Consider the following 144,179-nt stretch of genomic DNA (forward strand, 5'->3'; position numbering starts at 1 on the left):
GTTAAAAATTCTTAAAAATGTTTGGTGTTATCAAGACAAAAAAAAAATCTTTTTGGGGTTTCACGTCTTTTTCTCTATCAGCTGTGCAGCTAACAACTAAGCCAACTCTACTTCCTCTCTGCTCTTATAATATGTATATTAAATACCATACACATGGGTGAGCACAAAATTCTTTGTAACAAGGGTCCTAGTCTTCCATTCTTGACCAGTTCATAGAAGGGCTTTAGATGTTACCTCTTTGCCCTTTTTTCCTCTACTAAATTTCATGGAGTAGATGCCAACAAATGAATGTTCACATCCTAAGACATAAGTTAGCTACAGCTACTGGGTTGGTGTGGCTTCCACCCACAAAACAGAAAATCGGAAAGAAAGGTCAACATGAGATGTGAATAGCTATTGGGGCTGACACAGCTAAAGAGGGCAGACGTCACCAGGTGGGAGTACAAGACACTAAAGGAAAGGGGGAACTCAGATAGAATCAGAAATCCTAACAGAGTGCTGCCACAGAAAAAAGAAAAAGAACAAGGTAGCTATGCCACTGTCCCATTCATTCATTCAATATACACTTATTAAACAGTGGAAGCGTGCTTCGATGGCAAAATAAAGAAGGAATGTGGAAAAATGAAACAGCCTCCCCTCCAGGCATCTACCACTCAGGGGGGTGAGTAATTAGTTACTGCTATTCTGGAATGAGTCTACCATACACATATATGCACACCCAGTCTCATCTCTTCTGTGAAAACTTGACACTATAGTTGGAGTGACCATTCTTCCTATTTTACCCTAGATAGTACAAGTTGATATTTGTTTTCCTGGTACAGTTATTGATAGTGCCCTCTTCCACTTCAGAATTGTCCTAATCTGGATGATAAACTATATGGATAGCCAACTTCATGTCTGATCACAAAGGAAATTGCCATCCAAGGAGAGGCTATGTATTAGGGAAGACATTTATGACCCAGGGAAGAAGGGAAAAGAGATTCAGAGGAGGGGAGTGTAGGCTGAAAAGGAGTTCATCTAAACAGGAGGGGAATGGGAAGGACAGGCTTTACTGTGATGCTTCTTCAGCTTGACAAGAGTGACTCATGAGACTTACGTGGGACTTATTTTTTTAATAGATTTTATTTCTTAATGCAGTTTTAGAATCATAGCAAATTGTGGCAAGAAGTATAGTGAGTTCCCATATATCTCTGCCTCTATATATGCACAGCCTTCACCCCCTATCAACACCCCTCCCACAGAGTGGCATATTTACTACAACTGATGACCCAGTCCTGACACATCCTAATAACCCAACATCTATAGATCACGTGAGTGTTCATTCTTGGTATTGCACATTCTATGGATTTAGACAAATATATAAAGACATGTATCCAACAATAGAGTATTATACCGAGTGGTCTGCTTGCCCTAAAAAGCCTCTGTGCTCTATCTACTCATCCATATGGAACGGAAGAATGAGATGAAGTTGTATTTCCACTTCCCCTGTGGGTTAGAGAATGCCCCACTAGGTTAGACTGGAAAATAGTTCTTCAGGTCTTATTAAGCAGAACAGAATGCTTCAGTGTATATCTGGACGGTGATTTTCCCTTCCAGGAAACCCAAAGGGAATTTTTTTGTTTCTGGTCTTGATTATAAAAACCTGGTAGAAGGATGGGGATGTAGCTCAGTTGGTAGAGTGCTTGTCTAGCATTCACAAAGCCCTGGCTTCAATCCCTAGCACAAAAACAAAACAAAACAAACATAACAACAACAAAAAAAGCCCTGGTAGCTCTAAGAGGTAAATCTCACAACTCAGCTCCCCCAGAGACTGGATCACCCTAGAATTTCAATCTCCAAAACTTGTCCACAGAGAGCCTCTAGCAACTCATCAACAATAGTTCAGGTTTTTCTACCTCAGTACTGATTTTCACAGGGGCTTCTGCTCTTCTAAGCCATGATTCTCTGTATTTGTCTTTGTCTCTCTCCAATTATGGGAGGCAGAAAACTTTTCCTGAGACCTCACTTCTCTGGTGGATCTGAAATGAGTTGCTTTTCATATATTCAACATTTTATTTTTTTATTATTTTTTTTTAGATGAAGAGAGGATTTCTAAGTTTCTTTCATGCTGGATCATAAAATTTCATTTTAACAAAACAGCCGTTATGGTCAAGAGAGAAAGAAACTGTGCATGAGTAACCAGAGCTTCATATTTGGGTTCAAAACCCAGCATTGTCTTTTGCTTGTTACTAACTGTGGGTCATTTAATAATATAGCTTCCTCTAAAAACTTTTTTTAAAAAGCTGGGGTATATTGATACTTACTTATGAGGTCCAATACGTATATGGACATATATGGTAAGTCATAAGTGTTCAGTAATTATTCATTCCAATCCCTTTTCCCTAATTGGGTGCCTCAATAAATCACTTAATCTCTCTGAAGCTATTCCTTTATCTTTCAGATGGAGATAATTATGCCTAACCTTACAGCCTCACAGCAGTGTTTTGATAATCAAAGAGTTGATGCATATCATGGCACTTTAAAAAAAGAAGATACGTTATTAAACAAAAGCAAAGCAATAATATTAGCACCATTATAATAATTATTATTTTCATTCCACATATTCAATGCGGCACCTGACTCATCTGCCTTTATAAAGTTTAACACTAAGTCAAAAAAGTCTCACATGACATTCCAGCCTGAACTCCTTTCCAAACCAAACTGGTCATTTATGTGCTTTGACGTCTGTTTTCTTCAATAATCAAAGCTTTTTTTCCTCCAAGAATCTATAAGACGTGTCAAAAGAGTTTTTGATCACCAGTCCTGAATTTTGTAAGCCTGGGCTGTAGAGTGCTATAAACAAAAAGACTGCAAGTTCTCCTGCCACCCCAAGGTAGAGTCAGTTAGTCTTATGTTCACAGATGCCAGTACGGTGCCTCTACTCCCGACAGATTCAGATGAAGTTGTGTGATTAAGCATATACATCATCAGCCACCCAAGACCCAGGACATTACAGTGAACACCCTACGTCCAGTACACTCGAAGACAGGAAAGAACCTCAGAAGTCATCCAGTGTCATTCTCCACCATCCTCCCTTTATGGGTAACCTCTCCAGAGACTTCCCATTTTCATGAATATACCACTTAGTATCTTGACTTTGCCAGGCTTAAGTGATCAACACACCATGTACATCACTGTAAGATCTAAAAGTCATCAGGGTCTCAGCACTCAATAATTTCCATAAATATTCTTCTGGAACTCATCCCCTTGGGCCTGCCAAAATTAGGTCCTTTGACCAGTAAGGGACGTACAACACAACCAGAAAACAAGAGGATGCACACTCCACATTCTTGCCTTTTCCTTAGGTGTAAGCTCTAGTCAAGTAAATTACTTACTAGTCCATGATCAGGGCCACTGAGCCTAGGACCCTTTTCTAGAAGATTCCAAATCTTTTCCCTGCATCCTTTTCTACCACTTCAAGTAGCACTGTCAAATGATACAAAGCATCTTACATAATTACTTGTTCTTAAACTACAGTCATTGGTTTGTCTTTCTTTTTTTTTTAATTTTTCATTCTAATTTGTTATCTATGACAGTAGAATGCATTACAATTCATATTACACATACAGAGCACAATTTTTCATATCTCTGGTTGTACACGAAGTATATTCACACCATTCGTGTCTTCACACATGTACTTAGGGTAATGATGTCCATCTCATTCCACCATCTTTCCTACCCTCCCTTCCACTCCCACCCCTGTGCCCTATCTTGAGTCCATCTAAGCGTCCCATGCAAAAATGCTCTTATTGCCTGATCTTGTAGAGTCAGCAATTTTCTTTATGGTGTTGTTCATTACTGTCCTCAAAATAATCCCAGGCACTGTAATGCTTCCTCAGTGTGAGGTTTCTCTTCTTCTTCATAGAGTTTGCTTTTCACTGTAGCTGCTGAGCGGCATAAATCAATACAATGAACACCATAAACACCACAAGTGCTAACCCTGCCAATTGGTTCTCTTTAATTGGTTTCAGCTAAAAACCTGTAAACCTATTTGAAGTGAAAAGGCAGACAAATCAAAGGCAAGATGAATGACCCGGAAGGCCTTGCTGAGCCAGGGGTTGAGAGCTCCAACGAGGTATTTTTCATCTCCGTCATGGGTTTTTGCCATTTCTTTCTGGATCCTTTTCACTTTCTAGGTACTATAGTTCAGCAGCCTCCAAGTTTATAATTAACAGAAGGACAGTGTAAATACTCCAGAGGCCGAAGGGCACGTTTTAGTGATTGTGCTAGTGGAGAAGGCAACTTGAACAGAATAAATATGCCCCACAATTAATGTGATATTAGCAACCTTCACGGTTACCTTCTATACAAGTAACTCAAGCACTGATGAACTCTTCATCTGATGTCACACACAAATGATAGACTTATTGTACATTTGTGTCACCATGCTGAGCTTTAAAAACCTATGGCTTTGTTTTCTTTTGAAACTCATCTACTTTTTGATTTGCATTGCTGCAAGGACACCCTGTGGTTCTGAGATATTGTCCATTTGTTTATCCACAGTGACAACACTGCCTCAGGACCACTCAGTACCCGAAAGCCTATATCATTCAGCTGAGGCTAACTGAGGTGATTGGAGGAAGCCTTGTCACCTGAGGGACTCTAGGTCAAAGGTCTGTGGGAATGGCCTCACTACTAGACTGGTTCTGAGTTGGCCACACTCCACATTCTTCCCTTTGCCTTAGGTGTATGCCCTAGTCAAGCAAATTACTTACTAGTCTATGATCAGAGCCACTAAGCCTTTTCTAGAAGGTTCCAAATCTTGTCATGCATGCAATGATATTTGAAAAGGAGAGCGTATGTGTTCAACCAACAATGATTAAAAATGTGTACTAAAACGACCATGGAGAAATCCTCTGAATGGAAATATATCAAGATTGGCATTCATAGAAGGGCCTGTCAAATAGTAAGATGTATGTGTGTGTGTGTGTGTGTGCACGTGCGCGTGCACATACATACATACACACACAATGTTGGAGGAAACAAGCATTCACTGGGGTTGTGTGGGCTGTGGTTCACAGACAGGGGTCATCTCTTAGGTAGTTGGCACATTTAAATTTGCATTTTCAGTAACACAAGTATTTCATCACACTCTTGAAACAACTTTTACCTTCCATTTAATTTAAAAAGGGGTTGCAGCCAGATTTGAGGAGAGCATGCATACTAATGTGGTCATGAACTCAATGCATAAATCTTGCTCTCAATTCAGTGAGTACACATGCAGTCATCTGATACATTCATTCAGATCTTTCTTTAGTGTTATTTCAATTCTCATCAGCAACCCACCAAGTTACTAATGCAGTTTTCAAGGAACACTGTGAGGCTGAACTTCTAGCCTACCTCCGAAATGAGACTGATAGTGCGAGGTCCACTCCATCCAGGGCTTGGATGCATATAGAAGGAAGGTAACTATTAGAGTGTTTTTAAGCCTAACTAGCCACTATGGTGTCCCCTTTGCTCATGGACTCAGAACAGGATGCAGAACAACTTAGAGCCACCTGTGTAGGTCAAGGTAAAATAATGTTGGAACCCCGAGCTCAGTGCTCCTGTTCTTGATTTATGTCATTGGTATTATCTCCCTGGATTCCTCCTTCACTGTCTCCTTTGGTAACACTGGAGCAACTTTATTATTGTAGGCACCTAGTTTCCCCATTCTAGGATGCCTTCAAAAAACTGTTTTCAAGTCAATGGATCACAAAGCACCCCATATACTGGCTTGTTATTTGTTGTGAAATTTTCTCCCAGTCTATGAAGTCACAGTTATATAGATTGGAAGGGGGACTGGTTGGGGAGCAGTTGGGTGTATGACCCCTAGAAATAAGCAATTGGAAAGAGTTAGAATGTGTTTTCTTTTATAGCCTATTTTACAAATTTACTAGGAATTTTTTAAAAACCACCTTTTCAACCCTGTTTTAATGAGCTGAGCTCAATAAAATGTACTGCAGGAAGATGGCAGGGGATTTTCCACAGGTGCACTCACCTGGATGCTCAGAGGATTATTAATTTTCTTTAATCTGTTCATCAACCCAGAGAAACAGCAAGATTTCTGAGCACAGAATTGCCTTCCCAACTTTCTCTTCCCCTAACATCCCTACCGCCACCAAATCTGAAAAACCAATTATCTGGGCTTTGGTAAATGCCATGTTGACAATCCCTATCTAATTGTAGGCTCATAGAAGGAGATGCTGAAAATGGAATTCTTCTGATCTACCTTCCATTCCACTTTTTCTTTTTCTTTTCTCTTTCCATGGCTTATCTCATGTTTAATCTTTAAAGTGAAGATAAATCTCTACAGGAAAAGCCAAATATCCCCTTAATACAAGTATTTACATTTGCTTAACCTTCCCATGAAAATAACTTCTATTTAGCTAAACAGCTTAACTATTAATGCTCACTGAAAGGGAATAAATGCAAGACTGCAGAAGGTGGGATGGCTGTGCCAATTTCCAGCTATAATTAAGGTTTTACTGTACCAGAGTCACCATGATGTTGAATTAGTCTTCCCTGTGATGGATTGAGCTGGGGTTATGTATTCAGAATGTGCAGCTTATTAAGAATGTATCACTGCTGCCTTCCCTGCTAACAGATCCCATTCACACTCACTCTTCTTGCACTGGCCCTGAAGAACCAAAATAAGTCCATGGTAATGCAGTCAGAAACCTGCACAGTCGAGAAGCCTAAAGAAAACACTGATGTCTTACAGCTTCCAAAGAGCCACTAAAACCCCCTTGTTTTCCTAAACATACATGCATTCTAGCCAAACATCACCTTCAGAGTTCTAGTAAATTTTCTTCCTTCTCTTGACCACATGACCTATAGGGAAAATTAATCTATCCACCTTTTTTGAGGTTCCTTCTGTCTACTCCCCAAGTCTGGATATCATCCAAGAGCAAGTGCCCAGATACCTCCTCCATCCAGCCCACTAGTCACACTAATCTGAATGCCTCACTGTACTTGAGAACACCAGCACCTTTGGTATACTTTGGGGGTTTGTGGTCTCAGAAGTCAAATGAATTTGGAATGTTTTCCCACATCTCTAACCAGTGCTTGGCGTGTCATGGAAAAGCAAAGAAAAGGAAGACTTGATGTGGCTGTGTTATTCCAGACATCTGCACTTCCTTGTCTCCTTTTTTCCGCATCAACCAAAAGCAGGATTTCTTTTTTTTTTTTTTTTAATAAGAACAATGCAGTGAAAGTGAGAATGGCTGAAATTCTGCGAAGCATTCCCTAGGGACTTCCAAAATAAATGCATCAACATTCTTGTTTAGCACCACCTGCAAGAAAATCCTATGGTCAGCGTTCAGGCTCAATAATGTAAAAATGAAAATTATTAGTTGGGAAATGGGTTTCAGGATCAGGTCCACGGAGGATAACCATAAACAACAGAATCATCCCCTTGTGGAGATAAAGTCTTCAGAATACCTTACCAGCGTGCTATATTTGGAATTCATGTATTAGCTTCATTCGTCTTTGAGTCACACTCATCCTTTTAAATCAAATAGCTTTCAAATACAAGCTCAACTTTGTGAATTATGGAAATCTACAACCAGTTTTTCCCAGCCAAAATTTCTCTGGAGAGCTAGGGATCATAGAAAATGATTCAAGTGACTATTTTCTAAATACTCCCAAGGAAATGTACTTAGTGATACTGTTCTAGATACAGAAAAAGTAAGCTAATTTATCACATGCAATGGATACCTTAGGCTAGGACTTAATTCTCCAGCATACCTTGAGAAAATCTGCTAGAGGCGTCAAAGAGCATAGAAACGTAATAATAAACTAATTTGAATATGGTCACAATATCTTTCTCAAATATTATAGTGTCATGACCACCACTATTACAACTACCACTAGTAATAGATAAAGAGTAGCTTTCATGTGCTGAACTATGGAACTATGTTCCAGTCTCTGTTCTGGACATTTAAACCTCATCTGATCATTTAAACAACATTATAGCAATATGAAATAAGCATTTGACAAAGAGCTTGTTTGGCAAAAGTGAAATTTGAACTCAGTTTCTCTTTGACCCTTAACCGCCAGGAGGTAGGGGGAAATAGGGGAAATTATTTTCCTGAGAAAGATTTTAAGGAGTGGTAAAGTTAGGGAACTGACAGAATGTAGAGGTCAATCCTTTCTAGGAGCAAGCAGAATGGGGAAGAGTTAAAGTTGGAATATAGATCATGAGTTCAAAGCCAGCCTCAGCAACTTAGCAAGGCCCTAATCAATTCAATTTAGAGATCATGGGACAAGGTCTCTAAACCTAAATATATATATATATATACAAAAAAGGGCTGAGGATGTGGCTCAGTGGTTCAGTGCCCCTGGGTTCAATCCCCAGTACCAAAAAAAAAAAAAAAATGAAATGGGATGGAAGATGGTTGGTTAATGACCACAACCAAAAGATTAAGGCACACAAAGGGGGAAAATGCCATAAAAAGCACTGAGACCCCAAAGCCAGAAACCAATGAGATTCAGACTCTACAGCAATAGTCCAAATGAAAATCAAAGGAGCATTTTAAAATGATAAGTAGATCTAAGTTCTTCCCTTCAAGAAAGGTAAAGATTCACTTTTATGCTAAATAATTAAGTCATTATAGTATAGCAATGCATGTGTACCCATGTTTATAGAAGCACAATTCACAATAACAAAACTATGAAACCAGCCTAGTTGTCCATCAGTGGATAAATAGATCAAGAACATGTATTATATATACACCATGGAGTTTTAGTCATTCATAAAGAGTAATGAAATTATGTCATTTGCAGGAAAGTGGATGGAACTTGGGAACATTGTGTTATGTAAAATAAGCCAAACTCAGAAAGTCAAAGGTCCTGTTTCCTTTCATATGTGGATGCTAGCGAGAAAAGAGGAAAATAAAAGTGGGAACAGGAATCTCACGAAAATCAAAGGGAAATCAGTAGAGGAAAAGGACTAGGGGAAGGGAGAAGGGGAGGGAAGGGGAAATACTGGGAAGTGATATTGGCCAAATTACATTGTCGTATTGTGTGCACTTATGAATGTGTAGCAACATTATGTACAACCATAATGCGCCAATTAAAATATGGGGAAAAAAGAAAAGCATTGTATTAGTCAGCTTTTTCACTGCTGTAACTGCCTTCACAATTATAGAGACCAGTACAATGATAGAGAAGAAAGAGTTTATTTGAGGGCTCACAGTTTCAGAGGTCTGAGTCCATAGAAGGCTGGTTCCATTTCTCAGGGCTCAAGATGAGGCTGAACATCATGGTGGAGTGTGTGACAGAGGGAAGCAGCTCACAGAACGGTGATCAAGAAGCAGAGAGAGAGAGAGACTCTACTCTCCAGATATAAATATATACCCCAAAGCCACTCCCTAATTCCTCTCCTCTAGCCATATCCCACCACTTGGGTTACCACTCAGTTAATCCCTATCAGGGGATTAATTCACTGATTGGGTTAAGACTCTTAGAACCCAATCATTTTTCCTCCAAACCTTCTTGCATTGTCTCATGTGAGGTTTTGGGGGACACCTCACATCCAAACCATAAGAAGTAAAAAGATTGGAACAACTGAAGGGGATCAGAATATACATACTACCCTAAGATATAACCTTGTGATATTGATTATAGTGATCTGAAGGCAACAGAAAAAAAGAAAACAGAAGGACTCTGACTTCCCCTTTACTACCTAAAAGTAGGGCATAAATTTCCCATAAGAAAAGTGTCCTTTCTGTACCAAGAGGAGAACATCTTATCAATGGAGTCAGGGGTCAATGCTGAGATGAATCTAGGCAAATCTACTAAAATAACTCTTATCATCCACTAGCCTCCCTCTGTATATTTTCTAGAACCTTCCCATGCTTCATTGTCCATAACCCATCCAACTTTTTCTTTTGTCTTCTCACACACCCTTGATTTATCATTCCTTGTTAAAATGGTATATAACCTCTCAGGTGTATCCACTTTGGGGTCTCCACATAAAACATTATCATCCAATATAACTGGTTAACCTTTCTCTTGAAGACTGTCTTTTGCCAGTTTAGTTCTCAGGCCCAGCTACAGAACCTAAGTGGATAAAGGATAAGCTTTTCTCCCCACACATCTACATTCTTTCCCCACCACTGCCTACTCCAGCCTTCTTTTGATGCCCACGAGAGAGTGTCTGTAATGTGCCTCTTCAAACACAGAATGTGGGGATAAAGAAGAAGAAAAGAATCAGGATATGTCCCTTAAAAACCATCGAAAGTAGCACAATCTTGACTTAGAACTGACTGAAGTTGAAAGCAATGTTCAAGATAAAAGTTCGTAGCTACAGCACTGATATTTCCTTCATGTCTAACAATTTCTTATCTGTTTTTCTCCCGATCTTATTTCTAAAATTTGAAAGATGTATAGAATAAACTAATTTATTTTTAAATTTTTTATTTATTTATTTGTTCTAATTAGTTACACATGACCGTAGAATGCATTTTGTTGTTGTTGTTGTTGTGGTGGTGGTGGTGGTGGTGGTGGTGGTGGAAGTGCTGGGGATTAAACCCAGGGCCTTGTGCATGTGAGGCAAGCACTCTACCAACTGAGTTATGTTTTCAGCCCAGTAGTAGGATGCATTTTGACACATCATACATAAATGGAGTATAACTTCTTATTCGTCTGGTTGTACATGATGTAGGGTTATACAGCTCATGTAATCATATATGCACATAGAATAATAATGTCAGATTCATTCTACTATTCTTCCTACTCCCATACCCCTTCCCCTCCCTTTAGACCCCTATGTTTAGACCAAAATACCACTATTCTCCACCCCTCCCTTATTGTGAATTAGCATCCTCATATCAGAGTAAACATTAAGCCTTTAGTTCTTTGGGATTGGCTTATTTCACTTAGCATAGCATTCTCCAGTTCCATCCATTTAGTGGCAAATGCTATAATTTCATTCTTCTTTAAGGCTGAGTAATATTCCAGTGTGTACATATACCATAGTTTCTTTATCCATTCATATGTTAAAGGGCAGCTAAGTTGGTTCCATAGTTTAGCTATTGTGAATTGAGTTGCTATAAAAATTGATGTGGCTGTGTCACTGTAGTATGACTAATTTCTAAAGAAAATAAAGCATTATGCTCTGAAAGTCAAAATCAAATGCTCTAGATGGAGACATTCATATGAAATATATGCTTGCTTTCATTTTTTAAAACTGTTTCAATGGTAGAGTGGATCTGTTTGATGCTGAGAGACTCAGGTTGTACTTGTTTAATGTTCTGCAAAACACTGGACTTCACAGTGTTAGATATCCAGGACATAGCATTTTTCTTTGTGTATAATATTTTATTGGATGTAAGACTTCATAAGATGCATCATTATTTTGTGTATCTAACACAAAAGAACTGACAAAGAAAGAGGTGTTATTCAAACTATAAGCAACCACTAAGTGTAAGTGACATTTGATTTTAGAGATGTTTATGTGAGGGAGGATGGGACATGCCTGAAAAAAAAAAAAATGAAACCTGGCAACTTCTTGCCCTTGACTGTACCTGAGGGAGTCTGGGGGCTCCTATACAAAATCCTACTGTCTGCTTACTGCTTACTAGAATATTCCTGCTGAAAGACATAACACCATTGTTTTCTTCTTCCTGCTTCGAATTAAGTCTCAGTCCTATGAAAACTGAGAATTGTGGTCTGTAGGTCTTGGGCATTCTTCAGGGAAATCAGCACAGGTCTAGGCACAAAGTGTTCAGTCACTGGCTCCCTAGTTTACAATGCACTCCACACTAAAGCAGCAAGTTCTCTGCACCACCTGACCCATGCCACACTCATGAGAGAGGCAGGCAGGAATGATTACCCACACTTCACAAAAGCACAGGACAGGGATGGCAGCCACATTAAGTAGTTTCACACACCCAGTGTCATACCATGAGCAAATGGTGTTGCTGTCGGGAAAGCCTACAATTTCCACCTCCCAGAAACATTCTTTTTTTTTTTTTTTTTTAATGTTACCTTTTTCAACTTCCAGAATGAAGTACCAAGCCTAAAACTTCTTCTTTTTTTTTTTTTAAAGAGAGAGTGAGAGAGGAGAGAGAGAGAGAGAGAGAGAGAGAGAGAGAGAGAGAGAGAGAGAGAGAATTTTTTTTTAATATTTATTTTTTAGTTTTTGGCGGACACAACATCTTTGTTGGTATGTGGTGCTGAGGATCGAACCCGGGCCGCACGCATGCCAGGCGAGCGCGCTACCGCTTGAGCCACATCCCCAGCCCCCAAGCCTAAAACTTCTATATCATGTTTCCCAACCATCAGGAGACCAGGGAGCACCCTGAACTCCTGATATCAGTCCCCCAGCTCTGTCTGTGTGAGGATGCCTAGGAAGTCAGAGCCACTCCCTCTGGGATGTTACTCCCACCTCTCAGACAGTCTTTTCTTCCTCCATTGTGAAACTTCCCCACCTCATGACCCAGGAAGCAAAGAGAGTTCAAGTCATGGGTTTAAGATTTTTATTCTTTTTGGGGGGAGGCAGAGGTGTGCCAGGGATTGAACTCAGGATCATTCAACCACTGAGCCACATCCCCAGCCCTTTAGAAAAAAAGGGCTTTTTTGTATTTTATTAGAGACAGGGTCTCACTGAGTTGCTTCTTGCCTCTCCATTGCTGAGGCTGGCTTTAAACTTGCGATCCTCCTGCCTCAGCCTCTCGAGCCACTGGATTAGAAGTGTGCGCCACCATGCCTGGCAAGATTTTTATTCTCTACTTGAGTATTTTCTAAAATAGAAAAACACATGCACACACACACCCTAACATTTTAAGAAAAACAAATCTCAGATCTTTGAAGACCTGATTTCTCCTGGTTGAAGTGCAGAAATGATGGCAACAGCATAAAAACACTATGATTTCATGACCCCAATATGCTTCTCTCTCTGAAAGGGTAAAAAAAAAAATTAACACATGATCTTTTCACTGCTTGTTCCTTGCCATACAAGGGGAGCTTCACCGGCAGAAAGCAGAGCATTCGACTTACAGAAAATTTAGGGAAAGAAGATCTTTCAGGGGATAATTCTTCCTTGAGTCAAGCCCCTTCCACTCCTTCCCATTTTTTTTTTAAATCAGAAAATAAAGGATTTATTTTTTCCTCAAAGGGGGACCAGGCAGGATCGTGGCATCTCGGGTGCCTCACTGTGAGGATATGCTGTCTTTCCCATTAAATAATAAAATATGCTCTAGAGTCTCAGGACTCCTCAGACCCGGGGGACATTAAACCAGGCTCATCAAGCACCACCCATGTGGAAAGATATGAATATATTTTACCTGACGCACACATATTTCCTCTGCAGCTGCCTGGGAAGCCTTGCTTCCTTATGGGCTCAGCTCACTCCTTCCCAAATAAGACAAAAGGGAGGAAGAAAGGGGGAAAGAGAAAAGGATAGGTCTTATTCAAAATTGTGGGAAAAAGGGATTTGTAATACATGCAAAGATTCCAGCCTGAATGATCGTGTCAAATTCTTAATCAAATAGCTCCCTTTTTATTTGAGGTATTATTTTGTTTTATTTTTACTTGTTAGATGAATTTTTACATAACTTTGAGTTGCTGTAGGCTGAGCTGGTGGTCATTTCATGTTCGATTAATTGGGAATGATCAAATGTTTTCTATCATGATTTCATGTCTCATCTACTTTGGTCTGAAAGCACCCAAACCTTGCCCTGCTAGAGGACTTGTTGAGGCTTATATGTTGAAGCCAAGTAAAGATACAAATCATGAATTCCATTGCAACACCCACTAATTGTCAGATTTTTTTGTGGAAGACTCTAATTAAACCCCATAGGAAAAGAACACCAAGCAGTGGAAAAAGAAAAATCAGTCACTTAAACAACTCTGCTGAGAGCTTAAAATAGACACATAAAAACATCCTAAAAGTAGTGTTATTATTGTTGTTGTTGTTGTTGTTTTCCAGGCAAAGATTAGAAAAATCAGGAATAGAGAAATGTTGGGCTAGATAATCATATTCTAAGCATCTGAAAGGTAGCATCTATAAAAACTTTATGAGATGCGCTAAATTTATTCCAGACAAAATCTTCATCGACTGACTGCCTATTAGATTGTCTTTATTGTCTTTCTTTCTTTATAGAGCTGTCAAAGGAAGATTCCTCATGCTCAACCAATCATGGAAGATTCTTTAAAGACCCAAGAGAAGAAAGAGATTGGTACATCAACCTAATTCATGTAGATGAAAACCCCTCCTCCATCTCCACTGTTAACAGTCACCAAAAAAAAAAAAAAAGTTAAAAAGACAATCTTTTCTGAGACGCTCCTTGACAGGACAAATGACAACCACCCTGAAACATAACATATACTTCTCAAAATAAGAAAAAGCACTAAACTTGTACCACAAAATCCTCATCACAAAATCCTCATGAGATCAGAGAATGCAGAAGTTCCTCTCGACCGAGACAAAATGTCTTTCTCACAGAGGCAAATGTTAAGAGACCTCAAAATCATACTTTGTGATTGAGATATGCCAGGATTCGGAAAGTCAACTCTCAAATTTTATACTCATGGTGGGCGTGGTGGCACATGACTGTAATCCCAGTGGCTCTAGAGGTTAAGGCAGGGGGATTACAAACTTGAGGTCGGCTTCAGCAAATTTGTGAGGACCTAAGCAACTTTGTGAGAACCTCTCTTAAGATTTAAAAAAAGGGGGAGGGCAGGAATGTGGCTTAATGGTGAAGCACCTCTAGGGTCAATCCCTAGTACCTTAAAAACAATAAAAATTGTTATTCATGCCTCAACAACACTCACAAAAGTCAGAATCAAAGCCAAATCAAAGATACTCATCTCTTACGCTTTCCTACCTTGGACATGGCTGGGGTGCCACAAGGTGTCTGAGTGGAGAACTGGATCAATGCAATCTTCTGGGTACCATTTCCCTCCTGCCTTGTCAAGCAGCAGGACAGTGTCCTGTGAACTTTTCTCATGCTACTCAACTTCCTTCTGAATGGGTACAAAACATCATATGCCTTGGGTTTGCAAAATACCATCTTCCCCATACCTGCATATGAGCTTTCTATGTGGTTTTAAAACACACTGAGCTCTCCAGATCTGGATGGTCTCAGCTTCCAGCCTGACCTACCTCACAATCATGGAAGTCCATTCTTTCCTTCTTCCCCCAGCTTCATGGAAGAAAGCTCCCTCCTCCTGTGCTAGAATAACACTTGAGGTTCAGCTTCATCAGGGCCAGCACCGTCTGTCACTGAGCAATGGAATCCTCCTCTCTCTCCTAACACATTCCCTTCTGCATGTAATATAACAGATCTCTCACACAGTAACAACTTCACCCATTCTCTCTAGGTTGTATTTCTTACCATATCTCTCACCCTACAAACCAATCATATTTCATAGTTTTTTTTGGAAATAAGTGGGTATGCCACAACAATCTAGCTATTATTCACTTTTTACGAATAGGGTTTTTGTTCAGGTCACCAATGCCCTTTATATACCACATCATAGAACTCCTTACCTTTCCCCTTTTAGCAATCTTCGTCTGGAGGTGGGAAGCTGGATACTTTACACTCCTCTTCTGTTGTAAACTCTCTCCTTTGAAATCCACAAGTTCTTCTCTTCTATTTCTGCTTCTGTTCCTCTGGTTACCTGAATATAAATTAGGAGGCTGGGCTGTCATTAGATCATCTTCTTGCTTAGGAACCTAAAATGACCCTATATTTCTTCCCATTTTCCCCCTTTTCCACCCAGAACATTTGACAACCGATTACCATTCCCCATCTGGAACATTAACATCTCTTTCAAGGCTCTACCACATCTTTGTTGATGCTCAAAATCATTGTCACAGAGAACATAAATTCCATTTCACTGATTTTAAATTCATAGGAGAATTTAAAGAGAGGTAAAGTAAATTTAAAGAGAGGTATAGAGAAGTAAAATAACAGCAAATTACTTTTCTAAGAGCTCAAGTTGATAGGAGAAGGAGAGGAAGAAGACAATCAAGACAAACATTCTCTAGCCTTCAAGTTTTCATTTATCACAAGTTGGATGATAATTGTCCTCCCTAGTTTTTATTCGGAGAGAGCTTTTATACATCTCTTCCTCACACTCCCTTCTGAGGCATAGTGTAATTGCTTTGATTGGTTTATCTGTCAAAGTTTTCCCATCATCTCTCTTTGAACACCTGGTGAGTCTTCCCTGTGTACCATGAATTCATTAACAAATTGACCCTCAGGAAAAATAAAGAGTGTATAAAGGCATAGAAAAGACAAGAAAATGAGAATTCCTTGTATAAATATGGGCATTTTTATATCCAGCAGGACAACTGGGGCAGGAAGCATGAGCATAAGACAAGACACCTGTTCCCAGTGTTGTTCCCAGTTGTTGACCCCGTCTAGGGTCAAATATCCAGCACTAAACAAGCTGAGAGCTTGCAGTGGACCCATGCACACCTTTTCAAAATTTGGATTAAGGAGGGAGGTGTTTGGGCATAAAGAAGGAGGCCAGGTGGTCATCGAGCTATGCCCTTCTCAAGAACCTAAAATGACTATTTCACACTGACTAAAGATGTTCAACAAATACACCTGGACTTTCTGCTTTAAACTTTAGGCATATCCCTGAGACTTCTGATGGCCAATGAAATACAAGTGAAACATATAAGGTGGCACAATTCAGGTGGAAGCCATTAATGCCTCCGTGCAAGTCATTATATTCTCTGATTTGTCTTCTGCCACGGCCATCAGAAGCACTGCAGAAGGGCTGCTCATCAGCAGGCATCCCGAGGTGAGATAATGCAGAGAAACAATCCCAGCCAACCTGCAAGGAATATGGAGTAGAGGCAAACTAGCATTTTTAAACACAGTGTATCTGTGTCTATGTTGAATAGTACACGTCCATCAAATCTAGCATCCTCAATCCTAACTAATTAGCCGTCTTGCTAGCTTTTGTATCCCTGTCTGTTAACATGCTACAACATGAAGCTCTCAGATGAAGGGAAGTGGATTCATTTTCTATTGCAGTGTAACAAATTACCATGAATTTAGCAGCTTAAAAGAACACCATTTCGTATCTAGTTTCCGTGGGTCACGAGTCCAAGCACACCCTAACTGGGTCCTGTGCTCAGGGACTCCCAAGCCAACAATGAAGGTGTCAGAAGAAGAGGCTGTGGGAGGTGGGGGGCACACAAGGGAGGAGTGAGAGAAGGAAGTGAGGACTGACCTCTGCATGAATATTGAGATGTGGGTTTCTGAGCATCCTAACTTTCAAGTAGAGATTGTGCTTTGAGTTTTTGTTTGTTTCTTTTGCTTTTATTTCTCTGTCCTTAAAATATCTATTTGGGCTTTTATTGCTCAAAAGCAGAAAAGTCATAAGACTGAGTTTTATCCAGTGGTAGGGAAAATGATTCCTTTGTGAACAGGCTCAAAGGACGAGGTAGGAATGATCATAAGGTTACTTTTAGGATTCTGCTTCATGAGTCCTGTTTGTCCATGGAAATGTTCTTCTATGGCACATCTGTCTCTTCATGTGGTTGGGAATTCCATCAGGAATGCACTCCACCAAATAAATCTTCAAGAAATACTTGTTAATTTTAAAGTCCAAGGTCTTGGATTAGTAACAGTCTTATGAGCTTCACTGAGAACCAAGATATAGTATTTCTTTCTTTTCTTCTCTGAGGTGAAAGAAACAGGGCAGAGTTTAGCAACTCCAAGCATGTGCGTGTGCACACACACACACACACCCTTAGGTCTTCTTGGAAGGAGGGAACTCAATTCCTAAAACTCCGTGTGAAGTCATTTTCTTCTCCTGCAGACAACTTCTGGATCTCTGATTCAAGCCTTGCTGAGCCTCTGTCTAGTGACCCAACTCTGAATCTAAACAAGAATTTCTGGGGAGGGAGATAAAAGGGGATTTCAAAGTAGGAACCAGAAATGTCATACAAATACGCTAACTGTAAGTCAGATTGTAAAATGGCAATCTAGTTAACACATCTCAACAATTTCTTTAAGGAGTGAACAAAGAAAGGAAAGTCGGTGTCTCAGGTACCCATTGAATGTGTTGTACTGGGTTGTCTGGTATAAACAAAAAAGACCCATACCTATGATTGATTCAGTGGAAGAAATAAACAATAGGCTAATTCAGCACTCACAAATAATTTAAGAAGAAAGTCTGTTTCAAAAAATATCACAAAGGAAATACATGCACACAAAGCCAGATTAAGTCATGGGTATGCATATGTATATGTGTTGTGTGTGTGTGTGTGTGTATGTATCACCACACACATAGCTATAAACTCGTTTTATATGGCCCCTTCCACATTCGATATACCGTTGAAAAAGAGGAAAAATCAACTAGTGAAATTATCCTTGTTTCTGAAATGCAAATTTGTATTTCCGGTTACAAATAGGGCCACGCCCTCTGTTCTACTTTTGTTTGGTGTGTACATTTGTTTGGTATTTTTGGGCAGCAAATCCCAGCCACTTCATCTCAGAGACGCTGCCACGTGGCATCATAAAAAGTAAACCCTATTGATTCTTTCATTAAGTGGCACTCTAGGAAGGCACTTCCTGGTACAAGAATGCAGGCAGAGCTGGCCTCCAGAGCTGCCCATTCATGGGGCCTGCCTGAAGCTGGGGAAGTTTTCCAGTAAACTCCTAACAGTGGCACTTACTTTGAGCAGAACCAAGCATCATCTGTCAATCACATCCCCTTGCATTGAGAAATCACAGTGGAAGAAAAAAGTGGAAAGTGATCTTGGATAAAGTAGGGGACTCATTGGAGAAGAAGAACTAAGGGGCAGATTTATGTGTTTTATGAATTATCAGGAAAAAAATCCCTTGAAGTGGAGCTGATAAAATGACACTGTTATGGGAGAGGAATGAGTCTGAGGTATGAGAAAGAGAAGAATGTATTATGCATATTAATGTTCCCATTAGAAGTCCTCAAATGTGTCTCTCTTACATTGGAGCCTCAAAGGAACTTGTGTTGCAAACTGGACTTGAACAGGCTCCCTGGTGAATCACAGTCTTCTAAAAGATGATAAATTACTGTCTTCCAGGAAAAGAAATAAACTTCAAAGGGAACATTACCCAAGAGTAAGGATTTAGAGGTTAAATAGCAATAAAAATTAATTAAATGAAAAATGTTTACAAAGTCTTCATCCAGGAGGAAACCATGTCTTTATAATTTGTCATTTACTAAAATGAAACTAAAACTTAGCCAATGGATTGAGGAAAGGAAGTTAGGAGACTGACAACGCTGGGCATGTGATAGGTCTTCATTCTATCTGAGTGCCTGCCATGATATCGTACCAAGGTCATGTGCTGAACAGAGAACAGAAATAAATAATGAAGGAGTTACACCAAGAAAGAACTGCTATAAGGATGCACTTCTCCATTTAATTCTCCCTCCACAACTATAAATAGGCTCTTTTATTATCCTCATCTGATAGGTGAGGAAACTAAGATTCAAGGAGGATAAAGAACTCATCCAAGATCAAGTACATATGAATTGGTGGGACCAAGTCCAGGGCTCATCTTAGCCCAACTCCAGAGACGATGCTTTCCATCCTAACAGCACACTGTGAATCTGAGTTGCGTGAGACTTTCAGTTTCAGTGGGACTGGAACAAGGACAGTGAAAAGGAAGGGTCACAGACGAGGTGAAGTATTGGTATGAACAAAGGAGAGTGAATGCCAAACTCTTCAAATATGCTGTAATCAAGATGCATCCCTGCCATTGCACAGACTGATTCCTCTGGAAGGAAAGCCTTCCTGTTTTCTTCCTTCCGACCCCTGCCTTCATCATGCAAGTGGACACTCCATGGCCTTTCTCCAGTATCACTCCTTCTGTGGATGCTTCTCATCTACAGTATGTTGTATCATAGAGCAGGCTTTGGATACCTCTGTCATTCAACCAAGAATCTCTCTCCAGGGAAGAACACATATATAGGTTAATCTTATTTAAGTTGCCCTAGCTCTTACCATAGTATTAGCACAAAACAAGCATCAATAAAATAAATTAATAACTAACTAAGAGCACACGAAAATTTCATTTTATAATGAAACAACTAATCTTTGCAAACAAAAGTAACATGAGAAGTAAAATCCAAAGATAGCACTTAGGGTCAGATCATAGAAGTTCTCTTAGTCCATTTTCTGATGCTAGAGCAAAGCTCCTGAGACTGGGTAATTTATTATAAACATAAATTTTTTGGTTTATGAGGCTAAAAATTCCAAGAGCGTGGTGCCAGCATCTGGTGAGAACATGTGTCAGTCCATGGAGGAAGGTGAAAGGGTGAGGGAGACAGATGACAGACAGATAGAAGCAAGAGAAGCCACACCCACAGTAACTCACCACCCTTGTGATGAGAGTATTAATCCATTCATTCATCCCTCATGACCTAATCACCTCCACCTCTTAACATGGCTGCAGGGGGTATTAGATGGCCAACAAAAGAACTTTGAGGAACATATAACAGAGGACATTCAAGTCACAAACAGTGGGGAGACTGTGTAGACATTAATCCCAAGAAATACCATGCTCTGCAGTATTTGGTGAGGTAGACCTTGACTACACCATGGCTGAGAAGGAGATAACCAATAAAGAGCTCAGAGTCACTAGTGCTAAAATTAAGTTGACTTTACCCTTTCTTGAGATTATACATAAGGAGAGTGGACTTGAATGTCACCCAGTCCTAGGTTCAAATCCTGAATATAGATATTTTTAATAGGTGGATAAAATAGATAATTTAGGAGAAGTTATTGTTTATTATATTAATTACCCTTTTGATCTTCGTAACTATGAAAACTATTCTATTATTATCTTTATTCTACAGAAAGGTTAAATGACTGACACCTGGTCACTCAGCCAGCAAATGGAGGAGGCTGGACTAGAGATCCCTGGAAATCTCTCTTCTGAGCTAAGGATCTCTACCATGATACTATGCTGATACCTTGGCACCTCAAAGGCATCTCAAACTTAATATTCCCAAAAGATAACCCGAAATTTCTCCCATACCTCAAACTTACTCCTTTGCAGCCTGTACCATCCCAGCAAATATTACCATGACCTACCAATTGCCGAAATAAACAAAAAACAAGTTAAACTCCTCACTCATTCTTTTTTTTTCCATTTTTTAATTTGTTTTAATTAGTTACACATGATAGTACAATGATCTTGACATATCATACATTTGAATCAGACGGCATATAATTTCTCTTTTTCTGAGTGTACAGGTTTCAGAATTACATTGTTCATGCAGTCATGTATATACCCACAGCAATAACAATGTCTATTTTATATCACCCCATTTCCTACCTAACCACCAGCAAGCTCTGTCAGTCTAAAAATGCATCCCCAACCTGCCTGCAAATCCTCTAAAGCCCTATCAATCCCAATGGCTTCCAGATTATTTGCCCCTTTCCTTGCCCAGGACAATCTATTCTTGACATAACAGCCAAAGCAATAGTCTAAAAATTATAATAAGTCACATCACTGTTGAAAACACACCAGTGGCATCTGTTACTTCTCTGGGTCCTGACCAGTGGCATTTGATCTTTTCATTCCCTATCATGTTCTGCTTTTCATAACTGGTTTCTCATTAGTGAAGTCACAGCTACTGTCACCTCCTGTGAGAGGCCTTCCTTGACCACTGTGTCCCCCTGCAGGAACTAGCTATTACATCCCATAATCTCCTTTAGAACTTTTGTCTCCAACTAAAATGTCTCCTTTGTCTGTCTACTATTACATATATAGGTCTTCCATCAGAATTACATTCCCTAAAAGTGGTGGTCTTTCTCCTTCTTTTATCTCTTTATACTCAGTAACTAGAACAGTGTCCAGCGTATGATAGATGATGAATGAACATTTGTTGAATAAATGAAACAAACACTGTCCCTGCTCCTTATTCTCTGTGTAATATAAAACAGATGATTCAATTCTGTAAAATCCACCCTGTAGAGTAGTCATGAAATGGATATGATATGAGGTATGTGATATACATACACAGTACTCTGCATGTCAAGAGTTAATTCCTTTCTGTCCTCTCTCAAACACAGAATACATATTCATGTATTACTATACTATATTATTTATTCCACTGTTTGCTTCTGTTACCAATAATCACCCCTCCTGCTTAACCAACAGTTCCCCCAACATGATGCTCCATTATGCCTCTTTTCATATTGTCTGAAACAGCACAGGGAAAAAAGGTGTTCCTGGGGTTGGGTCATGTGATCAAAAAAGCAGATTTTGCTAGTCAAAAGTGTCCAATAAAAATGGGAAGTTGCTTCCTAAATGTCTCTGGAAGTCTGTGGTTTAGCTCACAATATCTTAACAGATTAAGTTAATGCAAATAGCAGATGTATTTTGTAGCAAGAAGACAAATGTTCGGCAGAATTAAAGTTATTCATGTGTAGTCACACTGGGAATATTTGCATGATATTTTGCTAATTGCTCCAAAACCTGACTCGTAGCAAATAAACAAATGGAGAAAAAAAATAAAACAGTAAAAAATTAGCCCTAGGCCTCTCTGGTTTCTCTTTTAAGCTTTCAATGTCTTTCTTCAACCACTCAACTCTTTGCTCTGAAAGCCCAGTGGCATTTCCCAGTCTCCCAGGCACTTTTTTGGACCCGTTACCTGAATGAAGATACTCACAGTTTTTCCCTAGTAACGAGATGTCCTCCAAAAACATGTGATATATTTTCCCTCTTCAAGTCCCAGAGCCCTCTTTGGACGTCAAATCTGTCTTCTTAGATTTCCTAACTACAGGATCCTATTGATGGATTACATTAAAGTAGTTTAAATTTGTCAAGTTTTCTTAAAATATTTCAGATGAGTTTCTTTTGTTGTTGTTGTTGTTGTTTTTTGTTTGTTTGTTTGTTTTTGTCAATATAGATGAGGTGTACTATTTTCTGAGAGCTGCCTTTAAAAAGTACCTCAAGTTGGGTGGCTTAAAACCAGAGAAATTTATTGTCATTTAGATCTTAGTCTGAAAACAGGGTAGTGAAGGATTGTTCTTTTCTGATGTCTCTGAGGAATGATCTAACCTGTGGATTTCTTGTGGCTTCTGATGACAGCTGCCAATCCTTGTCATTCATTGGTTTTTGGACACATCACCCTGGGGTGCATTTTTCCCCACCTTCACATGGCATTCACCCTGTGACTCTGTCTTCACATCATTGTCTTCTTATAAGAAAATCAGTCATATTGAATTAAAAGTCTACCTCTCATTTCAACTAATTAGCTCTACAATTACCCTACTTCCAAATAAGGTCACATTCTGAGGTACCAGGGGTTAGAATTTTGACTTTTTTTTTCTGGAGGAAATACAATGTAACGCATAACATTAAAGATCTCCAAACTTTTATGGATATAAATACCTACTAAAATTGAAGTATGCATGCACTTCAATGTGTCTTTCTGTGATTATATATAATATGCATGCTATATATATATAATAGACTAACCTACTAGTTTTTCATATGCATTATAAAGAAAACATAAAAATGAAAACTTAAAAAATGAGAAAAAATTAGAAGTGACAATGTTGTCTCCTGTCCTCCTTTTTACATAGAACACTGCCTAAATAACTATGAAAGGGATAAATCTAACTCTGTGAGGGAGGGAAAATTCAGTAAAGAAAGGAAAATGACTAGTCTTGAAAGATTCAATCTGGAATAAAACTGAAGATTTTGTAGTTAAATGCACATTCTAAGTTTAAGCTTATAATTTAAATCACCCACCATTTAATGGGTAGTAGAATGTTATTCTTAAAGAATCATAGTCAACATTCTACTCATTCTATTAGAATTCTGGAAATAGGCAGGAGTCCAATCTGTCCTTCCTGTTTCCTTTCTTTCCCTCCAGAAAGTGACTTTTCATCAGTATATTTAATCATCATAAAAGACAGGGGTCCAAATGTGACAGCAAAAGACCTCAGAAAACTTAGTAGCACATGACCCAAAGGACTTGAGAAAAAGACCTCTTTACTCAGGGTATTAGTGTTCTCACCCACGACAGGGTACCTATCTCAGATGATAATACCTTTCTCAGAGTCCCTGTGAGACCAAACATGACTCTAGAACAGAAGACAACACACCTTGAAGAACAAAATGTGTTACACTAACACCACACAGGGGCTCCCTTCATGGAATCATGTTAATATGTTGAATTAATGTTTTATCCAATTTTTCATTATTGGGGCCAAAGTATCTAAAAAGAACAACTTAAGGGAAAAAATTATTTTGGCTCATGGTTTTAGAAGTCCGATCCATAACTGAGCCCAAGATGAAGCATAGCATCATGATGAAAGGATGTGGCAAAGGAAAGTAGTTCAGGACACAGCCCAGAAGCAGATAGAAAGCTCAACTCATCAGAAACAAAATATAAAACTCAAAGGCACATGCCCAGTGACCTACTTCCTTTCCCACTCTACCTGCCTACAGTGATCATCCAGTTAATCCATATCAGTGGATTAATCCACTGATTAGATTAAGGTTTTCATCACCTAATCATTACACTTCTGAAATTTCTTTCATTGTCTCACATATGAGCTTTTGGGGGGATACCTCATATCTAACCCAAAGAATCAGTAACATAATTAGGACCCCATGTCCAATCACACAACCATTCTGAACCTCCTTAGTACTGTGTCTATAAAATGGGGACAACAGAGCTCATTCTAACCATCTCAGAAGGAATTTAGAACAATAGAATGGGAGAAGGTGCAAGGAAATACTTTGTAATCCATAAAAGCATCCTTTGTTATTAAACTATCATGTTTTCTTAGTAGTAGATTGAGAAAGGAAATGCAAGTTTCTAATTCATTAATTCACTACATGAAAGTCAAAATCGGTTTTCAGCTTCCAGACACCAGAAAAGGAAAGTTAGTGTCCCTTGGCTGATTATTGCATTATTTCAGATCCAACTCAGAAACGTTAATAAGAAGGAAAGAACAAGAGCAGTAAGCTCAGGGTTGGGAAGCACTTTCATCACTGAGGGATAAAGCCATATTTAAACTAAAACTTCCAAGTAACAACTACTGTCTTAAGTTCTCAGGTTGTCAGTATCTAATAAAATTTTAGAGAAAATTAGAAAATGCCTGTCTTGTAATTATTCCTCATTGTGTATGAGCTCTGTTATCCAAGATTCTCATTCTCCCTCGTTTTCTTCTTGCTTGGTCTTTTCTTTTCTGAGCTTTATATTTTGTTTTAAGATTTTGGAACAAAGAAGTATTGAAACAGACCTGGTTCCTCCCCAGCCATCCCTCCAAATAGAGACTTCCTCTGCTACAGGGACATCCAGGGGAAGCCTCAAAGAGGACAGGTGACCTGAGAGGTCTCTGCTCCTGCATCACACACCATCAGAATGCCACCCAAGTGCGCACACATAGGGATCCTCCAAATGTCTCTGTCTCATACAAAGAGCAACCAAGATCCAGTGCTCCTACCCTGGAGGTCCGGTTTCCCTCTGAGAGCTCTTATGCCCCTTTGCTTCTCCAACCCAACATGTACCGTTGTCTTCATCACAAGCACCTTCATGATTCCTCTTCCCTTCCCCTCACATCCATCTCCAAGCTTTCTCCAAAATCACAGCTCCTCTGGAATCATCTCACCCATCTCACCTAACCAGAGACCCAGAATCCCATTTCAAAAGCCTCTGTCCTAATGTATAAACATTTGGGAGCAATCCCAATTTTTTTCAATCCACCCTTCTATAATCAATCAAAGAAACATCTGTCAAGTCTTCTTAAGCCCATGTATATATAGATACACAAACTAAAGTTACCCTCCTACAAGCCAGCTGCCCTGTACTGTCCCATGGTCTTTGTTTACCAAATGAGCTTCAGTGTAACTCTTAATCCAATTTCTATCCTAGCTTAACACACACTCTGCTTCACATGTCCCTCAACAGACCCAGTTCTGAAAAACCACTTTCCATCTTAGAAGGCATGTTAGAAGGTGGTAAATATAGTATGTACTCAGTTTTGTTTCAGGGTAAAAGCAAAAGGCTTTGAATCTGATAGAATTGGAATCCTACCTTTGTACTGTAAATGCTTTGCATTTGAGAGTAAGCTATATCCTTTCCAAGGTTCTATTTGTTCATGGATAAAATAAGGGAAATACTCATCTCCTAGGATTTGTGGTATGTGTGTGTGTGTGTGTGTGTGTGTGTGTGTGTGTGTGTGTAGATCATATTCATGAGATGATATGCAAAACTCCAGATATACTGATAATATTCAGTTGGATCTTATACCCACTCTCCCAATTTGGCACAGCACTGAATGCAGATCTACAGCCAATGAACTTTTCTGATGACAAAGACAAAGTTAGGAAGCCTTTATATTAGAGGTTTCCAGCACTGAACAATTAATTCACCAGAGGAACTATAAATATTCCGAAGCCCAGGTCACACTGAAGACCTGCAAATCAGTCTCTCACTTGAGACCCAAAGTCCAAAAGATGAGGAATCCTGAGCTTGCCAACCTGAAAGATTGAAGTGAGAGAAAACTGACTCCAGAAGTGTTTAGTTCAATATCATTACACTATCAAAGAATTCCTCCTCCAAATTCCTTTCCACGCAGGTGGTAAATGTCTAAATGACCTGTTTTCAGTTAGCGTGCTTTGTTAAAAGAATTATTCATGCTAAATCCCATAGTGGACATCAAAGTAGTACTGTTCTATAAGACTTTGCTGCAAGCAAGCAGGAATGTGATCAGAAATCTTGTCCTTTCCAGACCAACCCACCCCAACTACACACACACACACACACACACACACACACACACACAAATCCAGAATGTAAAATCTGTTGATGCTCTCTTTTCTCTATAACCTGAATACTGAAAAATACCCCCAAATAAAAGTGTCTGTCTGCTAAGTCAAATATACAAAGCTTACTATGATATTTCAGAAGCCAAGTCACCAAATCTAACACAAACACAACATAGTTTTTCTTTCTCAAAGCAAAAAAAAAAAAGAAAAAGAAAGAAAGCCCAAAATAGTATCCTTGCAAGAAGCATAAATTGTATTGCTAGAAATAATAGCAATCTCTTTAGCTATATCCCCTAGGACTCACTTCAGTCTGTTTTCTCAAGTACCATATTTTTAAAGCTCTGTTGAATACCTCCTTCTTAGACACACTGATCTGAACATTCTAAATTGTGAGCACTTAGTGGTGCAAGGTTGGTTGAGGATGTACCTCAGAAAGAAATGAGTCCCTTTATCACTCATTATTGGTATGTGATTACCTAGGGAAGAATTTATTCAAAAACTCACTGTCCTCAATTTAGAATTTCTCACATTATACCCAGTAGTAGATTAGTTATTGCTCAAATACACTTATTTCTGACTCCCTTTCGCCACAGGATAAATATATTCCCCTGACTTTACACTCAGCTGTATGGCTTTCTTCATCAATGGATTATTAGCAGATACAAAGTTTAAAATGTGCTTATTCAGGTGGGCTTACCTTCTTGCACCTCTAGCATCAACATGAGAAAACCTTTGGTCCAGAATGAACAAACACATTCGTAACTGACATGAACCTAACATGTACTGAGGACCTCTACTTAGCTATATCTTCAGTTTGAAGCAGAACCACCCCGCTGAGCCCATGCTAGATTTTCTAATTCCCAGACAACCCACAATTAGGTAGAAGAGAATAAATAACTTTTATTTTAAACCATTGTGTGTTTGGGATGGTGTGTTATACAGCAACAGCTGACTGATATATACTGTAAGACTTGGTACTGAATAAATGAAAGCCCATAGAGAAAAAAAAATGGTTAAGAGATCCATTTCTATGACCAATTAAAAATATCATTTTTAAGGGATTCACTAGGGTGAAAAGTTCATTTGTTCATTTTATGCTACAAAGTAATTGTGTTGCTTCAACTATTATTGGAAGTTAATTATTGGTACATGAAAGTCAAGAAAATAATTATTTAGTGTGTGGGGGGGGATAGAGGTACTAGAGATTGAGCTGGGGACTTGCACATGCTAAGCAAATGCTCCACCATTGAGCAGTCTATAATTTCTATTAACAACTGTTTTAGATAGGGAAAAAGTAATATATTTGAAGCTGAATGGAAAAGCTGGCTACAGGTTCACTGTATTATAAATATCAATTTTGCCATTAGTTTTAAAAATAATAATCATTATAGCTATCCTTAATTGGGTACATACTAGATGTATTTTATTGGCATTACCTCAAAACACTATGTGGAAATAGTTGTGATTATTTGTGCCCATTTTAGAGGCGAGCACTGTGAGGTTTGGAATATTTAATTAACTTGTCCAAAGGTACCAAGCTAGGAAGCAGAAAAACTCAGATCTGTCCCACATCTGTCTCACTCGAGAGCCAAACTTTCACTACTGTCTCTCAAAGTTAAAAAGGCAAAGACGTAAAAAGAATGATGCAATAGGAATAAAGTCATTAACATGGTTCTTCTCCAGTAAAGGATGAGTCATTACATAAATCTCTCTGACAAAATGTGACTCTTCTATTTCCCCTCTTCTACTGGCCATCTTGAGTTAATGTCTCAGATGTAAATATTCAATGCCATTAAACAAATATTTCTTTGGCCCTAATAGATGCCAAGCCTTATGTTCAGGCTCAAAATTACAGTTGAGTGTAGGACACAGTTCTTTCTTTTTAGGAGCTTTCAGTCTAGTACATAATTGATGTTGAAAAGATCCTAACCAAAAAGTCCCAGTGTGAGTTCAATCATGTTCTAAACGTGGGGTGAACAGATGTTCAGACTAATGATTGCTGGGGTGGGAAGAGGGTGAGGGTTGGGGAGTTAGTTACATTTACTCACTGAGAATGCTCATTCCTTTTTGAAGGCAGTCAGCAGCCAAGAAAGAAGACAAATTCTAAATTAAAGGAGAGATCATGCTGTGCAAAACTGCTGGTTAGAATGAGAGTCGAAAGATAACAGCTACACAAAATGCTGTGCTCCAGTCTATGGTGTCTGGCCAGCAGGGCAGCACACCCTGCATGGTGACACGTGGGAGCATGGTGGACCAACAAATAATAAGTCCAAGGGGGAAAAGGACGATGGCTAGGCGTTATCAGACTCCCTTCTGCATAAAAGGATTAAGAACTTATTAAATTTAGGTAATTGGCTTAAGTGAAAAACAGAATTGCAGTATGGTGTTGTTATGATTCTATTTTCCAAATGGGTCAAATTTTCCACTACCCCAGGTTCCAGACATGGAACTCAGACATGGGAACCTCTTCTCACAAACAAATTAATATTTCCTAATTCCTCTTTTTTTTCTCCCTCCAGGCTAAAAAGTGGGCCTCATCTGAGCTGCCTCTGCCTCTCTATATCACTTAAAGAGAAAGAAAAAGGGTGCTTCCTGTCCCATTTTGCAAGTAGAATGTTAAATGTCTTCAGGGGGTTGTCATGGAGAAAAAAGCATCCAATGTTCCATAATCTTCCTTCACCAATCAAAGATAAACTATTCCAATCCTAATTATTTCATAAACAATTACCATCAAACTATATTGATATAATACGTCCTGCACGGAAATCTCAGGCATAGTTATCAAATTTTGGATATGATCAAATACTGTCTCTCTCTTTGCAGAAGAAAGTTAAATGCATACCAAAATACATTTTGTGCATAATTCGAACTCTAATTCCAAATGTGACATTATCCCAGCAGTATCACTTGCTACCTTATGTAAGTAATTTAAGTGATGTGAACTATACCTGTGAAATAGGAATAGGAAAACTACAGAAAAGGTTGTTGTGAGGGTGAGAAATCATAAGGCACCTTTGCAAGACAGAGGGAGAAAATACTCAGTAGAAGGTAGATTATATTGTTTTAATTGGTACTGTTTATATTTAAAATCCTGTTATTGATTCTGTATCTTATTTTTGTCATAGGCATTAATAATATAAATCTCTATCTCAACATAAAATTTGGAACAAAATGACTCTAAGTACATATTATCTTGTAAAATCCTTTGAATTTTAAAATGGCATTGCTGTTAGTCCTTTCACTGTGTGTGTAATTAATTGATGTTTAGAGCCTCAACCTCAACTCTCTTCCAGGCTTCTTGGGACCTTGCTATAATATAGGCACTTTGTATCTGACTTGCTCGGATTTAGAATTTACTGTTTACCTAAAGTGAATACCAACTTTTAAACTCTGATGGAGAGATAGGATTTAAAGATGACTCCTGGCAGTAATAGGGCCCCCCAAAACCTTTAGCCTCCAGTCATTCCCCTGAATTATGAGAGAAGGACCCAAACTTTTTGTGAATGGAGATTGAATTCCTCTTTCAGTGTTTCATAATTATCTAGGAAGGGGTCATAATCATGCTCACGAATGCCCAGGCCACCTACACCAAGGGATCCAAGCTGGCACGGAAGTTGGGGCATGGTCCCTCCCTGAACCAAACCATTACCATCCTCACATCTTAGAACAAATTAACCTATTGTTTTGTCTATGAGCTTAGCCTCGAAAACCTCAGCCAAGAGGAATGCCAGCATAGTTAGAAAAATAATCTAACATGTTTCCCCCATAATGAATTATGTTAAAAACACTTTTTTTTCATTCAAATTCCTGTTTGTCTTCATTGGAAATCAGAGACTTTTTTCAGCCTTCCACCTAAGAAAGTACTTAATTGAGTCAAGACATTTGGAATCCATCGTTTTCTTACCCTGCACTTTTGCCTCTCTTTCTTTCCGTAATAGCAGCCAGATTCCCCTTTGGGATCCTGTGTGGTATTGGTTATACCATCACTCAAGATGGCCTGTTCTCCAGCTACTGACTCATCAATTCTGTTGATAGATGACATTTCAGTTTTTCCAGTTTTCTTCTACTGGGAACAGAATGGCAACGGATAATCTGTTGGAGTTTAAGTTAGTCTGAGGGTTTCTGTTGCTTGCAACCACAAAGTATTAACTGATATATGTGGGGAATACAGAAAACCCCCTTTATCATGTACCATTATTTATAGATACAGTATAATGTTCCTATTAGGCACAAATTAACATAAGGTTCCAGAGTTTTAAAGAATTCCTGAGAGCAACCTAGCACACTGTTCTACCTTCACAAAGAGAAACTCTGACACGCATCTTACTTTATGATCATTTAATACCTACAAGTTGTTAATTTAATTATAAAGACTTTGATCAACTGAGTTCTTCTAATGAAAGCTGAATAGATAGCTACCTTGCTAATTTAAGAGAAAAAAGGCAGGGTGAGGGGCTGGGGATATAGCTCAGTGAGTAGAGTGCTTACCTCACATGCTCAAGGCCCTGGGTTCAATCCCCAGCACCACCACCAAAAAAAAAAAAAAAAAAAAAAAAAAAAAAAAAGCAGGGTGACACAAATTGCCAATAAATATTTGTAAAAAGACTGAAACTCATTAATAATCACAAAGATGCAAATTAGGGCCATGGTGAGATACCCATTTATATGCTAAATTGGCAAAAATATGACATCTTATGATACCCAAAATTGAAAGATGTGGATCCTATAGGAACTTTTATTTACATATTTTGGTGGTAGAAAAGCAAACTGGTACAACAACTTTGAAAAAAAAGTAGCATTTTATTGTAAATTTGAATATTCATGTACACTGCAACCCTGGGTAACAATTCAGAAAACTTTCTCATGTGCTCCAGGAAGACATGAATATGAATGTTCACAGCAGTTCTAATCACAGCAGCAAAAAGTAGGAAACAATTTAAAGCCCAACAAAAAAAGAATGGAGGAACAAATTGCAATATAGTCATGATGGAAAATTATAGAGTAGGAAAAATAAATGGAACAGAACCTCACAAACAACATGGGTGAATCTTAGAATATTGAATAAAAATAGCAAGTTCTAGAAGATAACACAAAACATAGACCATTTTTATAAAGCTCAGAAAACAATCAAGTCAGGTGAGTGTGCAAGCCTGTAATCCCAGCAGCTCAGGAGGCTGAGGCAGGAGGATCGTGAGTTCAAAGCCAGCCTTAGCAAAAGTGAGGTGCTAAGCAACTCAGTGAGACTCTGTCTCTAAATAAAATGCAAAATAGGACTGGGGTTGTGGCTCAGTGGTCGAGTTCCCTGAGTTCAATTCCTGGTACTCCCCATCACCAAAAAAAAAAAAGAAGAAAGAAAGAAAGAAAGAAAGAAAGAAAGAAAGGAAGGAAGGAAGGAAGGAAGGAAGGAAGGAAGGAAGGAAGGAAGGAAGGAAGGAAGGAAGGAAGGAAGGAAGAAAAGAAAACCAATCAAAACTAAGCAACACACTGTGTGTGTGGTGTGGTGCAGCGTGTGTGTGGTGTAGTGTGGGTGTGTGTTTAACTGATTTTAATCAAAACAAAAAATGTTAAACAAAGTTCATCACTAGGCTAGGAGGAGACAGGGACTTGGAATGTGAGATAATTATATAAGCAACTTTTCAAACAGGTTGACTTATATAAATTTGGGTGGTAAGTTCCCAACTGTTCATTTATTATTCTGCTTCATTGCTTCCAAGTATGTTCCAGGTATTCTCACATTAAAGAATGTAATCATAACAAAAGAAATTAACCAGAAGTAATAAATTCATCCAAAGACATGAGAAAAAGAGATTACTGTACAGGTTTCTCAAGGAACACTACAGATAATTTGGGGAATGTTCTGAGTTCCCACTCTCCCCATAGCCCAACAAACTCTTTTGCTTGATTTTTTTTTTAATCCAAGTCATTGGATGCCTTTCCTGACCCACTTCTCATTGGAATTCTAACTACTTTTCAGTCCTATAAACTACGATAAGTAAAATGAGAAGGTAGCCAATCTCTTATGATTCTGCTAGTCACTTTTGTTTAACATGTGCATTTTCTTCTCACAGAAGAGGCTATTTCTATCAAAATCACAGGGTTAATGTATTTCCTTCCCTTCCAATCTCCCATCCCCCACACACTAACCAACCCCTCTGGGAAAAAAGCTTTTATCTTATCAGAGACCTAAGCTTTGGGGATAATGCAGCAATATTTTATTATTGCTGCTAATAAGTGCATGTGGCTATAGTTGGAACAATAGATGAAGAATTTGGCTTTGTTCTATGCAGGCACAAACCTACCTACGTTGACCAACTTAAGAGGCTTCCTTCCTTCAACAACTGCCTTCTCAAAGATCTGTTTTGTCCTAACAAAGACTTTTGGAAGGTATTTTTGCCCACTTAACAGAAGAGAAAAGAAAGCTATCTCTGTCTGAGGTTACTACAACTAGAATTGTTCAAAGATATAATTTTCAAGGGTATGGGAAGAACCTTAATCTCTCCAAGTTTAAAAAGGTGACAAACCTTTAACAATTATAATGCCTAGGATTCAAAATGCACCCAAGAATGGATTAAGTGGTCTGACATATGCAAAAATGTGTGATTCTGGCTAAATCTCTGTCTCAGATACTCCTCCACTCATTTCAACCGTACCTCTTGCAATAAAAACTTGGACTGGAGCACTAATCCATATTTATATTATCCTGTTATGCTATGTTATGCTGAAAGCAACCCAATTTGCTAATAGCTTGTTATTCTCTAGCAGCATTTCCCCCAGGCCTAATACCATTCAATTCCTTCTCAGGGCTGCTTTCTCCAAGGAATGCTGATTGAGAGCTGGACAGCCTTTAATACATTCAGTTTCTGAAGTATTCCCTCGAATGCCTTCTTCCTTGGGAATAAAATAAATAGGGAACAACAACAACACAAAGTGTAGATAGTACAGAGTGTATATTGTATCCCAGAGGCACACTAGTACAAAACCATTGAGTGAAATACCACACCGCGTATTCATGTGAGTCTCTCTGGAAAAGTATTGATTATTTCTCCATAAAGTTTGCTCTCATTTTGGAGAATTTTTTTAAAAAATTAAAATTATCCCAGAGATGATGAATCAGTCAGGAAGGACCAGATTATGCTGCAGTAACAAAAGAAAACATATCCCAGTGACTTAAAATATAAAGATTTATTTCTTGCTCTAGCTATATAACTGGATCAGTTATCACTTCCATATCACTTCATGCCAGAACCCAAATTTGTAAAGCCTATAGCATATGAAGTATCACTGGATACTAAGGCTATAAAAAGAAGAATTGGTGTGGGGATCCACACATGGGCTCTTAAAACAACCAGACGTGACACTTGAGACTTCCTTTCACATTTCACTGGTTAGAGCCATGGGCATACCTAACATAAATGAAGCAAGAAAATATTCTACCAACTGCCTGGAAATTTTTTTAATTATTAACAAAATTAAAAAGATAAGTAGTTGGTGGACAACAGATCCTAAAATAGATCTTTCTTCTAAGCTGCAGGGTAGTCATGACTTTTCAGACAGGTTGACTGTTAATGCTTGCTAAATCGCATGTATAATACTGATGGAAAAAATATGGATCAGATGGAGAGGCTAACTGAATCAGAGCCAACTCTGGAGTTGATATTCTGAATGAATGGTTACCTCTTGGAGACCTTTGGACAAGGTTTTCAAAACAATTTAATAGTGTAAACCCAATGATACAGGTAATTTTCCAATTCCACCTAGCAGACTTTTCATTTCAAATGTGCAGACTAAGGTGAGCATTTTCAAAAGGAATTTTATCTCCAGAATTAGCATATACCAAAATATTTCAAGCTATGGGTGCAGAGCAAAATTGTTCATTATTTTTAAGGAGCTGAGAAAAGAAAATGTTGTAACTGGGAACTTTAAAAGATGAATGTGAAAAGCCAAAATGCTATAAATGTTCTCTATATGCCAGAAACGCCTGAACTTTTCATTTTTACTAAATTACATCTAATGTAAGCACATTTGGCCTTTTCCTTCCTTCCTCCTACTATGATATTCCAATCAAACTATTTCAATATAAACTAAATCTTGATCCAATACTATTATCTCAACCAGAAGCTCATTTTCGTGCAATATAAGCTTTAATGAGATATATGTACAATGGGTATGAGTAGTGATATACCTAAAAGGCTTTTTTTCAGAAAAGGAAGATATGTTTAATACATTATTATCATCACCCACACAATATACTTGCCAGCAAACTAAGGCCAATTGTCTGTGTGAGCTCTCTACTAGTCTATGGTTCTACCATGAATTTCCTCCTTTCCTTCTTTTTCCTACACAATACTTGATTTTGCAGGAGCAAAGCAAGAGCACTGGGCCCCATGAAATAGTATGAACTTCTCTTGACATTGAAAGGAGGCAGCAAGGAGAGGAAAGGTGTGAAATCTAGGAAGCAAAACTCCTTCCTGCATTAGTACCAGGCAAGTGTCCTTGCTCTACAGTAGGGATCAGGAACTCTTCCTATAAAGGGCCAAGCGGTGAATTTTTTGACTTTGTTGGCTATGAGTACTCTGTTACAATTGTTTGATTCTGCTACTTTCTGCATGAAAGTAGCCGCAAAGTATTTGTAAATAAATCAGCAAGGCTGTGATCCAATTAAACTTCATTTATAAAAACAGTGCATGGGCCGTATTTGGTTCATGGGCTATAGTTTGCTGATTTCCTTGCTCTAGGAAAGAAATACAGCCTACAGCTTGAATCTCAGATGTGATTATCAGTCTGTCTAGCTTGGCATGTTCTTCTGTGTCCACACTTTTACTTTAAAAAATAAAATAAAATAAAATAAAATAAAACCTGTACCTGTTGATCCCTGAAAATACTTCCCTCCTTTCAAAACCATGATCGCAAGATTGTTGTTTAGTCATACAGGTAAAATTTCAAGGAAGGAAAAAAATTCCCCTTATTGTCTAGAAGGGGATGCATATTTACCTGTAAATCCCATCAATCAGCATCGCTGACTAGCTACTAACGTGTGGAATGTTCTATACTCGGTCCTGCAGGCAATCAAAAAGGAAGTAGCAGTCAGCCTTTGCCTCAAGCCGCTGGCACTTTCATTGGAAGTGTCATGCAAAGAAATAACTTTGCATTTCTTTGACAGAAACATGAACATGTGTGTAATCACTGGTGAAAGAAGACTAGTGACAAGGAGGTCTCCAGAGTTAGAAAGGTAAACCAGGATCCTTAGAACTTGAAACAGCAGGGAAGCCAGGCCCAAAGGCTGTGAGGTTGGTAGATAGAAGGAGGGGATTTGTATGCAGAAGGACTCATGGACTTCAGAGAGAGTGGGGGAAGAAGAGGAGGTAGTGGCTCCTAATGGCTACTACATTGTTTTCCAAATAGTCTTCCTGTTTGCCATAGGCAGAGGTCAAGCTCAAGTTTCCTTCCATCACTACATTCCCAACTCCCCACTCTCCTTCCCTCCCCATTCCAACTCCAAAGAAGAAAATCCCTGATATGGATCCGGACCAATAATCCTGCAGCATCCCAGCACCAAGCAGAGGTAGGAAGGGAGGGGAGGGGAGGGGTACAAATATAACTGCAAAGGACATTTACATCTCAAACGTGATGTGGTATTCTCTTCCCAATCTCTTATTTCATTATTATTTGTGGGGACTCTCTCTCTTCTGCCATGAAGCTAGTTTGCTGTGAAGGGCATAGAATTTCTCCCACATGGAAGAAAGTATTTCTAACCTCTGTTCAGATTGTGACCCAGGAAGGTGTGGCCCTAGTCCATCTGCATAGGTCTAATGAGCTCATGGGAAACAGTGTAGAACATTAAAAACAGAGGATCCATATAGCATTCAGCTCAAGAAAAAGGTCCATATATCTAAGTAATGAGCTTTCTCTGGAGTCTTCTCCAAAACATCTCCCTCAAGTAAAAGTTTTTGACACTTTCTTCAGAGACTGGTAAAATTTAAAGACCCTTGTTCACACAGATTTGTTCATGCCTGATAAAGAAAATTTCAACGTATTTCCTTAATTGAGTTTGTAACATGGCAGCGCAGCTAAGATAATGAACTGATAGGATGATCTACCGGCCACACGACCAGCTGTCTGACCTTCAGAAAAGAAGCAACCTTTCTGAATTTCCAAGTCTTTCTCTCTAAAATGAACATGATTACTTGCTTTGCCCATTTTCGACTTGGCAGTAGAATTACAGAAGGTGTTGGTTGTGTGAGTGTTCTATAGATAGAAAAGTTATTCATGGTTTGAAGAGGTCGTAATTACTATTGTGACTGACATCACAGACTTTTATCAAACTAAAAGATAGCATTTTTGTTTCAAGCACTGAAGGGAATATTTCTAAATCAGTCTATCAAAGCTTCTAATAGATGAGAATAGCATTTCTCAAACCAAGGATCTATAAGTCACTTCTCTGTAATCGTTCAATAGCCATACCAAGTGATTTGGGAAATATGACAGTGGTGGCCGCAGAGTCCCCACGTGAAAATTGACAGAACAACTATCTAGCAAAACCAAAAATCTATGGACCACATTAAAAACAAAACTAGATAAAAAGCTTTTCCTCACCTCTCAAAATGTAAGCAGGTGGTGACAAACCACCTAGTGGCGGCAGACCACCTATATATATCCTCAAGACTAGCTTGCTATCTCTCACACCTGCCCAGGTGAAAAGAGAATGAAGCAATGGCATGAGGAGAAGCCCCAAACAGTCAGGAGGTATTCATTACAAAGCTCAAATGCTTAATAGAAAACAGCAGCTGGCGACCCTGGGCAGGGTTTGGCCCCCTTCAGTAGCAAGTGAAATCAGGAGGTCCACAGTCTGGTCTCTATGAATTCTCAAAACTGGCCTTTCGGGGCATTTTTCCAATACAGAACCCCACACTGAAGGGGAGCTACTAGAAGCAGATCAAACTGGAGCACATCAGGAATGACAGATAAAGAAAACAAAAAGTAGAGGAGAACAAAACCAAGAAACCTTTGAAAAGTAGCCACCATGTTTTTTTTTTTTTAATACTACCCAAAAACAACAGAAGAAAGAGACATGTGAAGTTAGAAAAACTTTCTAAATCCCAGTCTCCTTCTCAAGTCCAGGAAAACTAATTTTACATTAAAATGATTAGAAGAGTAGTAAAGTTAAATTCTACATAGAGTTCCTGTAGGGCAAAAAGAGACAATATGGACTTGAATTACTAGTGCAGAAAATAAAATTATGCCCAAAAGATATTCAAAAAATAGATCAAAACTGTAGCATACCAGTCTAAAATGAGCTAAATGATATTAAAAAGATTACATCAGATGTGAAAGAAAAACATAAATGAGGTGACAAAACTCAAGGAAGAATTAGAATTTTTAAAAGTATGTATTTGTTTTGTTATAGGTGGACACAATACCTTTTTTATTTTTATGTGGTGCTGAAGATGGAACCCAGTGCGTCATGTGTGCTAGGTGAACACTCTACCACTGAGCCACAGCCACAGACCAAGAATTAGAAAATTTTAACAATTATGAAGACTGGGGCAGGGGATGTAACTCAGTGGTAGATCACTTGCCCAGCATGTGCAAGGCCCTGGGTTCCATCCATAGCACTACAACTTTTTTTTTTTAGGACTGAACTATACTAAGAATGATTTATTCCAAAGATAAGTCAGCATATAAAAAAAGACCTCATAAATTCTTGATAAGCCAAAAAGTAAATAGGTTCTCAAAGACTACTAGGGTCATGTCAAAAAGATTCAGGACACAACTAGAAGAGACTCCCACTGGCCAAATATGTATGACTACATTGGCATTGCAAAGGATTGAAATCCATCCAATATGCTTCTGTGGATGCACCCTTAAAGATATTTGCCAAATACAAGCCATCCATGTTAGGGGAAAAATTAGGGGACAGATGTATTAAACAGATATCTCTTCTATGAAACTTCTCAGAGCTATTAAAATGAGTTGTAAATCTTTAAAAGAGAAGCTATACCCAATGTCATCCATTCTAAGACTCACATTGTTCTTTTAAATTTTTTTTTAAATAGACAGTTTTGTCAACCCATGCAGTATATATCATGTAGAAGAACAGCAACTTGAGGAGACAGCTTAGGGTCCTGGCATGGGCCTACCATGAAACTGAAGCAGTTGCCAAAGCCTAACTTCACCCCAATTTTTGCAATCAGTCCAGAAAGATTTCAGATATGTCGCTCAGAATCAGGCACATAACAGGCACAAGTTACTAGAATGAATAGGAAAAGGAGAGAATAGGTCCTCTCAGAGAGGAGAGGAACAGCATGACCCTCCTTCCTTCCAGTTTTATTGAAAGTCCCAGGGACTTCCAATGAAACTACCCAAGTTCACCTCTCAACTTTTGACTGACATCTGCAGAATTGGACTGCACTTAACAACCAAGAAGCATGATATACTTTAATTAAGCAGTGCTTTTCTTCTTCAGTAGACCATAGAAACTGGCACCTCACCAAATCAGACATGAAGAGCAATGGTACAGAATAGAAGACACAGAGACAAATCCACATAAATACAGTTATCTCATACTGAACAAAGGCATCATAAACATACATTGGAGAAAAGATAGCCTCTTCAACAGACGGTGCTGGAAAACTGCAAATCCATATGTAGCACAATGAAATTAAATCCCTCTCTCTCACCCTGCACAAAACTCAACTCTAAGTGGATCAAGGACCTAGGCATTAGACCAGAGACCCTGCACCTCCTAGAAGAGAAAGTAAGCCCAAATCTCCATCATGTCAGCTTAGGAGACTCCTACATCACAAGAAGTAAAATCAAGAATCAATAAATGGGATAGTATCAAATTAAAAAGCTTCTTCACAGCTAAGGAAACAATCAAGAACCTGAAGAGAGAGACAGAATGGGAGAAAATCTTTGCCACCTGCACCTCAGATACAGCATCAATCTCCAGGATATACAAAAAAAAAAAAAAAAAAAAAAAAAAACTTAACACCAAAAAAAAACAAATAACCCAATTAATAAATAGGCAAAGGAACTAAACAGACATTTCACAGAAGAAATATGATCAATCAACAAATATATGGAAAAAATGTTCAACATCTCTGGCAATTAGAGAAATGTAAATTAAGACCACACTGAGATTTCATCTCACTCCATTCAAAATGGCAGTTATCAAGATACAAGTAACAATAAATGTTGGCAAGAATGTGGGGGAAAAGGGATACTCATACATTACTGGTGCAACCATTCTGGAAAGCAGTATGAAGAGTCCTCAGAAAACTTGGAATGGAATCACCACGTGGCCCAGTTATCCCACTCCTTGGCATATACCCAAAGGTCTTAAAATCAGCATAGTCCAGTGACGTAACCATATTAATGTTTATAACAGCTCAATTCATATTAGCTAAACTATGGAACCAACCAAGGTGCCCTTCAATAGATAAATGAATAAAGAAAATGTGGCATATATACACAATGGAATATTACTCAGCCTTAAAGAAGAAGAATGAAATTATGGCATTTGCAAGTAAGTGGGTGGAACTGGAGACTATCATGCTAAGTAAAATAAGCCAATGCCAAAATAAAAAAAAAAAAACTAAAGGCTGAATGTTCTCTCTGATAGGCAGACGCTAACATACCATGTGGGGGGAGGAGGGAAGAATAATATTTCATTGCAGTAAACAAAGGGGAAGAAAAGGAAGGGAATGAGATGGGAATAGGAAAGACAGTAGAATAAATTAGACATAACTTTTCTATGTTCATATATGAATACTGAAGCAGTATAACCCAACATCATGTACAACCACAACAATGGGAAGTTATACTCCATGTATGTATAATATGTCAAAATACATTCTACACTCATGTATAACTAAAAAGAACAAATAAATAAAATAAGAAAAAGAAAATGGCACCTCTTACAATCAAAGATTTCCCAGAATCTGTGAAATAAAATGGCATGCTTCCCTTTCCATTCCTTTGGCTACCATGTTTCTGCACAGCACATATATTAATGGCTCTAAAAACTACATTCTGCTGATCAAAAGCCAGGAAATGTTATATCAATGTACAGATCATATATTTGCTTTCACAACCTCCCACAATTCCTCTAATATAAAAATTTCCATTTCTCTATTGAAACAAGTGCCTTCCCACTTGTCCTGTTGGCTTTGTTATCGTTCTTTATTGGTGTGTGCAGCCTGCATGGTTGTGGTGACTTATCTGCATGCTTATTCATTTGGAAAGAGAAGTCAATAATAAGCCAGGTGAATCCGATACCAGTTAAGAAGGAATAGAGCTTCCTGTATTTTATTTGACCTTAAATCCCATTCAGCCAATCTTATCCCTAAAATCTAGGGAATAATTGCCCAAGACTCTAGTGTTTACCATCTGAATTAGAATTCAAACATAGAAACTTACCCTCTACAGTATAAGGCCAAGGACTCACAGCTAGATGCTCCTGGTTGTTTACATAGGAGGGTTCTTCTTATATCTCCCTTCCCATGTGGGGAGTGACCACATTCTACACATGGTTTTTTATCACCCTAGGACTAAACAGTCCTCTACAGTTGATCAGTTTTTACTGACTGATACAAATAATTGCTATTAAGATTTCCCTTAAAAGGGGCACGTTGAAAATGTAGACCAGTGTTGTTTTCCTTCTTCTAGAAGTTTCTATTAATATTGTGCCATTCTAAGGTCTAAGAAACCTTTGCTAATGGATTCTTTATTTTTTTTTCTTTTGGTACTAGGGGTTGAACCTAAGGGCACTTAACCATTGAGCCACACTGCAGCCCATTCTGTATTTTATTTAGAGATAGGGTCTTGCTAAATTGCTTAGGGCCTCATTAAGGTGCTGAGGTTGGCTTTGAACTTGGGATTCTCCTGCCTTTACCTTGCCAAAATCTGGGATTACAGGCATTCAACACCAATGCAAGAAGGTTTAGGCCAGGCGCAGTGGCACATGGCTATAATCCCAGTGGCTCGGGAGGTGGAGGCAGGAGGATCACAAGTTCAAAGCCAGCCTGCCTCAGCAATTTAGTGAGGTGCTAAACAACTCAGTGAGACCTTGTCTCTAATAAAATACAAAATAGGGCTGGGGATGTGGCTCAGTGGTTGAGTGGCCCTGGGTTCAATCCCCAGTACCCCCCATAAAAAGGTTTAGAGGACAAATGATTGGGTTATGAGAGCCTTAACCCAGTTGGTGAATTAATCCCCTGACAGTATTAATTAACTGAGTGGTAACTGAAGGCAAGTAGGGTGTGGCTGGAGGAGGTGGGCATTGGGAGCATGCCTTTGGGGTATATATTTTATACCTGGAGAGTGGGATCTCTCTGCTTTCTGATCATCATATAAGCTGCTTCCCTCTGCCACTCTTCTACCATGTTGTTCTGCCTCACCTCGAGCCCCAAGGAGTGGAGTCTGCTGTCTATGGACTGAGACCTCTGAAACCATGAGCCCCAAAATAAACTTTTCCTCCTGTACAATTGTCCTGGTCAGGTTTTTTTTTAGTCACAGTAGTGAAAAAGCTGACCAAAACAGTCATTTAGTCCAAAATATGTCTCCTGTCACACGGCCAGCTTGACAGTGCTAGGGGGAAACCCATAATTATGGAGAGAGTACTAAGTTCAGAGTTTGTGAACTCATAAATAAAGAGGGAGAAAGACATTTTCAGAGAAGAATGCGACAGATACAAAAATAAGGTAATAAAAACCCAAACAGTAGCTTCCGACACATAGCCCTCCATTATAAAAAAATAATAAACAGCCCAGAGGAAGCCCATCTTCAGCATTTCCTCACCTACTCCACAAGCTCCTTAGCAGCTGGCTGTGGGACAGGCGGTGTTGACAACAACAGGGCCACAGTGGGAATAAGTGAAGCCTTTCTTTCACAAAGTCAACAGGGAGAAAATCATGGAAGAGGTTTTCTTCCAAACCACAAAACCACATCAGGCAATGCTGCCCCATCGTGAAGCACTGACTACTGCCACCAGTTTCTGCTCTAGACACCAACCAGGTAAAGAAGGGTTCTTGTTGTTGTTGTTGAGTTGGTTGGTGGTTTTTTTTAAAGACCAGGTTTCACTCTGTTGCCCAAGCTGACCTCAAGTGATCCTCCTCTCTCAGCCTCCCAAGTAGCTGGGTCTACAGGCATGCTCCATTAGCACCCAACTAGACCATCTTGATTCTAGGTTATCTCAAGAGAGAAAGCAAGGATGAATCTCCCTCTTCTTTTCTCCTCTCTCTCCCCCTCCCTCCCTCCCCCTCCCCCTCTCTCTCTCTCTCTCTCTCTCTCTCTCTCTCTCTCTCTCTCCTCTTCACTCTCTCTGCCAACAGTTCTAGTTCCACTTCTTGGCACACAGCCCCTGAACACACACACACAAACACCACCAGAGAAATCTTTTCTCTCTCCCTATCTTTCTCCCTTTCCCTTCTCTGCCTCTTTTTGCCCCTTTCTGATTTTTTTAAAATCTTCTCAAAAAGAAGAAAAGGAGAAATGATGCTCAGGGTCTGAGAGAAATGGCTACGTTTGGTGGGAAGACAATTGCCCTTCTGCTGTTGCCTATTTTAGTGCCTAGCCAAGAAAAACCCAAGGGTTGAATTTGGAGAGAACAAGTGCTACATACAGTGAAAAACATGTGAAACAGACATAAGATACGTGAAAGTCTCAAGTCCAAGTTGGTATCAGAACTCAGAAGTCGGAGCTGGGGATGTGGCTCAAGCGGTAGCGCGCTCGCCTGGCATGCGTGCGGCCGGGTTCGATCCTCAGCACCACATACCAACAAAGATGTTGTGTCTGCCGAGAACTAAAAAATAAATATTAAAAATTCTCTCTCTCTCTCTCTCTCTCTCTCTCTCTCTCTCTCTCTCAAAAAAAAAAAAAGAACTCAGAAGTCGGCTGATATTAAAAAAAAAAAAGTAGGCTCTGGACAATAGGGTACCCCATTTTATCTTGATTACTCCACTCTGTCCACCTGCCCTCCCAGCACTGGTCAGAAATCATCTTCAGAGTACCAAGCCTGAGTGCTCATGGGAACTGACCCTGCTATGAAGCCTGGCGAGGTGACCTAAGAATGCAGGGCAGCAACACTATGTCCAACCCAGACAGCCCTGGAAGCCAGCCAGGATCAGTGGAGTAGGTGTTGCCGGACTGAGTAGTAAAAGCAGTATAGAAGGAAGGACATGTGTTCTCTATCTCTGTCCTCCAACCCTCTTTCAACATGAGCATCACTTTATAACATTAGAAATTTTGCCTGGCAAATATATGAATATACTTACCAGAGCTCATCTGCAGTTTCCCTGAATTTACAAAAAAAATGCCCCTTTTGGTATCCTTCCCATTACCTAATACAGTTCCAAGCACATTAGCAGGCATAAAAATGCATGATATTAAAGGTTAATTTTAGAATTCGGTTCCAAAATTATCCAATGTATTTTTACCTATAATATGTAAAAATTGTATCAAACCTGCATGTACAGAAGACTATAGACTCAATAAAGACAATTCATCCCAAATGCACTGGTGAAATTAATATTTTCCTGAAATCAACTCCCTGCTGGACTCAGATCCAATACACACAGGGTGACTCCAGTTCTCTATTTCTTCCCATCAAGATACACAGAGCTATCTAGTACTTTAAGAGCATTTTAAATTGGATGATTTTAGGTTTGCAACAGTCCCAAATAGATGAGTTTATGTACCAATAAAGGGAGTTTACGGTTTCTATATTTCCTGGTTCAGAGCATAGTATACTGGATTCAATGAATAATTTTTGGTTTTTACAAAATTGATCTTTTACTTAAAGCTTCTTTATATCTAAAACTCCAGAAAAAAAATGTTTGGGGAACGGCAATGTGCCAGAAAAATGCAATCGGATAAATGAAAACAGATGAACCAACAAAAAGACATCATGCTGATAAGGAAAGCACCTATTTCTAAGTTGAAGAGCTGACCGGAATGCACAAAAAAAGGTAAAATTTGTCAAGGTAAATCTCTGCATTGTGGACACTACTAGCAAGCCAATTCCCCATCACCAATGTTTTATGATTTATCTTTCTTCCTAATAGGCACAGAATCTTAAGGTATTGGGGCAATTCTCCCTTTACAAAGTACAATTAGCTCTCCATCCTCCTCCTCCCGCTCCCCATTAACCATCTCCCCAGCGGCTATGCACAAGAACCATTTATATTTACATTAAAAATGATTTGGCCTATGTACACTGCATTGTTTGACAGGAAAGATGGATGTTCGCTTATAATTAAGTTTCAGCATAAATGACATCATTCAAGAGGATAAGCATTCCTTATTCCCTTGATGCTGGTTTTCTCAGATGGCAGTGTGGGTTACATACAAACTCAGATGATTTTCTTAGACCTTCTCACCCATGGATGATAGTACAGCAACTCAGTTACTTCTGAAAATCTGAAGGAAATTTGTCCTAAGTCTTCAGTTTTCTTTTGGTCCTTTGTTTTCAGACAAGGGACAGAGTAGAAAGGCTTGTCACTCAAAATAAGGTCCATGGACCAGCTGTGCAGGCATCACATGGAAGTTTAATATAAATGCAGAGTTTTGTGGTCACTCAGAACTGTGGAATCAAAACATTCATTCTAAGATCCCCAGGTGATTTTTTGCATACGGCAGTTTGAGAAACACTAACATAAGAATCATAACTTGTACAATGGTCAGCTTTGTGGATGAAATGCATTGCTTGGGGATTTTTTTTTTTCTGCTTTTTAAATCAAACTGTAAGGGTTACATTTTCAAACTTTTATACATTCCTTCTTCCTACTGTAGCAGGAGAACTGTAAAATTATTATTTTGTCTTATATATTTCTCACATTACTCTATGTGTATAACCTACCCTTACTAGAAAAACTATGAGATGAATCTGTACCAAAATAAATCATTCTATATTTACTACACATTGAAAACGCTTAAGGCATGGTACTAGATACTAGGAATGTGGTGTTACAGTGATGCATGGAAAACACTGATGGTATCCCTGTATTTGGGTTTTATTTATCTGCTTTTTTGTCTTTCATCGTCACTAGCCTGTACATTCAGGGCACCCATCATGTTCACTGTTGTACCTGTAGCTACTACCACAATGTCTAGCACATAAGTAAGATGCTAAAAAAAAAAGTCTTAAATACATTAGTGACTTTATAATACTGTAGGAAATAAGATGCACACATATTTAGAAAATTGACGTAAGTAATAATTGCCATATACTGCATCATCCAGTTTCCTCCACTTCTACAAAATTGATCTACCTAAGGAAGAATTGAAACAATCCTTCACAAAATTTCCAAAGAATACAAGAGAAGAGAATGGATTCTTAGTTCATGGTATGAGGTCAGTATTATTCTGATAGCCAAATCAGGCAAAGCTACAACAAGACAACAAAACTATATAATAGTCCTTGTGAATATAGTGGTGAAACCCTCCACACATGAGAGCAGAGCAAATCCAGCAACACGTGAAATGGATCACACAGCAAGACCTTGAGGAATTTAGTCCAAGAATACAGGTCAGTTCAGTACAAAAACTGATCAGTGTAAAATGTAATATTAAGAAATTAAGGGATAGAAATCATATAATCATCTCAATAATGCAGAAAAGCATTTGACAAAACCCAACAAAAGCTTTTGTGATCCAACACACACACACACACACACACACACACACACACACACACAACTAGGACTAGAAGGGTATTTTCTCACCTTGAAAAATGGCATTTTAAAAAACTAGAGCTGATACAACTGTAAAAGATGGAAAGCTTTTCCCTTAAGATGAAGAATAAGTCAAGGATATCTGTTCTCACTGCTATTCATCATTGCATTAGAGATCCAATCCAGGGCAATTAACCAAGAAAAAGAAATAAAAATTCACCCAGATTGGAAAAGAAAAAATAAAACTATCTCTATTTACAAATAACATGACCTTGTTTATTGAAAGACTGAAGAATCTAAAAAATGACTATTAATCTAATAAACTAGTTCAGCATGGTTTTATGGTATAAGATCAATATACATATGTATATAATATATTTTATGTAATGAACAATCTGAAATGGAATTGAAACAATTTCACTTATAATAGCATCAGAACAATAATAATTAGTAATATTTTTTTTAAAAAGTGCAAGTCTTATGTACTGAAAACTATGAACTTGGTGGAAGAAATTAAAGAAATTAACATCTAAATACATAGAAAGACATGCTCATAGATTGAAGATTTAACATTGTTAAGAGGGCAATATTCTCCAAACTTATCTGCAAATTCAACACAATTCCTACCAAATCACAGATTAAAGTGCATCAGACTTTCTTATATCAAATTTTACTATAAAAGTACATTAATCTATATTATTTATCAGTAGGATAAGGTTAGACATCAAGATGAATGGAATAGAACAGAGAGTCCAGAAATAAACACATGCATTTATAGTCAATCAAGTTAGACCCCTACCTCACATTATATAATAAATGAATTAATGACCTGAATATACAGCTTGAATCTACATACCTCTTAAAAGGAAGCATATATGTAGCTTTTTATGGCCCTGAATGTGGCTATGATTTCTTAGAAATGACACACACAAAAAAAACCCCACAAGCAATAGCAATGAATAATAACAGTTAAATTAGACTTCTTCAAAATTAAAATAAAAAAAAAATTTGTGCATCAAAAAGTAAAGAAAGAATAAAAAGCAATGAATGGAGAGAAATATTTTCAAATCACATATCTAGTATAGGATTCAGGTCTAGAATATATAACTCAACAACAAAAATTTAACTAACTCAAATGAAATGCTCAGAATAAACAACTCACAGATTCAGAAAGTATATTAGTGGTTTCCAGGAGCTTGCTAAGGAGGAATATGGTTAATAGAGTTTCTTTTTAGGGTGATGAAAATAGACTGGAACTATGTAATAATGGTAGTATAACTTTATGAAACCACTAAAAACCATTGAATTATACACTGAAAGTGTGCATTTTATAGTATATAAATTATATCTTAATTCAAATAAAGCCTGTGTGAAAATAAATAATAACCTTCCCTTCACAATTGTTCCTATCTTATTTCATAAAAGAATGGCCCATCTCTCATCCATCCTATTCTTTTCTGATACAATTCCTAGAATACACTGCCCAACAAAGGAATGATTTAAAGTATTGGAATCCAAAGTGGACGGACGTAACAAATTCTTTGATAAGGAAATTGGTTCCCAACCTTTTGCTATCCATGAAATCATAAGAATAATTAATCAAATTATCAAAGAGTAAATTAACAAAACCAATTTTATGATAAGTCACAATATGATTTTTAGCTCAAAATAATTTCAAGGAACTAAGTAATTCTATTCTACAGAATTCTTTCAATTCTTTCCTACTTATTTATGTGAACAAATCTCAAAATAGACACCTGTAACAATGAAGAGTGGGAGCAGAGTCAATGTTGAAATGCACCTCATTCCTATAATAGTGTTTTTCCTCAACACATACACTAATTGAAAAAAAAATAAGCTCCATTTTATGAAGAGATGTGTTCCAAATAAATTTTATTTTTATACTTCATAATACTTTTTCAAGCTTGGAAATACATTTTTATTGTTTTTGGTCAATTGACTGCAGTGAGTAGATGTAATATTAACTCAATCCAGAATAAATATTTTAATGACTCATGTTTTATGGTTTCAGGAAATTAAGAAAATAATAATAAATTTATATGCACATTTTTGTGACAGAGAATTGTGATTGAATAACCAATAAAAGATTAAAATCATGAGACCTATTACATTAGGAAAAGGTCCATGGGAGAAATGAAACATAAATATAATTTCAAAGAGAATGGTGACAATATAAAATTTTAAACTGTTTTTTAAAAATATTTATTTAGTTGTAGATGAACACACAGTATCTTTATTTATTTTTATGTGGTGCTGAGGATTGAACCCAGTGCCTCACACATGGGAGGCAAGCAAATTACCACTAAGTTACAGCCTCAGCCCCTCAACTCTTCTTAAAAGAGAGTTTGTATCTATATTTTTAAATTTAAAGTAAACATACATATGCAAATAGTGTGCATATCTACATGTGTATACTTAAATATATACACACATATATATGAGAGAGATATAGAAGAGTAAAAAAAAATAAAAAATCATTTTCTCATGACAAAATCCAAACATACATAACCTTACTATGAGACAAGGTTTGAGATAAGATTATGTATGTTTTGAAATTATTCTAAGAGCTTGATACAGGTAGTTTATTTTAGAAAGTAATGCTAAAAAACAGAAGAAGAAAAGAAGGAGACCAAGAGATGTGTAACAAGAAATAAATAATCATCCATGGCCATATTCTCCCACTGTATGGGAATTGGGAGTGTAATTCCACCAGGGACCCGTTGAGGAGCCATGTAAGACACACTTCAGCATAGTCCAGCAGTACAGTCAAGGACCACCGGAAGAAATGTCAATTTCCTCACATTTTCAAACCTGTTCAAGCATCAGAATAGCATTGGAGGTTCCTACGGATGTATCATGGAATAAGAACAAAGCATGGTGCAGCTCAGACCATAATATGGCCCCAGAGCATGTGTGGTGGGCATAGGAGCTGTCAAAGTCTGAACTATAGGAAAGAGAGTGATATAAGGAATTCCAAGGTGCCCAACATTCAACATCGACAATTGTCTTGCTTCATATTGCCCCTCATATCCATAACTCCTATTGTTTTTCAAAGTAAATCTCAGAGATCATGCCACTTCATGTACATTTGTATGTGATATATTTATATCAGTAAGAACTGACAAGAATAATCCTTATAGGAAAGGCAATCCTTATAAGAAAGGACTCTCTTTTTAGCATAAACTCAAAATGAAAGCCTTAGAAGATTTTATTTTCTCTGTCCTCTGGAATAGAGTATTATTGTATTTGCAATAATATCTTGATTATCTTCTTTATGAAGTTCTGAGACTAACAATCAAGTCTAATCAAAATTAGTCCCTTAAAATCCAATCTATATTTATTTATAATTTTAGTTTGACTTGGCCTGTGGATTCCAAGAGAAAAAATGAGCAAATTGCAAAACACACCTAAACAAGCAATAACAACAACAACAAAAATAAACAAAATCATCTCTTAATTAGATACTAAAAAGGAAGAAAGAAAAAAAATAAAGCACCAAGGACCACTTTCCCATTTTTCCCCTCTCTAAAAGCAATTGAATATTTCCCGCAATTATGCATCACTAGTTATATCCCAATAATTAAGAATTGCTTGAAATATTATTCAAATACTTGGATTTGACATTTGAGATAAAATAATGATACTAATAAGACTTTTTTTTCCTTTTCTGGTTACCTACTTGAGATGGATGCTTTTTAACCTTTAGTTTTGATTGATGGAACATGGCTGTGCATTTTATACTCAAATAAAATATAGCCAATGGAATTTTTAATGCATTGTGATACATTGTGGAATTTTCTGGTGCACATGACTTGTGCTTTTTGTGCTAGACCTCAAGCTTCCCATTGGAGGTGCATCCAACTACCCATTAGGGATGGGAGTGTGTGTGTTTAATCCAAGTTTAGAACCCACTAATGCTCCACAGGTATTGGGTTACAAACCAACTTGAATCTTCTGGTGTTCAACTTTGTTTATTCTTGGCAAAGCTCAAAAAACTTAACGGGGCTCAAAAGATTTCTTGGACATGGACTTTAAGAAAAAGGGTTTTGATGAGTAAAGCATAAATGAACCAGAACCCATATGGATCAAATTTTCTTCAAAATGCACATGGGTTTAATAATTAATGGAAAAAGTGCTTCTAGCATACATTTTGGGTTTTATCAAACCCCAGATATTTGAGGAAAAAAAAATAGTTCAATTGGTTCAAAGAACCCAAATTCTGATTTGATGTACCCACATTAATATCTCTTGAATGTTGAATAAAAAATGAGAACTATTTAGGTGTAATAGAAAACAGAGACAGAACTTGTTCCAAAATTATGTGAATGAAAGAAAATAGCATAATACTACAAAGTTAATCTTTGTTCATATTTGTTTTCTTAAATCCTTCTTTTGAGATCTTCCAACAATCTCTTCACTATACTCCACCTCAGCAAATTAAGAATTTTGAAAGAAATTATTGATTGACATTGAAAAAAGAAAAACTGAATGAAATCCTTTGAGATACATAACATGTCAGGAAGTTTTCTAAGTTATTTGCAAATGTTTCAGCCAGCATCAGTAAATCTCTAAAATTACAGGATAAATTGTACTAATTAAAGAATGGTACTCTGTATTTAGAAGTTCCTGGAAATTATGTTTTTGAATTCATAGTAGTGTACCTGAGCAAAAGTTAATTTTTATTTCTTTTTTGCTAAGACTGTTATGTTGAGATCTGGGGGCATCTTCTAGCAGAACCTGAACATTTAGACTTCATTTACATTTTGTATATCTCAAGGAACTTGAAAACATTATCTAATTTCTATTGAGTGCATGAACCCTCTACAAATCTTTAATTAATCTTAAAAATAGCACTGTGTTTTCTTTATGTAGATTGAGAGCCACAACAGAAAATAATGGTCATTGTGTTTTTCAGAAACAAATGTAAAAATTTAAAATATGAGCAGTTTAAATCAGACCAGTAAAATTAATTCTGAGTTATTTCCTCCCATAGTCACTTAAGAAGCTATTGAATTTTATCACAATTATTTCATGTTTGGTTTCAATCCTACATAAAATAGTAATGATCTCTCCTTTTTGTATATATAGCTATACATCCAGGTGACATAAAGGGAATAATTTAGTGTTCTATCAAAATGCACTGAACTGAAAGAACTTTCTAGAAAAGCAAAGAATTTTAATTATGAAAAAAGACAATAAACGACAAAGTAGCGGTTTTACTATTCGTATTTTTTTTAAAGAAAACCAAGGACCAAGATGAAGGAAAGTTGCTATCTTTTCTAATAGAAGCAAAGCTTGTGTCTTGTAAAGGACCCATATTTGGGAATTTTTCTGGCATTTCAACTCCAGTATGTGAGAGAGCAAGTTGGCTGCGATGAGCCACAGGAAAAGACTCCTCAGAAAGGATTCCCCTAAAGATGGAGGAAGGAGTGGACTCAATGAATAGGATAACTGTGTTCCAAGCAAAAATAGAACTGAATACTATCTTTACTCAAGCCATTCTCCCTTTCCTGCTCCATGCTCGTGCGCACACACACACACACACATATTCACACACAATTATAAAAGACAGCCATGCAGGTTACCAGAAACCCAGAAAAGCCATATTAATAACAAGACCCTTTATGATAGGTGTTTATTTATATGTGTTGGAGTGGGTTACTGACAATTTGGCCATTAATTTGCTGTTTATAAATCGTATTTTCCATGTGTAGTAACCACAAGACTTTGACATTCACAGTAGTGTTGAAAGAAGCAAGTTTATTAAAAAAAGGAGAAAGAGAAAAAAATGATCAGTCCTTTAAAGTTCACCAAATTGCCCATGTCAGCCACTAAGTAAAATTCTGCACTTGAAAAATATCAAAATGCTCAGTGCATGGGAAAGGGAATGGAACAGACAGCGTGTATTCACTTCACATGTGAAGCAAAGAAAAGTCTTAAGTATTCCAACCCCTAAAGAAACATAATCCGGAGTTTATATCAGATGGTTTATGGGAGTTTATTGGAATATACAACAGGGTTCATGTCGTGTGTCACAAGGTGAAGCCTGTTCATAGGTGATTTACAAGCTGCATGTGCTGGCGTTACTGTAATTTATAGAACGCAGATGGTCCTGGGGAGCCCTGCTGACTTGTAGCTGATTCAGGACCTAAGCCCTGTGTGTCATCCGCACTGGGTACCTCAGGCTCACTTACCAAAATTACACACCGACATATTTCTGTTCTGAACTGCAAGATACCAGAGACCTTTACTTTGTTATAAATTCAGCTTTAAAATTTGCAACTGTAGAGAAGTGAGAAAAGATTCAGGCTAGAAAGACATAATTTTTTTTTCCCTCTTCTGCACAAAGAAAGGTGCTCTCTGTCTCTTAACTTTCGTTGTGTAGTATTAATCCACAGGTTTGTCATATTGTATTGGTAATAGAGAACAAAATGATGCACTTCTTTTTTTTCTTTTTTTTTTTTCCTTTTTGGTACCAAGCACATTTAACCACACTGAGCCATATCCTTAGCACAGCACAAACACACACATCTCTTTTTTTTTTTTTTTTTTTATACAGGATTTCACTAAGTTGCTGATGGCCTCACTAGGTGGCTGAGACTGGCCTCAAACTTGCAATCCTTCTGCCTCTGCCCCCTGAGTTGCTGGGATTATAGGCATGTTTCACTGGGCCTGACCAGTGCATTTCTTTTTCAATGTGTTCAAACAATGTACCTTTGCTACCTCCCCCTACCCCAATCCTTAAAATGGAAAAGAAGAAAATAATATTTTTTAAATTATGACTCTTTCAGATATAAAGTGTCCAAAACCCTTCACTCTCTAAAGCCACCTTTAAAATGATTCCATCATTGATCATGTTATCCTACAAATCCTCCTTATAAGCTTAAAGGATAACCTCAAAGGATAACCTCTTAATAATGTCATAGGATGTGGTTCCAATGAATCATGTAATAATGTGAGACGGATATTTACAGAATTGAATGTAAATGGATTGACAGTTTTCAAAAGATTGTTTTATCAGCACTTGAATTCACAAATTAAGGCACACATGTTGGTTTTGAACCTGCTTTCAGTACCTTCATTGGAAGTCTGCAGCTCCCCGCATTCTGGTGCTAACTTATTTCATGTTGCATTTGAACCTCTGTTGACCAAGGGGCAGTGAAAGAAGAAAGGACCCTTGAAGCTCCTTGTGCTGCTCAGACATCTCCCTTTGAGCCCTTTATTGAGAAATTGAGTTAAACAATCCAGCAATCGCAAACATGTGTCTTAATAACTCGTTCCAGCACCCGTGAACACTGCCACCAACGGCTCCTATTTCTCCATGCCGGCCAGCTCTCACAGCTCTTGGGATGGCAGAAAGGACAAGAAAAGGTATTTCTAGTGCATCCTTTCACAGTTTAGCCTGAAATGCAGTACCCCACTTCCAGAACAGAACAACTCAATGCAAATATCATATAAGCCACATATGTAATCCTAAATTTTCTAGTGGCCACTCAAAAAACAATAAAAAAAAAAAACAAGAAAAAGAAAAGGAATGGGGGGATGGAGGGAGAAAGGAAGAAAACAGGTGAGATTAAATATACATTTTATACAACCCCAAATAATATCATTTGACAAGCAGTCGATATAAAAAGTATCACTGAGACATTTCTTAGTGGTCTCCTTTGCTTTTTGTTTGTTTGTTTGTTTTTTATTATGTCTTTAAAGTCTGATGTGGATTGGACACTTAGGGCTGAGCTGCATAAAGACTGGCCACTGTCACACTGCTCAACCACTGCAGGTAGCTGGTAGCTATTGTCCCGTATACCGTACTCGGGAAATGTTTCTCTTAGAAACAAGATGATTTGGAAAAATCAAATAACAGATAACAAACCCAGTGATCTTTTCCCTAAGAAGTGAGCATGCACACATGGTTTAATGCATCCAGAAAAGCACGTGCAGGTCGTGCGTACCTGTGTTTTCTTATCAAGCGGAGGAAAATAAAAAGTCAAGAGGAGAACCAGAAGGAGAGCTGTAATGGAAATAAAATTGACAGCCTCTCAAAACTCAGGTGGCACTTTCCTTTTCCAGTTAATTACAGTTTTAATTACATGGCTTCTTGCGACTCCTTGATACCTAATAAACCAGACTCTGTGGGGCAGCCAAGTTGGGTTTTGCTTGAACTGCAGGTGTAAGACTCAGCATGGAACATAAATCAACTTCTTAAACATGTTCCCAGGGTGGGTTCAAGCTTTTTTCTTCCTGTTTGCTTGTAAAATCACATCTTTTCACCATTGTTGGTGAAGCAATGATTGAAGCAGCTATGGCTTGAATAATAGCTTTGTGTTTTTGACTCACTTGGCTTGGCATAAAACATTTTTCCCTCTGAGGAAACACAATAGCAAAATACAAGATGCGGGTTTTTTCCCCCTCTGTCTGTCTTATGAATAATACATATATCTAGATATTGACCATTTCATTTAGAAAAATAAATACCTGCTAGGGAAAACAACAACTACAACAACAACAACAAAAAATGAAGGCTCTGGGAATTCATTAGGATTTCTGGTTTGAGTATTGGGAACCCCTAAGATGTTGGAAGGTCCATTATTCCAAGAAAGTGCTGGGTGAGGTCAATCTAGTTCAAATAGGGTAGAGTCTGTGCGGACTTTGCACGCGTGGTGGCATGGGGGCTCTTCTGCAATCGAAAACAGGGAGGGAGGAAAGCATTCCCAAAGTTCTCATTGGTTGAAAACCCCACAGCATCTGATGGCATTATGAGCAGCTTGCAATTTAGCCTCAGCAGCAGGAAAATCTGCAGTTGATCAGCTCTGCCATAACTAGTAAATGTCACCATGGTAAATGTGAATTTCGAGGGAAGCTTTTGCAGTGCCTAGTGATAATTCTGCCAGTTCGCCTCCTTTCCCTCCTCCATCCATAAAGAGAAAGTGCAACATATGGTATTTGCATGTTATCACAAAATATGAGATACTGGGTGAAATAAATTACGTGTGAAGGGGGTTTAGCCCATAATTTCTAGTAATTTCAAAAACATGAAAATGGCTTTTGAAGTAGGAAAGAGGGCCCTTCTCCTCAGGGGGAACTTCAAAACACATCACATGCTGTATAAACACAAATGCATTTACCTTACTGGGGCCTCCCTTTTTTTCTCCTTGGAATCCTGGCTAATTGTCAATGATGTCTGTGTTCTAATAAGACGTTTCTTTTTTAGACCTGAATTATTTGAATTTGAGCTCCGTAATAGTGAAGTTCTGTTGTGAAAGGAAAGTTCAGGGAAAAGGCAAGTGGGGGCTAGGGAAAGGGAAGGAAGCTGTTGGGTATTAATCATGGTCTCTTTATGGAAGGAGATCCAAAGACAGTCCTTAGCTGCTCCTCCTCCCAGGTTTTCATCCATAATGCTCAGTCCTAAAAAGATGTCTCCTTTGTCTCTAGGAATCTCTATTTGTTCTACTTCTCTCCCACCCTTTGTTGCCTGCTGATACCTAGAGGTGCCAAGGTTCCAACTCATAGACCTAGAATAAAAGGCATGATAAATCCCTCAGAGAACTCTCACAGCTGAATCCTATTGGCCCCTGGCCATGTTGCATTTGGGAAATCAGTCTAGGGTGTATGGAGAGGTGTTTTGGTTTAGGTATGAAATGTCCCCCCAAAATTCATGTGAGACACAAAGCAAGAATGGTGAAAGGTGAAATGAGTAGGTGGAGGGTTGTAACCTAACCAGTGAATTAATCCACTGATATGGATTAACTGGGTAGTAGTTGTAAGCAGGCTGGGTGTAGTTGGAGGAAGTAGATCATTGCTGTGATTTGGGGTTTGTAGTTTGTCCCAGGTGAATAAAGCTCTTTCCCACTCTGCTTCCTGGTTGCTATGACTGAGCCGCTTTTCTCTGCCCTACCCTCTACCTCAATGTTCTTCCTCCCTCTGATCCAGAGCTGTGGAGTCTGCTGATCATGGACTAAAGCTCTGAAACCATGAGCCACAATAAACTTATTCTCCTTTAAAGTGGTTTTTGTCAGGTCTTTCTGTTACAGCAACAAAAAAAATCTAACTAAAACAAGAGGTGTGTACACAAACTCTGGGCAGGTACCTGCACTTTGTTTTCTTGTTACCAATGAAGAACTAGAAACCAGCCTTCAAAGGTATTACAGTAACTACAGCCACAGAAGTTACCTTTCTGTTCACCAACAACCTTTATCTAAAAAAGTGTGGGTTCCTGTGCACACAAGTTAATAAGTACTTGCTGAATCCATTCCACTAAAAACTCCAGGCCCTGGTAAACTACCTTGAGTACCCAGTCCAGGATCTGGCTTGCGGTGGGTGCTCAATAACTACCGGTTGAACAAATAAGGAATCTAAATGGAATTAGGACTGTTCATCCTTTCTGGACAGATGAGGAAGCAGTGAGGATTCAGAATTCCAATGCCATAGTTATGTTAGGATCCAAGAACATCAACTCCACGCATACACAATTAAAAGGCTCATCAAGTTGTGCAAGACTGGAAGACTATAACTAGCACCTTTTCTGAATTCCTCAGCTTTCGTTCTCAATCAAGTGCTCCTGATAAGCCAGAAAGATTATTTCCAATTTAATGCCAAAGTCATCTTTTCTGAAGCAGTGGGATGGTGAGGATGGATCTTCATGATAAAGAATAATGCTACGTAGCAATCACAAGCAACTGGAAGGCTCTGGAGAGCTTAGAAATGTTCTCCACAGATCTTTTATCAGTTAATCTGCATAGCGATCTTGTGTGATAAACATCATCATCTTCATTGTACACGTGAGAAAAACCAAGACTCTGAAAGATGATGTGTATTGCCTAAAATCATGAGGCTGAGAAATAAGACTCTGGATTAACACCCAAATTCTGAAACCAGAAAACTAAATCCTTGTTTAAGTAGCATTTTTAAGTGAAAACACAGTATACATATGATAGTTGTTTTTTTATTAATCTATCAGTGAAAATATTTTTGTCTTAATTAAATTTCAGATTTCCTTCCCTAAGGTAACTCCTGTCTATGGTTTCATAAGAAAAATCTAAGTGTATATGTAAGCATACACACACACACACACACACACACACACACACACACACAAATAGGGGCCTAATAACATGCTCTTTAAGAAAAGCTTTTTGAGAGTTTGGTGAACATTTATATAGAGTCTCATCACCTACGGAGCTACATGGTTTTTAATTTTGCAAATATCATGCAATTTTATCATTTCCCCACTGGTAGGTATTTAAGTTGTTTCTAGGAATTTGTAAAGAGTGTTAAATGAATATCCATGAACATGACAACAGTCACTCATTTTCTTACATGATTCCTAATACCTGGTTGTCCCCTGGTGCCTTGAATGATGTCCTGGGCTAAGGTGGCAAAGCTGGTTCTGGGCTTATCACCAACCAGCTCTGTAACTGTGAAGGAATTCATTGCAACCTCTGACACTCAGCTTTCCCAGATATAAAATTAAAAAGTGTAGGAAAATATGAAGAGGCAGGGATGTGTTCCGTGATGGGAAAAGATTCTGTGTAACATCAGGACAGCTGGGTTCTGATCCTAAAGTCATCAGTAACAAAATAGGTGGCAGAAGATTTGAGATAACCTCTCAAAGTCTAGATGATACTCTTGGCCCCCTCCCTCTTCCAAAATACTTTACAGGAGGAGAAAAGAAAAAAGAAAAAGACACAAGGAGATTCTGGGGAAGCAGATTTCTCATTTCATTTGAGAGGCTTCCTGGAGCAGGGAGAATGCAGAGCCAGCAAGTGATTGTGTCCATCTCCAAATACAAGGAGATGCCAGCCTTGATATCAAATTAACACTAGAAAAGAAGGGAGAAGACAGGAAAGGTGAGTGGGCCTTGGTAATATTACTACATCACAGAAACAATCCAAACCCAAGGCCCGCCTAACTTCCCTTCCCATTTATGTGCACCAATAAGTCTCTTTACAGTTTAGGTCTTTATAGTTAAATTCCAATCAGATTTTTATGTTACATGCAATTGGAGGCATATTAAAAGACAGAATTAGATAGCAATATAGATATTCATGTAGATATACAGTTTACTGATGCTTATTGAAGACAGACCGGGTACTGTGTTAAGCACTTTATAAACATTACTCCCTTTAATCATAATTGCAATCTAACAAAATAGATACTACTATACACATCTGGCAGATGAGAAAACAGCTTCAGAAATTTTAGTAACTGTTCATACTATGCAGTGAATCAGCAGGGGAGGGGAAATTGCATAGCTGCAAAGCTCTTGCTTAAAACAACTTACACCCTTCAGCCATGACTCATAGAAATGTGCTTATTCAGTTGAGCACTATCCTAAGCAACATGGGGAAGGGTAAAGTTTGATTCTAATGCCCTACGCTGTCATATTCTTCCTCCCAGGAGATACCAGGGCCCTCAAATTGGCTCATCCTGAAGGCAAGGACCACACTCTGAGCCCCTGTTCCTCTGTCATTCCACATTCTACTGGATCTTTGTCTCACTCCTTTTATACTAGACCCTCATTCAAGTAAAATTATAAGTGGGTAAATACGTTTTTATGATAAGCTTTTCCCAAGAACATATTTGCATTTGACCAGAAACCTTTGAAATCTTCATCCAAAGAAAAGGCTAAGGGAGGGCAGCCCAGGTACCTAGTGCCCTGGAAGATGGCAGATGTGATTTTCAAGTTGTTCTCTACAGGTGATTACACTGACCACTGGCAAGATTAGAAGGATATCACATCTATGAAAAATCCCATTAAAAGTCTTACAAAAATCAAGAAGAAAAGAGTTACTCTAAAATGATAAGAAATGATTAGTGAGAAAAATTACATTTTCAGCAGTCAGATGTCAGAAGCTAGTAACCCTACTCTGAGAATGAATGTGACAAATTGTAAACACAAATACATATATGTGTGTGCATGAACACACACACACACACACACACACACACATGCATATATTACATAAACATAATATCAACAATTTTTCTGCTGATCCAGTTAATTCATAGGCAAAGCTCAGATTAGCTATTGTTATCCATCTCCTTTTTTTCATCTCTTTACAACTTAAGTTCGTTGTTCTCATTACAGTGTTTTGTTTATATAAATACAAGGAATCAAGGAAGGCAAAAAAAGGAAAGATGAGAGGAGGAAAGCAGGAGCAAAACAATAGAGGGAAGGGAGAGGAAGAAGTAAAAAATCCAGTAAACATAAAAAATAAATTGTTTAAACACACTTTTAGAACAAATATAAAAACTGCAATTACACATTTATTAATTTTCTTTTCTACCATAATTTATACTACAGTGTTTTATTATGTTGATTACTAAGAAGAAATAAAGGGACCTCACCAATAATTAATTAATTGGGCAATTAAAATCACACACCTGAATCTTCCACAAATGTTTAAATAAATCATTTTTAAGAGAATTAGGATGTAGTCTCTCTTCCAGATGTTCCAAAGGCAAACAAATGTGTTAATTAGCATAATTTAGGACCTGAACTATGTTTACGTCTCTTCCTTATACTTTTGGCTTTTATTTCCAACCCCATATTCCTTGAGGGGAAAAAAAAAAAAGGTCCAAACCTGGAGTGGTACCAATAATTAACATAGAAGAGAGTAAATATACATTTTGTGAATCTATAATTAAATTTAAACAATAAATAAGCTATGTATTATTGGCATGAAATGGAAAAATATATCAAAGTCAAAATTAGATGATAAATAATCTGCTGAAATAATAATGAGCACACTTTTTAAAATATCCCCCAACAACTTTGATACGTATTATCTCAAGTAGTCCACACACGGTGCCTCTGGGGGAAAGTACCATTTATTATTCTCATTTACAACTAAGGAAACTGAGTGAGAGGTTGCTTAAATGTTCATAGTTCTTTGCCAGAATAGGCAATCTGGAATCTAAAATCTCTGAATTTCATGCCTTCTCTTGTCACTTATACAACTCTTTCTCCCAGGAAGTGAGAATTTCAATACGTCAAAAAAGAGCACAAGAAAGGGATATCAGGAAGACAAGCAGACAAAACATTCTCATACAGAGAGATATCTGAGTCTAAGAAATTACTGGATGAGCCTGTGGAAATTAGAGAAAGGATAAAAAGCTACGAAGCTTTAAAAGGAAGATATATTTTCTGGTGAAACAACCTATAATTGCCCCACATCAGCAAAAAGATGTGAAGGCTCCGTGGAGAGAAGAAAGGAAGGTGGAAGAATGAGATCTGCTCTTTAGGGTTCCGAGAAGCCCCAGAGTGATGAGGAGCTGGAGATGAACAAAGGACCAGGGGACACTTTGGCTGACTTAGAGCAATGCAGACAGGGACAGTCCCTTTCAGTATCGTTTCAAGGTTACGATCAGAACAGAAGTTGTGCAACAATTTTCAGGAATGAGAAAAAAATCTAGAGAAAGGCCCAGTGGCCTCAACTCCATTGATTTACTTATTTTTAAATCAAGTACACAAGAAAATTCCTGGTGCATCATAAGAAAGAACCATCTTCAACAAGGAAAACAAATCAGGGTGCTAGCTAGACATTCTTACACTAGGAATCCACCCTCAAAGGCTCCAGAGAACTTCTCTTCAAGAAGCCATGAATCTAAGTCCACATTTACTTATACATTGAAAACCATTTACACACTAAATCTGTGAATCCTGCTCTCCTGTCCTTCAAAATAACACAGAAATTAGTGGACATTTTGACAAGAAAATCTAGAGAGGAAAACAATTGCATTTGAAAGCAAGAATATTTCTTTGAAATATTTCTAAATTCTCTCAGATATTTCCTCCATCCACATAACTCACCTCTCACAAAGATAAAGTAACCCATGAATACATATATAATTATCATTTTTTTTAAATGTAGAAATCAAGAGATCTAATTCGAACAAAATCATGTAGGAATTAGTAAGCAAAGAAAGCAAAGAGAAGCAGATACTACATCTTCTGATTCTTCCGTCTAGATTTACAGCCACTATCACACTCGACCTGTCACCAGGAGGAATTTAAGGTGCAGAGAGAGAGAGGGGCCCCACTCACAGAAATGGAAATTCCAAGTGTTCCTCCAGACAAGGAGTAGCATTGAACAGAACATAGAGACATGCTCTGCATAGTGCTGGTGTTTTATTTTCGTTTTTCAATGCATCTGTTAATTTTTCTGTAGCAGAGTAATTCAGAAGTCCCAAACTCGATTCAGAAATTTCCTTAATTAAACTTGCCATTTACTGATATCTGTGAACTTCATTGCCTTCTGGAGACCAAGAATACTACTTGGGTGAAATCCAGTTCACAAACATGAACCCCTTTGGTTTATAGGTAACAATTTCAAAATGCTCCCATTTTTGGCAAAGTGATAACTGAGCCAACTTTGAGTTCCAGTTCCCATGTTCTTTAAAAAAAAAAAAAATCAGAAATCAGCAGTGCAGTTGGGAATGGGGAGAGCAGGTAGACATTTATAGAAAAGGTTATAAATAGATAATGTGCTTTCTTTTTAAAAAATCATATTAGAACAATTAGACACTGATAGAGTAAGACTTGGAATTTTTTGAAAACATAAGGATAAAGAAAACCGATAGCTATAGAGATTTTGTTACTATTTTCTTTTTCTTCTTCTTCTTTTTTTGGTACTGGGGATCTAACTCAGGGGCACTTAACCACAGAGCCACATCTCCAGCCCTAGCCCTTTTTATATTTTATTTAGAGACAGGGACTCCCTGAGTTGCTTAGAATCTCACTAAGTTTTAGTAGAGGCTGGCTTTGAACTTTTGATCCTCCTGCCTCAGCCTCCTGAGTTGCTGGGATTACAGGCGTGCGCCCCCACGCCCGGCCTAGCTGTAATATTTCTGCTGAGGAGTCAAAAAAGTATTTACAGTAAAGACAAGGAAGAAAGAGCTAAGGCATTTGGCAGGCATTGATAGCAATTATATGAAAAAAAAAAAAAGCCCTGGAACATCTAAAGAGAATTATAAAGGATTTTGTCAGACTCAAAGGGAAAACAAACTCCATAGTTGGAGAAGTGGTTGAGAATCTGCAAAGCAGCTCTCTCAGCGGGGCAGAGAAACCTTAACAGGAGCCGAAAACTGCTCATTGTGGTCCTTCTGATGGCTTTCATCAGCCTCTGAGGACTCGTGGCCTTGCAGAGAACATGTTGCTTGGAGATCATCTCAAATGTGGAGGGAACGTGAAAAAAAAAAAATAGAGAGAGGCAGTTAAGCTGGAAGAATTGAATGCAGACCTCTCAGACAAATCTTAATGACTCAGGCAGAAGAACAAGAGAGAAGGAAATGGGCACTTCCCCTCCTTGAACCAGGAAAGTTCATGGCCATATAGCTTGCACAGTTATACAGGCCCTCCAAGCTCAGAAAGGCTCAGCATGTGCTCTACGATCTTCACTTGAAACCCTGAATAATTTTTGAGCAAAGGACCTCACATTTTCATTTTGCATTTCACCCACAAATCATGTAGCCAGCCCCTCTGTAATGGCAGAGTAGCATAGCATCTGGGCTCCATAGTGATGCCCAAAGCCGGCAGCTTCTGAACTCCTGACCTACCACCAGTATAGCACAAAGCAATAGGGAGGAAGTTGAGGTTGATCATTTCATTGACAAAGTGAGAAATTCAAAGAGATAGAATTTTTTTTTCCTACTTGGTAATATTTAGGTCAAGGATTTATTTTCTCTTCTTCACTAGCATTATATCTTTTTAAAAAGTCATTTGGGCTGTATTTTGACCTACTGAAGTTTATGAGACAGGGTTGTAATCACAAGGCCAAGAAAAGAAAAAGTGTCCCCATCAATTCATCCCACCTTGGTGGGCATTGATCTTCCTAGGAAGGAAAATCTTTGGTAGAGCCCAAGTTCTGGAATGATTACTTTAGAAGGGGTCGAATGGAGTCACTGAACTGTAGAAAAACAGCACTGAACTGGGTGGCTACAGGTTCCAGTGAATGTCTCATGCAGAAGGAAGCGTTTGATAAGTTTAGCCTAGAGATGCCAGAAGATCCATCCTTCCTGGCTTGCTTTAGATTCAAATCCTGTTTAATTCAGATCCTCGCTTGGGCAACTTTCCGGCAACATCTTCACAAAACAGCACACTGCTTCTGTAGCACAGAAGGTCCGTATAAATATATTATGTTTCAATAAATAAGTAATATAATTAAGAATAATCTTTTCCATATCCCAAACTCAGCACTAAAAATTAAACAAGCCCGCACACATTACAGAGACAATAACTAAAGGGGAGGGGGCAATAAGGAAACAGATGAAAACAATATAAAGACATGGAAAACTGCTATTAGCTTGGGATAGATAAAAGAATTTCAAAATTATAGTTTTTGGTAATGTTTAAGTTGAGACTCTGGTAATCTGGGTGCAATTGTACTTGGGGGCATTTGTTCTTTGTACAAGAAAATATATTAAGGAAAAAAAAATAGAATTGCTAAGCTCACCACCAGAAAACAAATCATCAGAGGAGGGCTCCCGTCCTTTGAAACAGCGGATGAAGCCTATCACCACAGGCTGCTGTGTTAGGACACTCAGCCAAGGCCTGCCTTGTGGTGGTTTAGAGCTGAAAGTGAACCTAGAAATCATTCACTTGTGATTTACTTATTTGTTTATTTAGGTACTGGGGATTGAACCAAGGGGCACTCTACCAATGCCCAAATTTAGTTTTTGTTTTTTTTTTTTTATTTTGAGACAGGGTCTCTCTAAATTATGAGACTGGCCTGGAAATTGGATCATCTTGCCTTAGCCTGCTGGGATTATAAGCGTGCATCACTGCACCCAGATCAGTTTTGCTTTATAAATGCTATTTTCTGGTAGGAGAGATACTTCCTGGAAGGACAGACGGAAGTAACGAAGAGTGAAGGAGATGTGTGTGTCCAGCACCCTCATTGCCACCTCCCTAAGGTGGCCGCTCATATGACCCACTCACAACACATGGTCCAGAGAGCATGGGACGTGCCGGGGCCATACATCCAAGTGAGGCATGGCCTGGAGCTTGAGCACAGGCCTTCCACCCCAGTTTGGTCCTCCCTGATATGAAAGGGCCAGTGCACCCCACTCTAGAGAAGCAGAGACAGACCCTCTGCCTGCCCTCACCTGGACACCACAATATCACACTATACCCAGGCCCAGCTTGTGCCATCTTTATTCCATGAAACCTTAGAGATCCAGAGTGAAGACTGTCCAGGAATGCTGGTCCACAGACTGATGATGGTGACAGTTTTTAGGATTTGCCAATGTCCCGCTTCCTAGATCCTCATGATCAATCCTGATCCTCACTTCTACCCCCAAACACCACCCACCACCTTCACACACACACACATAAACACAGGCACAGAAGCACTATTTCAACATCTCCATAGCCTTCCACACTGAGGAAATATTCCACAAAATCATGATTGTTATCTTGAGGACCCTAAATATTCCTGTATCTGGATTTGTGAGGAGCTGAGGTACTATAAACCAGTAGTTTGAGAACTACTGCATCAGAATCCCCTGGAGACTTGTTCAACAGATTGCTGGACCCCACCTCTTGATATCTGAGTCAGCAGCCCTGAGCTGGGGCCTGAGAATTTGTATTTATGGCAAGTTCCCAGGGGATGCCTATGCTGCTGATCTAACGGACCATACTTCTGTGATCTTTGCTATGAACTCCATGTGAGGGGATCTCAGGTCCATCAAGCATGGCCTTCACAGTGCTACGGGGGTGAATGCTTCATCCAAAGAGTTGGTTCCTGAAATCACAATGCTCCACTAGAATTTGCTAGAGTCGTCTTCAACATTAATATCAAGAACAAGGCTTGTTAATATCCTCAGCCTCCAACTTCCTATGATACCTCCAGCCCAGGCTCTTGTTCTCTGTCCTGAACAGGGATCTGAACAGGGGTATGGTGTCATGGCTCCAAAAAAGACTCCTCTATTCCTTGTAGAGTGCAAAGTTAAGCAGCCAGTATGACATGATGGCTGTATCGACACTGGCAAGACTCAGGGTGTTGACAGATAATTCAAGGGGGAAAAGGGAGCACATGTAACTATACTCAAAGGAAAGAGCATGGAATTGGCTTGAAATTTCTAGATCAGCTATTTATATGGTCTCACAACTCAGACTCCAGCCATGTCCCTTTGCCAGGCAGGAGGCAATAAAATTTTTCAATGGAAGACAAAAAAATAAAGGCAAAAATCCTCTTCTTTAGAAATGATAAAGCTGGTGTTCATTAGCATTTAAAGAGGCAGTCCTTTTTTATAGTCCAATAATTCTTTTATTCTTTGGGTTGAATTTAACAGACAGATTTCTCCTTCTAATTGTGTTTCCTATGAAAATAAGATAATTGATTTCAGAGAAATGTTATTTGCAAATTAGGTTATTTTCTCGTTTGTATTTTAATATTTTTCTTAGTTCTGGTCAGAAATCCTATGAACCATGTATTTTAATTTCTAATTAAATAACCATGTAATAATAAGACATTACTAATATGCTGGTCATAAAAAAATGAATACTTTGAAAGAATAGTGTATAGGGACAAAGCATGTGAAGAAAATAAGAGAAATACATGTCAATTCAAAGCTGAAATTTGGTCCCTAATTTGCCATTTTTACACTCTCAATTCAATTCCATAATTGCCTAGATGTGTTCTAGACACAATGGGAAAACCAGTAAACTAAGAGACACAAAGAACTTCATAAACACCCAAATGTGAGGAATGCCATTAGATTTATTTAACAGAAACATAAGCAAGTGTCACTATCCTTAAAACAGTTGATGCAACCCTCCCAGCCAGCCATCTGAGGCCACCTTCTCATGGCAGGGAGCATTTCTTCTCTAGCACCATTGACATGGGTCATCAGGCTCCATTTAAACCATCTCCAATGCTAAAAGCATCTCAAGATAGACACCAGTGATAGGAAACATTAAATAAGCCCAATAGCCTGTCTTAGGGGAACCTGTTAGAAATGTGAACAGAGCTGGGTCCCAGAGCCACCATTCTAATTCCTCAGTTGCAGATTCCACACTCCCAGCTCTATCCATTAGAGTTCTCCAGAAAAACAAAACCAAGAGAGATAGATGTACATCTATGCAGTGTATGTGTCTGTGTTGAGAGAGAGAGACACAGAGAGAGAGAGAGAGAGAGAGAGACTAGTTTTAAGGAGTTGGCTCACACAATTTTGAGGGATAACAAGTCTGAAATTTGCAGCAGAGGCCAACAGGCTGGAAATTCATCTAAGAGTTAACATGGAAGTCATGAGGAATATTTCTTCTTTAGAAAGCCTCAGTGTTTGCTCCCAAAGCCTTCAGTTCATTAGATGTGGCACACTGGAGGGACATCCGCTTTACTCAATGTCTGCTGATGTAAATACTTTCACAGCAACATCCCAGTTGGTGTTTTGAATAAACATCTGGGCACCATACCCTAGACAACGTGACACATAAATTCAGCCCTCACATCAGTCCTTCCCAACCCTTGATCTCAATGACATGTCAGCGTCCTGGCCATGGATAGGGACCAGGACTTTATTCTCTGCATTTGTGTGTCTCTGAGATTTAGAGTCACTCTAAAGCTTTCTTTCTGACTCATTCTTGCCCATGGGAGGGGCATGGCTTGCCTGATTATGAAATTGCTGAGCATGAATGGCTTCAGGGCCTGTAGGACCCTCTGCTTGGGAATTTTCTGTGGAGACTGGTCTATTCCATGTGGGGAGAGACCAACCAGGCCTGGCTTACAGCTCTGGAAGCTACATTTAGTGCTGGGGCTGGCTGGGGACAAGATTAGAACATCTATTTAATCAGAGCACAAGTTTCCCTGGTAAATGGTTTTCTTTTTTTAAATTTTTTATTCTAATTTGTTATATATGATAGCAGAATGTATTACAATTCACATTACATATATAGAACATAATTTTTCAGAGAGCTGAGGATATGTATAGCTCAGTTGGTAAAGTGCTTGCTTCACATGCACAAAGTCCTGGGATCAAACCCTCACACCACAAAAAAATAAAAATAAAAATAGAGCACAATTTTTCATATCTCTGCTTGTATACAAAGTATATTTACACCATTCATGTCTTCTTCATACATGTACTTAGGTAATAATGTCCATCTCATTCCACCGTTTTTGTTACCCCATTTCCCCCTCCCTCCCCCTCTCTCCCCTTTGCCCTATCTAGAGTTCATCTATTCCTCCATGCTCCCCCTCCCAACCCTACTAAGAATCAGCCTCCTTATATCAGAGAAAACATTAGTTATTTGGTTTTAAGAGATTGGCTGATTTCACTTAGCATTATCTTCTCCAACTCAATCCATTAACCTGCAAATGCCATGATTTTATTCTCTTTTATTGCTGAGTAATATTCCATTGTGTATATATGCCACATTTTTTTCATCCATTCATCTACTGAGGGTCATCTAAATTGGTTCCACAGTTTAGCTATTGTAGATTGAGATGCAATAAACATTGATGTGGCTGTGTCCCTGTAGTATGCTGTTTTTAAGTCCTTTGGGTGTAGACTGAGGAGTGAGATAACTGGGTCAAATGGTGGTTCCATTCCCAGTTTTCCAAGGAATCTCCATATTGCTTTCCATATTGGTTGCACCATTTGCAGTCCCACCAGCAATGTACGAGTGTGCCTTTTTCCCCACATCCTCGCCAACATTTATTGTTGTTTTGTATTCTTAATAGCTGCCATTCTGACTGGAGGGAGATGAAATCTTAGATTAAACCACATAATTACAGTTATCTTATATTAGACAAAGGCATCAAAAACATACATTGGAGAAAAGATAATCTCTTCAAAAAATGGTGCTGGGAAAACTGGAAATACATATGCAACAAAATGAAATTAAACCTTTATCTCTCCCCATGCACAAAACTTAACTCAAAATGGACCAAGGACCTAGGAATTAAACCAGAGGGCCTGTGTTTACTAGAAGAAAAAGTAGGCCCAAATCTCCATCATATCAGATTAGGTCCCTACTTTCTTAACAAGACTCCTAAAGCTCAAGAATTAAAATCAAGAATTAATAAATAGGATGGATTCAAACTAAAAAGCTTCTTCTCAGCAAAAGAAACAATCAGTGAGGTGAATAGAGAGCCTACTGCTTGGGAGCAAATTTTTACCACTTGTACATCAGATAGAGAACTAATCTCTAGGGTATATAAAGAACTCAAAGAGCTAAACACCAAAAAAAAAAAATCAATAAATGGGTCAAGGACCTGAACAAACACTTCTCAGAAGGTGATATACAATCAATCAACAAATATATGAAAAGATGTTCAACATCTCTAGCAATAAGAGAAATGCAAATCAAAACCACTCTAAGATTTCCTCTCACTCCTGGCGTGTGGATTTCTCTGTGTGACTTCCTTGTGTGTTCATCAGTTGGTTCACTAATTTGAGGAGGATGTGATTGTCCTATATAAATTCTCCTTAGGCTCCCTCTTCAAAATGCTCTGTAAGAATTTTTCCATAAGTATCTTAAAAATGGACAGTCCAGCTGAGCATGGTGGTGCACACCTGTAATCCCAGTGACTCAGGAGACTAAGGTAAGAGGACTGCAAGTTTGAGACCAGCATCAGCAACTTACTGAGACCCTGCCTCAAAATAAAAAATGGCTGAGAATATATCTCAAAGGCTGAGTATCCCTGGTTCAACCTCCGGTAGCAGGGGGAAAAGGAACACTCAAAATGAGGTCCATCTTCTCTCATGATCTGGTGGCTCTGGTGAAGGGAGGAGGACCCTCCTTTGGTCAGTGACCTGTAAAGTCACCAGGCTGTGTTGTCTCTTCCAAGATGTGTGAACTTGAGCATGTCATTTAGTCTCCTTTTACCCTCAGCCTTCTCATTCACAATATAGGGCTAATGCTTCCTACCTCACAGAGATCCTGTGATGTTGAATTGTATGAGGTTATGAATTGATAGCATCTAATAAAATGCCTAAGAGACACTTGCTGCTCAATAAACAGCTAATAATAATAATTTAAAACTTTTAGACTGCTTCTATCACAGTCTTGGCTTGTTTTGAACTTGCAGACAAGTTCTCCTCCTATACTTTGTATTCATTTAATAAACTTTTTGGCCCTAAAATTAGAATTTTATACTTCATCAGTTTTAAAGTTGAATCATGTAGGTATGCTGCCTGCTGAAAACCTCTTCCAAATTCCATAGCCTCTTCATCTTACTTCATGTCCCTTTTATTTCTTATAAATCATCATACATTTATCGACGGATTTAGACCTGCCATCCCTAAATTCTTTGGGAACAGCTTTCCACTAGCGATAAATCTACCTAAAATTATAATGTCCTCTAGATTTATGGTGTCCCTCATTATCATATAGGAAATCTTGTCAGACACAAGTTTATTCATTTATTCATCCAAAAAGCATTTATTGACCTTGTTACTATATCAAAAGCTCTGGGTCAGGTACTGAAGTTTGTCAATATGAAACACCCAGTTTCTGCCCTCAGAAGCTTCCAGAACAGTGGGCAACATGATTACCAAAAGGCAGGTACAACATGGCATGGCTAAGGCTACCATTGGAAGTCATGTGTGCCAGATGGGTACAAAGGAGACTATCTAGCTCAGCTTAGAGTTCAAGACAGAGTCCCCAGAAGACAAGACACCTGAGTTTAATGTATAGGAACAGAAAAATTTAGCCAACCAAAAATCAACAATAACAACAAAGAAATGTTTTGCCGTCAGAAGAAATAAAACTCCATCCAAAGGCAAAGCATGGGGTAAAGACAGCAAATGAGGGTAAGCATCAAGCTCATTACTGTCAGAGCCTAGGATACCTCTGAGAGCTGGTAGGCCCCAGGGATCCATCATGAAAGGTAATAAGGGCCACACAAGCATGGGTATCTTCCACCATGCTCAAGGAAGAATAACTCAAGGATTTTATACAGGAAAAAACATCATGAGCCAAATGGCATTTAGAAAGATCACTATGGGATGGCCCCATAGCTGAAGGCAAGACAATCCCAAAGAAAGTCCACAGCATGAGACTTCCTTGAGAGCTGGGTTTTTAGAAATGATGCAGAAAGTAAGAGAGGTCACAGTGCCCTCCCAGTTAAACACACTGAATCATAGACCTAAGAATTGGGTGGGACATCACAATGACACTGGGCCAGGTCCCTGCTTTGACATGGGCGTGGTTGTACAGCTCACATGATAGTTTTCCCTCACTATCCATATGGGAATGGTTCCAGGACACCTGGTGGATGCTAAAATCTGTGGACATTCTAGTCCCTTACGTAAAATAGCATGGTATTTGCATGTAGCCTAAACACATCCTTCTGTATCTTTTAAATCATCTCCAAATTACTTGAAATACCTAATACAATGTAAATGTAAGTAGTTGCTATACTGCATTGTTTAGGGAATAATAAAAAGAAAAAGAAGTCTGTACATGTTTAGTACAGATGAAGCCATCATAGGCCTAAAGACAATTTCTATCTGCAATCCACAGATACAGAACTCACAAATACAGACAGCCCACAATACAGCCAAGGCAGCTAAGGCTTGGGTCTGAAGCTACCAGTCCAGTATCAGCATTTGCAGGCAGGTAGAACATCAGGGTGCAGGATCCCACTGTGTCCAGAGACCTGGTCTGCTGCACAGCCGCACCACCAGGAGATGGCAGAGTGAAGAACAGTGGAATGGACACCTGGTTCCTCACTTCAGATGTCCCAGGAAAGGAAAGTTACATTCCACTTATTTCTTTATTACACCACGATTGGCTCCCTTAAATACCTGTCCCAACTTAAAAAGGTCTTGGGCAGCCCCCACCTCCACATTGGTCCTCCATGAAATCTGGTCTCCTTTATTCTTCTCTCCCTCAATTTCATGAGCAGAAACTAAAGAGTATAAACTTTAGTAACATACTGTCACATGGACTTGTCAACAGTGATCTTCACGCAGAACATTTTTTGTTTATACTCCATTTCTAAATAAAAGCAGACTTGAATCGCCTTCACTCTTGGAATATATATATATATATATATATATATATATATATATATATATATATATATATATATGGTTTATTTTAAGGACAGAAATATTTTAAGAGATTGCTCTTATTTTCTTATAGATTTCTAAGTGGATCAGGTCTTCTCAAGTGTTATGGCTGATTCTAGAATGTTTGAAAATACAATGACACTAATTTCTAAAAGAATAAATAAGCCTTTGAAACGTTTTCCAGCCCCAGCAAATTGTAGCATGCTACCTTAGAAGGGGTTAAGTCAAAAGAGATCAGACTTGCCAACCATAGAGCCAGCAAAGCACTCTTATACAAGGAGTTAAAGGAGAATCTGGAACAAATGTGAAAGATTAAAGCTGTGAAAGCCCACAGATGTGTTCTCTTGACAATAAAAAAAAGAAGATGATAACATATAGTAAGCAAGGGTTTGGTTCATTGTTTCATAATAATAGATGAAGCTCTAAGGCTATTTATATGACCCTTTCTACGTGCCAGTCATTGTTCTCAGGACTTAACATACATCAGCTCCTGGGATACTAAGAGCAACCCTGGTGGGATACTGGTATTGTCTCCATTTTGCAGATGAGGAAAGTAAGGCACAAAGAGGTAAGCAATCCATGTCCCATAACACAACTAGAAACTGAAACCAAGGAATCTGGCTTTTAACCTGACACTGGGAAGGACTGCATGTAGCTGTACTTTGTTCCTGAAGATTTGATTACTAGCAGATTCACACAGGATTTTAAATCATTTGTTTTGAGTTGGAAACACATGCCTTGTCCTTAATTCACACCTTGGGAAATTTTACTTTTAATATCTTTGTTATGTTTTCCTGTGTCCCATATTATTTTCAAAAGTATGATTGGAAGATGTAAAATGAATCATGAATATTGGCTTTTAGTAAACAACACAGGCAACTCAGATCAAATGAAAGCTGAAGTCTCTTGCAAGAATTTTACTTATTTTACATGTAAGAATTTGTTTCTGTTTTTGTTGAACTCCGGGACTTAGAATAGATGTATTTATTTAGTTTGGCCTAGGTCTAGCATGTGTTGCTTGGTCTGTTCTTTCTAGTTTATTGTCTCTCTTAATCTTCTACACATGCAACCAGAGACCTCAGTGATGAGGGCATTGGAAAAAATCTAAACAGACAATAAATTCTGGCTATGAGATTCCCTACAATTGCAATGCTTAATAAAATAATGCTTGGAAACGTGATGTTGGAACAATTATACGTTCCAGCGCTTGCCATAACCAGTCACATTTTTCTCTTATTGCATGAAATATTTGTGATCAGTTTTTTGTATGTGGTATAACAAAAAAATAAGTTTCTTGTTTTAAGAAGCAAATATGCTTTAGTATTAGGTGGTTCAAAGAAAGCTAGGAGCCATGATATTATCGGCTCTGTTTCCTTGCTTGCTCTTTTGGAGTTCAGAATTGTGTTTTTCCTTGGCATTCACCAAACACCCTCACGGAAAACTTCCCTGAACTTCCTCCTGGCACAAGCCCTGGAGCACTCGGGTGGCACTTGATAGTCATCCTCAGTGCCATCTGCTTTCTGATACCCAGTATGGAGAGCAGCAGGACACTGACACTCCAAATTGCCATTAGTGTCCACTGGCATAGAGCCTGCCTTTTTCTTATTTTTCTACTTGTGGATTTTCTCTTTTCCGTGGCCTGTGCAAACAAGTCAGTGACTCAACATATGTTTTTAAAGCACCTACTTTGCTCTAAAGACTGCAGAAAGAATAAGCCACACAAACACACCCTATGCCTTCACAGAACTGATAGTTTAGAAGGGAAGATACAGAATAATAAAGTATGAAGAGGGAAATCAGGATACAGTCGCAATGCACAAAGAGAATACAAGTGTCAGAAGCAGCTCTCCTTGAGTGGTGGGACATCTGTTAATCTTTTCAAAATTAAATACTGTATTTCAAGGTCCTTTCCAAATGTAATGTAATGGACAAAAAAATATTTTATTAAGAAAAAAATCAAACACAAAATACACTTGCAGTTTATTCAAGCACTATTTTTATTATTAATACATACTAATTGTACAAATTAATGGGCTTCACTATGACATTTCCATACATGTACATATCTTGTACTGATCATGTCCACACTCAAAACACTCTTTTGCAGGATTTTTTACCCACTTTTCTTTTTTTTTGCTAATATTGAAAATGTTAATACTTATTCTGCCATGAAACATCATTTTTCAGGCAATGAAGGTAGATCCCATTCTACCTCATTAAGCTCTCTTCAAGTAACCACCATTGGACGCCTTACATAAATAGCCTTCCCAATTTAAAAAGGTCTTGGGCAGCCCTTATCTCAAACTTCAGTCACATGGAATTTTAGAGTAGCCTAAGAATTCATCTTCTGATTCTGTAGCTATTTCCAACAGCTCTGGTGTCCAAAAAAATACTAGAAAAAAGGGAATAAATTATATTCATTTCTATGAGAGAAATTAAAAGGATCAGTAATCATTGCAAGACAGAAGGCCATCAGTATTTTCAAAAACGAGATGACTTGTAAGGAAGTCAACCTGGGAAACCCACTAGAACCTGTGCAGAATGCTCTGTCATTGGTAGGTATTTGATAGGATTCCTCCCCCAGTACCCCCCAGACCCTATCAACTTGAAGATAGGAGTTTGTGGTCCTCATTTTTTTTTTTTTTTGCAGTGCTAAAATTAAATCAAGAATAATTTCTTCAGATGTTAAATACAGTTTCCTAATTATAGAAATAACACATGGTTTTTTTTTTTAGAGAGAGAACTTAAAATTCCAGAAAAAGTTTAATGAGTAACACTAATTGCTAGGTCCCACAACTGAAAGATGTCCTCTTTCACCTTTAAGTCACTGCATAATTGGCTTGATACTATTTTTGCAGTACATACTGTTCATACCACTAAACCCTATATCTGAAACTAGTCATAATACTTTTAGGGGAAAAAAATCATGGCTTTATAATACTTCGTTGAGCAGATATATGACTTATTTTTCTTTTATTTCTGCATATTTGGATGGCATCTATAAGGACTGTGTTACATTAAGAATAACAAAATATAAAAAGGACTCTAATAATTATAATCTAGATCAACTAAAAAAATCTAAAGACACTAGGCACATGTTTCTATAGATTATGAATCACAAATTATTCTTGTTTTCTCACTTTCATGGTGTTTTTTGAAATGAACAAATAAATAACACTTAGATTTGCTGTCAGATGTGGTGGCACACACCTGTAATCCCAGTGACTTAGGAGGCTGAGGCAGGAGAATCACAAGTTCAAGGCCAGCCTCAGCAACTTATTGAGGCCCTGTCTCACAATAAAAAATAAAAAGGACTGGGAATGTAGCTTAGTAGTAAAGTGCCCCTGGGTTTAATCCCCAGTACCAAAAAAAAAAAATGTAAAAATAAAATAATATTTAGATTTGTTGGTATAGCAACATTTTGTTATCTATTTTCAGATTCATTTAATATTCTGCTTTATTTCACAGATTATTTATTATTCTAAGGAAGCTTAGAAATGTTCACCTCTTTAATGGAATCTATTATTAGTTATGTTTGCAGTATATGAAGTTACCCCCCAAACTTAGCTTAAGACAATAAGCATTTCTAATCTCACACAATTTTTGTGGGACAGGTGTCCAGGTGCAGCATCTCTGAGAAATTCTGAATCAAGTTATTTGTGAGGTTACAGTCAAACTATCAACCTGCTGTCATCTGAAGACCCAAGGAGCTGGACTCCCGTGGTGATTGGCAGTCCACAGTTCCTCACTGGCTGTGGGCTGGAAGCCCATTTCTCGATTTTTACGGACCTCTCCAAAGGACTGTTCACAATATGGCAGCTATTTACTCTGGAGTGAGAGATCCAAAGGAAGAGAAAGAGGGAGAATGTCCAAAACAAAAGCAGTAGTCTTTTGTAACTTAATCACATCATCATTTTTTTTATCATATCTTATTAGTAACACAGACCTGCGTTGGTAAGAGGGAACCCCACAAGATTATAAATACTCAGGGAGAATTTAGATTTTATGTTAAACTATAAAATCTGGAAGACTGACTACCACACAGAGTAATTTTTACAAAGACCCAAAATATTTAAGGAGCAATCTTTTGTCGAAAACTCCTTTGTACATTGCTACTTAGAATAGAGTTTACCATTACCTAGTAAATTTGAATATTCACAGATGTAATAATGAAGCAATTATACTCCTAGGTTTGACTTTCTAAAGAAAATCTTACAGTCCTTCATGTGTACCCCAGGAACTTGGACAAGAATGTTCTGTGCACCCATGTTAGTAACATCAATAAATAAACAAATAAATGTTCAGTTACCATTAAGAGAAAAAAATTAGAAAAAAAATTGTAAGGTGTTGCTATAGTAAAATGCTATATAGCACTGACACTGAGTAAACTAGAATATACACATCAATCCAGCTACATCTGTAAATATAAAGGGAAAGATACAAATATATATACTACCATTCTGTTAATATCATATGAATAAGACAAAAATATAATAATATACTATTTAGAAGTATACTTAAAGTGATTAAAATCATGAAGTTAAACAGGTATAGGATGATCCAAAGGTGGAGAGAATAGTAAACCCCTAAGGAAAGAGGTGGGAATGTGCTCAGGAGGGCTTGAAGAACCCCTAAGGAACTAGTTGCAGAATTTTAACTTGGGTTGATGAATATATCATTGCCCAAATTATTGTTTTGAAACTATGTAAATATTATTATGCTCTTTCACAAGTATGAAATATGTATTAATAAAGTATCTGAAAAATGTATATCATGTAATAAAAATATCTCAGTAATACAGTAGATGACACATATTAAGCACTTATCACAGGTACTGTGATAAGCATGTTGAATAATTTTGTTTCCCATTTACCTCTCCAACAGGTAGAAGGTAAACTTTATTCTTTTTCCTCATTTGCCAGAAAACCAAACTATAACAATGTAATAGAAATGAAACATTCTCCACAAAATCACACAGCCAGCATGTCACAGAGCTAGGATGCAGACCCAGGCAGGACAATTCTGGAGACACCTGTCTGAATTGCTAAGTTAAATATAAGGTTTGTTCCTAGATTTAGTTCCAGGTGTCAAATGGCTAAATGAAGCACTGAATTACTGAAGTACTGGAGGGACACCTGAAATGGATAAACTAGTCTTTGCACAGGTGAATGTGCCAACTCTTGGCACCTTTCCCTAACCTTTCTACCAGGAGTGGATACCCAGATATCTCTTAAAAACAAATGCATCCCAAGACATGTTTATAAAGCACCTATTATAAGTCAGGCTCTTTCTTCTCCCCCTTCTAATTCTCTTTTTCTCTCTCTCCCCTTGGTATTGAGGATTGAAGTCAGGGGTGCTTAACCACTGAGCTACATCCCCAACCACCCCCACCCTCACCCATTTATTTATTTATTTATTTGTTTGTTTGTTTGTTTATTTATTTATTTATTTATAGGGTCTCACTAAGTTGCTTAGGGACTTGCTAAGTTGGTGAGGCTGACTTTGAACTTGGGATCCTCCTGCCTCAGCTTCCCAATTGCTGGGATTACAGACATGAGCCACTCTGCCTGGCTAAATCAAGCTCTCTTAAAGCCTAGATGCATTAATTAATTGGATTCCCCTAGTCATTCTCTGCAGTGAATGTTACTATGGTACCCATTTTACAGATGAGAGAAGAGGTTCTAAGAGCTAGTAAATGGCAGCACTGGCATTTAAATCCAGGCATTCTGGCTCCAGAGCCTATGATCTTAATTACTGTTGTGTCTCCCGTGAAATACTGTGCTTAGAGTAAGAGTCTATAAAGACAAAACAGGCTCCTTTTCTAATGAAACATATTAAGTATAGGTCCTCTGTGCCAAATGTTATGTTAGAAAATGTAACACATATACAAGGAGAAAATATGATGGGTTCATCTTAGAGATAGTTAAGAACGATAAAATTGCACTTGTATTTTTAATTTAATTTGTTACAAGGTGACTGACTTTATTATCTTAAGCTAACAGGAATTAATTTAACTAATTAACAGCCTCACAGTCATTTGATGCACATGTGATTTAAGTCATATTTTGGGGGGGATGAAGAATGATATTTTATATATCAATCTTAATTCCAGGTGTTCCCAGTATATGTGAGATCTTAAAACAAAGATATCAAGTTGAAAAATGCACTTTGCTGCCCATGAGAGTCTATAGCCTAGTGATGGACCAATAATTACAATGCATACAGTACCACACAGTACCACACAACAGGTTGGATTCTAAATACACCATAGAAGTGACAAACTCAATTTCTGCTGCCCTAAGAAAAATAATAACAAAGATGACTTTTGAACAGAGCCATGCAAGGTGAATACACTCTCGCTGCATGGAATTGGAAAAGAAGAGCATTCCTGGAGACATAAAAGAATAGCACATGCATAATTTTTTTTCTTTTATTTTCCTTTTTTTCTTTCTTTCTTTCTATTTTTTTTTCTGCTTGAGCAAGCCAATTGCTTCGGGGATATGATTAAAAATTACCCAGAAGGGCCAGTTGGGTAGAGATTATGAAAGCCTTTGCTCAACTCAATAGTTAGACTCCAGGGTAATAGAAGTCTTAAAGATTTATAAGCAGGAAATTACCATATGTATTAATTATTTTATTCTGTAATCCAGGAAGCTGGATTACAGAATACATGGCAGCTTGAAGGCTGTTTGAATAGTTCAGTTAAGCAATACTAAGAGTCTGAACTAGACTACCTTGGAGAATAAGTAGTATTTCCACACTCATTTAACAGTTGAGATAATCAAGGTGCAGAGGCATGAAGTAACTTGTCCAATCCTGCAGAGTTGGTCAATAGGGGAGCTAGGATTCAAACCCAGGTAGTCAGTCTGTGAGGCCAGGCACAGGTCACTACTGGGCCAGGCTGACTGATGGTCCTGGCAGGTAAAATAGAAGAGAGCAGAAGCCACTAGGGAAACTTCAGCAGGACTAGGGAGTAGAGGGCACTCCCATTAAAGACCACATGGTCACAGAGGGGAAGCAGATCAGGTAGAGAATGACAGAGTTCAATATCAGACATGTGGTCCAGGAGGTCTTTGAAAGCCAGGCAGCTATGGAAAATGCCAGAGCAAAGCTTAGGAGAGTCATGGGCTGGAGAAAGATCAACCTGGACATGAAATATCATTGCTCAACAGTCATGGTTCTACCCAAGACCCTCCTCCTGAAGATGCAAGAACCCAAGGATGGGAGAGGCAGCTCAGAAGAGAGCTCTAGAGCCAGACCCATATTAAAATTCTCAGCTTAGCTGTATGTTCTGGGATGTTTCTTTCCTTTTCAAAGCAGATATACATTTTTTTTCATTGTAAAGTGGAAACTATAATATTTCATTTACCACTTGTTGCAAAGATGAAAATTAATATGTATCTCAAGTACCTAGTACATTTCTCTGCAAAAGTAAGTGCTCAGTAAATGGTAATAATTATTATTATCATTATCATCACTTAAGGGATTTGTTGAAGGTGAGGCTGGAGTGTGGGCAACATTCCAAGCTCCTAGTCCAATTATTCTCTTGGCAATTTATTTTTTTCATAACATCCTCTTAACTACATGAAATTTTCACCAGTTTCTCAATCCAGGAAAAGAAGTTCCTTTTGAGGAACATGAGTTAGCTTTTAAAAGGAAAAAAAAAAAAAACAACAACAACAAAGTTTTCTTAGTAGCCCAAAGAATAACCTAGAGAAATTAGATTAAAATTGCAGATAACGTAGATAAGACTATAAAACTCTGGAAACAAATTGTCATATTTTCCCAAAGCCTTAAGTGTCCAAGGCAAACCTATGGTGTGACTCATTTTTATCTCAAGAAGAATCAGAGCAAAATTGTGATAAGAAGTGCTTTCTCAGTCAGGGCCCTTCTGCTCAGGATTCTCCATGGCAATAATATCTGTGTTCACAGAGGGGCACCTTCCCCCAAGAAGGATGGACTTTCTTTCAGGAGTCATAGGAAATACTGAGATCTAAAATTCTAACAGATAATTCTTGCACCAGCAATAAAGTAGACTCCTTGAAGACTGAAGGATATGTAACCATCTATTTTTTCACTTTATTGTTCCTGACTCCTTGAGACATATTTTCTTTGGGCTTCAATGTGGTGACTAACAACATGGTCATTTAGTGAAAGACCTTGGGATTTAAAAATTATAGTAGAGAAGAATTTCTGGTAAAATGACTCAAGTTCACATCTCACAACACACACACACACACACACACACACACACACGTTCAAAACACAAACAGACTTAAGAAGAAAAAAGGATATTGGAAGTAAATGAAATTTATTGTTTAATATGATTGTCTCTAAAATAATATACTTGGTAAGGATATGAATATAAGCAATGTGGAAAAAATAAAATAAATAAAGAGGAAGCAGTGCCAACTGCATCCACTAGAAAAATGAGGACAGACATTTTGAGACAAAATTCTTTTTTCTTTTTCCCACTAAGAATTCTTGGCCTTTTTATTCAGTTTTCTCTGAACATAGCTGCAGAGCCTCCAACAGCTAGTTCTCCCTCCTACCATGTCCCAATCCCCTCCTGTGCTTATCTGAATATATAAGCCTGCCCTTTGCTCAGATTTATGGGTCCAGGCAGGGCTGTGTGTATTTACAGTGTTCTGACCTGAAGACCCCAGGCTGAAGGAGAAGAGAAGGAAACTGGGACCCATTCCATAAACAGAGACAAATATGAGGGGGAGTTAGAAGGCTTCGCTAGCACTTAACATTTTTAACTATTTGGCCAAGCTTAAGAATTAGTGATTAGATTAGAGTAAAAGGAAAACAAGCGATGTGAGTGCAGACTTGGAAAGAGTAAACTGTACGTTTTTGCTATAGTCTAGTTGTTGGAGGTTCTGGGTTTGGGGGTGAGAGTGGGGTTAAATTTAATGCAGAAGGTCAGAAAGAAAATTGATAAGTCAGTTACAGAGGGAGCTATAAAATGCTTTGGGAAAGCAGAGGGTCTCCAAGGATGAGGATATAAACAACATTTAATAAGTCGGAAAATTTCTCCAACCACAAGTTGAGTGCCTTGTGTGAAGCAAGATGAGTTGCATTTTTAAAACTATAATTGGTTATAGAAGAAAAATCTCTTGCTTCATGCTTAAATGAGAATATGTTGCTATAGATTACCAAAATGCAATCAATTATGAACCGAAGTGGTTTTTGGTAGGGTCTATCTGGTGGCTCACTTGAAAGCAATTGCATTTTCAAACAGGGGTGCTTTGTACGTGGGCCACCCATATGTAAAGCGACCAGTATCTCTAATAAGCACAGGTACCAGTTCAAATGGGAAATAAAGAGAAGTTGAATCCTTAGCAGTACTTTGGACCCCAAAATTGGATCCCTCTTCCCCAGGGTGCACCATATCTTTGTGCACCAGCAAATTATGAAAGCTTAACTTCTGTTTGGGCCATTCTCAAATAATCTACTTACTGGAAAAACTTGAGATCATGGGGGAAATTCCTGACCTACCAAGTATCTATAAAACAGAAATAATGCAGCATAAATAAAAGCTACAATGTTCATTAGAGAACTCACAAGCCAAACATGTAAGACAACATTGTGAGTGGAACTCAATTACTTTGTATCAAAATGGGTATAAAGAAGCAATCTGATGATATCCTCCACAAATAAATTTACATTGGAATAGAGCAAAGATCCACAATGTACATGAATAAGGGTGTAACTGGAAATTTTGTGAGCTATCAAATGCTTCTTTTTTTCCCAATTGAATATAAAGCAATCATGTTTCCATAATGTTCTCTCTTAAAGCTATCAGGATCTGCTTATCGTCATGATATTGTTTGATTGGCACTTTTTGTTTTAACTAAAATATGTTGTAGATAATGTGGCTTGAATTGAATTATAACTAATGATTACATGAGAAAATGCATGTGCTGAGCCATGTGTGTGGCACTCTATAAATGCTAACTTGTTTATTATTATTCTGTTATTATTAAAATCATTTGTCAGGAAATCAAAAGAAAAATTAATTCCACAACCGAACTTGGAAAAATTTATAATACGACATTCACATAAATGCATTTTCTTTTCCATTTATGTGTGCCATTTTATGCTTAAAATCAAACATAAAATTCAGAGCAGGAGAGTTAAGGAAGGCGTTTGGTTATTACATCGGTATAAGCTGAGGCTATAACAGTGAAAACTTGGGCAAAAAGTGATGAATGGCAAAAGCTGCCCAATAAGGCTTTATTTCTAAAGTCAAATGAAATACGTCATACTGTAGGAAACTAATTTTTTATTGCTATCATTTTTGAATTTTATTCTAAAATAATGAAATTTCCGCTTTGTAAATAATGCATACTCTGAACAGATGCAACCGCATGAAGAGTATTTAGGAGGATTCTTTTGGGGGGGGGGGGGAGACGATGACATTGCATGGCAGCCTCCCTATGTCATTTCTGTTGAGATTCATTCGCCAATGAGATTTTTTTTCTCTCTCTCTAATATGGTGTGGATCATAGCAACAGTGGGTTCAGATGTAACCATTTCAGAGCAGAGGCCTAGCTCAGTGTGCCAGGAAAAAAAAAAAAAAGAAAAAGGAAAAGAAAAAAAAAATACACGCACCACAAAGAACATTGAGATGAATGGCTCTATTTTATGAGCCATAAAAGTTTTATTCATCTTGACACTGAAACAGGTTTAGGCAGTGAGTTGACACGCCTTAAATAAATAAGTGGAATTAATTCCCCAGCCCTTGAAACAATAGCAGCATGCATGTAGCAGGGAGAAATGCCCATTGTTTCCCGTGGCTGCCTGATATTGATATTATTTGTGTTTTTCTGGCTGCTTCCTCAGGGGCCTGGTTGATCCACTTCAGATTCATCCCCTGTTTTATTAGAGGTTGAAAAAGGTTCAGGACCTGGTTGTACCACAGCTCCCACCGACAGCTAAGGAACCAGTTTGGCGTCTGGTTTATCTGTTGTTTTACTGCTGACCTTCAAATCAACTTTAACCCCTGACCTCTGGAGGCATCTATCATGACAAGAGGCTGTTTAACACAAATGGTGCCCATTTATAGGGGAAGAGACTCAGAAGATTTCCTTTTTATGAAGAATTTAGTTTTTCACCCCTCTTTTCTCAGTCACCACAGGTGAAATCCCTCTTAGCAGCTGGCTTATGAAATAATCTGAAGGGAGGCCTTAATGAGCAGAAAGCACCCTCAGCTGGAGATAAATATATGCAAATGAGATGCACAAACAAAGGAGCCTGGACAGAGAAATATCTGCAATTCCAGCAAAATGCTGCCTGCAGCTCGAAGATGAACAGCTTTGATAAAATGGTAACAAAAAGCACCTTTTTATCCTCCAGCGTGTTTTACATTGCAATAGACCATTGTCATTGCAACCCACTGGAGCATGCAGAGGTTTTCTGCACTGTTTCAGAAAACTGTTTAAACATTTGTTTTAAGGCATTCATGAAATATAATCAATGGACTGCTTCTTTGTTGTTGTGGTGGGTTTTTTTTTTTTTTTTTCTGAGTGTGTTTCAGATGTTATTGTAGCTATTTTACCTGTTGGTCTTTTGGTGGTTTAATGTTGCTGTCTGGCTGGGCTAGTTCACATTTTGGTGACTGTTCTTCCACTAGTTAGGATGCATTTTTTTTTTTTCAGTTTTGATGGAGAGAGATTTCAAGTTAATAACTAGTAAGAATCGGCTTTGAGCAGCACCCAAACAACTAGTTTTAATGATGGCAATCAAGTGTGTGGAGCTAATTCAGAGACAGGCATGTAGCATGCTGATTTTAATAAGCTTTAAAAAGGCAATCTCTAACTTTTAAAAGTCTCTTTTTAATTTAATCGTCCTTGGTTCATATGATGCCAAAACAAACAAAACCATTAAAATATGTTTTCAATATGTATCCACAGTGTTATTTGATGGTGTTTTAAATTCACATCGTGTTGGTAAAATATTGATTTGATGAGCTTTAAAAATGGAAAAGCTGAAATCATCAGCCTATTTGGGGGGAGAAAATAACATTTTTCTCCAAAAATGAACAAAACCCCATCCCCAAGATCTTATCACACAGAGAGGCTGGGCTCCTGACACATCAACTGCTACATTAGAGCCTGGGTATTTTGTTTAGGTGACGATTCAAAGCAGCTAAGGTGAGAGAAGAAACATCACACACTTCACATGTGTCAAAATACTATCACTCTAAAAGCTCAGCAATATTTGGCTCTTTCATTTATAACACAATTCTAGCATTCTGCAGCTGAGATGTATGAGAATCTTTACATTTCCTTTACCTAAATTATTTCATCTTGGTAGCTCGGATCAGAGTGCAGACATTTCTTCTGAATGCTGTGTAGCTTTCACATTTTATGTGCATTTCATCAGGCAAATGTCAAATTTGCTAATAACAAGAAAATCTCCTCATTTTTAATCATGCCACTCCTGTTGCATGGGATGGGGGTGGGGGTAGAGGCAAGCAGGGGGCGGAGAAGGGAGCATAAAAAAGCTTTGAGCAGTCTGACCAAAGAGAAGAAGGAGAAAAAAAATGCTTATTTGGACTTTTAAACGACACGTGCTCAGTTATCTGAATGTCTGTATCAGTGCATCATTAAATTCAGAATTTCAGGAGTTAATAGAAACTTGGTTATATTAGGGATGCTTTTTCAAGCCCAGGTTGGAAGCGGCATAATTATGTTCAACTGCTGTTGTTTGAAAGGGCAAACAGCATCTTAGGCACAGAACAATGAAATTACAGCTGAGATTTAGGTTAGCAAAAGCCGTCTTCTCTAGGCTTTTATGATTCATTATTTCCCATTAAATACAGTATTAGAAGTGTACACTAGATAGCTCATGGTTGCTGCTCTCGGAGCACATTATCTATATTACACAGGTCTGGGGAGCAGAATTAGAAAACTTTGGGGGAATGAGCAATATGTGTTTGCTGATAGAAGTACCATATGGCTCATCTTCTTCAATTGCTTTCATTGCGACTCTGATGCTGGAGAAATTAAAGTTTTATTTGATGTGGCACAGCTTAATGAACTGTCTTCTGTTAGGAAAATTGAATATGTTTCCTGTTATTTGAGCACAGAGCCTCCATGGTTTGGCTGATGAGGGATGCATTATGTATTGTTTATTTAGCATTTTGAAAACAAAAGCAAGATATTGAAGGTAAAATTGATTACTGCTGGATTGCATTATATAATCAAGTTTTCTCCTTTTAAATTTCCCTTTACAATCCTCTTGTAATGTTTTAATATGAGATTGCTCCAGGTTTTTTTGTTTTTTTGAGAGGATACAGAGCTTGGTTTTATCAAAATACCTTTATTTCTCAACGAGCCACATGAAACTCTAAAGCCAGTATTGTTATATTTATAAAGTTTGAAGAAGGATGTTTAGGAAGAAAGAAAATAACTCAGTTTGCATGAATCTAATTGCAAAAACTTCTAGCAATTTCCAAATCAGTTTTGAGCAGATCTAACCTTTGGCTAGTTGGAAGGAGATATCATTTTCTTTTGTTTGAAATAGACCACTTAAGAGCATGCTGGATGTGGACATCCAAGAAAGAAAGGATGCTTAATATTTGGAAATACAAACTTCAAACTATCAAGTTTGAAATTCTGAGTAAGTTGTCAGTAAGCGAAAAGCTAGAATTGAAGAGTACATTTTATGAATTTAGATTGCATTTATTGAAGACATATGATTAAAGAAAATACAGCATAAAAATATGTGCCAACCCACTCCCTGAAGAATAAGACATATATCTAACATTTTGTTTGATTTCTTCATTTTTGTTCTGGACCTCACCATAGTTTTGCTTTGTTTTGTTTTCATTAAAAAAAAAAAATACTGGATAATCTCTAAAAAGATCCAATGTCATATTACATTCTAATCTCTGCATTTCTTCCTTTCATTTTTAAGTAAGAATATTCCTCACATGTGGATGATTCAGGCTCACCAATCTGCAATGAGCAAGTAGGATAAAAATAAAGGGAATCCAAATTTATCTGGAATATACAGCCTGCTCCCCCACCAACCCGCAAAGCCATTTGTCTTCTGTGTTCTGAGATGTTTTGAGGATTCTGGCAAATATGGCAGTTAAACAAACTTCTCACACAATCTAAATACTGTCTGTTCAAGAGAGGCTTCCAATGTTTATAGTCCATAAGTAAAGAAAAAAAAATCTGGTATTTAACCAAGACTAGTGCTCTTGAAAACGTCTCTGAACAAAGTGTTTAAGCAAAACTTTGGCCACAGATATTCTCAATTTCTCATTCTTCCTCTGTCCTCTCCCATGGGGAATTTTCACATGCCATCAAAATTTTGTTCCTTTTCTAGAAATTAACGAATTAAGTTTTTTTTAAAAAAGGAATGCCTGTCTGGGGGACCTGGTCACATAAACTTCCTTTCGAAACAATTGAGAAGAAAAAACATCACATGTTTATGAACCCCATCTACTGACAGGGGCCTCCGAGGCCATTATGCATTGTTATCAGCATGGTGTAATTTGACTGTTGACAAAGTATCCGTGGCAGTGAGAACGAGCGCAGTTAGGAGTGTGGCGGATTGTAATCAAGAAGATGCTTAGCTGTGCAACACTGCATCTTGAGCAGATTTGAATCAACATCGCCTTAAGGGGACACACACACACACACATACCAAAAGGAGAAAAAAAAATCCATTAATTTTTAGAGGGAAAATTAGAGTGGCACTTGATGAAGTGAAATTTGACATGCGTTAATTGCTCTGCAGCTCTCCTAATTAGAGATTTTCAAATTCTTTTACTGCTGTCACCAAGATGGCACATTGTCTTGCTGGACAAATACTAAAATTGCAAATTGGTTTGATCAGGAAGTTTTCCGTACGAAGATTGGACCGTATTCCCCTGGTCCACTTCCAAAAGGTGAATGGTTAGTGAGCGAAGATGCAAAGACAACTGTTAGCCTTACCTTCAACCCAGATTAAAAAAAAAAAAAAAAAAAAAAAACAAGGCCATTAAAATAGTTGTGTTATGAGACTTAATGTAAAGGAAACAGGTGCTGATGTGATTTTCTTAAACAGATGGAAAAGCTCCTTCAGACTCGTGCTTCTGCCTCCTATGAAATATTTCAGGTGGAAACAAAAAAAAAGCTGATGAAATGCTGTATTACATATACATTCTCATATTTCTGCTTAGATTCTTCAGAAATTGGAGGGAGGCAGGTTTTTCCAAAGTCCCTGTCATATTTTCCCTGGGTCTGAAGTCTAAGGCCATAGCACTATGGGTTCCGCTTTTTGTCTTAAAGTAATTATACTGCTGCTTGGCCCCCAGGTTGTCATCAAATATGATACCATAATAATTCTGGTTTCCTTTTCTCAACTCCTCTTGTCTAACCCTTGAACCTCTCTTAATTCATTAACATATTGAATTTTTTCAATTTTCCATTTTCTTGCAATAACAATATTAATGCCAGGGTGAAAGCTTGATTGGAGCTAAATTACTTGTTACCTGCTGGCATTTATTTATATGGCATTGAATTATAAAGCTTTGCTATTGTCATGCCTTGGGCGAATTGTTTATGACACAAGTAATAGGAGTAATTGTTATTGTTGAAATTACCTGTCAGCTACCCATAGCAGTGGCCCTTGTCCCACTGACAAATAGTGACAAGGGAGAGGTATCCTCCATGCGTCCCCCTGATGGCTTCTCCTCTGATAATAAGAAGTGCAGGGCCTCTGATAATTTGCCTGTCACTGTTGAGTGCAGCTCAGAGAGAGTTGGCCAAATTGTTGTCATTCACTTTGACAAAGACAGCAAAATGCTCCCTTGCAGGAGGAGGATTATCAAAATAAATGAAATCACTTACACCCCCTTTGTTTGTTTGGCTCAAGAATTGCCTGGCTTTGTATGAGGTTGTGAAATCAAGGTCCAATTCTTATGGGTGTAGCTCTGTTCATACTAAGATGAGGACCAGGGAAGAAAAGGCACGTTAGAAGACTTGCTATTCTGAGGCTTGCATTGGCCCGTAAAAAAAATATATATATATATATATATATATATATATATATATATATATATATATTCAGATATAAAGGGAAGTCAATAAAATTGCAACAAGAACTCTAAGCATGTGACTGAACACATCAGTTTAAAACACATGTACAATTCACGCCTTTTCTCTCCTTGTCTTCCTCTTATCCCTCTTATTCTTTTTTGGACCCAGGCAGGCATTCAAATGCAATAAGCTTTTAAAAACGCACAAGTTTCTTATTTGCCATCAAGTTTCTTGGCAAATTTTAGAATTCTGCACCCCCGGCTCTTCCAGCTTTAAAAGATTATATAGTCAAATTTAGGATTATTATTTCAAATGGCTGGTTCCTCTCCATAAATTACCTTTTATTTATATACTATCTTCACGTGTAAAGAGATAAATGAAACGTAGTTCCAGATATGAAGCATCAATTATCACAGGCTTACAGAGGAAGCAAAATGGTCCTGTTACTGCCAGAGCTCAAATATAAATATTTGCATTTTAAAACCCCTTGGTTGCAGCCTGTGAACCTGCCATGGGGTGGGGGGGGGGAGGCGAGGGTGGCAGAGGCTGGGGAAACAGTGGGGGATGGTATCCGGGAGTGTCCAGGTCTGAAAGAAATGGACTCTAAGGCTAAGCTAACCTTTGTTCTTATAAAAACCGGAATCACTCTCACCTTTCCACAAAAGGCACCATTTCATGCTAGGAAAATTCTTATTTTTAAGGTGCCTGTGAGGCTATTTCTCATAGATCTTCTTAACAAATACTTGCTGTTCTAAGAAGTCAAAAAGAAAAGGAAAAAAAATAGCCAGGATAAATGTAAAATATTGGCTCCTTATAGGATAGTAATCAGCTGTTTATTGGTCTCTACCAGACCCACAATGACCAACCGCAGTGTTAAGTGCCAGCAACTTTGCCTTGGGCCCTTCTCTCTGAACACTGGCCATTATCTGATTAGAGAACCTCCAAGGAAGTCCTATTGCATAATTTTATGGGTCTTAACAGCACAGGTTGGCTGGCAGAAAAAACTACCTAGGAGGGTTGATAAAGCAACAGTGAAACATGATTTTATTTACTCCACTTACACCTTGCTCTCTGGAAGAGCAACTGAGGATCTCAGACGCTGGTGTCTGCACAAGAAACCTAAAATGGGTTCAAAAAGGAATTGTGTGGGATGTGAAGGAAACAGGAGAAAAATGACCTGTCCATTCAAGCTTTCCATGGACAGCACAATTTGAAATCATGAGCAACACTGTCACAGGCACCCAAATGCTCTCTGAGCGGTTCCACATTGAAAGCAAGAATATAGGCTTATGGCAGTGCTAAAATCATATACGCAATAATATGATGATAGGAATAAAATGTGTTTTAATCCTTAATAATAACGTATTGTTCTAAAGGCAACCACTCCATGGTTAACAATGTTGAATGTCCCTGATTAACAAGTGGAAGGCAGGGACATAATTAAGAGGTTATCTGTGGTAATAAAAATGCTCAAACCTGTCTTGGAATGTGATCCCTTCAACAGATAATTTTTAAGAATGTAGCATGTCCTTGCTTTCTCTGTCAAAACACATGTTAGTGATCCCAGGAGGGAAAATAAACATACGTTTTTTAAATGAAGATATTTAAAATGTACCCCATATTTCAGTATGTTGCTGTAACCTGGTCTTCTTTATGTTCCTCCTATAAAACCTAAATTAAGCCTCTTAGGAGTGGTTTTGCTGCAGGTTCCATCTAAAAACACAATACATTTTAAATGGTTTCAGTACTTGAGTGCACTTTAACATGTAATCACTGATGCGCATTCTCTGCTCCCCTCTTCCAAGCCCTGGCTTTCTGAAAGCACGAGCCATTTTTAAAATTTAGCTTCATTTGAAATGTAAACTTTTAACAAATCGTAATTGCTCCTGTAGCTCTATTGATGAAGTGACTGGCAGCAAATCTTTTCTCTTTCTCTCTCTCTCTCCCTCTCCCCCTTTCTCTCTCCTGTAACATTTTGAAACACTCATCAGTGTCAAAAGAAACTGCACACGTCCCCTTTGCTGCTCTAAATAAGGCTCAGCAATGTTAAGAAAAATGTCAGAAAAAGCTCAGTGGATTAAAGGGACATTCCTGCACCATGTCAAGGAGGATGGCAGGGCAGACTGGTCTGAATAATTCTGCAAGATATTTTTTTCTGGAAAATGCTTACTGTATATGCCGAAGGAAATTTTATTTGAAAAGATTTGATATTGTATTTGGTAACATACAACCTTTAGTTGTTTTTCTAAAACTTGTTAGTCTTTAATATGCTTTGGGTATGCATTTTTTTAAAATTAGACCAGTGATACACTCTTCTTTCTCTGGAATGTTTCTCTACCCGTGTGCAGCGTGAAAATACATTTCGGACTCTTTCATGCATTTTTCTTTTCTTTCTGAAATTCCTGGGATGTTCACTCAGCAAAAACAGAGAAAGCGCGGGCTCTTGCACATGCAAATTTATTGAACTAATCAGTCCTTTCCTTCGTAAATAAAATTTGTACATAGCTTTGGGGATTTCCAGACAGCTCATTTATATTTTTTAAAAAAGGCATTTCCACTTAATTTGTGTATTAAAAATAAATAATTGATATGAGGTTTTGAGTATGTTTTGTTCTATTTTCCTAAAGAATATTCAATAATCATGTAGTATTATCATGGCAATAAAATATCTCATAATATCCTAACTTTGTAATTAAAACTTAACGGTTAAAAAATATATATCTTACAAACTCAAGACTAAATACCACCCCAGAAATGGCAAGATTTGTTTTACAGAACAAGGTAAATCTCAGCTGATTTTAAATATAAACTTTTCCAAAACAGGTTAAAAATGAATTTAGACAAATTTGGCTCTTAACCTTTAAAGATTTCCTGCCCGTTTCTGTATGTCCTTTATTACATTAATTTTTTATTTAAATTACACCATTAACTGGATATGAATTTATCAAGAATACATGTATTGATTTATAAAACAGTACCATTAATTATTATAATAGCTAGATGTAGCTGATATTACAAAGCCATTTAAAGGTTTTTAATATAACTTGGACATACATAGATAGATAGACATTATGGACAAGACTACAATTTAAACTGGCTACCAGCAGTTAATGAAATCCTTGATTTATATTCTAGTTTAGAGATTGATTATTTTGTTGCTTTGTAAAACTATTTATATTATGCCATTTTTCAAAGGATGTCTCAATAAAAAAGCTAAATAAAATATTCAGTCAATTCCCAAAGCAGATTTTGTTTTCTATATTTTAAATGCTAGTGAAAATAATTGATTGTGTGTGTTCCAAGCTTTGTCATTTCCATTCCAGAGGTGCCCTTCCTGATGGGAGCCTCGTTTGCATATGCACACTTTCGCACACTTTTGATCTTTTCGGAAACAAACCTCTTCTCTTTATTTCATTATCCACACACCCCCCCCACCCCGCCCAACAACCCCATGTATATTTCACAAAACCCACACATCAGGACACATAAGTCTTTTTGGCATCTTTTATGTTATGCATTTTTTTTTTCCCTAAGGTTGTGGAAAACTGGGACTTACCCCAAAGCCGCAAAGCAGGCAATCACGGAGAGTATTTGGGTAAGAATGCAATCTGAAGAGAAAAAAAGAAACGTGAGGAAGCATATAAGCAAATAACAGTAACACTTTTAAATTACTTTTCAAATGGTAATTAGCCAGCAACTAGATTGAAAGTTAAATTCTCTTCACATTGAACTTGGTTTGGGTCTCCTGGTCTCTTTATTTATATCACTTTTCCTTGCCTGGCAACATATGTTACCGATTTATTATAGTATTTTTACTGTGAGCAGACAAATCTAAAGGCTAGCTGGGAAGGCTAGCTTCATCTGATGACTTTAGCAACAACTGCAGGGCATCCTTGAGGGTGAGCCAATAGGCTCTTTTGAAGCTATAATACTATTAACCATTTTGATGCCGAAATATTTCTTATAGCTATAGTTGGTTCAGTCTGTCTATAGGCATCCCAGGTTTTACACACACAAAAGTTCAATGTAAATGATTTGTTTTGTAAATATTTCAACAGCCTTCTAAGCACTTTCTTCCACGTGTCTCAAGTCCCCTAAGAGCCATCGGAATTCATTGGTTGGTTTCTTTATTTCCTTCATGTCCTCCAGAACACTGGACTCTGTGACACACATTTATAAGTAAACAACTATCAAGCATCAAGTTAAGCTGTCACCCCAGTCCCCCCCCACACCATTCATTCTCTTCTATGCTATTAAAAGAAACAAACATCCTTTACAATTTAAATGATCATATTTCTCTGATATATGCACAGCCCAGAAAAGTGAAGTTCAAGTCAGATTCTGCTTGGCTAAGGACCTGAAATTACTTTCTGAATTAGAGATGGCATACATTAAGGCCATTTTAATAGATAAGTGACACTTAGCTAAAGGTTTATGCCTTTTAATATGTCCTCATGAAAGTGTCTCTTGACAATTGTATTTGTTGACTAAACATATCCATTTAAAAATTACCAAATCACAAACTTCCATTTTTGAACATTTGCAATTTGCTTCAGGGCAAATTATCTACTTGTAATTTAACATTTTTATAAACAATTTCTTTCTCCACTTAAATGTCCATGTGTCTCCCTCATAATTTTAGGTATTTTTTTAGAACTTCCTTTGCATATTCATGAATTAAAACTTTAAAAATTAAATCTCAAATATTAGAAGCCAATATTCTTTGTTGGCCCAGTTTAGAAACTAAGATTTAACATAATTTTGATATTAGAATTCAATCAATTATATATATAATATATATATATATCATCCCTTGGGGGGGGGGTCTGACAAAAAAGTATTTTGAGCACCTGAAATGCCCTCTGTACTAGGAAATTCTGCTACAAATCCTTACAATGCCACAGCTCTCCAACATATTGAAGAGCCCACAATTCTAACTTGTTTGGGGTCCTTTGCATGTAAAATTTGACTTCAGATCAAGTGGTTAAAAAAAAAAACTACCATCTGTGTCACAATTCATCTCATTCTAGTTTTTAAAAGTTCTCAGATCTTCATCATCGTTTATGCTTCAATATATTTTCTACAGTCTTATTTTAGCATGCATTATAACAGCCCTATTCACCCTATCAAAAAGCTAACTATATCAAGTAAATTTTGTATTTATGTATATAGTTAAATAGTCTCATCAAGGTCTAATTTAAGTTAATGTTTAAGTGGACTTATTGTTTTTATCTGTTGTTGGATATTACTGTAGCATTTCTTTTTCTGTCCCTGAGAGGTATCAATACAGTGACCTGTCAAATGGGTACTTTTAGGTTAGAAATAATCATGATTGAAAAAATTTCAGCTTCAGAGAATGAGGTCAATTTTGGGAAGGTATAAATGTACTGCAATACTAAAAAGGATCTTCTGTAAGATTATGAATGCCCAAGTGACTCGATGCTAGTTAGTTCTGTCATTTCATGAATGAACCCATCCTAAAGGAACTGATTAGGACAACTTAGTGTTCAAATGTTAATATTCTTAGAAAAATGAATGGGGATGATGATGCTGGAGACCTTAGGGTTTTCTTCTTTAAAATTATGTTTTTGAACCAAAATTGAATCTCGGGCTGAGTTTGATCCCTATATTTAGCAGCCTGCTAACTGTATAAGTGGGCTCCTTGCTCTTCTAGAATAGCCCCTGGACTCTGTGCTCCTCTGGATGGCACTCACCCATCCCTACCATATTCTTCCCCCACATCTTTCTCTCCTACATCCTAAAACAGGTGTCATTTTTAGGCTGTGGTCTAAGGTTCCTCTGGTCCCCTGGTTCCAGCTCCGTCATTACCATTCTTCACTATATCTACATGGCCCCTTCCAGTGACTGCTCAAAGCCTTGGCCACATCCCTGCTCTCCCTGCTGCTCCCTCACCTCCACCCCGACCCCTGTGGCCCACCCCCCTGCTTTCTGTTTTGTCCATCACCTTGGTTTCTTTTCCCCCTCGATTCTGACCTGTACTTTTTCTGGATCAGACGCAGGCAGGTTGAGAGGTAATGAGAACCAGATGGACACAGTGCAGAAATTGCCCAAATGGGTATGAGAATGTGGGGAGCTGTCAGGCATGGAGAGAAGCTGGAATTTTTCAGCAATAAAATGGGATTTATCGCCACTCTACCACAGTCATTGCCGACAACCGTTTACCTTGACAGAAACCCCATTCCAATAGGCCACTCCGATGCAGATTCTTTTTTCCCAAAGAGTGATGATTGGTATTTGTTCTAAGGCTCAAATGGCCTGCACTAAAGGTGAAGCATTAGGCCAAAGTCCTGTATTCCCTACTGAGGCAAATGAACCTGCTAAAATAAGTTCCTTCCACAATGGCTGTGTAATTGAAACCAGAAAGTGAGAGAATTTGATAAATTGCTTGACCCTGAAGGAATGTTAAGGTCATAAATTTTCATTGCATTTCTCTCTCTCTCTCTCTCTCTCTCTCTCTCTCTCTCTCTCTTTTGTTTTGTTTTTATGTACTGATTATATTTAGTATTTGCTTCAAAATTCAACAAGCTTACAGATCATCGGTTGTGGCCCGAGGGGAAAGCACAGTAAATCATCAATTAAGAGGGCAGGGGGCATTCTCCCATCTACCAGAGAGGGATGTCAGCTCCTTGGTATTCCAAGGACAATCATGGAGGTGTCTTACATCTCAGAATTATTCCAACTTAGCACGCAATTTGTCCTGGCATGGACAAAGTAAAATCTACAGCAAAGATTTTTCGCAGAAGGGCGCTGCTCTACTTCTATCATTTAAGAATGATGAACTGTTAAGAGACTGGCAATTCATTTGAAGCAATCACACCCACATACCTCTTCCCCTGGTAACCTAAAAATAAGGACAATTGTATTTTAGCTACATAGGACTATCCTCATTTTTATGTGTGTGCCTGTATGTGTGTGCGAGTGAGCACCAGTGGTTCTGAATGCTAGTTTTGGCAAGTCTGCTTTGAAATTCTTTGAACTTTTTTTTTTAATCTGAATTGTCTTAATGTGGAAATAAAACATAGGTCATAAAAACAGTCCGAGGCATATATTGCATGATGTAAAATGGGCTAAGATCCTCAAGTCATCTTGCAATAGAAAATTCCTACACAATTTGCTCTAAGGTTTTACTTGTTCTTCTGAAAAGTGAATAAACTGCACTTGCTGGCATTTTAATTTAGTGTTTTCTCTCCTCCATCATCTGTAGTGACAATGATAACATATACTCTTTTGACCTAAAGTAGGTTAAGAAATTTCATAATAGCCAAAACTTCTCATCCTTGAAAATATTAAAGAACAACATATCTATCTCCTGTGTATTTTTGTGCTTGATTTGTTAGAACAACACACACACAAAAAAAAAAAAAAAAATCAGACATGTTCTACCTTAATGCAGCATTTTTATGCTCAGAATTTTCAGAACTTGGGAGATTCAAAATGGGATACAGGATAGAGGTTCTGATTGACTTTGGAATCTTATTAATTTAAGAAAAATATGAGTTGTTTTCTGAGTCTTTCTGAGTTATTTTCAGTTACTAATTACCAGCATAGAGGTTGAGACTAATACTAGATCTCTGATGCATCAATATTAAATAAGCATGAGTTTTTCCTTATAACCACTGAACTATGTAAGAAAAAGATAATTTATGTTGCAGTCCATAAAGTATGATTCAGTAGGGGTGAGACTGAATAATCTGTAGTCCTACACCCACTTTCGTTTGTTCACAAATAACTAATGACTGGTGTTTATTAAGAATATTTCGACCTAATTTTTTTTTGGTCAAGTAAAACAGTATAAGAAAGAGAGTCCATCAAAGAAATAAATCCCAAGTCTTCACAATTACAAAATAAAAAGTTGGACAATTTTCAATTGATACAGAGAAGCAAGCTGTATTGTAGCTAAGTAAAAAATCTTGGAATCTGGCACCAAAGTACAAGGCAAGATGATAATTTTCATATGCTGTTGCTTAGATGTGTATAAATATTCTTATAAGAATTTAACAACAAGATGTCATTCTCTTATACAGGGAAGATCATGATATGCATATGATCTGCCTTTCATCTAGTGTGTTCTTTCCAGTGTTAAAATGTAGCCTCCTTTCCTCTGCACTTAAAAATTTTGTCACACAGATGTATCAAACAATCAAAAAAAATAAATAACTATATGCATATGTATATGTATACATATATAGGTATAAATAAAATATGAACAGAAAATGGATTCAATCACTAATATTTTTGCAAACTAATGTTCAGCTGATGCAACTCAATTTTATTTTGCATCACATTAGTGTCATAATGGTAATGACTAGCCTTTATTCACTAACAGTTTGAGTCAGCACTTTGAGACATTTTCAAATTAGGTCATACTGCACATTTGTGGCTGATACAAAGGTTGATTAAGAGAGCTGCACAATTGTAAAGTGATGTGGTGTGAGTTGAATTAAGTTCTCTCTGATAGTTACGGGAAATGTGAGCCACTATAACTAAGCAGAAATAATGTATGGGCTAGAGGGGGAGAATATATTTCCGCAGAGTGCTTGAAGTAATACTCATTTACAATTTAACAAAGTCCTCTGTCTGTTATGGAAGGATTCTATCATGGGGCCTAGAAACAAGCAATGAATTACAAAAAGGACACTGGAGGCCTGGTCCCCAGTTCTGTTTCAGTGAAAGTCAGTTTTTGTCTTTATGTCCCTTTTGATCTTCTCAATAAAGACCTTTTCTCCCCTTCTAGACACTGTCTACAGCTTTTCTGAAGCCAAAATGATCATGTGTCACAACCAAACCATTTGCCCATAATGTAACAATTCTGAGGTAAGGCTAAATTGCTATGCAAGCTGGACTTGGAAGAAAAGAAAAAGTCTATTTAAAGTGGTATTGTCATGGCAAATCCACCAGCTCATCTAAAATTCGAAGATCCAGGATTTTTTTTTTTTAATTTACCCTGCGCTTCAAGAAAATTGTAAAAATGGTTCCTGAGAGGCAAGCGTACCTTTTAATTGACTTTGAAGAGAACAAAAATAGAAGTTGAAATGTTTAATTGTTGGTTTGTTCAATATGGAGCAAAAATACTGCTTTCACATTGTATTGTTCACTCCATAGAAAAAAGCAGCCAGACACGTGTGTGTATATATATATCAGTGTGTGTGTGTATGCATATGTGTGCATGTGAGTGTATAATGAGAGATGCTTTCAAAGCCAAGGAACATGAATAAAAACGTAAACAGTGTATGGCACTGAGTTGAAAGTAAGGTTCTTTGGCTTAGTAGCTTTGGTCCTAAGAACAAAATAGGAGTTTCCTGTATCTTTTCTCCTCTACAGAACACTGCTTGCTTTCTTTGATTTTGCATACTAGATAATAAACTTCTAATGTGATCAAATCACACTTTATTTCAGATGCTTGATGTGTTTATTAGTGTCCACTTCCTGGGCAGATTTTTCTGGATTCAATGTGTAACCCGGGACCCAGTTGTTGCTCGTAGATCCATGACAATGTTCATCACCTCCCCACTCCAACACCACATCGGTTATCTCCAGGTTATTCTCAATGTCTTTTCAAATTCCATCAGATTTCAGAATTTGGCTGAACTTATTTTCTCCATGAGAATGACCAGGCAAAGTAAGAGGAAAGGTTTTACTGAAAAAGAGATGTCGGTATTGATGTTTTTAAAAATAAATGCTTCAAATTAGGAGTGTGAAGTTGTCCGAGCCACATTCTCAATATTCATAAATATCTTTATACTCCAGGTTGCATAATTATGATTTTCACAAAAACGAAAGGAAAACGGGCTTCACATCTTGGAAGGAATATAAAGGAAAAAAATTTAAAAGGAAGGATAAGACAGAGGAAGAGAGAGATAACAAAGAAAGGGAAAGAAACAGGGAAGGAAGAAAAATGAAAAGTGACCGGTTTCAACTCATCCACTGTATTTCAACAGAGACCTCCTCTTGAATCTTCCATCCCTGTCTACTGATTTCTTTCCCTCAGCTGTGAAAGACCACAGTCCACAAATGTGCTACAGAAAATCACTGCCTTCAACTTGGCTGTTACTGGCTTTCTGTTACTTCATATAATCAACAAATTTAAGCTGTCACTTAAATTTGGATAAACCCAGCCCCCTTTGTTGTTGCTGAACAAGTTCTTTGGCTTTGTAGAAGTTGCTCTGCCCAGATCTGAATTCTATATTGCAAAAATGATGGTCATAGGTATCTTCCAGTGGAATGTCCTATGACCCAGATTTACAAATGCAGCTGGATTGATAGACTGCGAATTGCTACTGGAAATAATGGTGGTACCACGTCTCAAGTCCAAACATTTTCATTTTGAACAAACCCTTCATATTTGTAATTGCTTAATTTACATTTTCAAAAGGTCACTTGTGGTGCTAGTTGGAATGGATGGTGTATTTTATTTATTTTGAAACAGGCTAATTTTCCTAGCCAGAGAGACGCACCTTTCCTGCCACTAGAATGACATAAATCTGCATCAGTCATAATATTGCCATGAATAAGTAAAAGTATTTTTGCTATTTTGTTAAGCAACTAAGGGAATGCTTGAGCTTCTCCAACAGTTTAATTTAGTAGATGGGAATAACATCCAGTGAGCTATGTTTATTAATAGTGGGTTTTTTTAAAATTGTTCCTTTGCAGAATGGATATAGCAACATTACAGGGTTACAACATGACTTTTGATGATCCGGCATGCAGTGATTAAGTAAGGTTAATCCTCATTTTATATGCTAATAGGATATTTATAATCTCTACAGCATATCCAATTTAACAATTTTATTCTCTGTTGTTCAGAAAGTATTTCTTATTAGTGAAAGAGAAAACCCTTACACTCACCACAGATGCTAGTTTAATTGGGCTTGAGAGCATTGTGTATAATTAGTCCACTTCTCTAATATTTCATCTATAATTACATAATGAACAATGAACTTAAATTTCATAAAATTGGTGGGTTCAAAAGAAAGACTTCAAAAACAAATGAGCATCCTGTTTCCAATATTTCCCAAGGCCTACTGAAGCCTGATGAGAATAGAGCCAGGACCAGTGTGAGTTCCTTGAATAATGAGTGGATGCCCCTCAAACTCCAAAGCAAAAAGCAAAAATGATGTTCCCTTCCAGTCTACTCACCCCACCAAATGACAATGTAAGTGGCTGAGTTGTTTGGATCAGGCCCAACTATCACTAGAGAAGTAGGACAAAAGTCTCCACATACTTTATTCCCAAGGGCCCCGCAAATGTCAACCTTCAGGATGGTGTTTTGGATGGCAAAGCAATTTTGTTTGAGGTTTGGGTTCTCCCTGTGTTCTTTGCTCCCTCCCCTTTCCCCCACATTTAGAGTTCTTCCAGCTAAACTCATTCCAGACAGAAGCCTGTGAAGCTTTATCATGGGAACCAACTTTTGATTTTGTTAGGGAATGTGAGAGAAGGAAAAGAGAAACTGGCTTATGCTTTTGAGGGTTTCTCTATTGGTTGAAGTAAGTTAGCGGGATCTCTGAGTAGTGATGTGTGCATTGCCCATCTCAGTTTAAATGCTATTTAAATTCAAGGATAAAAGCAAAAAGGCTTATGAGGTTCTCGAAGAGTTTTCTCAAGGGCCACAATATCAGTGGTGTGTAGCTCAGAGAGTTAGCCAAATTCAACAACACATCCACATGGCCCTCAGATGCAACTTCTCTTGTATCTCTAGAATGTTCATCCCATAAAGACTTGGATTGGTTCTTCCTTATTTCACCTTCCAACATGTTTATTCCACTTCTACTAAAAAAGAGAAACATGGTCAAAGCAAATACTATGGCCCAGAAGCCTACCCACTGACCAATGGACAGATGAAGACCCCCTCAAAGACTTCAAACAGAATCTCTTATTTTTTGAATGAATAATCTAGAGATGGAAATGCCATTGGTTTCTACCTAGAATCATCATTAGGTTGTTCATCTGAGGGCTTTAAACCAGGGAATTAGTTAACAAACGGTGATGGAACACCTGAAAGGTCAGATAGTAACGGCAAGACCACCCAAAGCTTGGCAAGGGCAGGAAGCCACTGCCACCCCTCCACTGGAAGGACAAAGAGAAGATGGCAGGCTCTGGGACCCCAGAAGAAAGCCAGCCATTGTCAGACCACCTCAAAATCTGGCAGAAGGGTGAGAGGTTGGACACCCTAGCCCCTTTCCTCCTCCCTAATCACGGTCTCCATTTGCAGAACCTCTGCAGAAGCCACACGGCAAAGTGCTTCGCAGGGTTAAGCCCTCTGCAATACAAAAAAAGCAAGGAAGGAATAGGTCTGAGAAAAAACAGATAAATGACCAGCCCAGCCCCTTCTTCACAGCCTTAGGACTTTTGTGTGAAGATAAAATTCCCCCCAAAAAAAGAAAAAAAAAAAACCTTGGGCGAATACAGTGGAAAGAAATTGATATTTAGTTTGGTTTCAAATTCCTACAGCATATACCTAGCAATACCAACTAAGAAAATGGCTATCATTTTGAGGACAAACATTCCACATAGTTCAGCTGAATAAATTAAAAAGGAATATCAGTGCTTAAAAAAGTAGGAGCCACCCTCACTCCCAAATGCTTGAAGTTATTTGTGAGGGCAAGGTGTCATTTCCTACATCAGTGTAGCCCCCAGGCAGCAGAGCGAGGCAAAAGTAGGTCAATCTGGACTTTGAATTTCCTGGTTTCCATAGATTTTGTTACAACCAAAACTTTGCTTGAACAAGGGGAGGGGGGAGTTTTGTTCAGGGCAGGAGGGCAGTGCCTGGCTGAACAGCAAGGAATTGCCTGAGCTTCATGCCCCTATTGGCTGCTCTGCTGCTCCATAGTCAAATCAACTATTTAAAAACATTTTTTTTCTAATGTCCTCATGTCCTTGAAGCTAGTCTTCCTTGACACCAGCTAGTACTGATGGGATTTGTTGTTAAAGCTCAAGAACAATGCCACCTGTCTCCTTGAAACCTAGACGGAAGTGCACTTTTCAAGGTTTAGCATCTTCTCTCCTCGCTACTCCATTTTCAGCCGTATTACTTGCCTTTTAAAACGCAGGGTGCAGTTAAGAGAGATTTGCATTTGGTCCTACAAAATGAAGATTTTAAAAATAATTTGATTTTTTTTTCCCTTTCTGACCAAACCCATATTACTTGGAAAGGGAAAGGCCAAGGGGAAATTATTGCTATTTTAGACAGCAGCATAAATTTTCTTCCTATTTTTAACCTAGCTTTTAATTTAATAAGTTTTATGACCCTTATATTAAGTACATATGTTTTACAAGACATTGTGTCCCTTGAGTCACCCTGAATTTGCTCTACTGTACCAGAGTTAAATGAATGAATACTGTGTTTCTGATTTTAGTTCACCCCGTATTTGATCCTTCTGATATGCTTGTAAACCGGCATAAAAGCAGAGACCAGCAACACAATGCAAGAGTCATCTAAAGGTTAGCACAGACTGACTGTTTTTTAATTAAATGAATGAAATTGTCTCTTGGCAATATTTGAAATTTCAGATTTCTCTCCTTTTTTTGATAAATAATTAGGGACAAGCAATGTGTTGGAAATGGTCTCTGATTTTGAGAATTAGCAACTAACCATGCTCAAAGCCTAATTATGCGTATTCTGTAAGACTATGCAGAGGTAGTTCCCCCTTCACATGAAAGCTTCAAAATCAAAGACAATGATGTCTCTTTGGAAATCTGAAGTGAAATTCATTTTCTTATACAAGATAGTCTATCATGTGTTCATGGTCATTTGAAAATGAGCATGATGCTTTACAAACATAAAGAGGGTTTCACTGATTCTGAGAGAAAGATTATTTGAAAAATATGATTAAGGAGAAAATGAGTTCATCACAGAATGGAGAAAAATAACCTAGGAAGAAGTAACCTTTCCTGCATTTATATGGCTGGGAGTAGGGATGGGACTGTAAGGAGTGAGGGTGGGGCTTGACCTAAAATTGTATGTTTCAATAGAGTAAAAATATAACAACCCTGGCATTGGTGATGAAATTATTATTATTATTACTATTATTCTGATTACTATTATTATAAAGATAATAGCAGATTTTTACATTCCAGAATAAAACATATTTTTACATCAAAAGTATAGGACCTATTGATTAGCTGAATATTCAAACAGAAAATCTTCCTAATGTGATAAGATTTGTTTTAAAATATGCTCTATAAAATTTGTCGTTTTGATTCTGATTTTTAAAAATGGTTTCCCCACACATGCCAGTATTTAGTAATCAGCAGGCCACTCAAAGTGCACGCCAGGTCAATGGATTTAACGTGGCATCAACCTGAGATGGAAGAGTTAGTCTTTGCATCAGAATTTCAGATTGTGTGCCAGAGTATATAACTCTGTACACTTAAGTTTACTAATGTATGAAATCCAATTCAGGAAGCCATTAATTTCTTTCCTATTCATTTTGTTTGCTTCTGTCCTACTTCAGTGACTTTGAAGGACATGACCTTAAAGTATAACTGGCTATTCAGTAGAAGCTCCCTTAAAGATCTACAGAAGAATTGATGTTTATTTCACATCCAGGTATGGGTTCCAAAATTGATATGTTACCCTGAGATTTTATTGTTAGTGGAAGCCATCCATTATTTTCAAAAGGAAAAAAAAAATTCTCAGTCTTTCTATATTTCATTTCAAGACAGAGTAACCAAAATATCAGACCTGTTTGAAATCTATTTAAATATTTGGCAGGTTATTTGGTAGGTTATTTGCATGTAAAAGACCTTTTGTTTTGTTTTCAGAAAGATTGTTAGAGTTCCTTATATCTGGAAGCTCTTGGTCAGCCCAACTGTGTAAGTTATTGCCACACTGCTGAGAAATACAGGTTGCGATGGAATGTTGGCATTAGGCTCCACGAAAACAAGGGCTGGCCATTTTAACCCGTCTTAGAGAACTCCTGGTCACCTCCCAAGGGGCAAATTGATGTCAAGTTCTGCTGTCTGTCAGGATTAAGTGCCTGTTTGCTTTTTCACTAACATGTGGTTTGAGAACAAAGCAGCTCAAATCTCCTCAGTCCCTAACAAAGCATCTCAAATTGCTGAGTAAAATTCCTTAATCCCCCATCTTAATCTGAAAACACCAGCAGCATGATGGAACACTGTGGTCTGTCTTTGTACTCCACCCACCCCCACCTTCCCCATCCCTGACCACCTACTCCTCATTAACACACGCATTCCCCCAGTACAGGACTCTCCAACAGAACATGACCAAATCGGAAACTCTGGTAACTGGGACCAAGGGCAGGGTGGCTCTAAGAATTTTTATTCCTTATCAATTTCATTTAAAGGGTGAAGGGGGAAAACAATGACCAAACAGAGGGATTAACTGACTTTCACTTAACCCTGAAGGTCAGATGTATACAAATAGTATAAGTGTCATAAGTTTCAATGAATAGGTTTTAACAGTTTGGTTGCAATATTTGTTAACTCTAAGTTGGAAACCAAAAGGATATGCATATTTTTGCATACAAATTTGCAATATTTTTTTCTAAGAGAGCAAAACTACTTCAGTGACTGAAACTATGAGAACAACTTCATAATTTAAGAATCAAAACTTTACCCATTGCTTGTTATTTTTCAAGCATATATACATTGAATAGAACTGAAAGTTGCCAACACTTTGCTATTTATATTTGTGAAATGTCGAACTCTGTTCAAGTTGAGTTATTCAAAAAAAAAACAAAACAAAAAAACTCATTTTCTCTAAAAAAAATTCCTTATGAATCATGATGACTCCACCACTTAATTTGTAATATTTTTCTTGCCAATTTTAGTTGAAAATAGTATCGGTAGATTTTTCTTGAGAGGACTTTTTTTGGGAAGTCAACAAATTGAGTTCTGGTTTAGGGAAGTTGAAATTCATGGTGGTTCTCTATTATTTTTCCCCAGTCTATTTTTCTAAATAGTATTGAACAAGATTCACCATAATAAATAAACCAAATTTAAAAACTCTGCTCTTCACTCTAAAATTTTCACTCCATTGAACACCAAGTTTAAGGTAGATTTCATGAGGTAGGTTCCACTCTTTCACGATCTCTTCCCCTAACACAAGTGAATAAAACCCCATTCTACAATCATCTTGGACTCTCTATAGTACATGCATCCTGAAAATGATAATAAACTTTAATACAGAATGTAAAAAACAGGAAAGCAAAAACTTCCCCAACATCTATCAAAATAACCACCTGTGCTTTTTCAATAGTATCTCTTTCCACATTTTTCTTCTTGACATTTTTACTTTCTATAGGTAAAGTGTAGGGAAACAAAAGGAGAAGAAAGTACATACAAACATCCTAGTTCGAGTTAAAGCCTTCTTTAGCAACAATCTCTTTTGAGACTTTCAACTCCAATGAAAAAATAAAGAAATTGGAATTGAGATTGAGACATCATATTTTTCTCAGTACATTCTTTCATTCTTATAAAATACCTATTTAAATGGTGAAGAAATCCATTCCCTCTCAACTCAGAAATGATTATCCTTTATAAATGTCAGATTTTTAAACTTACCATCTTTAATGTCAGGATAAAGAGGGGGGGATCTGGGCAGTTGTTGCAACTCCTAATCCATACATCTTCATACATGAACTTCTTCCCCCAAGCCAAGAGTTGAGGCAATGGCTTTGGAAGACAGAAATCAAGCAACAATCTACTTCATGGTGCAATGGGAAGAGCAAGGAATATAGCCCTATAACCAAGCTTCCTGTGTTTAAATTCATGTTCTTCTGTTCCTAATTTCTGTTCCTGGGAAATTACTCAACCTTTCTATGGCTCAATTTTCCCTGCAAAATAAGGACAATGATTGTTCCTAATTCATATGAGCTAACATTTATAAGATACAAAATATCCAGCATTAAATATACACTATACCAATGTTTGATTTTTTTTTTTTAGAAATTTATACCATTCCAAGTTAGTTTGAAAATAAGGTCTTTTTTTTTCTACTCTGTTCAAAGAAAAAACATGTCATGAGCTGATACCATGGGAAGTAAAGAAATATCATGGTGGGAGAAGTATTTTTCTACTCAAAATAGAGAAGAATATTGAAAATTAAAAAAATACAAATAAATGAAATACATGAAGAATATATCTTTAAGGGTCCAAAGGATTTGGAACAGGATATGATGTGGTTTGTGTCTTAATAGCCTACCATCATCATAACCAATAGTTCTTTGAGAACTCTTGATTATTCTAGACAAGTTATTTTGCTAAATATGCTGTTGGATATTTCAGCTACATCTATTTTGACAAATAATTATTACTAAGACCTGGACTGTAACAAATAAACACCATATTTTAGAACATCTTATATCAACCTGAGTTGAGATTCCAAAACAAATATTTTTAGCTTTTTTTTAACCAATAGACATGGTCATTTTAAGTATTAAATAAAATGAGCTCGTAGGGAAATGTGTTCTGAAAGTCTCTATAGTTTTTTTTTTTAACAAGCTTTCTCATATATACTTCAGCTTAATTCAACGTAACATTCTTAGTTGCCCCATTGAAATAGTCATGGGAAATGTTTTCCTTCATTCACTTCTTCAGCAAATAGTCATTGATTATTACCTGTGCTAAGTCTAGGGCCAGGGGCTAGCATACCGTAGTGAGCAAAACAGACAAGATCCATGGGGAAAAGCATATGATTGGTAAAAGTTTCCTAGCTGGCTAACATACCCATATAAAGATATTGGAAAAACATTTTGTCTTTACTCTTCCAGCTTGGGTGTGTATTCTCAGCATCTTCCAAATTCAGGTTTATGTACATATATCAAAGACCACATTGCACATCTTAAATTTATACAATTTTGTCAATTATACCTCAATTAAGGTAGGTAGTAATAAAGAGAGGAGGTATGTTGATGGACCAATGCAATCTATAACAAGGCATAAGACTCAAGGGCTCTGTTTCAATTTCAAGACATTGTTTTCCCTTTACTATAGCCAAGATACCCAAAGTTAAGTTTGCATGAAAAAATAAGGAGAGGGTCTTTAACAATCTATAACAAGGCATAAGACTCAAGGGCTCTGTTTCAATTTTAAGACATTGCTTTCACTTTACTATAGCCAAGATCCCCAAAGTTAAGTTTGCATGAAAAATAAGGAGAGCCCAACTTTAAAGAGAGTTAAACTGGAAGATTCAGAGTGGACATGGACCAATGGCAGCTTCAGCACCTTGTTGATGATGGTACCATGAAAGTTTCTGCAAAGGACAAGGCTGGAAATAGGGGTGTTAAGAACTGTACAAGGAGTGCCTCTGCCCCCCTCACAGTATTTAAAATATTTTTAAGAAATTCAAAACATTCATTGGGCCATACCTCTTCTATATGAGTCATAATACAACTGAAATTCTTAAACTTTTTCCAGTTGAGTATCCATGAGGTTAAAGCCAAAGAGTCCATCTTCATGATCTCTAGCTTTTCCATATCTTACAAGCAAAATTGTTCTGAAATCCAAACAATCTCTGTAAGATGTACTTGCAGTCACAGCCAGTTACGGAAAATGAATCAACTTAAATGTCTATAGATCAATCAACTACACTTTAAGATGCATTCCTTAAGAATAACAGCACCATGTGCAGAATGCACCACACATTTTAAGAAAGAGTTTCCAAACATGTTTACTTATAAACCAAAACCATGCCTGAAAAAACTCTTCCAAAAAAATGGATGCCTTTAAAACAAAATGGAACCCAGCTATCACTTAGTTTTCCAACTTTTATAAAACTTGTTCAGGACAGTGAGATGCAGGGACCACACAAGACTGAGGGCACTGGAACCAAATAACTGCTTCATTTATTATTTAATAAAACTTCAGCTTTCTATGACAGTTTTTTAAAAAGAGGGAAAGAAAACTTAAAATTCACAGATCCATTGACAGGCAACTGATTATGCAGTTATATTAAAACTTACTTCATGTGTGTACTCATGACATTGGTGGCTGGCATTCATGGCATAGTCCTAAGTATCAAATGCAGGTTTCAAGACCACATGGATAGTGTGATTTCATTGGGAAGAACATAACCATTTGTTTTGCACAGGAAACAGAAGTCTGAGAGAAGACACCAAAAAATTAATAGAGCCTCACGTGGTGGTGCACATCTGTAATTCCACAACTCGGGAGGCTGAGGCAGGAGGATCAATGGCAAATTTGAGGTCAGCCTGGATAATTTAAGAGAGACCCTGTCTCGGAATAGAAAATAAAAAGGGCTAGAGATGTTGCTTGGTAGTAAAGCACTTCTGGGTTCTATCCCCAGTATTCAAAAAAAAAAAAAAGTTGGGGTTCAAGGGTATAGCTAAGTGGTAGAGCACTTTCTTGGCATGTTTAAGCTCCTAGGTTATTCCCTAGTTCCAGGGGTCGGGGGTAGAGGGATGAGTTCAACTGGTTATCTATTTAGAGGGGCTTTCTGTTTTCATTATTTTCTATCCTCCCACTCTGTTGTATTTTTTTTTAAGTTAAACACTTATGACATAAGCCCAGATAGGCACAAAATGCCAACTCTGAACTTTTAGCCTGAATGAGAATCCTTTTGTTTAGTCTATTCGATTTTACAAAATTTGCAATAACTGCTAGCCAACAAATCTCACATAAATCATCACATAAAATATGCATTCTCATATACACACCGAAAAAAACTTGGATTAGTGGAATGATTATTAGCAATAATAATCAGATATTTTTATCAAATTATACAAATATCATACCAACAGTTCTCAAATTTCAGGAGGCATAAAAGTCACCTGGAAAACTTATTAAAACACCAATTGCTGAACCCACCTCCAGAATTTCTGATGCAGCAGCTCTGGGGTGGGGGCCTCAGAATGTGCATTTCTGACAAGTTTCCAGGGGATGCTGATTTTCTGATCTGCTGTTCTGGGAACTACTTTGAGAACTCCTGACCCCTCAATGCTATTCTGCCTGAATGATTTGAATCTGAGGGCACTTTGATACTTCTTGGTTCAGGTGTGTTCAATTCTACTCTGGAAAGATGGCAAACAGCTGTTCTTTCTCCTCACTGGAGAGAAGAGAGGAAATGGAATTAACCTGCTGAAGAATGATTTAAGCTTGCTCTGGAGAGGAAACGTCCTTACATCAGAGTTATTAAGCATGGAGATGGGCTATGAGGGTTACTAAGAGGAAGTTTTTGTTATCTGCCTCCCTGGAGGTTTGTAAGAATTTACAGGTCTTGTTTGAATGGAGAGAAAAAGAGATTGCATAAGGTATACTGGTTATTTTCAGATGGACCCAAACCCCGTTCTACTATCTCTTGGTGAACTGGAGTAACTAAGTATTTTACCTTCCTTTGTTCCCCAATCTCAGTGATAAGTAATTATTCCCTCTATTTTCTCTCTCACTTGAGTGTTTCAGATTCGTGTGAGATCAAAATAGTTGCATTTATATCTTTGTCTCAAATCAGAACACATCAACCACAGCATCTTCTCTGAGCAAAAAGCTCAGATATTAATTCAGTAAAACTTACCCAAAGGGTGCTTTGAACATGGGTCCAGAGCTTCCAGAGAAAAATTGGGGGAAGATGAAAACAGACTGGATTTTTTTTCTTTCATCAACGCCTGGTCCGTGAGGAAAAAAATAGTCTAGACAAAAACCATTTGATAGCTCTTAAGTTGAATTCATCTTTACAAAGAGAGTTTTGTGCTTATGTAGGTTTTGTCTATCTCAAATCTTCTCCCAGTTCAATGCAACTTTGCTTTAATGAGAGCCTCTGAATTTCTCCTGGCTCATACTGTAGAAAGACCCTCATTCATTCCGGTGTATTAATAAACTAAATTATTTTAGATTCAATTACGCAATTAACGCTAGTCAATCTTTCCCTTATAACCCATATGTCCTTTAATATTCAGTGAGGAAATGGAGAAAAAAAACATTGGAGTCAACACTGATATTCAGACTTCTCTGCTTTATAACAACAACAACAAAAAAAAAACAAATATTAAGGCCCAACCATTTTCTAATTGGGAATTATTCAGATGATAACTAAAAAAAATAATTAATTAAAAAAACAAATAGCTACAAGAGGGAAATAATATGATATGATTATCTCAAAGCGTCAGTGAGGATGAAGTGGGACAATGCATGTAAAATACTTAGCAGAGTTCACAGCATGTAGTTATCTGTAATTATTGTTATTATGATGATGGTTTTGAGTATTTGAAGATGAAAGTCTTCTTCAGATCTAAAATTCAATGGTTAGAAGTAATGTAATCCTCAGGAAAAGCCTGTCTCATTCTTTCACTCTGTACATACCAACTCTGTACTGGTACCTTTAGGGCCTGTGTGACACACCAAATAAATTCCTGTTTGTGTTATAACTTTGTTCTTTTTTATATTAATTTGTAAGAATGGGTGTTTAAGAGAATTTTTTTTTCTTTTCTTTTTTTTTTTTGGTAACAGGGATTGAACCCAAGAGTGTTTAATCACTGAGCCACATCCCAAGTCCCCTACCCCTTTTTAAATATTTTATTTAGAGACAGGGTCTCACTATGTTGCGGAGAGCCTTGCTAAATTGCTGAGGCTGGTGGTAAACTCACAATCCTCCTGCCTCAGCCTCCCAAGCTCTGGGTTTACAGGTGTGCACCATGATGCCTTTACAGGAAATTTCTGAGTACCTTTCTTTGATAATTGACTTATATATTCTGTACTAATCCTCCTGACCATTCCTCTGGAAAATGTGCATGGTGTCATAATCATTTAGCATCAAACAGGCCCCCTTCTAATCCACTCACCTTGTGAGTAAGGATAAAACTAAGGTTCAAAACTTCTACATGGGCCAGACACAGTGACACACGCCTGCAATCCTAGAAGTTCAGGAGGGTAAAGCAGGAAGATTACAAGTTCAAAGCCAGCCTCAGAAACTCAAAGAGGCCCTGAACAGCTTATTGAGACCCTATCTCAAAATTTAAAAAAAATAAAATAAGATAAAAAAGGGCTGGGGTTGTGGCTCAGAGGCTAAGTGCCCCTGGGTTCAATCCCTGGTACCAATCAATCAATCAATCGGCTAGGTAAAGCTGGGTATAGTAGCACCTCGATATAATCCCAGCAACTCAGGAGGCTGAGACAGGTGGATTGCAAGTTCAAGGCCAGTCTTAGCTACTTAACAAGGCCCTCACCAACTTAGTGAGACCCTGTCTCAACCTAAAATTTTAAAAAGGGCTGGGAATTTGGCTCAGTGGTAAATGCCCCTGGGTTAAATCCCAAGTACAAAAAGAACAAAGACAGCTAGGTGACGTTCCCCAGCCTCCAAGCTAGCACTGTCAAATGACAAATCAAGAACCCAAGTCTCCTGTCCTTCCCATTCCATAAAATAGTGAGCAAAATGAAGCACTAATAGGTTAGAATATTTTTTTCATGAAGGATGTATTGTGATTTCACATCTCCAGGACTTATTTTATTTGGAAGTGATAGAAAGCAACTTGAGGAAGCTTCAGCAGAGCAGTGTTGTACTGCCTCATATAACACAACCACAGGCTACAGAAATTCTGGGCATGAGATCAAAACCTGTTAACTGGTCTCCTGACTCTTTTTTAATAGATTTTTGTTTTCTCAGACTGACCTTTCCTGCAAAACCACCCTAACATAGGAAACAGATTATAACCATTAGAACCATTTCTTACTGGATATGACAACAATCTATTCACAGTAGCTTAACTAAATAGCAATTTTATTTTCCTCACATAGCAAGAGCTCTGAAAAGAAGAGACCAAGGCTGGTACAACTACTCAAGACAGTCATCAGTGTTCAGGGTCCTTTCAATTCCTGCTCTATTATTCTTAATAGGCTTTCAGGCAGTCCGTGGTATGAAATTTCAGGCAGAAGAAAGGAGATGGGGCTATGATTTTTATCTGGAATATTCCAAAAAAGTTCATGTGCTAAAGACATGGTCCCTAATGCAGACATGTCCAGAGGTGGGCTTTGGGGCAGTGATTAGATCATGAGAGTTTTGACCTCATCAATGGATTAACACATTGATAGCTGAATGGACAACAGGGTGGTAGTGGAAACCCTAGGCAGGTTGGAAGGAGCAGGTCACTGGGGCGTACCTTTGGAGAACATATCTGTCCCTGGCACCTTCTCCCCCTCCTCCTTCTTCCCAGCTCCCATGAGCTAAGTCACTTTCTTTCATCATACCTTTCTGCCATGATGTTTGGACTCACCTTGGGCCCAAAACCATGAACCAAAACCTCTGAAACCATGAACCAAAGTGAACTTGGTCTCCTTTAAGTTGTTTGTATCAGGTATTTTGGTCACAGTGATGAAAATTTGACTAACACAAAGGGCAAGGTCCAAAGTCACTTGTCAGCTGAATCTAACCCCTTTTCTTAGAACAATGACATCTTCTCAGAAGCCCCACACCATCATGCTCATCACTATCCTCAGCAAGCTAAACAGCAGCTGTCATAGTCCAAATGGCATAAAGTAGAGCCATTATCCAAGAATCTGCTCAACAGTTAAAATATTGATCAGGTCTGTGAATTTTGAAAAGCATAAAGAATTTCATCTGGGCAGGAGTAGCTACCTCAGCAGCTAGTGTCAGAGGTGGCAGATCGTCCCAAACTATGGTGTGTTCAAAGTTGACAGTTGTTAGGGTCTTGGTATTCCTGCCTATGCGTGGTTTTCCAAGTTTTCCTTTCCATCCCATAATGTGCCCTTTCAGGGAATTTCTTTTCCACTTACAGCAGTTTCTGTCTTTTATAGCCAAGATCCCATTCACACAGTACCTCACCTTAATATGTACTGGAATTAACCCCCAATAATTCAGCCTCAACACGGACAAATAAAGTGTTTAAGTAAATATATTTTTAGAATTAGCACCCACTAAATAGAAAATGTATTTAACATTACTTGTATAAACAAATTTAATAGATATTTAGTTTGAAATCTGAAATTGCTGGTATTTGATTATTTTTTGACATTTCGATACTGATAACATACGATTCAACCTAATAGTGGGAATGTCCAATTGAGTTGGATAAACTATTCCATGACCCTTTCTTCTTAGAAATCAGAGAATTTCCCCCGCTCCATCTTACCATTTTTATCTCTGAGAAGCTAACAACAGAACTCTGTGATTACCTGTGAAGCATTAGAATGTCACCTGGGCTCCCAAACTATGTCACCTGGACTTTCATAATTAGGAAAGAAATAAACTCTGAATATGAAAAAATCATCACAACGTAGCCTAATGCCATAGGGAAACTTGTAATAAAGGCAGATTCCGAATATGAAAAATATGAGATTGCATACCCATTTGTGATGTGCATCATTTTATAGCCTATGGGTGAGTAATAGGCCAAGGCTAGGTATCTGCTGCCTCATCCAGTGATATTATCTTCAATCATGTTAATTAAATTAATATGACCTGCACTAATGAAAACCGCAAAAACCTATTTTGGTTTCTAGCAGCACATACATTTTGATAATTTAGTCCTGTCAGACTGGTGTGCCTCTCAGTAACAGATTCCATGCTCATAATATCAGGGTAATTTTGAGCATTTTCTACACAAAACTAACAAAGAAAATGACTTGTGAAGTAAATTTCATTTCGGGTGAGCAGCAAACCAAATCAAGGATTAGAGATTCATGATGGCTTTACTGAAGCGTCCAGTCCTATCCATCCATCTCTCTTTCTTAACATATATCCCTCTTTGACATGTTTTCTAAATGATTAGCCACCTGAGAAAATATTTAAATGACCATATCATAAGGTAAAAGATTTATGGCCTAAATTACATTAAACAAATTCAATATGCTGTGCATATGGAAATTAGAAGCTTTCCAATGATGTTTTAGGCATTAAAGTGTGCCTTAAAATATTTAGCTTCTGTTTGCAACAGTACTTTTCTTTTCCCCCTTCATCTAACGGCAGATTCTCAGAGTAACCAAGCGAAAACGAATGACTTAGTCCTTGGTTCACAGAAATAATGGGTTACTAGCATAATTAATTTTATGTTTAATTACTGTAGAATGAAACAATTCAACAATATCCAATCAATCCTTAGAATGACAGAACAGAAGGTCAGCAGTGGCTAAGTCAATTGTTTTGAAAGAAAAATTTATGTCAGGTTCTCTTTTATGTGCTATGGAAAGAAATTGGATAAAAGTGGTCAAGCAAACATTAATTAATTGTATAAATATAATCCGGTTGTCATGCTAAATCATACAGGCAGGGATACAGTTCTCAGAATGGAGGACATGCATCAATTGCAAATTTCAGTGACAAGCTATGCCCCACCCCCATTTCCATGCCATACACAATCAAAAGCCTTGGAGTCAAATATTAACATCTCTCGAATTATTTTTCTAAAGTTTGAGTTGACAACCTCTTGAAAAGCAGTTGATGGTTCCAGTCCATTTCCTCCCATGCCAACTCATCAGCATGGGGGACTGGAACTCTCTGACCTCCCCTCCCCCTCTGCCTCCTTTCACTCCTTGTTGTCCCATTAATAGAAAGAAAGGAAACCCAAACTATTTCACAGGGTAATTCTTCTGGTCACAGCCTTGATCACATCTTGGTGCTGATGTAGACTCTAGGTCTAGTGGATATAGAAAAGAGGTTCATATTACTTTTTGACATTTGAAGAATTAATTATCCAAGCTTTCCTCCTAGGCTACAGATTTCCCCAGAAAATAATGCATTTTAAATACACTGCTTTTTTTTTTGAAAATTTCAGTTTTCCATCTGCTGGAATTAAGGTACCTGTATTAATACAATTGTATCTTTGCCTCAAGATAATTCCTTTTGTCTCTATTGTAACCCTTTCGGGAGGTGTCCACAACAATCCTATGTTATTTCATCTCACTGTCCCTTTCTGAAACCAGAGTTTGAAGCAGCAGTCATTGTGCAAATATGAAGGCAAAAACCCTCAAGAGTTTTCTGTGAAAAAAAAAAATTGAAGTGCCACTTTCCTGGTATGTCTACCAACTCCTTGAAAAAACTTTGAAAACTACAGGAGTGAAAACGTGGTGCCTTCTGCATTTTAGTTGTTACTAAAAATGAAGAAGAGTTAATTAAAGAGACTGGGCAAAATGTAGAGCCAGCTCATTTGCTGAGGTTAAAATGAGTCAACTATTAAATCTCCTATTGGAGTGGCTGGATGGAAGGGGTATGAGGGTGACCACCAAGGAGCTGGGTATGATCTGATTTGTTTATTTCGATGCTGGTTATGCAGGGATGTTCAGTTAGTGAAAATTCATGAAATTTATCATTTGCATACTCTTCTGAATATGGGTCTCTGTCAAGAAGAGTTACTCCAAAAAAGGAGTAAAGAAGTTAAGTCCTCATTTTCTTGCAAAGTGAATGGCATCAATGTCCTGGGGTTTGGGGGCAAAATGTTTCTCTAAGAGGACTTTGGATTCATTATAGAAAATTTTGTGGACAAGTCTATTTCTTTATGAAATAATTAAGGTACTTGGCACACACTGAATTGATATGCAAGAGTTGCAGCCCAATTCAGCCAGGCTGACTTGGGTGTGTATTCATCTTGCTCATCTGTTAGTGACCCTACATGCAGCACTTTGAGGCCATGTCTTAAACAGAAAATGTTCTTATGAGAGGCCAGAATAACCCTAAACTACATGAAAAGCAAATACAGCTGCAGAATGTGTGAGCATATATGGAAGGCAGTGTGGACCAGAATATGGAAAGGACAATAGTCTATTTTCTTCAACAGCATTAATTATCCAGGGTGCCCAGAATCATTCTCAATGTTAAAATAGTTCTTTTCCTTGGGGGTCACTATAGATGTTCCAATAGGATATTGCAGCTTGTTGTTTTCTGTTTGTTTGTTTGTTTGTTTGTTTGTTTTTGTGGTACCAGAGATTGAACCCAGGGGTACTCAACTACTGAGCCACATCCCCAGCTCTTTTTATATTTTGGTCCTCCTGTCTCAACCTCCTGAGTTGCTGGGATTACAAGTGGGTACCACCACACCCCACTAGCTAGTTTTGACATCTTTAAGTGCAAAGAAACTATGACTCCAAATGTAGTATCTTCAGAATAATCTGTGAATTATTTCTTTTGGTATAAAGACTGCTCTTAGTAGCAAAATGGCTTGTTCTACAAAAACAATCCTCTCAGACTTACTTCCAGGCCAAAATCCTCATTAGCTGGACTTTGAAAGTATGATTTCTCATAGTGAAACTGTTTGGTACTTGGAGTAGATCTATATTGGAAAGTTGACACTCTCTAAATTGAGCGAAAATCAGAAATAAAAATGTCGACTAGGTTAAAACCATTTAATTAGATTTTTTGAAAACATACTTGAGAAATCAGCCACTAGTATTTTTGAGTAAGTCTAGTCTAATGTCTGTTGATTCATCCAGGGCTATCCCATCTTTTCTGTTATAAGGGCGTTGGGACAACACATCTAATTTCTCAATCGGTCAAATATTCAGTTCTAGAACCCTCAAATGAAACTATAACCTTTGTGTAATGGAAAACTCAGATGGCTATATTTTAGTATAGGATAATATTGAATGGTTTAATATTATATTTCCTAAATAAACTAATTATAAAAGTTACAATTATTGTATATACCACAAAGAAAAGGTAATGCAAATTTAAAATTTTCATGATGTTTCTTTTAAGATCAGGCTTATCTCAGATATTAAAAAATGGGAAAACAATGTGTGTCTTGGAAGTGATGAAATATCTTTTTATCTTCTATCAAAAAGAATGGAGGAAAAACTTTTGGTTCATTTAAAAATTCAATAGCAATCACCAATAAACAGAATTCTTTCGTTTTTGTTTTTACACATATTGCATTGCTTAGAAGTCTTTTTTATGATTTAATATGGAAGAGGATAATAGTTTTGCTTCTCTTTCAAAAAGTCTGTCTTCTGCAAAGTGAACGTAAGAGGTCACAGTGCCTCTCTTCTATTTTCTGCAATAACTTTTGCACTGCTAATGAAAATACAATATAAAATCAAGCACATAAGATCTGCACACACTATAATTCATGAAATGCAGTTTCTCAACATTTCCTTTAAATGCAACTCCAAAACAATTATACAGTCACTTTACAGGACCTTAGACACATTTAATTATAGATGAGAAGTGCATTTGCAACACTGAATTCAACCACATTCTCTTAAACCTGATCTCCAAATGTCCATGGTAGTAATAAAACCCTCCTATTGGCCTCTGTGAATGTTCTTGGAAATTCATTTTTTCTTTCTGTCTTTAATTACAGCATATTTAACTTTCCAGAGAATAAGTAAAAGTCTAAAGAAGAAGAAAACTCCATTAATTTGAAAACTTATAATTCATTCTAAACATGTTTGAAAAACCTTGCTTTAAAAAGAAAAGTTTCTCCTTTGCTAGTGAGACTAGGATGAATCTTTCAGGTTTGGAATTTTAATCCTACAGTTAATTTTGAAAAACTTGGAATCAAACATGCAATTGTTCTGTGAGACTGACATTTTCAAAATAGCATTTCCCATTTGTCCACCAATTTAAGTATAGTAAAATGAAAAATAAATTGAAATCCTTGAGGGAAACATGACCACCAATGTGGATTTCATACTTGATAGGTAGGATCCATTAGAACTATTTTGGTCCAAGACGTGAATAGCAGTCTATCAGGAAACCCGTTCAGATCACTGTGGAGCAAACTTCCCTGTGCTTTTATTTTCAATGCTCAAAAAATTCTTTGTAAATAGTTTTAAAACACATTTTAGAGACCATTGGGGAAACTGAAATATGGACTTTATATTAGATTATGTGATTGAATTGTTCATTTTCCTAGGTGTATGATAATGGCTTTTTAGTTACATTATGTAAGAGAACAGTCTAATTTCAGAGGATGCATGCTAAAGTGTTGAGAAGTGAAGTGTTGTGATGTTAGGAACTTACTTTAAAATTGTGCACTATGAGGAAAAGAGAGCGGGGAGGGAGTGCAACAATGTGACAAAACATTCACTGGCATATCCAGGTGAAGGGTGCACAGGTGGCCATGTGCTCTCTAGGTTGGAAAATTTTCAGAATGGGCTATCTCACTCTAGTCAGAATGGCAGCTATCATGAATACAAACAATAATAAGTGTTGGTGAGGATGTGGGGAAAAAGGCACACTCATACGTTGCTGGTGGGGCTGCAAATTGGTGCAGCCAATATGGAAAGCAGTATGGAGATTCCTTGAAAAACTTGGAATGAAACCACCATTTGACCCAGCTATCCCTCTCCTCACCCTATACCCAAAGGACTTAAAAACAGCATACGACAGGAACACAGCCACATCAATGTTTATAGCAGCACAATTCACAATAGCTAAACTGTGGAACCAACCCAGATGCCCCTCAGTAGATGAATGGATTTTAATAAATGTGACATATACATAATGGAATATTACTCAGCAATAAAAGAGAATAAAATCATGGCATTTGCAGGTAAATGGATGCAGTGGGAGAAAATAATGCTAAGTGAAGTTAGCCAATCCCCCCAAAAAACAAATGGCAAATGTTTTCTCTGATATAAGGTGACTGACTGACTCATAGTGGAGTAGGGAGGGGGAGCATGGGAGGAACAGATGATCTCTAGATAGGGCAGAGGGGTGGGAGGGGAAAGGAGGGGGCAGGGGGTTAGCAATGATGGTGGAATGTGATGGACATCATTATCTAAAGTACATGTATGAAGACGTGAATTGGTGTAAATATACTTTATATACAACCAGAGATGTGAAAAATTGTGTTCTCTATGTGTAATAAGAATTGTGATGCAAAAAAAAAGAACCTACAGAATAAAATTGTTTTGAGTGATTTGAGTGAATAAAGCATTTACTAGGGCAGAATAAAAAAGAAGAAAGAAAATTTTCAGAATGAAAGTTGAGGAGGAACTTGTGCAGAGGCACAGGAAGGCTATGTACAACAATGACTCCATGCCCTTTGTCACTATTTCCCTCCATTCCAACAGTTAATTTTAGCAGGTGCTTCTCTGATGCACCAATAAAATACTTCTGGAAGAATGTCAGGTCAGCGGGCCTCGTTTTAGGTTTATTAACGGATAACATACTTTCAATGACAAAAGAAAATGTAATCTGGGCCTGTCGTAAAGCAGCTCACATGGTCAATATGTCATGCAGGGTACAACTTCATTAGGGAGTGAATGACTTCACTTGTAATTTGAGCTAAATGAACATCAATGTCAGGTTGTAAAAATCACAGTTTAAAATGTATCACAAAGTGTCATCCGATAGGGAACATCACCTTTGCCCTCCAAAAGCACCCCAAATCAGGGCTTTTCATACAAGTGTTCCAAGTGGCACCCAGGAAAACTCTTCTGGATCATAGAGCTATGATCCATGTTCCTGCCCCCTAAAAGAACAGCAGAGGTTTGACTTAATGTTTATACTTCTTACAGCCACACTTTCATCTCTGATAACATTGAAAATTAAAAACATCACTGTCTAATGATTCAGTAACTAGTGTGATGTCTCATGTAATAAGAGAAATAACAGAAAACTCCCTAGAAAGGATAAATATTAGAAAGTATATTTTGTAGCCGGGCATGGTGGCTCCTGCCTATAATCCCAGCTATTTAGGAGACTACAGCAGGAGAATTACAAAGTTTGAGGCTAGCCTCAGCAATTTAGTGAGACCCTGTCTCGGAATAAAATAAAAAGGGCTGGGGTTGTAGCTCAGGGGCCTGGTTAGCATGAATGAAGCCCACACTTTTCAGGAAGGGTAGACTCCCTTTAAAAGATGCTCTCCAACAACTGGTCCCCGTTTATATAAAACACATGGATGGCAGTGCGCCCTTTTCCTTCCTCAAGCCAGTGAAAGGCTTCAAGACAAATGTGTCCAGCAGGCACAGTTATCTAACCAGATCCCTATCCGTTGTGCTGATGGCTTTGAATAGGAAGGTTTGGGAAAGTGGAAAGAGCAGCCTCCAGATCAGATAAGAAAGGGGTATCACCCTAGTGCTAACCACTTTCTGTCTACAGAAGCCCGAGCAAAAGTCAGGTAATCATTGTCAACCTCAGTTTCATCATCTAGAAAATGAGTATAGTAATGCCCACCTCTCCAAATTGTTGTAATGATTAGCAGTAATATATGGGGAAAAAACATTAGGGCTTTCTGTTATACATTGTATCAATGTAGCAAATTTTATTTTTCAAAGAAGTGAATGGTTTTTGATTGAGTAGATCACTGCGGTCTCATAGGTAGTTAATGCACATTCGCTGAGTAATTTCAGTGCATGTAATGGTCAACCAGAAGTACTCAATAAAGCACATTGTTCAGGATACCAGAGAGGTAGAGACATAGCAGTTGACTATGGTACCTCACCACTATGAACAGCTCAACCAAGAGCCCAATTTTCCAGCTGGGAAAAATGGCAGGTCATGATTCAATGCCTATTTTATTTTCAATACCCATCTTTAAATAGGAGCTCCCGGCCTTGGGTTGAGGAAGAACGAGTACTTTACATTTCCCAAGGACCCCCAGCCCCAGCCCCGACAGTGGCTTCCATCAGTGAGGCTCAATCTGACAGGGCAATGCCGACAGAGAAGTCCCACAAGGACACTGGTCCCCACTTAGAATGGAACTCACTTGGAAGCTGTGAGTGTGGCTTGTTGTTCCTGTTAATCTGTGGATCCAGTCTCCTCGTGGAGATCCAGCCTGTAACCAGGGCATTTTAGTACCAAATAACTTTTCGTGAAGGAAAATGTCAACACACATGAATTAAAACAAATTAAAAAAAATTTTAAATAATAAATTAAAGCAAGCAGAATTTACTAAAAATATTAGGACTAACATTATATTGTTTGGTGCTGAGTTTCTCCCCAACATCTGATCTTTTCTATCTGCTAACGTGTGGGAATGGCATGTTTGAAAATGTGATCTTTGCTCCCTTGGCAAAGGAGTAAGATTGGATAGAAAGGACCCAGCTCAGGGCCAGACAGAGTAGGTGCCCAATAGGTAATTGGGAAGAAAAATGTGCTCTAGTAGTAGCTTCCTTCAGCTTTAGATCCATAAGGAACAATAGCCATTTTAACCCAACAAATAAAGAACTATAAAACATCCTCCTTTGGAAAAGCACTCTGGCTAGTTTACATTTTCCATGTTGACCTAAACAATGCTCAAGTTGGCTGGAAGGTCAGGACAGCAGCTAATAAAATCAGCAACTGAATTTAAAATAAAGAAATGTCCTTCCCCTGCATAGGAAATTTCACCTTGCCCTCTCCTCCTTTGGTCACAGCCTGCACAGAGAATTTCTTTAGATTTTTCAAAAATGAAAGTTGGGGTAAATAAGATGTGAGATTGGAGGCTGAGATGTGCTAGATGTGTTTTTTAAACAGCTCTTTAGATGGGCGAATACGGCAGCTTGATTAAGAGATGCATACCTGGATCATCTGTCATCCGCATGTCTTTAAGCCCTAAGGGGTAGTTTGTGCCAGATCAGGAAAGAAGTATGCCCCAAGAGACTGAGGACAGCACTACCTGGTAATCAAAAAAGAGAAATGAACATGGCATTGAAGAGACTTAAAGAGGCGGGCACAGAGCTCATTTGTTTATCCCCTAATATAAATTTCCTCACAGATCTCGTTCATTTCTGCTATCCTTCTCCTTAGCTGGAAAAGAAATTGCATCATTTCTCTTCCTCTGCCTTTACATCTCCATTTTGGTAGGGTGCCTCGTGCATCCTCAAACATGCTTGATGTCAGCACTACCCCCAGCTCTGGACCACACCAGCGCAGCCCGGGGTCCAGAGTAGCTTTTACAGATGTGCATGGGACAATAGGTTTTTCTCACAGGATTTGAGATCCAGGATCTTGGAAATCCAGGGAAGGAGGATTCCTGTGAGCTGGGGCTTGACTCTGAGAGGTTTGATCTCAGCTACAAAAAGCTCTGATGCAAGTCCAATTTGTCCCAGACAGGGACAAAACTGAAATGACTCAGCAGACCCTAACTCATCCAGTGTACAGCTTTGTGTCCAGTGGCTTTGTGTCCATCAAACGTGGCTTCATTTTCTCTTCGGAAACTGGCTAAAATTCACTGGTTTTCTTTTCTCTATTTTCCACATTTTTCAAAGTAATTTTTTTCTACCCCCACTACCCTGATACCTACTCCAAAGCAATCAGCATAACAATGTCAATAGATACTTTGTAAATAACCACATGAAATGTGGAATTATTTGATTTAAAAAAAAAGGTTACTGCAGCATTTATTTAAAATCCTATGCTGCACAGCATTAATTAGGTGGACATAATGCCATGAATTTGTTTCATGGGTCAGACTGCCTTCTAAGCAATTCATTGACATTTAGAAGTTTTGAAATCAAAGAACATACTTCCCCATTCCATTTCTTTGCCCAAATCTAAAATTTTGGCAACTGGTAAAAATCAGTGCACATTAAACCTTTAAAAGTTTAATGATTTAGAGAATAAAAGCAAGTAGTGGCTTTATTTTATTAATCAATTTTTGTTTACTTATTGCAGAATGTTTTTGAATATATAAACTATATGAATAATAATAAAAAGAACAACCTTGGGATCATTACCAGCTCAAAAACTTGAACATTACAAGAGTAGTAGCAGTTCTTTGTGTGCTCTTCCCAAATGCCTTCCTCTCCAACCCCCACCAGAGGGAACCCTGATCTTGAATTTGGAAGATACCATCCTGAAGCATATCTATATCTATATCTATATCTATATCTATATCTATATATACACATATACATATATATCTATGTATGTATGTATATATTTCCCTGGACAAAACATTAAAATCACTTTGCATATTTTTAAGCTTTGCATAAATGGCATCATATTCTGCATATACAATTTGTGGGGGTTTTTAACTTTTTTTTAAAGATATATCCACTTTGATACGTGTCACCCTGGTTTATTCGTTTTTCACTGTCACATACTATTCCGTTACATAAATAAACCAAAGTATATTCACCCATGAAAAGCCAATGTTTCAAAAGAGAGAGAAAAAAGAAAAAAAAAAACCTTTGTATGTTAGGGAAGCAAAGAACAATCATTTACACCCATGATTTGACATACATCATGGCTCCAAACCATGGCTTGGTCACCATGATACTTTTCTCATTTCTACTGAGGATAACTGTCTTGAGTAAATGGCTAAGGCAGAACTTAGCCATGTGGAATTTTAACAACATGTAAAACAAGTTGTGAAAGCCTAGTGCCACTGACTAATTTTCTTGCCTTTCCTTAGAAATCATGAACGGGATCACTCCACCAGAGATATAAAGGAATACCTGTCAGAAGCCATGGAGGAGCAAGAGGACACCATACCTCACATCCAATAGGAAAATAGTTTCATTTATCACTTCATTTAAACTGTACACATATTTGTAGCTATACATCCCAGAATCTCCTGCAGAGTATAATTTTTTTCGTGTCCTAATCACTGCCTGGATCAACCAGACTTGCTCTGCTCAGTAATTGATTAAAAGGCACATCAGTTGCCTCTCAAAGACAAGCCCCACAAGTAGGTTTCCTGGCCCTTCTGTCCTCAGCCCCCCAGCTTTACCTGTCTTAACACTTAAACCAGCAAATATGCAGCCAAGAAAAGAATAAGGAGCTAAAGGAGAAACCTGGGCACCTCTCTGGTTCAGTGGAGTCTCTCTTAGCTGGTTAGGAATAAAAACGGATAATGGTGGGCCAGATACACACAGCTGCGGATGTGGCTGCTGCTCCATCCTGTAGTACTTAGAAGAAGTAGGCTAAGCAACTGGCTGGCCAAGGATGTGTTTAAGAAACTGCGTTAGCAGTGATAGGGATAGCTGTGTGGATCTTCCCCCCAGGTGTGGAGCCTGAAATTGATAGCCAGGTATCTGGAGGGCAAGATTGGTAGCTTAGATGCTCTTAATGGTAAGGGCTCCTGCTGACATTCAGAGGCAGGAAGAAACCCACTGATTATAATAAAAGGTGTGTTGCTAACCCAGGAGAGAAATGATAGGTCATCCAGCAGTGAGGTCTCAATGCATATCATTTTATCCTACAGTTCTACACTTAGCTTCCAGTAGCAAGATTCTGACTCATATTTTGAAAAAAAAAAAAAAAGGTTCTCTTTCATGCAAGGCCCCTATTTAAAAATCACTTCAATCAATACAATGAAACACTACTCCACAATACAAATTACTGTTACACAGATTATTATGAGTGAACCTCAAAATCATCATGCTGATACAGAGAAGACAGAAACACACACGCGCGCGCACACACACACACACACACTACATTAAGTATGAAAACAGGTAAAACTAATCTTTGGCTACACATGCTAAAATTGATTGTATATGGATGGTGGGGGTGTGGCAGTTGACCAGAAAGAGAAAACATGAAACTTTCTCAATGATAGAAAAAAAAAAAGATATATATTGTGTGTTTGATCATTATACAGGTAACTGTAACCATCAGTGTTCATCAAACTGACCATCAAAACCTGTGCATTTTAGTTTAGGCAAATTAAAATGCACTTTTCAAAAGTATACATAAAAATAAATAGATAAATGAAATCAACCCAAAGATGAGTTTGGATAGGAAAATCTCCAAAGAAAATGGGAACTCCAAGGGAATCATATTAGCTTTTCTTATGTGAGTCCAACTCCAACCCCTGAAAAGTACAAGTATAATTTGAGCATCCCTTGTCCAAAACACTGGGAACCAGAGTATTTCAGAACTGGTAATTTTTTTTAGATTTTTAAAAATATTTGCATATGCATAATGAGATAGCTGGAGGACAGACCCTAAGTCCCAGCATGGACTCCATTCATGTTTCAGATAACCTTATACAATACACATAGGCTGAAGGTATTTTATGTAGCATTTTTAGTGTGCCTGTGTGCAACCTGTCACATAAGGTTAGGTGTGGAATTTTCCCCTTGCAATGTCATGTTGGCACTCAAGGAGCTTCCAGTTTTAGAGCATTTGGGATTTGGAGATTTAGGGATTTGGGGATCAACCTGTACATACATCTCTGTGACTTCCCAGAGTTATTTTAAATATCCCTCTGGCTGGGGATTTTCTTTTCCCTTTTTGTTCATGTTCCTCGTTCCTACTTCGTAGCACACAAATACATATATGTCTACATCTATGTGCTCAATTATATTTTCAATTGTATGTTTGTTTATCGTGTATCTTCATCTAAAACAAAAAGTCCAAAGGCAAGCATTTTTTTGTCTATTTCGCTCACTGCTTTCCCACTAATGTGTAGAAAATGTATGCTGCATGCTCTGCTCTCAATGATTGTTTTTAACTAAATGAAAAACTTACAAAAGGAAAGAGAAAAAGGGATTAACGGTCTATTTGATGTTCATGATCATCTGGTCCAAATCTGTCATTTTAGATAAAGACACTGAAACCCTAATAGGCTAAACTACTTTCTCCATCACAAAAATCAGAATGTGACAATATCATAGGTGGGAATGGATCAGTCCCCGAACCCTGCTTCTGTCTCTTGAGTAACGTAACACACAACACCTGACTGGACCAAAATTATTAGTTCCTCCTTCACCTAACTTCTTTTTCCCTGCATGTTTATAATTACTCAAATTTAATGGGTCCTCAAACTTTAAGAGACGTAAAATAAACAGGCTATTCAAATTTGCCTTGACTTTCTTACTTCCAACCTCAGTAATAGAACATTGTTGGTAACGTTCGTAGTAAATCTAGACTACAATGACCTCACTTGAAACCTTATACATAAAAAAGAATTCCAGGCTCTGAATGTCTGCTTTGTACAGGAAAGCCCTGTGCTCGGTTCACAAGGGACTGACGGGTTAGTCTAAGAAAAGCAAGGTACAGGAAGTACTTTGTAGCACGTCACTCAGTTATGTAGGGCAGGGCAGATACCAGAACCCAAGAATCCAGTTTTCTTTTGCTATGTGACCATGTATGATGAAACCTTGAGCTAAGGATTGAAGAGCTATGCAGATCCCAGGCATCCATCAATAGCTGCCTTCCCCCATTCTCCTAAAATTGCATCCTTTTTCTGCAAGAAGCTGGCCTTGCTCATTTTCAAGTACAAGTTACAGAGGGTGAACAGTTTATCTACACTGATAGCCACAGATTGGACAGCCTCTGAGATTAAGGCCGGGAAGGTCTGACAAAGAAGAGCAAGGAAGGAAAGCAAGGGGTCCCACTTAGGAAGTCTTGGTTATCCTCTCTAGACATAACCACTGTAGAAGTCTTTCCTCATTTCACTCACTTTACAACTACTGATAAAGAGCCCACTATAAGATGGTCACCTCTCAAGGTGCTATAATCCTGGGATGAACACACTGACTTCTCCCCACATCCACTACTCCACCCCCCATTTCATCTCTCTCAAACCACTTCTATGATTTTACTACAGCTATCTCAACCACCTGTCAGAAAAAAGTTGGGGGGGGGGCTTGGACTGGCTAATATACTGCTATGGTCAGAATAATTAGTAATCTGAGAATATGATGTTTCTCCTCCTTAACACATGCACAAATATTCGCATTTTAAAAAGTAGGTTTGGAGATGTGAAATTGCTGTCAACATACCTTATATACAAATAGATTTGATAGAAAAAAAGTTGTGTTTGTTAGCCTAAACAGTTTTTTAACTGTGGAAATTCATGCAGGTAACCTAGTGAAGACAAATTAGAGATTTGGGTAGTAGAAGTAGGAAATTAGCAAACAGAAAGGTGTCTAGGGATTGGCACCTAGAATCAGCTATTCAAATGTGTTTTTCCTTGCTTCTTCCTCTACTGTTCATCTGAACCATGATTTAAAAAAAAAAAAAAAAAGAACCTTTAAGAATTTTGTGTAAGGGTTATGAGTGGGGACAAAGGTAAGAAAGTTATGCAAAATGGAAGGGACAACAATAAGAATCACTTCTAGAGTGGCGATAGTTAGGTTTAGCCAAATAGAAGATATTTAGACTTTGATTTCCCTGGAACTTCTTGGGGACTGAAGGCAAAGAACTAAGCAGCCTTGGTTCATCTGAAAGGAACCCAACCCCAGTGATGGAACATTTTTGGAGACAGGGCACTCAGGAGGTAATTCTGTTAGATGAGAATGGGGCTTGGTGAGATCAGTGCCCTGTGAGAAGAGAGGTGAGAGTATGCGTATTACATCTGCACAAATAGTTCTTGGAGCACATGGAGCAAGTTACTGTCTACCAACCAGGAGAAGCAACTTGGGATGAAAGCCACCATGATGGCACCTTGATCCTGGACTTCCCAGCCTCCAGAACCATAAGAAATAAATTCTTGTTTAAACCACCCAGTCTATGGTATTTTGTTGTACAGCCCAAGATGAATAATGCAGCCTCTTCCATATACTCAAACCAGAAGTAATAATTTGCTTTAATTCCTCATTGTATCATTTTTCTTCTCTCTATTCTCTCCTTGGCTATCTCTCCACACAAGCTAAGAAACTAACCACAAAAATAAAATTGCCCAAATAAAGCAGATATTCAAAATGTGTTCTGCATACTATGTACAGCTTGAGCTAAAAATAAAGTAGATCAGCTGAGTGTGGTGGCACATGCCTGTAGTCAGCTACTTGGGATGCAGAGGCAGGAGGATGGCAAGTTGAAGGCTAGCCTCAGCAACTTAGCAAGACTCTGTCTTAAAATTAAAAAAAAAAAAAAAGGATTGGTTCAGTGAATGGGATAGTGCCTCTGGGTTCAATCCTCAGTACCAAATACAAAGAAAGGAAGGAAGGAAGGAAGGAAGGAAGGAAGGGAGAGAGGGAGGGAGGAAGGGAGAAAGACATCAGCCTGGAGAATTTTTTTTTCCTGGTTGCTTTTAGCCTTCATTTCTGGTGAGTCCTTATAAAGCTCATGTGAATAAGAAATAAGATGTACAATAACGCCCCATCCTATTTTTACCACTCCTTTCCTCCACTGATTTCCCCCTGATTTAGGACTTACTGATGCTTGTCAAGCCTTCCGCCAGTATTTTGGTAGGTTCGGTGGGGTTTATTTTTCCTGCAGAGCTCCAAGTGTGGTGCTGACGGTCTCACAGTGAGAACCCCGTCAAGCAGTTGCCAGGAGATCTTAGCTGAGCTGAGTAGCCCAGGGAGTAAGTTCATAAATGGAAGAACTCATTTGTCTTCCCCAGTAACCATCCCCTCCCCAACAGCCAACTGCAAACTACTTAACCCACCAACACCAAGAGCTGCCAAAACCACTCTCCTCCTGGGACTATACATACCTCCAGAGTTGGGAGTCACAATGCTTTTCAAGCTAGGGTACTTGTGATTAGTTTAAACTGCTAAAACCTGAACCACTGCTGGATTCAGACTTCTCATTTAATCACTAGTCATTCTATGTACATGGTTCAAGAATTACAACTGAAGATAAAAAATAAAGGAAGAGTCGCATTATCATCCTGTTCATTTTTCAGGAACTTCAGATTTTCCAGAAAAGGCAATAATATCACCATATGCCTTATTTCCACAGCCTCTAAAAGTGGGTTTAAGGGAATTCTAGAAATGCTAATAGGAATGACCTGCTACATTAACATAGCTAAGAATTCCTTTGTCTCTATTGCCATTCTGAAACATGCAGAACAAGGTAAAAAAAAGATTTAAATAATACATTTTTCACTTCTTTCTATCTCTTTGAAGTCTTAAATCATTGGTGATTAGTTATCTACATTCATTTGTTGTCATCTTTATTTAATCAGCCACAAATATTTACTGTCAGCTGAGATATATGCTCAAGAATATTAATTGCAAAATTTTAATAATGTCAAAAATTAGAAAGAAATTAAATATAACTATATAGAGAATTAATTAAACATGTCCCATTACAAAAGTAGGTAGCATGCAGCAGATAAAAGGAGTAAGGTGGCCCTAAATGTCCTTGCATGGAGAAAGGTGACCCTGTTCTATGATGGGCTAGAAGAGGAAGAACAAACTTCAGAATGGCATTTCTAGTGGCATTTAATTTTAAATGAAATTGCAAATAATTGTGAGTACATATCCATATTTCTATAAGAGCCTAGGAAATACGCACCAATTTGTTAACTACATTCCTTTTAACTCTATTGTGGATTGAATTGCTTTCCTAATTTCACTTTGGCTTGCAGATTTTCACATGTTGATCTTTTGCCCTGTGACCACCTATTAGATCTAGCAATCTTTTGTGGAATTTTTAAAGGATTTTCATATATAAGACCACGTTATCTGTAAACACAGTGTTACTTCTTCCTTTCCAATCTGGATGATTTTATTTTACTTTCTTGCTTAATTGCTCTGGCTATAACTTCTAGTGCAATATTGAACAGAACTGGTAAGAGTGGACATTCTCATCTTGTTCCTGATCTTAAAGGAAACATCATTCAGTCTTCCACTGTTATCTACAATGTAAGTTATGGGTTTTTTATAGATTCCCCTATGGTTTGAGGAAGTTCGATCCTCCTAGTTTGTTGAGTGTTTCTATCATAACAAGGTCTTGGGTTTTGCAGAATACTTTTTCTGTATCTATTGAGATGATCATATATCTGTCCTTTATTCTATTGATATGGTTTGTTACATTAACTGATTTTTAATGCTGAAAGTAGTGTTTTATCCTTAGGATTAGTAGATAGATCTACAGGAATTGAATTGGAAATTTACAGTTTCATTTCATCCTCTACCTCCTGGTTCTGCCTTTTTTATTTATCAGGATAGACAAGACTGTGCTGCTATGACAAATAATTCCAAAATCTCCATGGTTTGACACATACAAACTTATTTCTCACTGATACACAATTTCTGTAGGACAGACAGCTTCCGAAGTATAGTGCTTTATCATCCACAGAGTGACTCACAGATTCAGGCTGCTCGGATCTTGTGGATCAGCCATCTCATCACGTTGCTCTTAGTCATTACTTCAGGGAAATCAAGGGACTGTATAGTCACATGGGAACTTTTTACTGCCTTAACCTAGAAGTGACACATGTCATTTATTCTCAGATTTCATTGCCCATAATTAATCACACACTCTCCTGTTTTACTGCAAAGGAACTGGAAAATAAAACTTTTATTGTGCCCAGGGGGAAGGAATATGAAAGAGAATTTGGAAGCACAGAATTTTCTCAGCCATAGACTTTGTGTGTTCCTTACCAGTTGATATGGTTTAAATTGTGCCCCCACCCCGACAAAAGATATTGAAGCCCTAACCTCCAAAATCTCAGAATGTGACTTTATTTGGAGACATGACTACTATAGATATAATTAGTTAATATGAGACCATAATGGAGTAGGGTAGACCCTTAATCCCATATGAGCTGTGTCCTTATAAGTAAAGATAAATGTCATGTGAAGAAAGAGACACATTAGGAGGACATAATGTGATGTCGGGGCCAGAAATTAAAATAATGTCATTGTAAGCGAAAGGATGCCAAGGATTGACAGACACCATCGGAAGCTAGAGAAAGAGATTCTAGCAATTTCCGAGGGTGCCTGACCCTACTGGCATCATGGTTTCAGGCTTCCAGACTCCAAAACCGTGAGACTGAATTGATGTTTCAGATCAGCTAGTTTGTGTTTCCTTGTTATCACAGTTCTAGAAAATTAATCTATACCAATACAGACCACTGCTGTAACTATTTTTGCTAAAACTAACATGTCTTCAGTGGTAAGACATGAGTTATTTCATGGACCTATGAGAAAGAAAAAAATTTGCCAATTAAACTCTGACACACTGCCTTAGTGATAATCCTCTGTGAAGCATAAATTGGTCACACTACCCTGTCATTGCTGTGCAGCATCTTTTGCCTATGCCAAGAGATTTGGCAATTTTTTTTCTGTCTTTGGATATATATAACTTGGCACATGATAGGAAATTATTTTGCACTCCTCTCAGGGACAACACACAGTACAACCACATCTAATTGTGGGTTAATTCTTATTTATAATAAAGCATGTGATTGTTTCTGTGCAAGAAAATAAAGAATCCTATGAATCCTTCCAAAATTCCCTTTAGTATCAAATTAAAGCCCCACTGCTCTGTATTCTTGTCTTTCTGCATATATTATAACTTTTCATTTCAACATTAAGTTATACAGTAAGTCGTGAGAGGTAGAGTCTTTAAGGGGCAATTGAACTCAACACACAATAGCAACAGCACCCATAATTCAACCACAATGGTGACAACGTAAATTGCTATGACCCACTTCTTGCCTGTGCATGCAATGACAACTATGACACAACTGCCACTGGACCAACAGCTGTTGTAATACACTGTCAATGTAGAACAAATCCCAACTTCAGAGTGGGAACAGATGGGCTTCTTAGAATAAACAAAGTGTTGATAAAATATACAACAGCAGCAGCAACAGCAGCAGGAAACTCAGTATTGACCAAGTGTAAGGTTTTATGCTGGAGTTGCAGTTCTCAAAGTATGGTTGGAGACTCCTGGGGCATCCCTGAGATGTTTTGAGGAAGTCTGTTTTCAAAACTATTTCTACAATAAGACTAAAGTTGACTTTGCATTTGGGGTCTCATTCTCTCATTTTAACTCAGTAGAGTTTTCCAGCAGCTCCATAACATGAAATACCAAGAAATAGAGTATAGAAGCAGATATGAAAACCTGTCATCTCTTAAGGTGAATATTTTTCTTACTGTTTTCACTATTTTTATTTTTTTAAATAATTTTTTAGTTGTGGATGGACACAACACTTTGTTTATTTAGTTTGTTTATGTGGTGCTGGGGAACGAACCTAGTGTCTCATGCATGCTAGGCAAGCACTCTATCACTGAGCCACAACCCCAGCCCACTCTTTTCACTATTTTTGTATAATCAGTAATACATTTTCATAAAAATAATATTACTTAAGGAAATATGATGTAGGTTTTTTAATGTTATTTAGATGAATTAAATAAAAAAATTTCTCAGTTCTAATTTCAAACACTGTAAATATAAATGGAGAAAATAACAAAATGAAAGACTGATCATTTTTAAGAGTGCATGAGGATATTGAGATCAAATTTTTGAGAATCACTGACATTGAAGGTGCATTTCTTGGTCCACTGAACATTTCTTGCAGTTGAGATTGGATCAACACCAAAAGAAAACCCAAACACTGAAATGATGATTACAAGGTCCCACTCTACCCTGTGCAACTCAAAAACAAAACCAAAAATATACTAACCAATAAAATAAAATTCCATATTTCAGTAGCATATACATTTACTGCTTTTATACATCTCCTTCTTTGTGTCTATGTCCATCTATGATTGTCCCTCTGTCTTATTTTGTTGTCCTGTTTTGCATACAACATTCTTTGGGACTCATCACTTCTCCACCCTTGAACCCAAAGCATGGAAGTTACCCCTGATATGTTACCATCTACTCTCCATCTAGCTGGAATTCCTTTTGAAAATGAAAATTTGGTCTTCAAAGAAATCCTTGAACATGTACCTTAGTGGATCTACCTCTCTCTTCCTGCCAACCATATCTTACCTTTCAGTCTTACTCAGGTTCCTTGGCTACCCCTGTTCCTCAACAACATGAAGAAGAAAAAAAAAACTTAACCTGAAATTAAAGAGTCCCATAAAGGAAACGAGTGGACTTCTAAATGTTCACCAAAAAAAAAAAAAAAAAAAAAAAGTTCATTTTGGTTTTCTCCACAGCCCTTTAAATAGGCCAAATAAAATCCTTGTCCACCACCATTCCACTGATGGGTTGGGGAAGAAGGAGGCTGCCACACACAGAATTAGCACTAAGTAATTTTCCCTTTCTTGATGTAAACAATTGCCTTTCAATGTACAACAGCTCTGGAGGTGTTCAGGTTACATGCTTATTTTAAGATCTTTTGTTTACTTTCTGATCTCCATAGGTCAATGACATCCCATTTAGCCCTGGTGACCTTGTTTATACAATTTTGATATAAATTTAAAAGTGTGCTTGGGGATAACGTTAACATTCCCCATCTCAGTCCACCAAATAAGCAAACAATAGCCTTTGCTCAGTTGTGTGTACAATTGTTCCGGAGTGTCAAGGCAGACTCCAATATGCAGAGCAAATCTGACCAACAAGATTTCCTTTCATTCTCAGCAGAATAAAATAAGACCCCAACCTACATAAACTCCAAAGAAAAAACTTTGGAGACCTCTGATGGAGTGTAGTCATAAAGAAAGCTGAATGTGACATTGTAGCATTTAATTAATGAGAAGAGGCAAATCATCCAAACAGTAGGGATCTACATTTTCACTTGGATTTAAAATGTGTTTCTATTTCACTTAAAACCCAGAAGGCATTGTTCCTCTTAAGCTCTTTGATTCTCTGCAAGGGAGAGGAAGAAGAAAATATGTTTGGATTTGGGAGATTTTTTTACTTTATTTTTAAATGAGATAAGCTCACCACAAATGGACTTCCATACTGAAAATCCATCTTGACAACTACTTCTTATAAGTGCATTATTGGTCTTGTGAATAGTGGCAAGTACTTGACAGACCATGTCTCTGATAGCTCCCTCTCATCTTTTTTCATATTTCAGGAACAGACACATTGGAACTAAATTCTCTTTTGAACTATATTTTGTGGGAAAACTACTGTATTCCTGGACAAAGAAACTAACCTGGGAATCAGATCGAAATAAAAGTTTTGGCCTCTTTTTTTGAACGTTTATCTTAAGGGGATAATTGGACAGACTTGTATGGGGCTGTTTATTCAGAAAATTTTATAAATGAAAATGACATAAATGCCCACCAATAAAGGGTTGTTTTAAAAAACAGGGTGCATTAAACAGGAGTACACTTTGCAACCATTAAAAATTATGATGTGAAAATTTGTTGTTATGAATAGGAGTCCATAATATATTAATTATCTATTTATAAAAATAATCACTCAGAAATAAGTAAATAGACAAAGACTGTATAAGTGTGTGTGTGTGTGTGTGTGTGTGTGTGTGTGTGTGTGTGTTTATAGAAGGAACATTCTTTACCAAATTAGGTATTGAGAAAAACTAATTTACTGAAATAAAGCTTCTCTGGTCAAAAAAAAATTTGGACAACTCTGTATTTTCTATCCTTTTGTGAAAAGCATAGTACATATTATCCTATCAAAGCCTCTGAGAAGTCCTACATTAAAATGAAATCTGTTTAAATGCACCTAATTAAAAATTTTCCAAATTTATGTTAGCATAAATACTTTCTTTCAAGTGTCCTGAAGAAAAACCTTCAACAACTTTTGGCAATAATACCAAAGATAATTTGTAATTGTATCTGTATATTTTATGAATTTTTTTACAATAAATGTGTGTCAATGTTGTGATTGTGAAAATGGAATTAGTTAAGATTATTTTTCAAACTATGTTCACAAAAATACATACTAACAAAAAATATATATGTGTGTATATATATGGCTGTGTGTATGTGTGTATATATGTATACACACACACACACACACAAACACACACACACACATATATATATGTATATATATATATATTTAGGTGCCTTGATATATGAAAAAACAATTTATAAAAATTTGTCTTTGATATGAGACATCTTCTTCTTGTAAAAAAAAAAGAAAGAAAGGGGAAAAAGAAAAGAGGAAATAAAATAAATGGGAGAGCACATTCATTTAGATTCTCTTGGTCAATGAGAGATAATTTACTGTTTTACTTTGTTTTTCAGAATGTTCTTCATTAAGTACATATTTCTTTTATGAATAAAAAATCAAAAATTAATTTTTGTATAGAGCACTATGTATTTTAAGAGAGAAAAAAAGCATACCCCAGAAAGGTATGCCCCATTATCTCAAACATATTTGTGGTTGCTTCTATTTCTTTGGTAATGCAAGACTTTATCTCCCTCAAGTTAAAACCATTATAAATAAAAGTAATCCCATATGTTGTTCATTGAATGCTGCTTCTCTTTCTTGACTGTGCCTCTGTGAGCCACTGGGACCTCCCACTTGCTCTGTTCCAGCACTGGGCTCCATTTTGAGAAGAATAAAGAATGACTTCTCAGAATGTCCCAGAATACCACCCATCAAGGACAGCACACAAAACAGGTGCTCGGGAGGGAAGCGCCCTTCATCAGGTTTCATAATGGGACACTGGGAAAAAGTCTGGGAAATACCAACAAAGCAGCCAAAGATCTCTTGAAAGAAATTATTCAGACTTGTTAAAAGAAATATTTGTCTGTTTCATTTATTTTGTTTTGTTTTCTAATTTTCAGCTTTTGAGTTGATCAGTAAAAAGGAAACATGATTATTTGGGAATATTCTTGTATACATCCAAATCACCTTTCTAGCAAAGCAAAGGCGTATTTTTACAAGATATGCATACTCAGTTATGAGACTTTGAAGATAGGGCTCAGCTACCGTATAATTAATCTTCAAAAATTAACCTTAGTGGGGCATGGTGGCATATACCTGTAATCCCAGGAACTCAGGAAGCTAAGGTAGGTGGATCACAAGTTCTAAGACAGCCTGGGCAACTTAGGAAGACCCTGTATCAAATTAAAGTTAAAAAATAAAAAGACTGGGGCTATAGCTCACTGGTAAAGCATTTTCCTAGCATGTGTGAGGCCCTGGGTTCAATTCCCAGTACTAAAAAAATAAAATAAAATCATCTTCGTCAACATCTTAGGTACCCATATATTTCAATGATCCTCACATTGCTTAAAACATTTTTTAAATCCTTTAAAATTACATTATAAAACAACAAAAATCAGTTCATCACTTTAACGTTCCACCTTATTTTTGAACAAAGATATTATCCTTATTATATATGATCACCAATAGTTTGGGGCTTGCTTCCAAAACGAAGCCAATTGCCAGAGAATATTGAAGTGCCTGCCAAGACTGTAAAAACAAACAAAATATAAAAGCAACAACAACAACAACAAAAAGTCCTATCACAGACTGTGAAGTCTTTCAAAGTATGAAATGCAACCTCTTTTTCAGCACAGAGAGCGTTGAAATTTTGCCGGAGGAAATTCACGTGGCTGTTTGGTGTCTGTGAAAGTCTAATTTTAAAGACTGAAAAAAAAATGCAAAAATTTACGTCATTCTGATTTACTGAAGTATGAAGCAATGCTATTGAGGACAAATTTGCATTTGCTGTCTTTATAATGTAGAAATTCTGCCATAAAGCCAGCCGTCCAAATTTGTAATTTGGAGCTCTGGAGTTTTCCATTTTTGTGGTTGCATAGAGACAAACTTTAACAAATGTGTGGCACCCATATGCTTTCCTGCCTCTAAGCCCGGACCCCACTGGAATTAAGAGCTCTCTCCAGCTCTCTGGCAAAAAAAACAGAAAGACTTGTTTGGGAAGAAAATTATGGGGCAACATATCAAAGAAGCTTTAAGAAACTAACCTTTCATTTGCAATTTGCACAACCTATTCTGAACAAACAATTCCATGTTTACTTCACAATACTTTCTCATCAAAGAATTTTCAAAGGGCTTTACAATTTAAGGCAATCAAGTCAATGTCTTAAAATATCAATGGTAGGAGCATTTGTTGAATATTTTCTGGGATAGCAACTGACTCCCACCTTCAAATAAGAAATACTCAGTAGGGAGAAGGAATTCTTTGACTACATAGTTGTTTGCAAACTACAGTCCACAGTCCAAATCTTGTAGACCAGCTGCCTTTGTAAATAAGGTTTGATTGGAACACAGCCGGGTCCATTTGTTTATGTGTTATCTATTGCTGCTACAAAGGCAGAGTCAAGCAGTTGCAATAAGATTTTTTTGGCTGGCAAAGCCTAAAATATTTACCATCTGTTTGTGACAAAAAGTTTGCCAAAACCCGGACTAGAGTATTAATTTTATTTTCTAATCATCATTTGTTAATAGCAGTCAATTCACAACTATTCTCCCTGCTTTTGTTGAGGAGGGCGAGTAAAGTAAGTTAGACCCAATGATGCAAGATAAACATTAATGACATCATGTTTCCCAACATGAAGACATTTGGAACTGGTGATTTATCATCTTGTTCTAGCACCACACCTGTTTGGTCTAGATCCACAACATCTGCATCAAGGACACAACATGCAGTTCACATTTTGTGCCATTTTTACAAGAACAAAGCTGCTCGTGTAAAGACTTAGTCACATATCGTATTTATAATGATCTATCAAAATCATCAGATGAATTACAAATAAGACATGATGAACTGGTGTTTAGAATGGGAAGGACATTTCTCACCAGGTGCTAATAATTTGAAGGTAAATTTGACTGCAGGCTTCCATAACTTGATACAGCCCTCCCTTAATCAAAGGGTAGTTTAAAAGAATACGAAATGAGCTGACACATTTTGACATGATTGCGGATTGCAGATCAGATACATGTGCACGGCACATTGGGAAAGCATTGGAAAGCGTTTTCATTCCCTTCACTTATGGATTTTAAATCAGTTCCTGAGATAAACATTTCAAACATAGAAGCACACAGTTCTGAGACACTTACCCAAACCTGAGAAATGGAACATGTGCAGTCTTGCCCTTCCTGCGTATCCCTACTTTGCTTTGAAATACAAAGTAAACTATAAAAGAACCAGAAGAAAATATAGATACCTTTTGGTCGATAGCATGGGAAGGAATATCTAAACATAAAAGCAAAGGAAGAAGTCATAAAAGAAAACAGCTACGATATATGTATATATAAAATTTTAAAATATCTATATATCAAAAAGTCATAAAAACGATAAGGCAAAAGAAAAAAATACTTTTAAAAAATGCAGAATGAGTTGTATTTCTCATATATTGCAAGTTTTACCATTTGTGGAAAATGATAAATTGCATTTATTGAAGTCACTATTGAACAAACTTTCTTTGAACTCCCGCCCTAATTCTGTTTGAGCTTCAATGGGTGACACAAGGTTCCAGGACTCAGATAGCTGGCCCATGTCTTGGGACATGAGAGACTTTCAATGCTAAGAATCAAGACAGTCTCAGGTAACCCCAGGAATCAGAGCATGTAGGACTCAAGTTTCTAGCACAACATGTTGCATGACCTTCAACATGGGACCTCACTTTTCATGAATCTCAAGTTCTTCATATTGAGGTGGGTGCTAACACGAGGAGTTAACTCTTAAGATTGTAGTGAACATTGAACAGGACAAAATGTACAAACCTCACAGACTTGGCACACAGCACAAGCTCAATGAATGAAAATGTCTGGGCACTCTGCTATGTAACTGTAATCCCAGCTACTTAAGAGGCTGAGGCAGGAGGATCAATGGCAAATTTGAGGCCAGCCTGAGAAACTTATTGTAATCTGCCTCAAGAAAAAAATAAAAAAGAACTGTAGATGTAATTGAGGACTAGGGCACCCAGTACCACAATAAATAAATAAATAGTAACCATTAGGATTAGGATTAGACCATAGTCACCATCATTATCATCATCGTTTGCTGGCACAAAAGACCTACTAGTTTCTTCTCATTTTCTAAACTCTTATTCCTGTCTACAGAACCGTAATTTGAGGGAAAGAACTGATGAATTCCTGGATAGAACTTTTCATTTGACCACTGAGAAGGAAGGGAAAGATTTGGGTTAGGACTTCCAGGAAGGCTTTTTAAAATACATAGAGGTGTGGAGAGGGAGGGGGAAGACACACATCATCGGCCTGGACATTTTGTTCCTGGTTCTTCTTCCTGCCTGGAACTTGAACTTGATTCTGGAAGCAAAGAGCCGTCCCATGACCTCAAGGATGACAAAAACTTATATAACAAGGACAGCTGAGTAGACAAATACAAGGTGTCCATTTCTCCACTGACATCATGGAACCAAAGCACAAATCTTAATTTCCAACTTTTGGACTTTTCCCTCTATGAGAAAAAATAAAACTCTTAATTTATTGAAGCCACTGCTTCCAGATCTGTGTTAATCCCAGCCAAAAAGAATTCTGAACCAATATACTAAATCCACACAAACAGAAAAGTGGGCATAGGATTCAAGTGATTTAACAAAGGAAAAATGAAAACATTGGGTAAGTCTATGACAAAAGTTAGCCATGATGTCATACTATCTGTCATGTTAACAATAAGGAATAATATTTAAAATGCTATATTTAATGATAACCAAATGTAACAATTATTTTTATTCCAGTTTTTAAAAAGAAATAAAATACAATAGATGATATTGAAGTTCCCCATTATCTTCTTCCTAAGCTATTCATTTTCTTCCCTCCCTCTATTTAGTCAATATCCCAAAGATGCTGCAATCCCCCGTCTAGAATTTTTTACTTTTATTAATATAAGTATGTACACAAAACAATATGCTGTTTAACAAGTTACATTTAAGTGTAGTTTAAAATTTCACATAAATATTATTTGTGACCCCATATCCTTTTATATACTATTTTGTCAACTCAATACTATAATTTTGAATATTTACTCACATGTGTACATGAGATCTATTTTATTCATTTTAATACCTCAGTTATCTCCCACTGCATCTTGGAATATACATGCAAAAGTCAATATTGCTTTAACTTTCATTATCACTGATTATCATGCATTTATCAAATATTTAGGGTTTTTTTTCTGTAAATTTCCTGTTCTTGCTGATATACACTATTTGGTGGAAACTGTGTCTTTACCTTATTGTTTGCAGAAGTTATTTATGTGTCCTAGGTAAGAATACTTAGCTATTTATATAGGTGCTTTGATAAAATTGCTTTAAGTTTTGATATCAAATTAATCAATCTTTTCCTTTCATTTTTAAAAATTGAGATTTAGTGCACATGACATAAAATCCATTTCTTTAAAATATGTAATTCTGTGTTTTTTAGCACAAAGTTTTGTAACAGTCACCACTAAAACATCTTTGTCCCCCACAAAAGAAATCCCATACCCATTAGTAATCACTCCCCATTTTGTCTAACCCCTGGCCTTTGCCAACCACTAATCTACTTCTGTCTTCATCAATTTACCCATTATTGATACTTTATGTAAGTGGAGTTATCCCAAAAATTGTCCTTTATGATGATTTCTTTGACTAAGCATAATGACTTCAAAAAGCTCAAGTGCATATAGCATTTTCCAATTTATGGCTAATAATTTATGGCTAAATAATGTTCCATTGTATGGATGTGCCACATTTTGTTTATCTACTCGTCAATTGATGAAAATTTGGGTTGTTCCCACCTTGAAGCTATTATTAATAATACTGTTCTGAACATTCACACAGAATTTTCTTGGGTAGACATATGTTTTCAATTATCTTGTGCATGTCCCTAAGTGGATTTCTGAGTCATATAGAAACTCTACAACAGTAGGACAGAATACTAGAAATTAACATTTTGAAGAAGTGCCAGAATGGTTTCCAAAGCATCTGAACCATTTTACATTCTTACCAGCCAAGTATGAATCTTCTAATTTCTCCACATACTCTTCAACACTCCAACTATCTATCTCTGTAGTAGTAGTAGTAGTAGTAGTAGTAGTAGTAGTAGTATAGCCATTCCAGTGATTATGAAACGGTATGGTAGCTTAGTGTGGCTTTGATTTGCATGTTTCGAACTAACAATGTTGAGCATCTTCTCATAAGCTTGTGGGCTATTTGTATATCATCTTTGGATGTTTATTTAAATTATCTGTTCATTTTTAATTAAGTTATTAGCATTATATCACAAGTGCTTGCTACAGATTGTAGATACTAATACTTTATTAGATATGCTTGCAAGTATTTTGTATCATTCTGTAGGTTCTCTTTTCACTTTCATGGTAGTGTCCTTTGAAGCACAAATATTTTTAATTTTGATGAAGTCCAATTTATCCATTTCTTTTGTTGCATGTGCTTTGGATGCCATATTAAGAAACCATTGCATAATTCAAAGTGATAAAGATTTATACTTGTATTTTCTTCTAAGAGTACTATAGTTTTAGCTCTTCTCTGTAAGCCTTTGTTACATTTTTTTAGTTATTTTTTTTTAATTTGGTGTAAGATAAGGGTCCAACTTTATTCTTTTGCATGAAGTTATCCATTTGTCCTCTCTGTGATGGTTTTGTTTTGTGACCATTTTAAGAAATTCTGCCCTGACACAAAAATTTCCTATAATTTTTCCTAAAAGGTTAAAAAATTATTTTACTTTTAAGTCTTTAATCTATCTCAAATTTTATTTTGTATTTGTGTACACATAATCTGTTTTTATTTCTTCTATACGGCTACCACTTAACACCATGGTTTTTCTTTATAGTTTTTCCTTTTCTCCACTAAACTGTAATGCCTCCTTTGTATAACAAATAACAAATCTCCATAAGTATTTGAATATGTTCCTGGATTCTCTATTCTGTCCTACTCTTGTATTTGTACCACATTTAAATTAGCATGGTTTTAGGTGTCCCTCAATAGATGAATGGATAAAGAAAATGTGGTATATACACTTGGTGAAATATTACTCAGCTTTAAAAAACAGTGAAATTATGGCATTTGCCAGTAAATGGTTGGAATTGGAGAATATCAGGCTAATAATGAAATAAGCCAATCCCACAAAACCAAAGGACAAATGTTTTCTTTAATATGCAGATGCTAATACACAATAAGGTGGCACGCATTAGGGAAGAATAGCCTTGGATTAGGTAGAGGGAAGTGATGGGAGGGGAAAGGAGGGAATGTGGGGATAGGAAAGATAGTAAAATGAAACAGACATTATTACTTTATGTATATATGTGACTGCATGACCAATATGACTCTGCAACATGTACACTCAGAAAAATGAGAAATTATATCCCATCTATGTATGATATATCAAAGTGCATAAATGCATTCTACTGCCATGTATAACTAATTAAAACAAATAAAAAATTAAATCCCTAAAAAAAGTTCCTTATGAATCTGTAACAATGAATGCCACTTTATGTATAAATATAAGGCACCAATAACAATATAGGCATAGATAAATAAATAAAATTCTTGAGATCTCTAGCTAATAAATGGCAGAAGAGAAGCACAAACCCTAAATAAATAAATAAATAAATAAATAAATAAATAAATGTGAATAAATTTCTTAAACTGTTTTTTTTTTTCATTTCTAAAACTTCCATTTAGCTTTTTCAAGCATGGCTCTACTTGTCCATCATTTTCTTGGTTCATTGTGATTTCTACTCCTTCATTTATCTCTTAACCACCATATGGTCTCATTAGATTATTCTGTACTGTCCGGTTTGGGAGCTACATTCTCCTGTCTGTTATGTCTGCTGATCCCTCCTCATGGAGGCTCCTCTCCTTACATTGTGAGTTTACATCCTGTGGAATTTCTTTTCTTGGGGACGCTAGGACTGGAGGAAGAATATTAACAGAACAGTTTTCATTTGCTCTATTCACCAATTCTGTGACTTCTTTTAGGGTAATTTACTTATCTGATCCTCTGCATCAAGGGATCCGGAAACTTTCAGACCCCTTTCCTAGTCATGATGTCTGATTTCATCAGATGAAACTTCCAAATTTTTTCACATTGAGCCCAAGAATATACCAAGATCCTTTCTGCCTTCTTGGACAAATGGACTTTTTCTAACCACCTTTTGGTGGATAAGCCACCTTTTAAGACTTCCACCTTTATCCAGGGTTTGCATTAATACTGCTTTTTTGTTTGTTTGGAAGTACACACTATCACAGGTTATAAAGATACCTTTAAAACACTTGTAGATGCCACAGTTGAACAAACTACCCCATTGACAATGCATTTCCTCATGGTCAAGTCTTATAATGTTATTGTACTTTCAAACTTGATTAGAAAGAAAAGAGTCAAAATGTTGATCTTCCTAAATGCTGGATTGCAGAACAATATAATCTTCTCTTACTTATAGAAAAGATATCCTTATTCTGCCTCCTGTCAGTCAAGAAAGATTTCAGGCCACTCAAGGCTCACTGTTCTAAAGGATCACTGTTGTTGAACAAAAGTATAAATGTATGTAATATTATGAGTAATATTACAGAGTTGAATATTTTCAAAGTAGTTTCATTAATCAGTCTCCATCATTTGCAGGTTTCATAATGTCTGTAACATTTTGGAGTATCAGAAAAAAAATGTTTGATAGTAAAGATGTCATAACATATATATACCATCCCCAACAAAGACAGGTGTACCTAAAGTCTTATGCACACCAAATATATCTTATTGTCAAAGTTATATATTATTAATCTTTTTTTATAGTTTAATTTTATTTTTTATTGGTTGTTCACAACATTACAAAGCTCTTGACATATTACTAAATTATCTTACAAATCTCTATTTTAACAGAAAAGGTCTCATGGTTGTTTACTATATTTCTTAAGGCAAGGTACTTGGCATTAGCCTCTAATAACAACCACCTGGTTGACTTTTCAGAGCAAAACCTAGTTCCTCCTTGAAGGTAATTTTAATTGGTAGAACAGAGAACCAGATTATGGTGGAACTGTGAGACCGCCAAGTCTCTCAGAGAATCTTAGCAAAATGAGTTAAAGAAAAACTAGTAAGGAGAATTTTTTTTTTCTATTTGACTCTATCGTGAGTTCCATTTAATAAGAGTTAATTAATGAAAACCAATCATTTGCCTTCCTGGATTTAAAAAAATAAGTAGTTCATTTAAGGGTATGCTAAGATATGCTTAATATAGTACAAAAGCTATCACATTTTCATAGAAATACATAGATTAGTAGCAAGATAATGGGCAATGAGTAACATTTTCTCCAAGCTATTAAGTTCTTTTAATGCTCTATAGTACATGGAAATGTGGATCTAATTTGAGGTTATACTTTTAAGGATTCTTATCTGTATCCCTCCAGTGGGTTGTTATTTCAGAACATTTATAACTGTTAGTAGAGAAACCTCTCATTTTACACTCCTGCAAATTGGAATCAAAAGAAAGTGTTTGGGAGTTTTTGTCACTATAAGGTTTAATTTTCCTAGCCCAACCAAACTATTAGAAGTTTGACAGCTATCCAATATACTTAATGCCTTTTATGTTTCCTGTTCATTTCAGATGGGCGCAGGGGAAATGAGATCGAGTCATCCTTTAAGTCAGCCCCTTAAGAACAGAGGATTTAAGAGGAGAGATTGTGCAGGTGTGAGTGGCCTGACCCAGTGTTCATATTACCGAAGGTGAAGAATGACATTAACTCCAATTCCAAAAACTCAGGAGATGGCCCAGAATCCAAAGCCAAATCAAGCAGATGGGAGGTCTGAAACATGAGGAATCTTATTAAACCAATCAATCAAGAAATATTTACAAAATGTCTCAAATGTGTTTACTGTTGTGTTAGGCCAGAAGAGATCAAACATTGAGGAAAAGGGACAAATAAATGCTTGAAGAGGCAGAACATTATATATTAGATAATAATATAAAGATAAAATTGGTCTCCAAAGAGAAAAACAAAGAGGAAAGAGAAAAGAGGTAAAGGTATAAGTAAAAATAAAATAGGAAAACAATTGCAAAAGATAATTAGATATAAAAGTAGGCAAATAGCATTAATGGGAACAATTTTTATAAAACACAGTTGATCAGAAGGGCCATACTTGTCCCAGAAAAGGAAGGGCAAAGTGAAGTCATAAGACCAAGAGTAGAATATAATAATGTCACAACTAGGGGACACCTCAGGGACCTGGATCCACAGGAGGAAGGAAGGAAAAGCCCAAAAGAGAGTTAGTCCTGCCTTACGGTCACACGAAGAAGCGGACCTCAGATGGGATCCCAAATCTGGACTCCCATGCCACCATATGCAATATGATCTCAGCTCAGGGTCTCCAAGTAAAAGAGAAAGGGAAATCTGGGACCCTAAGGAGAAAAGAGCTTGAGAATAGAGAGAGAGGACCTGAATGAAAGACACAGACAAGAAACATCACCAGTGAGGCCTGAACTTGAGGAGGTTCAGCCAAGCAGAAGAGGATGCGCATTTGATTTCCACATGCCAAGTACTGATTTGAGTTTCAAAATCCCTATTTACCTAGGATGCTTGACTTCACCGCACTAGTACACAGAACCTTCACTTCTTTCATAACACCTACTCTTTTTCGTTCATAAACACTAAAATACAATTTGAGAAACTCTGTAGCATAACCGACCTTTTTCAAATCTCCCAGACAAACTCCAAACTCACCAGCCTTCCCCATCTCAGGAGTGTGAAATCTTATTTTCCAGTTCTCTGCTCAAATTTAACAAGCCACCTCCTGCTTAACCTTCCTCTGTGAAACCTGAAAGCACCAGACAATTGAGCGCCCAACCCTTGCTCCCCTGGCTTCCCAGCTTCCCCATCAGGAGTCCAGAGCACCACAATTTCAAATCTGTGATAACAGACCTCAGTTACCCTGAGTGTAACATAAGGCTTAACTTTCCATCTTTGTACCTTAAATACAAAAGAGCACATACACACAAACCGCAAAACAAAAACAAAAACAAAACCCATCTTCCATTCTCTTCCATCCCCTCAACCTTTGACTTTGAGAAAGAAGCATTTAGACAGCATTTAATTATCTCAGAACTGTCAAAGACTGATTAAATGAATCTATGCCGAGAGTCCGATTCTGTGGATGATACTGTTTTCACTGCTTTCTGGTAAAGATATATTCAGTGAAAACACTGTGGCTCTCAATTAGGCAGCTGGGTGACTTATAAATATATATTTATGTTTGAAGCCTAAGTGGCCATCGGCTTCCCTACTGTTTTACTTAGCTAACAAAACAACTCTATCAAAGTAAGTATTATTCCAAACCCCAACTTCCTGGGCAGAATGCTCCCATA

At 37.5% G+C, this 144,179-nt stretch overlaps 1 protein-coding gene across 4 annotated transcripts; it reads right to left on the reverse strand.

Annotated features, from left to right (window-relative positions):
- Positions 1-12,540: 12,540 nt before the first annotated feature.
- Positions 12,541-91,133, reverse strand: LOC308632599 (uncharacterized protein). 4 transcript variants are annotated; one of them, XM_081264849.1, is made up of 8 exons: positions 91,079-91,133; positions 88,175-88,273; positions 15,518-15,648; positions 15,131-15,195; positions 14,853-14,991; positions 13,311-13,377; positions 12,840-12,922; positions 12,541-12,733 (listed from the first exon to the last, which is right to left on the reverse strand). In XM_081264849.1, the coding sequence occupies exons 2-6, from the start codon at positions 88,197-88,199 to the stop codon at positions 13,372-13,374; spliced, it is 366 nt and encodes a 121-aa protein (XP_081120975.1). In that variant the 5' UTR covers positions 88,200-88,273; positions 91,079-91,133; the 3' UTR covers positions 12,541-12,733; positions 12,840-12,922; positions 13,311-13,371. The 4 variants fall into 4 exon arrangements, 1 of the variants encoding a protein (XP_081120975.1); XR_014018602.1 differs by lacking the exon at positions 88,175-88,273 and having other exon boundaries at positions 15,131-15,200; XR_014018603.1 differs by lacking the exon at positions 88,175-88,273 and having other exon boundaries at positions 15,131-15,292.
- Between the last annotated feature and the right edge of the window lie 53,046 nt (positions 91,134-144,179).

The sequence above is a fragment of the Spermophilus citellus genome (genome assembly GCF_964194105.1).
Source record: "Spermophilus citellus genome assembly, chromosome: 13".
Lineage (NCBI taxonomy): Eukaryota > Metazoa > Chordata > Mammalia > Rodentia > Sciuridae > Spermophilus > Spermophilus citellus.

Coding starts and splice junctions, on each gene's coding strand:
- LOC308632599 (XM_081264849.1), bottom strand. CDS start 88,199: ATGAAATGGTGCCTTTTGTGGAAAG. Junction 15,196..15,517: donor AGATTGCTAAAAGGGGAAAG/GTAAGGAGTTCT, acceptor ATTCTAGCACAG/GAGGAGGGAGCTTTCTTCCA. Junction 14,992..15,130: donor TGGACTTCCATGATTGTGAG/GTAGGTCAGGCT, acceptor GTACCCATTCAG/AAGGAAGTTGAGTAGCATGA.